Below are 144179 nucleotides of genomic sequence, written 5' to 3'. Positions count from 1 at the left end.
CTGCACTGTTCTATTGTCAATAAAAGCATTAGTTGGAAAATGTTAAAATCTTTATTGATCTCACCACTAATAAACCTATATAATTATGGGAAGAAAACCAAATACCTTACAAGTCCTACTCCAGAGACTTGCGCACATGGTGTAGTACTGAGGAAATGTTGCATTGTTGGAGCTGCTGTCTTTCAGATCAGACATTAAACTCAGCACCTGACTCTCCTCTCAGGTGGACCTAAAAGATTCCATGATACTATTTGTAGAAAATCTGGAGAGTTCTCCCTGATATGTTGGCCAATATTTATCCCTCAACCAACACTATTAAAGCAGATTATCTGGTCAATATTGTGGGATCTTGCTGTGTGTGAATTGGCTGTTTCCCTCCATTACAACAGTGACTTCATTTCAAAAGTACTTAACTGGCTGTAAAAGTTTTGGGATGTACTGAGGTTGTGAAATGTGCTCAATAACTGCAAGCTTTTTCTCTAAGAGTCTTAGTGGACTAATATTAAACATGTCCAACCAACACAGAGTAGCAATCAACAAAGAATGATGAACAACACAGCCAAACAGGTAAGTCAAAGGAAGCCATGATCAAACTACACGATGCTCTGGACAGAATATACCTTGAATATTGTGTCTCGTTCTGGTCAATGAGACACAAAGGAGACATTGAAGCATTAGAGGCAGTATAGAGAAGAGGCATGAGGCTGGCCCCTGGTTCTAGGGGTTTTAATTGTGAGGAAAGACTGGAAAATTCGCCTCTTCAATAAAGCATTGGAAAGATGGGGTGGATAATAGCAGCCTTCTCATGGCAAACCCTGTTATGTGATCTAAGATCACAACTAGTGTCATCGCAAAAGACACCGAACATGTCGTTAAATTGACCTCCCGGTGAGAGTGGCAAATTAAGCAAACCAAACAGTCTCTTCAGGGCCACAGAAAATGAAACATTGGCCCAATCATACAAACATGCCAATGTAACATCAAAGGCATTTCTTGCTCAAAATGTGAATAACTCGAAAGGCTATACAAGAAACAAAATAGCCTGCTCACCGATGCTCAGCTTCGGTTCCGCCAGGACCACTCAGATCCAGACCTCATTACAGCCTTGGCCCAAACATGGACCAAAGAGCTGAATTCCGGAGATGAGGTGAGAGTGATTGCCCTTGACATCAAGGCAGCATTTGACCGAGTGTAGCTTCAAGGAGCCCTAGTAAAATTGAAGTCAATAGAAATCAAGGGGAAAATTCTCCACTGGCTGGAGTCATACCTAAGATGGTTGTGGTTGTTGGAGACCAAACATCTAAACCCCAGGACATTGGTGCAGGAGTTCCTCCAGGTAGTGTCCTAGGCCCAACCATCTTCAGCTGCTTCATCAATCACCTTCCCTCCATCATAAGGTCAGAAGTGGGGATGTTTGCTGAAGATTGCACAATGTTCAGCAGCACTGGCAACTTCTCAGATAATGTAGCAGTCTTTACCTGGACAACATTCAGGCTTAGGCTGATAAAGTGGCAAGTAACATATGCGCCACACAATTGCCAGCCAATGACCATCTCCAACATGAGAGAATCTAACCATCTCCCCTTGACATTCAATGGCATTACCATCATTGAATCCACCAGTATCAACATCCTGAGGGTTACCATTGACCAGAAACTTAACTGAACCAGCCATATAAATACTTGGACAACATGAGGCCAGAGGCTGGGAGTTCTGCGGCAAATAACTCATCTCATGAATCCCCAAAGCCTGTGCACAATCTACAGGGCACAAGTCAGGAGTGTGATGGAATACTCTCCACTTCCTAGATGAGTGCAGCTCCACAACACTCAAGAAGCTTGACACCATCCAGGACAAAGCAACTCGCTTGATCGGCACCCTATCCACCACCTTAAACACTCATTCCCTCCACCACAGGTGCACCGTAGGCTGTAGTGTGTACCATCTACAAGATGTACTGCAGTAACTCACCAAGGCTCCTTCAACAGTACCTTCCAAACCCTCGTCCTCTACCACCAAAAGAACAAGGACAGTAGAGGCATGGGAACACCACTACCTGCAAGTTCCCTTCCATGTCACACACCTTCCGGACTTAGAAATATATTCCTTCACTGTCATTGGGTCAAAATCCTGAAATTCCCTCCCTGGCAGCACAGTGAACATACCTACACCACACGGACTACAACGGTTCAAGAAGGCAGCTCACCACCCATCTTCTCAAGGGCAATGAGGGATGAGGAATAAATGCTGGCCTTGCCAGTGATGCCCACATCCCATGAATGAATAAAAAAGTGTCCTAGTTCTTGAAGAAACACACATCAAATGCATCCACCAGTTGGGCACAAGAAGATGTATTACAGTTTCTGACCTAATTGCTTGCAATAACCATTCTAAACATGCCTGGTGTGCTATGTCAAACTAGGCATCGAAGATTGCACTGAACTCAAGTATACTAGTATTGTTAGAATTTTCACCACAGTAATATGCATAGAAAAGCTAACGATCTCCAATGTCTGCAAACCACTCGTACAGTGGCCTGACTCACCGTTCCCTCCTTGTCAACACCCATCCATCCATCTTGGAGACGTTAATAGCTACTACACAATGTGGGGCTATGAAGACATCAACTATAATGGAAAACAGTTGTACAATGGGCTTCGCTAGAGAATAAATACCTCCTTTTTGATGCCTAAGATTGAAGTACATCAGGGTGGCAGCCAGAAGCAATGTTTCCTCTCTAAAGATATCAAAGGAAACCCTATCATCACCTCCAGAACTGATCTTGATGACTTCCCCAGCAGTCAACATGGGTCTTCAATCATCAACATTGGCAGTGAAATTCTTGTCATTACATCAACACTGGTACCATGATGAAGTTTCAAAAATGCAGACTGGGAAACCTTCCAAAAGTCAACTGACAACATCAGGTGGATTCTGCCAAACATCAATGCCTTCAACAGATTTACAAGAACTATTAAAGCTGCCGCAAATTGAAGTATACCTCTAGGTTAAGAAAGGCATATATTCCTTGTTGGACAGAAGAAATCGAAGTTCTCTACCAGGAGTATTCATTGAAGAAGAATCCAGCCATAGCAATATTGGAGTCCTTGAACTTGACAGATGTGAAAGGTGGTACAGCCTTGTAGAGAAAATTAATGTCACTCGCTTACAGAAGACCTCACAGTACAAACCTTCCTCGCAAACAGTGGACCATCATCAACAACCTCAGAACTGATCATGGTAGATGCTGCCATCTTCTCCATTGATGGAAGATTAAAGCATCCCCATTATGTGACTGGAGCTTCTAATCAGATCCGCAGCATATCATGGAGCCCTGCCTTCAGAAGAAATTTGCAAGCACCCTACAAAATACCCACACAGTTACACCAGAAGCTTTGGCCTGGATATCTGATTTAGATATTGATATTTGATTTGTTTTTGCTACTACCATATGAAAGGAGATTGTCTTCAACCCGCGCAACAAACTCCATTCCCCAGCTACCAACTCCACCCCCACCTCCCTGTGCATTATCTGAGCCTGTACGAGACTATTTTTAATCTCACTGTCCTATTTGACCCAGAGTTGAGCTTCAGACTCCATACCCTCACCATCAGAGACCACCTATTTCCGGCTCTGTAATATCTCTCATCAGGGTCCCTGCTTCAGCCCATCTCCTGCTCATATCCTCATCCATTTGTTTGTAACCTCCTGGCTGGCCTAACATCTTCCACCTTCTATAAATGAGCTCATCCAAAGCTCGGCTCAACATATCCTACTCACATCAAGTACTGTTCACCATCATTCCAATTACAACCAATTAAAGTACTGTTGAAGTGTAGGCACTGTTGTAATATAGGAAATACAGCAGCCAATTTCCTCAAAGCAAGATCTCACAAACAGCAATTTGATAGTGGCCAGATATTTTTAAATATTAGCCAGGACACTGGGGAGAACTCCCATGCTCTTCTTTCAGATACTGCCATGGGATCTTCCTACCTGAGCAGCAGCGTAGGCCTCAATTTAACATCTCACTGAAAAGAAAGCATCTCCTACAGTGCAGCTCTCACTCAGTACTGCACTGGAGTGTCACCTAGATTTAATCACCCCTCCTAATGGTTCAATGTTAATTTTTGTCTGATCGTGTTCCTGTAAAGCACCTGCATCATTTTTATACATTAAAGGCTGTATGTAAATGCAAGTTGTCTTTCCAGCTTGGAAAGAAGGCATCTTAGAAATAATTTATCGAACGGTTGCAAGATAGTAAGTGTTATGCGTAATGCAAATCCAGAGCGCTATTTTAAATTAAAATGTAAAATAAGACAATGGGACATAGGATAAAACTAGTAAAAGGTAACTAGGACTAATATCAGTAAATTCTTCTTGAAGCTGAGGGCGAACAGCACTTGGAATGGGCTTCCCAAATAAATGTTGGACTTGGGAGAGAAACATCCTGAATGCAGTTAAAAACGATTAAATGCAGCAGCAGAGTCTTTCTGATTGGAAGAACTGATATGGACCACATTATCTTCCATATCAGTAATTATCTTGCGAAATTCAAACTATTGATGCAAAATTTGCATCTGTCTTTACCAAGGAAGAAGATGCAACCCAGGCAATGGTGAAAGAGGCAGTAATTTAGACACTAGAAGGGTTTAAAATTGATAAGGAGGACATATTAGATAGGCTGTCTATTCTTAAAGTGACCAGATGAGATGCATCCAAGGATACTGAGGGAAGTGAGGGTGGAAATCGCAGAGGCACTGGCCATAATTTTTCAGTCTTTCCAACTTGGGGGTGGTGCCAGTGGACTGGAGAATTGCAAACATTACACCTTTGTTCAAAAAAGGGTGTAAAAATAAGCCCAGCAACTACAGGCCAGTCAGTTTAACTTCAGTGGTGGGGAAACTTCTAGAAAGAATAATTTGGGACAAAATGAATAGTCACATGGACAAATGCTGGTTAATTAAAGAAAGCCAGCAGGGATTTCTTAAGGGAAAATCATGTTTCACTAACTTGCTGGAGTTTTTTGAGGAGGTAACAGAGAGGGTTGATGTGGGCAATGCTGTTGATGTGGTATACATGGACTTTCAAAAAGCGTTCGACAGACTTGTGAGCAGTTATAGCTCATGGAATAAAAGGGATGGTAGCAACATGGATATGGAATTGGCTGAGTGACAGGAAACAGAGTAGTGGTTAATGGATGTTTTTCAGGTTAGAGGAAGGTTTGTAGTGGAGTTCCCCAGGGATCAGTGTTGGGACCCTTGCTTTTCCTGATATATAGTGACTTAGAGTTTGCGGATGATACGAAACTTGGAAGAATTGTGAGCTGTGAGGAGGATAGTGTAGAACTGCAAAAGGACATAGACAAGTTAGTGGAATGGGCAGATAGGTGGCAGATGAAGTTCAATGCAGAGAAATGTGCAGTGATTCATTTTGGTAGGAAGAACATGGAGAGACAATATAAAATAAAGGGTACAATTCTAAAGTGGGTGCAGGAGCAGAGGGACCTGGATGTATATGTGCATAAGTCATTGAAGGTGGCAGGACAAGCTGAGAGAGTGGTTAATAAAGCATACAGTACCTTGGACTTTATTAATAGGGGCATAGAGTACAAGAGCAAGGAAGTTATGTTGGACTTGTACAAGACACTAGTTCGGCATCAGCTGGAGTATTGCATCCAGTTCTGGGCACCGCACTTTAGGAAAGATGTGAAGGCATTGGAGAGAGTACTGAAAAGATTCACGAGAATGGTTCCAGGGATTAGGAACTTCAATTATGAAGATGGTGAAGTTAGGACTGGGTGAAGTTTTCCTTGGAGAAGAGAAGGCTGAGAGGAGATTGATAGAGGTATTCAAAATCATGAGGGATTTGGACAGAGTAGATAGAGAGAAACTGTTCCCACTCGTGAAAGGATCGAAAACAAAAACGATTTAAAGTAACGGGCACGAGAAGCAAAAGCAGTGGGGAAAAACTTTTTCATGCAACGAGTGGTTAAGGTCTGGAATGCGCTGCCTGAGAGTTTGGTGGACTTAGGCTCAATTGAAGCATTCAAACGGGAATTAGACTGTTATATGAAAAGGAAAAATGTGCAGGGTTACCGGGAGAAGGGTACTAAGTGAATTGCTGTTTCGGAGAGCCAGTGCGGACACGATGGGCCGAATGTCCTCCTTAGGCACAATAACAATTCTGTGATCCTGAGATTCCAGTAGGGAGGTGCAGAAAAAAAATCTTGGTGCAAAAATCTATCTTCACCTTTTAATACTCATTTTTTTATTACAATGCATACATTTTAAAACTATATTTCATACGTATTTTCCCAAAGAAATTCACCAATTTGCACCGCTGCGTGCACAGTAAGTGTAGCCCCCGTTTTGCATGATGCTGATGGTGCAGTCGCTCTGGGACAGCGCGGAAGAGAGCAGGCTGCCTCTGCGGACAGGATGCGTGCGCGCACTCAGACTTTACAAGCGGCTTGAACGTCCCCAGGCAGAGCGTGTGCTCTGGGTTTGCACGCGCGAACAGAACGTTCCCGGGAATAGGTCGCGCTTTATTATCGCCTGCAACCGCGAGCAAAAATCGAAGGCGGCAACAGCAACAACAAGAAGAAGCGATCAAGGCCTCTCGCAGCATCTGTGAAGCAGGTTGGCAGCAGAGCTCGTCCTTTTCCTTGCCCCATCCCGAAGAGGCCATGACTCGCGAGTATAAAGCCGGGGAGTTGATTTTCGCCAAGATGAAGGGCTACCCTCACTGGCCTGCTCGGGTGAGTGGTGTATGCAGGAGGAGGGCGAAATGCAAGTCCAGGCTGACGGCCTGCATATTATTGTAGCGTTGTATCGCTCAAAAACAATTTTTGGGCGGTTTCTAAATAAGAGTCTTAACTGAGTTGCATGCAAACCCCTACAGAGGAGGACAAGCCTTAATTTGTGAGAGTTGCAGACTTTAAGGTAGTTTCACCGTGCATGTATCTTGCCAACACGCTTGCAGAATGCCATGGTGCTTTTGAGGAAGGAGGCGGGGTGCTGGGGTAACTGGTAATCTTGGTTGGCACGTGGAGTCCTCCTTAACTCGCTGCAGTTCAGATTAAAAATTGGGTTTTAATGTAGTTGGTGTTCGCATTTGTTGAAATAAAATATTCAGTTGTGTTTCCGGGAAAACTAAAATAGGTTCAGAAACCAGACTACCAAATACTACTTGTTAATCTAATAACCCATTCATTGCTTTTGTATGCGTCCTGTAGGCTGTGCTGTTTTGTCTTTTGATTCACCTATTCTTGTCTCGGTATTGCTAAGACAATTAATTATAACTGTTTCTGCCATGTGTTGCATTTGAGCTGCCACAACGGTGTGCAACGTGGTGACAAATGTGCTGCTTCGCTTCTATATTAAAATATTTGAAAATGTTTATTTGGTCGTTCACATCACATACTGGAAAAATAATCCTATTGGTGAACATGTGTTGGACCAGTTAATGTGGGTAAACTTACTGTATAATTGTTTGGAGGTTGAAATGACTATGGGAAATCGAATATTATGAATTGATTTTATTCTATTTATGGTGCTGATTAAAGAGAGCGTAACCTACATCCCAGGCAGTTCTGTTTCAGTGGGGCAGATCTGAGAATTCTCAATAGAGCTACCCAACTCCAAAAACAACAGGCCTCTGGCTGATCTATCTTGGCTGTGTTCTACCAGTTATTCTCCTTTTCCTACATTATCATTATTTTTACCATGTACTATCTACTGTATAATCTTATTGTCCCAAAGTAACCTGGACCAGGGTCTGTTTGGTAGCTGTACAGTTGTTAAGTAGAACTTCCATGTACTAAACTTTGACCTGAAACTCCAGATTTAGTAATGCTCCAGAAGCTTCTTGTCCTGCAAGCAGCTGTTTAGCTGTAATTGCTGTCCGGTTTGTTCTGGTACTGCCGCTGAATTTGACTATTTTAAAATTTTCTTGTAATGGGTCTGTTTTTGCCCCTGAGGAAGCCACATTGAGAATAGACCCATCAGGCCTGCCAAATTGGAACAGCATAACAATTATCCGATCAAAATATCGAATGTTGCCTACATGAAGGTGAGTCAGTGGGGATGGGAGAGTTTATAGTTCGCTACAGTGAGGTCTGACTACATTCTGTACCTTTATTTCTCATTTGAGGTTTTTTGTATTCATTGAGGTGAGGGTGTGTCAATGGGATTCTTCCCATTTCAGCATGAAGCACCCCAGTTAGGTATGGCACAGCTTAGAAGCAGATTAACGCTCCCTCCTCTCTGCTCCAATAATGCCTCAGCCCCAAACACAGCAATGTGACATCTTTTCTATATCTCACCCCTGAAATCCAATAGCCATTCTGAGTGAGATTGCCATTTAATGCTAAATTAGGAATCATTTTCTGCTACACATCCATTAGATACTAAACTAAGACTGCTCAGCCTCATCTCACAATAGAAACCATGCAGCCAGGAGACACAAGAAACTTTCATCGCAATAGTCTGGACTGAATTTGAATCATAGTCTCAAAGGTGAAGTGCACTGCACCACTCATTTCGACAGTACCTCCCAAACCTGTGACATCCGCAACCTAGAATGACAAGGACAGCAGGTGCGTGGGAACACCATCGCGTCCCAGTCACGCATCATTCTGACCTGGACGTGCATTGCTGTCCCTTCCTGGTTACTAGGTCAAAATTCTGGATCTCTTTGCCTAACAGCATTATGGGAGCACTTTCACCACATGGACTGTAGCAGTTTAAAAATAACGCACAGCACCACTTTCTGTAGGCCAGCTAGGGATTAGCAATAAATGCTGGCCTTGCTGGTGATACCCATGTCCCAACAGTGAATATTTTTTTTAAAGTTTGTAAGATAAATTTTAATACTTTGCTGTGGGCAATCAGCAGCAGCAGAATTGTACTCAACCACAATCTGTAACCTCATGGCCTGGCATATTCTCTGCTCTACCATTACCATCAAGCCAGGGGACCATTTCAATGTAGTGTGCAGGAGGGCATGCCAGGAGCAGCACCAGGCATACCTCAAAATGAGGGGTCAAGCTGGTGAAGCTACAACCCAGGACTACTTGCGTGCCAAACAGCGTAAGCAGCATGCGATAGACAGAGCTAAGCAATCCCTTAACCAATGGATCAGATCTAAGCTCTGCAGTCCTGCCACATCTAGCCGTGAATGGTGGTGGACAATTAAACAACTAACTGTGGCTCCATAAATATCCCCATCCTCAATGATGAGGGAGCCCAACACATCAGTGCAAAAGACAAGGCTGAAGCATTTGCAACAATATACAGCCAGGAGTGTTGAGTGGATGATCCATCTCAGCCTCCTTCTGAAGGCCCCAGCATCACAGATGCCAGTCTTCAGCCAATTCAATTCTCTCTACCTGATCTCAAGAAACCACTGAAGGCACTGCATACAGCAAAGGTTATGGGCCCTGACAACAATATGACAATAGTACTGAAGACCTGTGCTCCAGAACTTGCCACACCCCTAGCCAAGCTGTTCCAGTACAGCTACAACACTGGCATCTACCCTAATATGTGGAAAATTGCCCAGGTATGTCCTGTACACAAAAAGCAGGACAAGTACAACCCGGCCACTTACCGCCCCATCAGTCTACTCTCAATCATCAAAAAAGTGATGGAAGGTGTCGTCAACAGTGCCATCAAACGGCACTTGCTCAGCAATAACCTGCTCATTGATGCTCAGGACCACTCAGCTCCTGACCTTACTACAGCCTTGGTTCAAACATGGACAAAAGAGCTGAACTCAAGAGGTGAGGTGAGAGTGACTGCCCATGACATCGAGGCAGCACTTGACTGAGTTTGGCATCGAAGAGCCCTAGCAAAACTGGAATCACTGGGAATCGGGGAAAACTCTCTGCTAGTTGGAGTCATACCTAGTGCAAAGGAAGATGGTTGTGGTTGTTGGAGGTCAGTCATCTCAGCTCCAGGACATCACTACAGGAGTTCCTCAGCCTCATCTCACAATAGAAACCATGCAGCCAGGAGACACAAGAAACTTTCATCGCAATAGTCTGGACTGAATTTGAATCATAGGCCCAACGATCTTCAGCTGCTTCATCAATGACCTTCTTTCAATCATAAGGTCAGAAGTGAGAATGTGCATTCATCAGCGAACAGTGTTCAGCACCATTCGCGACTCCTCAAATACTGAAGCAGTCCGTGAGAAATGCAGCAAGACCTGGACAATATCCAGGCTTGGGCTGATAAGTGGCAAGTAACATTAGCGCCACACAGTTGCCAGGCAATGACCATCTCCAACAAGAGAGAATCTAACCATCTCCCTTTGATATTCAATGGCATTACGGTTACTGAATCCCCCACTATCAAGATCCTGGGGGTTACCAATGACCAGAAACTGAACTGGACCAGCCATATAAATACCGTGGCTACAAGAGCAGGTCAGAAGCTAGGAATCCTGCGGCGAGTAACTCATCTCCTGACTCCCCGAAGCCTGTCCACCATCTACAAGGCACAAGCCAGGAGTGTGATGGAATACTCTCCACTTGCCTGGAGGGTTGCAGCGCCAACAACATTCAAGCAGCTCGACACCATCTAGGACAAAGCAGCCTGCTTGATTGGCACCCCATCCACAAACATTCACTCCCTTCACCTCTGACGCACAGTAGCAGCACTGCAGAAATGCACCAAGGCTTCTTAGATAGTGACCTCTACCACCTAGAAAGACAAGGGGAGCAAATACATGGGAATATCACCACCTGCAAATTCTCCTCCAAGCCACACACCATCTTGACTTGGAGCTATATCGCCGTTCGTTCACTATCGCTGGGTCAAGATCCTGGAACTCCCTAACAGCATTGTAGGTGTACCTACCCCCACATGGACTGCAGCAGTTCAAGAAAGCAGCTCACCACCACCTTCTCAAGGGCAATTAGGGATGGGTAATAAATGATGGCCGAACCAGCAACACCCACATCCCATGAATGAATTTAAAAAAACTTTTACATAATTGCTTTCCTCTGTCCCCTGGGTTGTACCATCCATTTTGGATCTGGAGCTGGCAGCAAAAAAAACTCCTCCAGCTCTAATTGAAGCCCAGAAATTTAAAGGTAAACTTTTGTTCTGTTTTGCTGCATTAATAGTTACCTTGTTTGGGGCATAGGAAACCAATTCCTAGCGGATTGAGCTGGAGGGCTTTGAGAGTTAATAGTGCAGATCTGCTCCAAATCCTAATATGTCCTATTGGAATCAGGCCTGAAAAGTGCAAGACTTGTACAAAAATCTCTGATGTATGTACTCTGAGTAGATATTTTGTTTCTTTTCCTTTAAACGCCCATGGATAAAATACTTCCGAGTTGTATCAAGCTTTCAAGTAATGGTTTGCGGCAAAGCACTGATCACTGATGCTTCGCAGCTTGTGATCTGATAAGTAAAGGAAATGTCTTTTTGTTTCTGCAGATTGATGATTTCGCTGACGGAGCAGTAAAATCTTCAACAAATAAATATCCCATTTTCTTCTTCGGAACTCATGAGACGTGAGTAATAACTTTTGGTATTCTTTACAGAAATGGTTGAGATCTTGACTGTCTGACAGGCTGGAATTCACACTTGCGTATGTATTTTAAAGGAAAACAAATACCATCCTACATGGAAGTGCTCTTATTGTTCGGCTTGATTTCTTTCATAAAATCAAATGCTTTGTGTCAGCCTTCGCTCAAGTGGTAGCATTGTGGCCTTTGTGTCAGAAGGTCATGGACTCAAATCTGACACCAGAGATTTGACCGCATAATCTAGACTGATACATCACACCTGTTGATGCTGAATTTCAGATGAGACATCGAACTGAGGTCTCACCTGCCCTATTGAGTGGACTTCCTGATGTCATGAAAGGCACTATATAAATGAAAGTCCTTTTTTTCTTTCTGCCTTTCTCTCAAAATGGATTTAAAACCTTTTTGCACACCCTGAGTAGCTTAATTTGTTTAGTTTGTTAATGTCTTGGTGGAGATGTGTGTTACAGTAAAGTTAATGTCCTCTTAATAATAACCATTGGCTGTTGAAGCATTTAATAAAAAGTAGTCAGGACTGCTATGAGATAGGGGAGATTTGCACTCCAATTCCAATGAGCTGGTTCAAAGAAAGAATTTGCATTTATATAGTGCCTTTCAGGACGTCCCAAATGCTTTACAGCTAGTGAAGCACTGTTGGAGTGTAGTTACTGTTGTAATCTAGGGAAATGCAGCAGCAGTTAGATAATGATCAGATAATCTGTTTTAGTTGTTGGTTGAGCTCGTAGAACTCCCCTGCTCGTCCTTGAATAGCGCTATGGGATCTTTTATGCACACCTGAGAGGGCAGACAAAGCCTTGAGCTTTTGACTCCATCGAAAGATGGTACCTTCAATAGATTTGAAGTGTCAGCCTTTCTTATGTGCTTACGTCTGGAGTGGGCTTGAATCCACTACCTTCTGACTCCGAGCTGAGAGTGTCACCACTGAGGTATAGCTGACTCCTAAATATTTTTTGTAACAAGATTAACAATAAGGAGATATGTATGTGGAAGTGTACTAGTTGCCACAGTTGCCATCCTCTTTCTGAATTTTATGTTGTACAGTTTTATATAGCATACTGGTAATTTTGCCAGTTCCAGAAGAAGGGCTTAGTGCTTGAACCCCTGACATTTGTACTGAAAGGTATAGCTACGACCTAGAAAATGTAGAAGCTAAGCATACTTAATTTAAAAAAACTTCAGTGCCTATTTAGGTCCACGAGACATTTATCCATATGAAGAAAACAAGGAAAAGTACGGGAAGCCCAACAAAAGAAAGGGTTTCAACGAAGGACTGTGGGAAGTTGAAAATAATCCGACTGTCAAATTTCTAGGACAACAGGTGAGTGCAACATTTGGTGCAAAACATAAAAGCAGGTGTACAGAAAATAGCCCTGAAGCTTGCTGTTATTGGAGTATGCCATTTAAAAAAAAATGGAGGTTGACTCTGTCCTCCATCTCCGAACATTAATTATAATGGTGTAACTGATGAGACAAAACATGGTTCTTGTCTGCTTTGACAAATGGCTTTAAAATTCCAGCTGATCCAATGCCAAATCAAATAAATTTCATCCTTTTGATAAAGGTCTATAGCATTGGCTTTGTAGAAGCATAAAATGGTTACACCACAGAAGGAGGCCATTCAGCATGACGAGTCTGTGTCGGCTCTCTGCAAGAGCTATATAGCTAGTCCCACTCTCCCCACCCTTTCCCCATAGCCCTGCAAATTTTTTCTATTCCGGAGCTTATCCATTTCCTTTTTGAAAGCCACGATTGAATCTGCCTCCACCACCGTTTCAGGCAGTGCATTCCAGAACCTAACCACTCTTGCGTAAATAAAGTTTTCCCTAATGTCACCTTTGGTTCTTTTATCAAGCAACTTAAATTCGTGTCCTGGTTCTCGAACCTTTCGCCAATGGGAACAAATTCTATCTACTCTGTCTAGACACCTTATGGTTTTGAACACCTCCATCAAATCTCCTGGCAACCTTCTCTTCTCTAAGGAGAACAACCCCAGCTTCTCCAATCTATCCATGTTACTGAAGTCCCTCATCCATGGAACCAATCTCGTAAATCTTTTTGCACCTTCTCTGTAGCTTTTGCATCCTTTCTAAAGTGCAGTACTTAGAATTGGGCACAAGACTCCAGTTGAGAATGAACCAGTGTTTTTTTAAAGATTCATGATAACTTCCTTGCTTTTGTACTCAATGCCTCTATTTATAAAGCCCAAGGCTGCATATATCTTTTTAACCACTGAGTCAATCTGCCCGGCCACCTTCGATGATTTGTGTGCATATACCCCCCGGTTTCTCGATTCCTGCACCCCCTTCAGATTTGCACCTTTAGTTTATATTGCATTAAGTTTCATCTGTCATGTGTCAGCCCATTCCATCAGTCTAACTCTGTTCTCTTGAAGTCTATCACTATCCTCCTCACAGTTCACAATACTTTCAAGTTTTTTTGTCATCTGCAAATTTTGAAATTGTGCTCTGTACACCCAAGTCTAAGTCATTAATACATATCAAAAAAAAAGCAGTGGTAACGACCCATGGGGAACCCCACTATATACCTTCCTATACTCTGGGGGGGAAAAAAACAATTGTTCAATACTGCTCTGGTTCCTGTCAGTCAGGCAACTTCTTACTGATGCTGCCACTGTCCCTTGTGTGCTATGGGCTTCAGCTTTGCTGGAAAGCCAATTATATGGCACTGTATCAAATGCCTTTTGGAGGTGCACATATGCTTCATCAACCCTCTCTGTTAGTTCATCATCATATTGGTTAAACATGATTCGCCTTTAACAAATCCGTAATGGCTGCCTTTAATCAATCTACACTTGTTTAAGTAACTTAATTTTGTCCAGGATTATTATTTCTAAAAGCTTTCCACCATTGAGGTTAAACTGACTGGCCTGTAGTTGCTAGGCTTATCTACGCACCGTTTTTTGAACAAGGGTGTAAAGTTTGTAATTGGCCAGTCCTTTGGCACCACCCCTGTATCTACGGAGGATTGGAAGATTATGGCCAGTACCTCTGCAGTTTATACCCGTGCTTCCCTTAGCATCCTCGTATGCATCCCATCTGGTCCTAGTGATTTAGCAACTTTAAGTACAGTCAGCCTTTCTAATGCCTCCTCTTTATCCATCTTTAGCCCATCGAGTTCTTCAACTACCTGTTCTTTCACTATGACTTCAGCAGTATCTTCCTTGTTAAAGACAGATGCAAAGTACTCATTTAGAACCTCAACCATGCCCTCTTCCTCCATGTGTAGATCCCCTTTTTTGTCCCTCATCAGCCCCACCCCTCGTTCTGTCCTTTTACTAATTGTATGCCTACAGAAGACTTTTGGATTCCCTTTTATGTTAGCTACCAGACTCTTCGCATACTCTTTTTTTTTTTTGCCTCTCTTACTTCCTTTTTCTTTTCTGTCTTTACTTTCTATATTCAGTCAGGTTCTCACTTGTATTATCGACCTGACTTTTTCTGTTTCATCTTACTCTCTTTCTCGTCAAAGCTCCGGCTTTGTTTGCCCTACCTTTCTCCCTTGTAGGAATGTACCTCGACTGTACCCGAACCATCTCATCTTTAAAGGCAGTCCATTGTTCTGCTACTGTTTTGCCTGCCAATCTTTGATTCCACTTTACCCTGGACAGGTCTGTTCTCAATGCACTGAAGTTAGCCTGCCTCCAATTAAGCATTTTTGCTCTGGATTGCTCCTGGTCCTTTTCCATAGCTAACCTAAATCTATGATACTATGATCACTCCTAAATTTTCCCCTACCAGATCCAGCAAAGCCATCTTCCCCATTGGGCCGGAATGGTACTTGTCAAGAAAATTCTCCTGAGCACACTTGAGAAACTCTTCTCCCTCTTTGTCCTTTACACTTCTTATCCTAATATAGACTGGGATAATTAAAGTCTCCCGTTATCAGTACTCTCTAGTTCTTGCATCGTTCTGCAAGTTTGCTCCTCTATATCTTTCCTGCTAGTTTGGCCGATAAAATACACCCAGTAGTGTAAAGGCATCGCTATTGTTTCTCAAGTCTAACCAAATAGATACTGTTAGTGACCTTTCTGGGACATCCTCTCTCTCTCACTCTCTCCAGGACTAAAATATTCTCCTTAATCAATACTGCCACCCCTTCTCCTTTCTTTCCTTCCCTCTTACGTAGACACCTTGTATTTAGGAATATTTAGTACCCAGTCCTGCAAGTTTTTGAGGCAGATCTTGGTTATCACCACAACATCATGCCTGCAAAACTTATTCACCACGCTTTGTGCATTTACATATATGCACTGTAAACTTGAATTAGATCTTACTGTATTCCATTAGTCTGACCCCACTTAATACCTTACTGTTTATGGCAAATTGTGGCTCAGATCTAATAAGCTAGTGATCCCAACTTGTCCACTGCAGTTGGTAAAATAGCTCTTGTGCAAATTAAATCCAAAGGGGGCAACCGGTGGCTACTTGGGTGATACATTGAAAGTAACTTGTTGCAGATGGAGTAATATCGGACTTCAAAGCCTGCATTGGTTTGCATTACAGAAAGTAACATTTAATTAGGTATGGGTACATTCTGAGCAACAATCTTGTATTTTGTGCATTAAACCTGTTTAAATATATTTTACTTACACTGTGATATTAATTTATCCAGATTATTGAAATTTGTCTCTTGTCTGTATTCCTGCTCTTTCAAGCATGATTTTTCTTGTAAAATGCCAACAGCTCTTTAGCGCCTTCTCCCAAATGGCTGTTCTTCATGTGAACTTGCGGAGTGTATGCTGGCTGGTTAGTAATGACCCTCCGGCTTTCTTAGTTAACTCAACTAATTGGAATTAAAAATTTATACTTTCTTTGTTCTTTGTGACTCAATGATCACTGAATCATCAGAGGAGTCCAGTGTTGACACACTACCCAGCAACAACAGCTGAGGCCTAGAAATGCATAACATCTGGCAGTGCTGGGGAGGTGGTAATTGAAACCATCCTGCACTGTTTATTAATTGTTTACAATATTTGGGTGTTTTTTTAGGGTTCTAATAAACGTGCTCGCAAGTTGTCAACTGACAAAGATGTTGAAGAGGGGAAGGAAACAAGTGGTTCAAATCTGGGGAAGGAGGAGCCTGACGCTGGCAGTTCGCCAGAGTTTGATAAGCAAAGTGACGAGGTATGTAATATGTATCGGGTGATCATTGTGTGTAACAGCCTGTACTTATGAATATGAATTAAAGTGGACAGTACGTGTTACATTTTTGTGCTTTCTTACCCGTTTTACTGTCTCTCTGGCTGTGTTTCAGACTGCTCAAGTAGGTAAGACCTAGCTTACTACAGTCTTGAATGTTTTCACTTGTCCAAATATCGATCAGAATTAGTTGATTAATGTAGCTCCTTTTAATGTAGAAAAACATTCCAAGGTGTATCACAGGAGAGCTAATTAGACAAAAATTGACACCATGCCAAATAAAGTTCTTAAAAGTAGGGAGGGAAGTGGCAAAAAAGAGAAAGCTCAGCACTTTCAGAAGGTGAGACCAAAATGGCTGAATGCTTTGACAGGATGGAGGGAATATATAGAACCGTACAGTGATATAGCACAAAAGGAGGCCATTTGGTCCATTGTGTCTGTACCAGCTCTTGGGGACTAATTGGATAGGTCTTTCAATCAATGCTGTTTCTCTGTAGCCCGACAAATCTTTCCCATTCAAGTATTTATTCCATTCTCCTTTGAAAGTTACTATTGAATTTGCTTCCACCACCCTTTCAGGCAGTACATTCCAGATCATAATTTACTGTGTGCATGTACATACAAATATCTCCCCTTTTGCCAATTACTATAAATCTGTGTTCTCTGGTTACCAACCCTCTGCCACTGGAAACAATTTCTCCTTATTTATTCATCAAAACCTCTTAAATCTCCGCGTTAGCTTCTGGCTCTGGAGAGAAACCCCAGTTTCACCACATAATTGGAATCATGAATCCCTAGTACCATTCTTGTAAATCTCTGCTTCCCCCGCTCTCCTGTCTTAACACCTTCCTAAAATGTAGTGCCCAGAATTGGACACAGTACTCCAGTTGGGGCCCAAATAGTTGATTTATGAGGTTTAGCATAACTTCCTTGCTTTTGTCACTCTAAGCTTCGGCTTATAAAGCCAAAAACCCTGTTTGCTTCTTTTAATAGCTTCTAAACCTGTCCAGGCAGTCAAACATTAGTGTACATATCTCCTCAAATGTCTCTGTTCCCATGCTATCTTTAAAATTATTTTAATCTATTGCCTTCCTTCATTCTCTTCCTCCTTCCTACCAAAAATGCATCACTTCACTCTGCTATGTTAAATTTCATCTGCCATGCGTGTGCATTTCATCAGTTTATGTCCTCCTAAAGTCTGTTGCTATCCTCCACATTATTCACCACATTTCCAGGTTTTATGGCATCTGCAGACTTTTAAATTACACCCTATAGATTCAAGTTTAGGTCATCAAAACACATCAAAAAAGAGCGACAGTTCTAATGCTGACCCCTGACAGACACCACTATATACTTCCTTCCACTCTGCAAAATCAACTGTTCACCACTACTGTCTGGTTTTTTTTTGTCCCTTGGCCGAATTTTCTTATCCATGGTGTCACTGCCTCTATAATTTCATGGGCTTCTAGTTGCTAACAAGTCTATTATGAGGTATTGTATCAAAAGCCTTTTGAAAATTTGTATACCCAACATTAACCTTCACAGAACTTAGTCAAGATAGTCAAACACAATTTGCCTTTCACAAATCCATGTAATCTGTTAATAATGAAGCTATATTTTTCCAAGTATCTTAATTTTGTAATAAAAATAGAAAATGCTGGAAATACTCAGGTTTGGTAGCGAGCCTGACGTCGGGATCTGTGGTGGGGGGCATGAAGATTGCCCCGGATGAGGCCTGCCATGGACCTTGACGCCAGCAGGGCCTGATGTCCACCCCCCGCCCCCAACCTCCACTCGGCAACAGGACTGCCATTTAAATATTTAAATAAATTAGTCTCCTGTCTCCTCCTGAAGTCCCGCCACGATCTTCACCCCAGTGTCCGGTACTGCTGCACCTTCCAATCCCCATCTGGGGAAACGAGGCGCAACGCTGGTGGGGAGAGATGAGAAGGTAAGTTACTCGTTGGGGGAGGGAAACAAGGTCAAATTAACGTCATGGGTGCAGAGGATAGTGGGAAGGGTTATAGTTTAAAGTTTCTGCATTTTGGGGTGGTGGGGGAGAAGGTCAGATTGTGAAGATAAGTGTTTTGGGCAGACAAATAATTAATATTGTGGGGTGGGAGGGGGCAAAAGAAATTATTTACTTCAATTCATTATTGCTTAAAATATTTGAATGCCCTTGTCGGGCTGGCAGCTCTTTAAAAATGGCGTCAGCACCTGCACGCTGGCAGCTGACACCATTGCCGGGGACGGACAGCTGCCCCCTCCACGTGATCGGGGGGCAGCCTGCCCCGGCTATTTAAATGAACCGTCGTGCTAGGAATTGTGGCGGCTCTTTGGTGGCGGGCTGTCATTTTTTTTGCCATGCGCTGATATCTATAGTGGGCTCATAAAGTTCAGCTCAACGTGTGTATCGTTCAGGTTAGGGATCGCCATTCAATACCTAAGCCCGTTGCTGCACTCTAATTTCCGATATGAAACATCCCTCCTTGCTGTGCACCAATTGTACACCCTGATAGTCCCTGACAGTGTGCGTCTGATCGCCATTGTACTCTGGGATAGAGATAGAGGTCTTTAAGCTTATGAAAGAGTTCAGTAGGGTTGGTGTAGAGAAGGTATTTTTACTCATGGGGCAGACCAGACCTAGAGACCATAAATGTAAGACAGACACCAATAAATCCCATAGGGAATTGAGGAGAAACTTTTTTTTTAAACATGGAGGGTGATTGGAGCTCACTGCAAGGCGCAGTTGAGGTGAATAGCAGAGATGCAGTTAGATAAACACTGAAGGGGAAAGGAATAGAGGGATATGCTGATAGGGTGATCTAGAGAGAAGGGAGGAGGCTCCTGTGGAACATGGACCAGTTAGGTCAAATGGCCTGTTTCTTGACCCTAAATTCTTAACGTTTCAGATCAGAACTGACAAAGGTTAGAAATGTAATAGGCTTTGAACAAGTGAAAAGGGGGAGTTGGGGGGCGGGGGAGAAGAACAAAAGGGAAGGTGTGTGATGGGGCAGAGGTTAAATGACAAAGATGTCACGGAACAAAGGCAAAAGGAGTGTTAATAGTTGTATCAGGTAGATAATCCAGGTAATTATAGACCGGTGAGCCTGACGTCAGTGGTAGGGAAGCTGCTGGGGAAGATACTGAGAGATAGGATCTATTCCCATTTGGAAGAAAATAGGCTTATCAGTGATAGGCAACATGGTTTTGTGCAGGGAAGGTCATGTCTTACCAACTTAATAGAATTCTTTGAGGAAGTGACAAAGTTGATTGATGAGGGAAGGGCTGTAGATGTCATATACATGGACTTCAGTAAGGCGTTTGATAAGGTTCCCCATGGTAGGCTGATGGAGAAATTGAAGTCGCATGGGGTCCAGGGTGTACTAGCTAGATGGATAAAGAACTGGCTGGGCAACAGGAGACAGAGAGTAGCAGTGGAAGGGAGTTTCTCAAAATGGAGACTGTGACCAGTGGTGTTCCACAGGGATCCGTGCTGGGACCACTGTTGTTTGTGATATACATAAATGATTTGGAGGAAAGTATAGGTGGTCTGATTAGCAAGTTTGCAGACGACACTAAGATTGGTGGAGTAGCAGATAGTGAAGGGGACTGTCAGAGAATACAGCAGAATATAGATAGATTGGAGAGTTGGGCAGAGAAATGGCAAATGGAGTTCAATCAGGGCAAATGCGGGGTGATGCATTTTGGAAGATCCAATTCAAGAGTGAACTAATAAATGGAAAAGTCCTGGGGAAAATTGATGTACAGAGAGATTTGGGTGTTCAGGTCCATTGTTCCCTGAAGGTGGCAACGCAGGTCAATAGAGTGGTCAAGAAGGCATACGGCATGCTTTCCTTCATCGGACGGGGTATTGAGTACAAGAGTTGGCAGGTCATGTTACAGTTGTATAAGACTTTGGTTCGGCCACATTTGGAATACTGCGTGCAGTTCTGGTCGCCACATTATCAAAAGGATGTGGATGCTTTGGAGAGGGTGCAGAGGAGGTTCACCAGGATGTTGCCTGGTATGGAGGGCGCTAGCTATGAAGAGAGGTTGAGTAGATTAGGATTATTTTCATTAGAAAGACGAAGGTTGAGGGGGGACCTGATTGAGGTGTACAAAATCATGAGAGGTACAGACAGGGTGGATAGCAAGAAGCTTTTTCCCAGAGTGGGGGATTCAATTACTAGGGGTCACGAGTTCAAAGTGAGAGGGGAAAAGTTGAGGGGGGATATGCATGGAAAGTTCTTTACGCAGAGGGTGGTGGGTGCCTGGAACGCGTTGCCAGCGGAGGTGGTAGACGCGGGCACGATAGCGTCTTTTAAGATGTATCTAGACAGATACATGAATGGGCAGGAAGCAAAGAGATACAGACCCTTAGAAAATAGGCAACATGTTTAGATAGAGGATCTGGATCGGCGCAGGCTTGGAGGGCCGAAGGGCCTGTTCCTGTGCTGTAATTTTCTTTGTTTTTTGTTCTCTTTGTATGAAAAGACAAAACATTAGTCCAGAGAAAGTGCTGAGGGCAGATAATGGTCTGATGAAAGGTCACAGACCTGAAACATTAGCTCTTTCTATCTCCACAGATGCAGCCATACCTGCTGAGTATTTCCAGCACTTTCTGTTTTTATTTCAGATTTCCAGCATCTGCAGTATTTTGCTTCTATTAATTTTGTCCTGGATGTTTGTCTCTGCAAGTTCCCATACTAATGACATTAGGCCATCTGACCTGTGATTGCCAGGTTTGATCCTGTCCCCTCTTTTGAACAGAAATGTAACATTTGCAGTCCTCTGGCACCATCCTGATGTCAAAGGAAGATTGTAACCAGAGCCATTATTACCTGCACCCTTACGTGCCTGGAGTCGGAGGACTATATGTTGAGGTGAAGGAAGAAGTTGCAGTTAGATTGGAATGAAGCTGTGGAAGGTTTTCAAAACAAAAGCTGGGGCTTTGAATTTAGTGTGTTTGGAGACCAGAATCTAATGGAGGTTACAGGGTATAGGTTGCTGAGCAAGCAAGATCTGGAATGGAAAATGGGCGGTGGAAGTTTGGACAAGCTAGAGTTTCTAGGGGAGGAGTTCCACAGTTTGCGAGAGGTACGATTGATGAGTCTTGAAATAGTCTTGGTAGTTTATTAAGTCATAGAACATGATATCTGACTAATCCATTCTAGATTAGTGTGAGATCTATAGCAGGAGGAGATGGTAGCGTAGTGGTAATGTTACTGAGCTAGTAATTCAGAGGTCCAAGCTAATGCCCTAGGGACATGGGTTCAGATCCACTACGGCAGCTCATGAAATTTAAATTCAATTAATTAATTAAAAATCTGGAATTGAAAGCTAGTCTCAGTTTCATGGCACCATTACTATCATTGATTATCATAAAAAGCCATCCGGTTCGCTAATGTCCTTTTAGGGAAGGAAATCTGCTGTCCTTACCTGGTCAGGCCTACATGTGATCTTTGTTTGAAGTAATCAGTTTGTTTTTCCCTGGATGCCTAGGCCTAGGGTTTCTCCCCCTACCCTCAAGAAATGCAGTTAAATCTTGTTGCCTGGATAACCTTGTGTCTTTTGGTCCATTTTGATGGCTTATTACTGTTTAATAGGAGACTTCTCCAAAGAAAGCTGCAGTAGTGCAGACTCCAAAGAAAGGTGCCAAGCGGGGAAGAAAGAGAAAGGTACGGCATATCTTACTGGTTTGTACGAATGCTTAAAGGAATTTGCCAGTTTCTGTTCTGCCATTTGGGTCCAGATGTGTCAGCAGTGAACACTAATCTGGTGTCGATGTTGAGTACCAGCATCTAAATCTAGGCTCATTAGTCAAATCCATGTGAGTGAGTTAAGAATATATATACACCTCTTTAATTGTTGCATTTAACTGATTGAATACTGCTGTTCTGGTGTCCGTTTATATTGGACTGAATTATTACAGGATCTAGCATGAAATCCACCACCAGAGTTGGATTTAGTTTGTCAGGACCAATCTAGTGCATAGAAGGAGTTCACATTGACGATCAAATGATATCATCCATTCATCCATCACCCTCCACTGATGACATATGCTTGTCAGTGGATGGAGGTGAAAGATTTTTGTGAAAACCTTTTGCTTCCTTTGCTCCGCATACAGAGAGATGTCTGTCCTCTACCTTACCGTGGAGTGCAGGTGAGATCTGGTACACAAAGAAAGTAGGGTGTAATTTAATCCATATTTCAATCAGCTGGGTCCTCCCACATACAAAGCTGCTGTATCATAGGTCATGTGTATGATGACAATCCATATTGGGCATGCATTGAGAAATTATCTTCCTATACATACCTCCATTTCCAACAGCACTGAGGGTGTACCTACCCCACATGGACTACAGCGGTTCAAGAAGGCGGCTTACCACCACCTTCTCCAGGGCAGTTAGGGATGGGTAATAAATGCTGGCCTAGCCAGTGACGCCCACATCCTATGAATGAATAAAAAAAAATGTACAGTGCAAAGGAAAATTATAATTCTATCATATATCCTGTTCACAGGTTTATTATACAGGACTGACTTAACTTTTAATTTGAAACGTATAAACTTTTTTTAAAATTTAGATTGACCAAATAGAGGTTGGTTCTGAATCCGAACCTGAAAAGCAGAGCGCCAAGAGGAAGAAACAAGGTATGTAATCTCTTCCAGACCTTCTGTAGAGCTTGATTGAGTACATACAGAACTGGCTGGGTGTTGCAAAAGTGTATCAAACTAGCCAATCAAGGCAGAAATGTATTTTATGAAAGGCAAAGTATTGCATAAATTGTAAATATTATCAGAAAATGTTGGAAATACTCAGGCCTCACAGTATCTGTGGGGAGAGAAATAAAGTGAACATTTCAGTTCTGTAACCACAGGTTTTAAGCAAGTATAGGTGATGGGAAAATAAGGGTAGGGAGAGGAAAGCAGGGATCGTCTACAATAGGGTGGAAGGCAGGCGTGATTTGATGAACAGAATCATTACAAGCACCTGCTGTCTGGAAAAAATGGGAGCAGTGGTTATGATCTGAAAATGTTGAACTCAGTGTGAGTTTGGATGGCTGTAAAGTCCCTAATCCAGCTTCCATTGAACTTCATTGGAACGGTTCAGGAGGCTGATGACAGATAGGTCAGAATGGGACAGAGAATGAAAATGGCAAGTGACCGGAAGCTCTAAGGGTCATACTTATGGACTGAACAGAGTTGTGCAGTGAAGTGATCACCTAATTTGCGTTTGGTCTTCCCAATGTAGAGGGGACTGCATCATGAGCAGCAAGTATAATATACTAAATTGAAAGAAGCACAAGTAAAGTGTTTCACACAGAAGGGGTGTTTGGGGCCCTGGCCAATGGGAAGAGAGGAGATAGAAGGGCAGGTGTTGCATCTTCTGCCCTGAGAAGAGGTGGAGTTGTTGGAGGTGGTGGAACCAGAGTGTTGCAAAGGGAACAATCCTTTTAGCATGCTGAAGATGTGGGGCAAGATGTGTTTGGTGATGGCATCATGCTGGAGATGGTGGAGGATGATCTATTGAATGTAGAAGCTGGTGGTGTGAAAGGTGAGGTCAAGGAAGACTGCATCGCGGCTCAGGAAGGCAGCGGAATAGGTGAGAGCAGAAGTGTGGGAAGTACAACACATGTCTGTGGGCCCTGTCAACCACAGTGAAGGAGAATCCTTTGAGAAAAAGAGAACCCATTTCTGAAGCATTGCTGTTGAAGCTGGCATCACGAGAATAGATGTAGCATAGACGGAAAACCTGGAAATATGGAATAGAGTCCTTCCACTTACTCAGCTTCCTGTAATAAAGGTCACTGTGGGAGTCAATGGGCTTATAGGAAACATTGGTTGACAGCCTATCCCTGGAAATGGAGATAGAGAAATTGAGGAAGGGAAGAGTCATAAATAGACCATGTGAAGGTGAGGGAGTGGTGGATATTTACATTGTTCAGTTTGGGGTGAGCGCAGGAAGTGACACCAATACAGTCATCAATATACTGGAAAAAGGGATGAAGGAGGAAGTCTGAGTAAGATGGAAGCAGGAAATGTTCCAGGTATCCCACGAAAAGGCAGGACCCATACAGGTTCCCATAATGACACCTCCTTATTTGGAGAAAGTGAGCAGAGTCGAAGGAGAATTTGCTCAATCAGGTAGAGGAGGGTGATGGTGGTCCCCATTTACCACCATCCTCCTCTGCCTGGCTGAATAAAAGATTATTTCTCATCTAACAGTGTTATATCAGAAGGGTTGAAGTATTGTTTTCATCATCAGTAAATTGGATATTTTATAAGAGCAGGAGTATTATCTCACATGATGGAGAATACTTTTTCTGCTAGGATGAAGCTGTGTCCCCTCTAAGTCGCACATTTTTAGTTGCTAAGTAAATATAGGCTCAAAGATCATGGAGTTTAATTGTTGTTTGATCAAGAGAGGTTTGAGATTCGAATGCATTTGTCATTTTCAGCCCCAGCTCAGAAGCACCTAACATTTTAAGATTTTGTTCTTTTTATATTTTTTATATATTTATATATAATGTAGTTTCCTGGGCTACTTTTGCTACCATTTGTGAAAATAAGAGTAACATCTGCCTTTCTGCAATCCCTGGAAACCTCTAGTATTTAGTAATTTTTTCTGGTAGATTTGTGCCACAGTTCCTGCAATTTCCTCCCTCAGTTCCTTAAAGATTCTCAGATACATCTTATCCGGCCCCTGAGATTTATTTACCGTAGGTTTGGACAGCTGTTTGCCAACCATGGTGGTAGTAAGGTGAGTAGTGCCACTAATTGGTGATACACTTCGCTAATAAAAGGTATCAAAAGATATGCAGCTAAGATGGGTAAATGGAGATGAGGAATAGATCAGTTGTGATCTAACTGAATGGCGAAACGGGTTCAAGGAGCTAAATGGCCCATCCCTATGTAATTTACCTCAGCCATCCCCTCTAGCTCCCTTTTCAGACTGCCTCCTCCATCGTAAAAAGAGACAAAAAAATTTGTGTACCACTTTTTGCAGCCTGTGTAGTATCTTCTAGGTCTGTTTGCTTGAGGGGCCATGGATAGGTGAAGCCCACACTTGTACCATGAAGAGCAGACTTTTCTGAGAGTTTTAACAGGTGATTGGCTGATTTGGGGGTCAGTGTATTGTACCTGAAATTGGCTTGAGGAATTCACACCAAGCAGTTTGGCTCACTTCAGCTTGAGTTGAATTCTTTTCAGTCAGAAGCTAGCAGAACCTATACTAAAATGTGGGAAGCGTGGCTGTTCAGAAATGATGTGCAGTCTTTGGTTACGGTTTATGTTGTGCTTTGGAAGTGCTGATGATATTTGCATTTATTTAAAAAAAAAAACTGCTTGGCAAGTTTAGAATGAGGCTACAACAATCATTCTCAATAGGGCTCAGGGAAATGCACAGAGAAGATGGGGAAGGGGCAGGCTGGTGGGTTCATATCATTCATTTGAGGGAGACAATTCTGAAGTACCAGTGAGACCCATAATAGTATGTGCAACATGCAAGTTTTTTTGTACGTGATGAGGGTATCTTAAAACTTTGAACTTGAATTAGCAGCAGAGCAATGCAGATTTTAGTTAGCCTGAAACTTCAGGCTGTAGCATCACTTGAAAAAGTCACCTGCCGTGTGATCTGTTGATCGATTTAACTTGGCTTTGTACTAGAGATATCACATACTGATCAACAGTAGAACAAAGTAATAAAAACAAAAAATGCTGTAAATACTCAGCAGGTCTGGAAGCATCTGTGGAGAGAGAAGCAGAGTTAATGTTTCAGGTCAGTGACCCTTCTTCAGAACTGGCAAATATTAGAAATGTAAAAGGTTATAAGCAAGTAAAGCCGGGGTGGGGCAAGAGATAACAAAGGAGAAGGTGTAAATAGGACAAGGTCACAGATTAACTGACCAGAAGGTCATGGAGCAAAGGCAAACTATATGTTATTGGTGTGTTGAAAGACAAAGCATTAGTACAGATAGGGTGTTAATGGACTGAAAGTTGAACAGTTGCAAGTACAAACATGAAAAAAAAGTGGGTAAACAAACTGAACAAACTAAGATGAAATAAAATAAACACAAAAATTTTTTTAAAAGGATAAAAAAACTGAAAATAGAAGTAAAACGGGGGGCCCATCATGCTCTCAAATTATTGAACTCAATGTTCAGTCCGGCAAGCTGTAGTGTGCCTAATCAGTAAATGAGATGCTGTTCCTCCAGCTTGCGTTGATGTTCACTGGAACACTGCAGCAATCCCAGGACAGAGATGTGAGCATGAGAGCAGGGGGGAGTGTTGAAATGGCAAGCAACCGGAAGCTCGGGGTCCTGCTTGCGGACTGAGCGGAGGTGTTCCGCAAAGCAGTCACCCAGTCTGCGTTTGGTCTCCCCAATGTGGAGGAGACCACACTGTGAGCAGCGAATACAGTATACTACATTGAAAGAAGTACAAGTAAATCGCTGCTTCACCTGAAAGGAGTGTTTGGGGCCTGGGATAGTGAGGAGAGAGGAGGTAAATGGACAGGTATTACACCTCCTGCGATTGCAGGGGAAGGTGCCATGGGAAGGGGATGAGGTGGTGAGGGAAATGGAGGAGTGGACCAGGGTGTCATGGAGGGAACGATCCCTTCGGAATGCTGACGGGAAGGGAGGGGAAGATGCGTTTGGTAGTGGCATCACGCTGGAGGTGGCGGAAATGACGGAGGATGATCCTTTGGATATGGAGGCTGATGGGGTGGAAAGTGAGGACAAGGGGAACCCTGTCACGGTTCTGGGAGGGAGGGGAAGGGGTGAGGGTAGAGGTGCGGGAAATGGGCTGGACATGGTTGAGGGCCCTGTTAGCCACAGTGGGGGGGAATCCTCGGTTGAGGAAAAATTGGTTGAGTCCATTAACACCCTATTTGTACTAATGCTTTGTCTTTCAACACACCATTAACATATTATTTGCCTTTGCTCCATGACCTTCTGGTCAACTATTCTGTGACCTTGTCCTATTTACACCTTCTCCTTTGTTATCTCTTGCCCCGCCCCCGCTTTACTTGCTTCTCGCTCCACAGATGCTGCCAGACCTGCTGAGTATTTCCAGCATTTCTTGTTTTTATTTCAGATTTCCAGCATCCGCAGTATTTTGCTTTTATACTAGAACAAAGTAAGTTGTTTTTTTGTAAAAAAAAAAGTTTCATGTACTCTTCTCCTCCCTCACCAGAAAGCATTGCATCTGTTTTCAGATGCATGTGGTTGTTTTTGCAAATATGAGTAATGCACTTTGAAGTAATGCGTTGCATTACACATCTCTGTGCTTTATGCTTACAGCAGTTGAAGTGAAAACTCCAAAACCCAGAGGAAGGCGGCCCAAAGTCATGGTGATACCTGCAAGCTCAGGCAATGAGAGGTCAGTGTGTAGTTAATCTGCAAACCGTTCACCGCTTAAGACTTTCGAGGTTAGTGGATCCTTAACATTTCATTGTTTGAATCATTCAGTATGATCTTAATCTAATAACACAGTCTTAATAAAAGACTAGGTGAGGGCATTCTTTTATTTTTGGAGAAATTCTAACTCGTAAGCAATGAGCCACTTTCAAAGAAAGACTTGCATTTATGTAATATAAAAACAGAAACTGATAGAAATACTGCAGTCAGGCAGCATCTGTGGCGAGAAAAACAGGAGTTAAAGTTTCAGGTCCATGACCTTGAAAGGTCACACAGACCTGAAACATTAGCTCTGTTTTTCTCTCCACAGATGCTGCCTCACCTGCTGAGTATTTCCAGCATTTTCTGTTTTATATTTCAGATTTCCAGCATCAGCAGTATTTTACTCCTGCATTTATAAAGCTTCTTTCATGACCCGAAGATCCTCTCAAAGCACCTTACAGTCAACGAAGCACTTCTGAAGAATGTAGAAAACGTGGCAGTGCATAGCAAGACCCATAAACATCAGTGATCCATATTTAACTGGCATAAAAACAAGAAATGCTGGAATCACTCAGCAGGTCTGGCAGCATCTGTGGAAAGAGAAGCAGAGTTAACGTTTCGGGTCAGTGACCCTTCTCCGGAACATATTTAACTGGCATTGGTTGAAAGAAGATGCACTTCATGTTGTATAGATAAGTTGGTATTTGTAATTGAAAGGATGGTGGTGATCGAGGTTTCATCATATTACCCATTCTGTCATCAAGCAAATGAACAATACACAGGATTTTGTTTTTAGTGGTGCTGGTTGACGGGTATATATTGTCTAAGGCTCCCTTGCGAAATAATGCCATGGGATTTTTACGTCCGCTTGAGAGGACGTATGGACCTTTGGTTTAACATCTCATCCAAAAGATGTACTAAAGAAACCTTAAGTTGTACAGTTGAGGAATTAGTTGTTTCAAGGTCTTATCGATTCCCCTGACGAGAAGGATCTGTGAATGTTGCTTCTGAGAAGCTAATGTTGAGAACATAGGAACAGTAGCAGGCTAATACAGCGCCTTGAACTGTTCAGCCATTTAATTAGATTATGGCTGATTTGTACCTGAACTGCATTTACCCGGCTATGCTCCATATCCCTCGATATCCTGATCTAAGAAAATCCATAGATTTCACCCTTGAAAATTTCTCTTGACCCGGCATTCACAACCTTTTGGAGTAGAAAAATCTTTGAAGAAGTGTTTGCTAATTTCCCTCCTAAATGGCCTGCTTCTAACTTGTAAGATTTGGATCCCATATTAAATGGTATGGAGAAAGAGGTAGGCAGTGGGCTTGGAGTAGAAAGCTCTGTTCAATTGGCTGTCTCATCTACTGAAACCTTTGATGTTGAGATCCACTGGTGCTTGTTTTAAAGTTTGAATATAAATAACTCTTGTTTTGCATGTACTGCCAGTGAGAATGATGGTATGAACAAAGCTGAGGAAAAGAAGGTGGCTACAGAAGAAAAGCGCAAGAAGCAACAAGAACAGAAGAAAGTGAAGGAGGAGGAAGAGAAGAAAGAGGAAAAAAAGATAGACAAACCAAAAAAAGTAGTTAAAAAGGAAGGAAAGAAGGACCTTGCAGAACCCAAGAGAAGGAGAAATACCAAAACTAAGTCAACGTCCGGGTCAGAAGAGGAGGAACCAGAAGATGATGAAGTATGTACTGTCCCAATATTCTAAAAGTGTGGAAGCGGATTAGAGTTTCATTGTCTTGAACCTGATTGATGTTTGCTCATCTCCCTCAGAGAATCTGTATAATCTGTTTATGGCCTGCTAGGAGCAGGTTTGAAAATTAAATAGCTTTGCAGAAGCACAGTAGCTTGATTTGACAATGTCTCTGTTCCTGATAAGTAAAATATTGGATTTGGAATGGATTAATGATGTACATTTTCGAAGTGGCTTCTTCTTCAAATCGTCTGGGAATAGTGGATAGGTTAATGCACGTTGTTAATACTTGTACAAACTAGTAGGACAGATGTTTTTTTTTAGTGGGTGTTTTTGCCATGAGATAAACTTCAAAACTATAGTTGGGAATCTTTTCTCAAAAAGGTACAAAAGGCAATGAAAAGTGAAAGTGATCCCTGTTTCCCACAGTGGTGCTAGAACTGCACCTATTGCTTACAGATGTGGTTATAAAGGACTACATTTTTGAGGGGCTACCAAATACATGTGGATAAAGTTTCATATTCAACAGTTGCCCTTGAAAGGTCTGTTGATGTAGTTCTGTTGACGCAATTTTCTTCAGCCTCCATTCCCTGCCTACACACACCCCACCCGCCCCCAATCCCCTGTGCCCAGCTCCAAATTCTCAGTCTGAAAAGGAGACCAGGATCCTTCTAATCACGCAATTGTCCACCAGCTTTAGTTGTAAACTTAGGATCTGCTATCGCTGCTGAAATTAATGGTTTATCTTTATGGATTGTGCAGTTGTTCAGTTTGATCATAGAGCAAGAGAAATTGCAGCTTTCCGTGAGGTAATGGAATCCTGTAATATATCTCTCTCATACTTTCAGGTTAGCACCTCAAGAAACTTACAGGTCAGCTTGTGTTAAGATGGTTTTAATTGTGAACTTCTATCAGAACAGATCTCCATGCATTCCTCTAATATGCATTTATCTTGTATTCTCTTTATCTTTTTCACCTACAACATTTTTTGTTGACTATCTACATTAAAAGGAAGAGAAAAGCAAGAAAACCAAGTGGGATGCTGCTAATAGACGAAATTTAATGAAAAAGCAAAATGAGAAGGAACAAGAGGAAAAGCTACGCAAAGTGGAGGAGAGCAAAAAAGATGAGCAGTAAGTACCAGTTTCTGTTAATGCATTTTTCTGTATTGAACAAGATGACCTGTTGGTTATTGGAATATTTTGCATCAACTGTCAGTATTCGTTGCCCTAATGATGAGTTATAGCTGGACCAGTTTCATTTCATGATTATTATTGAGTATTTTGTTTCTTTGGAACTAGAAGTTTGTAGCATGGAAGGAAACTATTTGCCCATTATGTGTCTGCCAGTTGTTTGGTAGAAAACTCCAAAACTTCATTCCATTGCCTTGCTTCCCCACGCCCCCTCACCCCCCCCCCCCCCCCCCCCCCTCTTACTCCCGAAAGCTCTCTATATCTTCCTCTGCTTCTAATACTAATCCACGTTGTTGCTTAAAAGATGCTGTGATCTCTGGTTGATCTGCTGCTTATGGCAAAGAATTACTATGTTCCATTGACCTAGGCTACAAGTCAATGAGTGAGACCCTAATTATTGTTTAAGCAAGCAATTTCCTTCAGTGTTTTCCCATTTCGCTTACCAAAGCTTGGGGAACCTACTACATGTTAGCATGAGCTAAAGGTTGAGAGCTATGTACAGCTTACCTGCATTTGCAGGGTTTCTGATGGTTATTCTGCTGGGAATACTTTGCCACTTAAAGCTTTGGCTGTCTGGAGCCAAATAGGAAGCAACCTCCGTCCCAGTCTATATATTAGACTAGTTAATCGGTTGTCGTCAGTGCCCTGGAGTGTGGAATGATTACCAAATCTTCCAGAGGATTAATTTGAATATCTTATTCCCAAGCATGTTAGATTGAAAGCATATTGTTTCCTCCACCCCACCACCTGCCACCCCTCGCCCAAAAATGTGTTTACCTCTTCCAACTTAACCTTGATGCCCAGATCCAATGCTGTACACTTTATTTGTCACTAGTTGATTAAACCAGGCCTTCACATAAGGGACTTTAGCAATAAGATATGTCCGTACTGAGGCTCACTTCCCTCTTCCGAGTGTTGAGTGACAGATCAATATGATCTGGTCCGCCCTGATTTCCTCATTTAGCACAAATCTACCTCACAGATTGATCCTGGATTTAGTACTTTGAAGGAACCCTTCAATTGGATGCCTAAGAGTTCTGAACTTGGGTGCAGAGCTTGGTTTCTCTCTAACCAGGTGTGAGAGATTGCACAGATATTGTTCATCTGTTAAATTCAGATTTATCCTTCCATCTAGGCAAACCAAAGAGGAGAAAGAAGGAAAGAAAGAAGAAAAACTTAACTTCAAAAAAATAGAGAAAAAAAGAGGTATGTACCTGTCTGTTTAGATTCAATGTACTATTATCAGAAAGGCTAACTGGATTTTATTTCATAAAATCTGACTTCCTCTGTCCTTACAGAAATGTCGATGGAAATGAGACTTCAAAAATTGCACGGTGAAATTAAATTATCACTGAAGATCGACAAACCTGTGAGTACTCCGAGTGGTTTGGATACAGAATTGGGTCCATTCCTAACTTGGTGTAATTTGTGAAGAGAGTAATTTCCATTTCTGAATAATAGAATTATACTAGTTGCTTATATTCTTGACAAGTAAATATTTAGTAATTGTCCTGTAGTTTGCCAGGATTGTCATCTTTTATCTTTTAATTGCACAAAGAATGTGGAAATAATTTTTCAAAATTAATTCTTGGGATGGAGGCATCATTAGTAAGGCTGGCATTTAGTCCCCAGCCCTATTTACCCTGTTACCCTGAGTAGTTGTTTGACACAACTGAGTGACTTGCTAGAGGGCAACTACGTTCACCATATTGTTGTGGGATTGGAGTCACATATAGGCCAGATTGGGTAAGGATGGTAGATTTCCTTCCGTAAAGGACATTATAAATTAACACTTATTTTTAACATTTTGACACTTCACACAGTTCTCCATAAGTCATCTTGTGATTTCTAAGTATTTATTTACAAAGAATAGCCAGTCAATTTTGTGCATTGTCCAATGGAATTGGATTGAGACTGCCCAAACTCATTTTACATAGGATTTGTGTAACCAATAGACACTGGAGACGCAGCCATCAGTCTGGCATACATTCAAGACTAGGATATACATCTGCAAGGCTAGTTTCTAACCTATTGCAGCATCCAGTCCTCCTAGCAATTCTACATCCTGCCATAGCTCCTTTCCAGTGGATGACCTCTACAGCTAGGTTTATATTGGTTCCTGACTGCACTTTTTCCACAGATGCATTAAAGAAAAGAAAGACTTGCATTTACTTAACCATCTTTCACAACCTCGGAATGTCCCAAAGCGCTTTACAGCCAATGGAGTACTTTTGACCTTTAGTCACTATGCAGTGTAAGTAACTTGTTTCAGGCTGATGTTCAGGATTTGTGAATGTTAATTTGCTCAAAGCAGAGACACTTCAGAGACTGCAGCAAGAACTCCAGGTCAAGCAGAAAATCGAGCATAGTTTTCAGGAACAGTCTGTAACTCATAATTAGCTGAACCACTTTTCACATTGCCTTGGAAGGTGGAGGAAATAAGTGTCTCATCCTCTGGGGTTCACATTATCCCCTCCTATTCCCAATTTTCTAAATCTCACTGAAGCACGGGATACCAGAACAGAAATAACCAATATCTCAACAATGTCCTGCAGGCATTGGTCACAGCTGATGCCTTAGCACCACTAAAGACTTGGTACCTACTAACACACAGTAGAAACTCCTCATCTGGAGCTATGCATGTAAGTATCTGGAGGAGTTCTCACAAGGACGCTGTTGAAAGATTCTGAAAAGAAGGCTTTGACCCCATTGAGAAAACAGTATGGCTAGTTCAGTCCATCCAGTCCAGTCTCTGGTCATTGCATTGTCAAGGGTCACGTTATTTCGGCAGTACTAATACTAGATTGGCTAAAACTTAAACACTTCAAGCTTTGTGCTAGTCCATTCATTGTGTCAGACGAATAACTATGAATTGAGTGACATTGTAGATGAGCGAGAGGAAAGTTTTTGTACCTTCTATCCAAAATCCACGATGTCTGTCTTTTAATGATTGTTACCTGCCTAGCCTCAATCAGGCAATTTACACTGGCACCTGCAAGTTTGGCATGTGTATTCTTGTGCTTTTCAATATATTATGTCCTAGCATCATCAAGATCTTGCATTCATGTAGTCTTCAACAGAGGAAATGCCCTATAATGCTTTTGGAAGAGGGGAGAAAACATAATGGATACTGAACCATCTGGGGAGAGATTAGCAGGGGTGACCAAAAGCTGAGCCAAAAAGAAGGATTTTGGAAAGGTTTTAAGGATGAAGAGAGAAGAGTGAATGGGTTTTCGGGAAGGACTCCAGACCAATGTGGTGCTTTATTTTCTGTAGCGAATGCAAAAGAATTCCTGGTATTATGTCCATACAGTTGGTGAGGGTTATGAAGGATAGATGCAATCTGGAAAGTAAACATTTATCTGCATAAAACAGTAAGGATGAAAACAATTGACTGCAACAGGACACAGGCTAGCAGAATGGGCAGACAAGTGACTGATGGAATTTAATAGAAGGGAGAGGTGATGCATTTTGGCAGAAGGGGTAGGAGGAGCCAATATAGACGAAATGGCACAGTTCTAAAGAGTGTGCAGGAACAGAGGGACCTGGGCTATCATGTGCATAGATCTTTGAAGGTGGCAGGACATACTGAGACAGTAGTTAGCAAAGCATATGGGATCTTGGGCTTCATAAATGGAGGTACTTGAACACAAAAGCAGGGAAGTCATACTAAACATTCATAAAGCTCTGGTTAGGCTACAACTAGAGTATTGCGTCCAGTTCTGGTCGTCACACTTTATGAAGGATGTGAAGGTGCTTGCAATCTTGCAGAGGAGATTTACCAGAATGGTTCCAGGGATGAAGGAATTTAGCTACAAGATTAGGTTGGAGAAGTTGGGGTTGTTGTTCTTGGAGCAAAGGAGGTTGAGGGGAGATTTAATCTAGAGGTGTACAAGATTATGACCGGTTTCAGAAATACTGATGGCTCAAGAATGTGAGGAAGAACTTCTTTACGCAACAAGTGGTAATGATCTGGAGCTCGCTGCCCATGAGGGTGGTGGAAGCAGAGACAATCAATGATTTCAGAAGGAAATTGGATAGGTACTTGAGGGAAATAAACTTGCAAGGCTACATGGATAAAGCAGGGAAATAGAACTGACTGACTGCTCTACAGAGCCAGCATGGACTCGATGGGCCGAGTGGCCGCCTTCTGTACCGCAATGATTCTATGGCTTTGTATAGTATAAATCATATTGCATTCATTAAATTCCATTAATTCTATCAACAATATCAGTTCTTCTTGATACAAAACAAGAACGAAGGCTTTGACCTCCACTGATATTTTGAGAATGCAAATTATGGCAGTGTGGTCAATTGAGGTTCCATTGTTGCATGTTCTGCTTCTTAAGAATAAAGTACCTTTTAATTATTTGCTCCAATTCCTCTGTTGCATTTCACTTTGCGCATGATGTTGGCAACTGGAAGTTTGTACTGATGTGAAACCAGCTGGCAGTCATACTGCAGATGATGCAACAGTACATTGCCACCGACATGTGCTAAGAGAGTTAGGATTTCATCCAGTTACAATATGGTTCCAGTCCTACAAATTGAACATAACTGATACTGTTATACCATGTTTTAAACCTAACAACAAATGTAACTTTTTTTAAAAGGAAGAAAAAAATTGTTGCGTTTAGGGATTCCATATTCTTGTAATAACTGCAAATACAAAACTGATGTCGTATCTTCCCATATAACTTTTGTTCCTTTAGGATGTAAAGAAATGTATTGAGGCCTTAGATGAGCTTGCTGCCCTCCAGGTTACTCCACAACATCTGCAGAAACACAGTGAACTGATTGCAACACTGAAAAAGGTTAGCTGTGTTTAGAATTTAGAGCTGATTTTTCTCATTGGTCCTAGCTTGCTCTGCTGTTCTTCCGCTCTCTTCTAATTCCCTCCACTTCTGAAAGCACTCTGAAGCTGAACATTGAATGCTGGTAGAATAGTTGACTGTGGAATCCTTAACTGTCATCTGGTTGTGCACTTTTCAGTGGTGATCACTGGATTACGAACAAGAGGAATTGTGGCCATCACTTTGAATATCTTCCCTTCTTCCTTCCCCACCATCCATCCCCTCCCCCTGGCCAATGCCCCCTGTCCACTGGGTCCTTTGTGTCCATAATTTGTGACAAAATTTGTATTTAGAAATGGGTGGATTAATCTGGGGCATCCAGCACAAAATGGTTAAAAGCAAATCATTTTTGACACATTTTGAATATGTGACTAATTGAATGGATAAAGAGAATTTTCTTTTTATTCGTTAGTGGGATATGGGCATCGCTGGCTAGGTCAGCACTAATTACCCATCCCTATTTGCCCTTGAGAAGGTGATGGTGACCTTGTCTTCTTACATAAGAACATAAGAAATAGGAGCAGGAGTAGACCATTCAACCCTTCAAGCCTGCCTCGCCATTCAATAAGATCATGGCTGATCTGTCCCAGGCCTCAACTCCTCTTTCAGGCCTGCTCCGCATAACCCTCGACTCCCCGAGATTTCAAAAATCTACTTCCTCCTTAAATACATTTAGTGACCTAGCCTCCACAACTCTGAGGTAGAGAATTCCATAGATACACCCCCCTGTGAGAGAAGAAATTCCTTCCCATCTCAGTTTTAAATGTGTGACCCCTTATTCTGTAACTATGTCCCCTAATTCGAGATTTCCCCACCAGTGGAAACATATTCTCAACATCTACCCTGTCATGAACCATTGCAGTCCATATGGGGTAGGCACACCCATAGTGACGTTAGGGAGTTCCAGGATTTTGACCCAGTGACAGTGAAGGAATGGCGATATGGTTCCATGTCAGGATGGTATGTATATGTGGACTTTGAGAAGGCATTCAGTAAGGTGCCACCCACCTGCTTTAGAAAGAAGGTATACAGTATAAGAGGAAAATGTAGCAGCACAGATGATTGACAAGGAAGAGTTAGGATAAAAGAGTGAGGCTTGGATTAGAGAAGGATCAGAAGTGATGTACTCTATGTGTCTGTTCTGGGTCTGCTTTTGTTCTTGGTGAGGAAGACAATAAAGGCTGGGATGTATATAGAGAACTTGCAGCCTAGATGCATCATGATTTTGGGGACGGGAAGTTAAGTTATGAAGTGACATTTGGGGTAATTTCCACTGGAGTATTTAATAAGTTTTTAAAAGGGTTTAGATGGTGAGCAGTTAAGAGTCCTCATTAGGAAAGTCTGTGATGAAAGGTCATCAGTTTAAAATGGTCACGAGGAGCGAGGCTATTTATGCAGTAGGTTGTTAGAGCATGGATTGCTTTGCCAAGGGGGTTGTTTTAGGCAGAGACCATTGCACTTATTGAAGGAAAATTGGATAAAACATTTGAAGCAGAGAAAGATACTGGATTATGGGGAGAGAGCAGAGCAGTGGGGTTAGTGTTGGATTGTTTTAGGAGAGAGCTGGTACAGGCATGATGAGCAAAGTGACATCCTTCTGTAAATCTCTGATCCATTTAAGTATCTCAGTCCACCAGGACTTGGCAGAATGAGACCACTTGTCCTGCTCATGTTGCTGTTTATAGTAGATTTCAGCATAGTCCAGGGATTGAGCCTGTGTCCTTCCTGATTTGTGTGACTCTGTTCTGCATAAATAAAAAAATGATCAGAATGTTGCCATTTCCCAGAAAATATTTTGGAAAGTTGGTATTATGATTAACTACTCCCAGAGCAGGCAGCCATTTATCTATTTTATACTGCAAAGGCCTCATTTGAAGGATTTTAAGTCACTTGGTGGTAGCTGTAATCGGGACAGATGTTTTCCACAGGCCATTTCCTTTTCCAGTAACTACTGCTTCAACTGGTGATGAACGCCAAGGACAGTATAAGAGTGGAATTGTATGAAGTTTGGCGCCCAGGTTTTCAGTTGAATACAGGCAGAGTATTGATGCGTCATCGCAGAAACTTGTAATGACGTGTTACGGGTTTAAAGGATGAGCTGTACTATGAGGAAGGTATGTCATGTGATCCATTGATGTGCACGATTTTGGACAGTTTGGATTTTTCTCTTCAGCCTTCCAGATGGAAGTATTCAACTGCTGGGGCAGATACAGGCTTTGTACAATAGTATGGACTAATTTTACAGAAATTATATTGGGATATTCTGCATAGTTTTACTTGTGACAGACACAAGAATTGCCTATTGTCCTTGTAACTGAAGCAAAGGCCCCTGTATATTTTGGTATTTGCTGTATAGTTTCTTGGGCTGTGGGATCTGTATCCTCAAACTATTTCTATTCTGTGCAACCTAATCAAGTCTGTTCGATCATTTCATAGGATTATGTTTTCATTGGCTTTCTTGTGTGACAGATGCGAAACTACAAAGCCAGTCAAGATATCATGTTCAAGGCAGATATGATCTACAACAAATTCAAATCCATGTTCTTAGTTGGCGAAGGTGATTCGGTGATTGCGCAAGTACTGAATAAATCTCTTGCTGATCAGCGACAGCATGAGGAAGCAGTTAAGGCACGAGAGCAAGAGAAGAAAAGTGATCAGCTGGAAACTAACAAGAAAGCTGAAAACACAGAGGAGCAAGTGACTGGTAAGGTTCATCCTTTCTGCAGCCCTTGTCTACTGCTGAATTAACTGAACTGAGTTGTGTTCAGTTCTCTACTCTTGAGAGCGGGTGGAAATTACTTAGTCTCCTGTGCCTTGTGCCACACGAGGCAACCCATTTTCTCCACTGCTGTTTGTCCAGAGCAAGCTCTTTGACTCTGATCAGAGTATCATGTTGCCTTGAGATCCAGCAGGTCACGGTTCTCCATGCTTGATGTTTATATTTGTCTGTCGGTTACAGACTCCTCCCTGGGTTCTTTCTGTAACAAAAGGTGGACAGGTTGTTCCCCTGATACACACCCTATCAGGAGAACTGGTGAGATGGCCTTCAATCTGGCTTCTACCTTTTTCAACCAGTCTGGCTTGGGTGGCCCAACCAGGAGTTATACTCCTATCAGTGTGGTTCTCCAGTCCATAGGAGCCTTGCCAACCCATCAATTGGCAGTCCCTGAGGAAAATTCTCCAAGGATTCTGTGTGATGTTTAGGAGCAGCAGGCTTTTTTTTCACCTTCTGTTGTGTTCACTTACATGTTATTATCACAGGTTTATGTTGCAGGGGAGAAAGGAGACTGGAGGGAGGAGAAAGAAAAGCATTGAGCTCAAAACACTGCATACTTCAAGTCTCCAGAATTCTTTCTAATGCTTGAGGTTGAAGAAATATTCTCACTTGTTTAGGGGTTCTCCTGGAGGTTCAGCTACTAAATGCAATGCAGATCCAGAAAGTTGCAATTTGATCAGTGTGCTGATGTTAAAAGTGCTACAGCTGGACTCCAATGGGTGGGGAGAGGATCATTCAAGGCTCTTGTTTCTGGTTAGTAGCCAGTAACTGCTATTTGAATGTGTGGGCATTGAGTGAGGACAGCTTGAGACCCAGCTGTGAAGCCACCTATAGTTTAATAGACAATCACCACTTGCTGCCTTCGTTCATATGTTACAAGTGACAGAGAGGAGGTACCTCCAGGAGAGTATAGAAAATTGATGGAGAATTTTTTTTATTGTCGTTTTATTGCAGTATGAAGTTTAAGTGGCTTATTAATGTTTCAGTGTTATGGTCCCTGGAACTGCTAGCACTGTTGCGCATGAGTTTGTCAAATATTCAGCTCCTTGTTTAAGGAATGCGTGCAGCTTCTGCAGTCTAACTAATGGGTCTCTTTCTCACTTGCTGTCAGCCACTAAAACGGTGAATGGAGAAGTTGTATCACAGGATGCAGAGAATGGTCACGCCTTGAAACGGGTAGAGAACAAGCCTGGAGATGACAAGAAGAATAAAGCCGACTCTGTGCAGTCACCACAAAACAGGTAGGCATGTTGAAGAATAAAGCTCGGGGAGGATTAAAAACCATTGGGTCTGAATGTGGCCCCCGGTTATTTTTAATTTTGTTAGTTACCTTACCACCTTCATGGAATGGTCCATGCTGAGGACCTTGTGGTTGTCTCTGAACTGTCAATTGACAAATGGGTAGGGTGAGCAGGATGGTCGAGTGATGTCCACAAAGTGCTATTGATTGTTTAACCTGTAGAGATTCTGCAAAGATCACTTTTTTTTTTCACTTTGCAGTCAGGGGCATGTGGCATGTTGGTGCTGAGCGGTGTCAGGTACAGCCAAGGCTCTTGGCACTCTTTAGTTCCATACCACTGCAAAAGTCATTGGGAGAAATGTAAGAGAGCTTTCAAAGTGAAGTTCTTAATTAACACAGACATCACATAAGCTGGCATCGGTGTACTCTTTCTGTATTAACTAAGAAGCTTGCTGCAAATGCTGAGTGCGTCTCTCAGTTCTGCTGCTCATATGTCAACTGCTGCTTCTCTGAGGGAGCTGAACCTTCTCTTTCTGTTGGTGGTTGCCTGACTTTTAATGGCTGGCTCCTTTTTGGTTTCTGGTGGTTGGCTGCAGATTGACTAACTGCCTGCTCCAGCGCTCTGCTTATCTCCCAATCTGGCACTATTAACAACAACTTGTACTTATTTAGCACCTTTAACGCAATAAATTAACACCAAGCCAAGGAAGAGAGATTTTGATTGAGGAAAAGCTTGGTCAAAGCGTCAGGTTTTAACAAGCATCCTAAAGGAGGAGGAGAGCACTATGAAGTTTGTAATTCAAGTGATTCCATCAAAACTTGTTGTTTTAAATATAAAATCTGAATATTGGATTCACGATAGACTTTTCCTAATGTATAAATATATATTGACCGTTTAACATGCCACAGAAATTGCAAAGACCTGTGCAGAATTTGAAGTCTCTGCAGAAATTGGCCTTAAGGGGCTCCAGAATTATGGGGGCTCTGGGTGTAGTATCTGTTAGATGAGGCAGCTGTTGGGAAGACAGTCTTATCAATCTGGATTTGAATTTAAATCCAGATCCTTGAACTAAAAGCACTATGCTAACGCACAGTCACACAGGGTAACTGTGGTGGTTCATTCTTAAATCCTGGGTTACTTTTGTTTTCTTACACACACTTTGACATCTATAAAATGAAATATAATTGAATAACAGAAGTGGGACTTCATTTTATGAAGAATGTTATGATTTGTAATCTGCATCTTGTTAAATTCTTAAAGGTAATGCTATCCAATTTACATTTAGTGGCTTTGTTCCTCTGGAAATACGGCTTCCCTTTTTGGATTTGTGTAGCTTTCTATGTCTTAATTGAATTATATTCGGCCTTATTATTGAACACATACCAATTAGGTTAGCCATAGTGCTTTTAGTTCAAGGATCTGGATTTAAACTCAAATCCATATTGATAAGATTGTCTTCCCAACAGCTGCCTCATCTAATAGATTGGAACTTTTACTGTCTGGAAATGCACCCTTCATACTTCTGTATTCACTGTAGGTAATTACAAATATTTGTACTTAATATTGCATATGCTTTTGCACTGCATCCCTTTCCCTGATATTTTCTTTCTCCTGTTCTCTAACTGGTATGTTTCTATAGGTAGTGGCTACTCCCCAGTACATCATCTCCTTCTGGGACTGTCAGAATGTTGGCCAACAAACTGATGGTGGATCCTGTCAGATGGTTCCCCAAGCAGACTGTCAAAGTCATTCAGCAGAATACCTCATCACCAGAACTTTCAAACAACCACCGCCTTGGATGGTGCTGAGAAAGGCCCTCCCCATCAGATCCTTCATGCACACTCAGAGTCTCAGTGCCACCACATGCTGTCCTCAAGGCAGCTGTAGTGGGGAAGAGACTGTTGCCCACCTACTTCTGGAATGTGCCTTTGCAAAGAAACTGGAAAGAGATGCAGTGGTTTTTGTCAAGGTGCCTCCTGAGCAGCTCTGTAGCAAAGGACACCAGTGCTGGATAGGCTGTTCCCAGGAATGCACACTGAGGCAAACATCGACTGCTGCTGCAGGACCGTCAACTTGGTGAAAGACGGTCTTTGGTATGCACAAAAAACGTTGGTCTTCTAATGCAAAGAGCTGTCAACAGCTGAATGTTGCACTAAAACTTGGGGCAGCTGCCACAAAGGCTCATTGGGGAAAGGCCATTGTCTAAGGCCTTCCCGCCATAGTACACTGAGATGCTGGAACCCGTGTAAAACCCCTTGGGCTGTAAGCAGCAGAGAATGCTTGACATGAAATGGAACTGTATATTACAGATATAACGTAATTGTAAGTGTAGTGAGGCACCTCAGAGTGCCGTGTACTGTATTGAAAGAAACTGAACTGTATTGCACTTTTATGTAATGTCAAACTATTAAGTAATGTACTCTTACAGATTTTATGAATAAAATGCAGTTCAGTGGACAAAACTACCAGTGAATGCAGACTATAAAGAACTGGGCAAGATCCTATTCCTGCTTCAAATCTACTGTAGGAGGGAGGGGAGAGGGGCAATCAAGAGTGAGAACTTTTCTTTCTTCTCTCTCAGGAGCATGGTTGAGATCAGGTGTCTTAGCACAGACCAGGAATAGAATCTGAACCCTACTCTAATAAGTAAAATACTGTGGATACTGAAACTCTGAAATGAGAACAGAAAGTGCCGGAAATACTCAGCAGGTCTGGCAGCATCTGTGAAGAGTGAGAAAATGAGGTAATGTTTTCAGGTCTGTGACCCTTCATCAGAATTTTGCCACAGCCGTTCTCTCTCCACACTGCTGAGTATTTCCGGCACTTTCTGTTCTCACCTGAACCCTGATGTTCTTTGTGGTTCAGTGCCACTTTGAATTAATGGAGACTTCACCAGTTAGCCAGATGGAGGTGATTTTTTTTTTGTTCCTCTTTGGAAAACAACAGTGTGTCTCCTTTTTTAAAACTGATGTCAGTGCATTTAATGGAATAAAATTTGACTATGTAACACAGTACTTACTCTTTCTCTTTACTTCAGTGAACCGCATCAATCTGATGCATCGCAGTTGGGGAAACAACCATCAGCCGATACTGAGGATGGTCAGATGGAGACAAGACCGGCTACTGAAAGCTGAGCAGCTCCAGCCTGCATATTGCCACCAAATCTAAAATGTAGCACCTAGCACAGGTGTTTTGGGGGGGAGGGGGAGGGTTTGGGGCGAGTGCTTTTGTTTCTCTATTTTGTAATTTCTGATTTGTAGACAACTTGCTATTTAACACTGGATATCTGTATAAAAAAAAAAATCCCCAAAAAAGCATAGCAGCAAATAAGCACATGGTAGTGTTTTACCACATAAAACTGCCGAACCTAGGTGTACATTTTTTTAATTTAGTTTCTTTTCCTGCCTTTGTTTAAAATGTTTTATATAATGATTGGAGGGTGATGGTTTCCCTTGTTTTTGGATGTGTATAGTAATTCAGTGGCATTTTTATGTTGATATAATGTATTTTTTTTTATATTAACCTGTTGAGGCCAAATCTTTAACGCCAAATAATCAAAACTAGTTTTTGTTCCTGCATGTTGAATTGCAGGCAGTATCGTAAGGAAACTTTCATTTTTTAATTGTCATTTTTCTACATTTTGCTTTGTTCTAGTAAATCTCATTTAAGTTTTTGCATAACTGTGTAGTTGCTGTTGCTTTTTACAGCAGCCTGTAACGGTTCCATGTGAAGATGTTCATTGGTTATCGTAAACTGAGCTCTGATTGCTTATTTTTTTTATACTAGACTGTATTTGTAATACTAAATGCTTTCATTTCAGATGAGCCACAGAAGTGCTTCTGATGTGTTGCATTTTACTTTGTCCGTTGGGGAAGGGCCGAGGCCTTAAACTTTGCTGTAAACTTCCACCAAAATAAATGTTTGCTTCGTTAGTACTAATCGATCCTTCTTTCATTTAAAAGTTTAAAGTTTGCACTGGAGTGCTGACTTGGGTTGCATTAGAGTGTTAAAGTGGAGGTTTGGTGACTGAGCAAGTTCGGTGAGGAGGGAGCGAGGAGCTCCTTTCATTTCCTACCTGTCCTCAGAGTGAGGGGAGCCGAGAGTATCTAAAGAGCACAGCTGACTGGTGAGTAAGTCCTGGTGGGTATTTTTCAAAGTGGATTGAATTGTAAGTCATTGTTTTAGCAAGACTTAGTTGTTTTTTAAAATTATAATCTTCTAAAGTTTTAAATTTAAAGGGTTTAGTCATGGCAGGAGAGCTTGAAGCCGTGGTTTGCTCCTCTTGCTGCATGTGGGAATCCGGGAACATTTCCAGTCCCCGGGACCAGCATGTGTGCAGGAAGTGTGTCCAGCTGCAGCTCCTGGAAGCTCGGGTTTCAGAGCTGGAACGGCGGCTGGAAACACTGTGGAGCATCTGTGAGTCTGAGAACATTATGGATAGCACGTATAGAGAGGTGGTCACACCGCAGCTGAAGGGACATGAGAAAGGAAGGGAATGGGTGACCGCCAGGCAGTCCAAGAGAATCGGGCAGGTAGTTCAGGAGTCCCCTGGGGTCTCGCTTGCAAATCGGTATTCCATTTTAGAGGCTGATGAGGCTGGTTCCTCCAGGGAGTGCGGACAGAGCCAAGCTTCTGGCACCACAAGCAGCCTGTCTGCACAGGAAGGGGGAAAGAGAGGAAGAGCAATAGTAATAGGGGATTCTATAGTCAGGGGAACAGATAAGCGCTACTGTGGCCGTCAACATGATTCCAGAATGGTGTGTTGCCTCCCTGGTGCCAGGGTCTGGGATGTCACTGAGCGGCTGCAGGGCATCCTGAAGGGGGAGGATGATAAGGCAGAGGTACATGTTGGTACCAATGACATAGGTAGAAAGAGGGATGAGGTCTTGCATCAAGAATTCAGGGAGGTAGGCAGTAGACCAAAAAGCAGGACCTCTCGGGTTGTAATCTCTGGATTACTCCCAGTGCCACGTGCTAGCGAGTATAGAAATAGGAGAATAGCACAGATGAATGCGTGGCTTAAGAGTTGGTGCAGGAGGGAGGGTTTTAGATTCTTGGACCACTGGGACTGTTTCTGGGGAAGGTGGGACCTGTACAAGCGGGACAGTCTACATCTGAACCAGAGGGGGACTAACATCCTTGCTGGTGGGTTTGCTAGTGCTGTTGGGAGGAGTTTAAACTAATTTGTCAGGGGGAGGGGATGCAGACTCCTAGCAGAATAGGGACACAGCTAAACACAGGAAAGCGAACAAGTCAGAGGGAATACAGCGGAGGTCAGTTTCAAGGGAGTAAGACCAGGATGGAAGGCCTCTACTTTAATGCCAGAAGTATTGCAGGTAAAACGGATGAGTTAAGGGCAATGATTGACACATGGAATTGTGATATAGTAGCCATCACGGAGACATGGTTGAGGGAGGGGCAGGATTGGCAGCTCAATATCCCGGGATATAGAATCTTCAGGCGAGACAGAGGAGGGGGTAAAAGAGGAGGGGGCATTGCAATATTAGTTAAGGAGTCAGTTACTGCAGTAAGGCGAGATGATATCTTGGAGGGGGCATCAAATGAAGCTTTATGGGTAGAGTTTAGGAATAAAAAAGGGACAGCCACATTGCTAGGTGTTTATTATAGACCCCCAGATAGTCAGCGGGAAATTGAGGAGCAAATATGTGCACAATTTGCAGAGGTGTGTAAAAATAATAGGGTAATTATATTAGGTGATTTCAACTTTCCCAACATTAATTGGGATAGTCATCATGTTAAGGGCTTAGATGGAGTGGAGTTCTTAAAATGTATACAGGAAAACTTTTTAGCTTAATATGTAGAGGATCCAACAAGGGAGGGTGCAGTGCTGGACCTAATTCTGGGGAATGAAGCCGGACAGGTGGTTGATGTGTTGGTCGGGGAGCATTTTGGTGATAGCAACCACAACATGGTACAATTTAAACTTATTATGGAGAAAGAAATAGACAAGTTGCAAAAAAAAGGTTTTGGATTGGGGGAGAGCGAATTTTAGTAAAAGAAGACAGGATCTGACCAAGGTTGACTGTAAAGAGTTACTTGTCGGGAAATCTACAGAAGAGCAGTGGGGGGCATTCAAAAAGGAACTGGGGAGGGTACAGGCCCAACATGTTCCCTCTAGGGTAATAGATAGGAGCAACAAGCCCAGAGAACCATGGATGAACAGAAACATTCAGGGTACGATGAGAAGGAAAAGAGAGGCTTTTAGCAAATACAAGGAGAGCAAATCAATGGAAGCATTCGTGGAATACAGAACGTGGAGGATGGAGCTTATAAAGCAATTAGAAGAGCAAAGAGGGGATATGAGAAAGCTCTGGTCGGTAAAAGTAGGGAAAATCCCAAGATATTCTATAATTATATCAATGGGAAGAGGATAACCAGGGAAAGTAGGACCTAAAATAAAAACAAGAAATGCTGGAACCACTCAGCAGGTCTGGCAGCATCTGTGGATCTGCTGCCAGACCTGCTGAGTGGTTCCAGCATTTCTTGTTTTTATTTCAGATTTCCAGCATCCGCAGTATTTTGCTTTTATTAAAGAGTAGGACCTATTAGGGACCAAGGGGGAAAATTTGTGGGTGGAGCCAGAGGACATTGGTATAAACTTCACATCTGTCTTCACCCAAGAGAAAGAGGATGTAGATATGGAACTTAGAGAGAGAGAGAGACTGAGGTTCTTCAGCAAATTGTCATAGGGAGTGACAAGGTATTGGAGGTTTTGGAAGGCTTAGAAGTGGACAAATCTCCAGGTCCGGACAATTTGTGTCCCAGGATGCTGTGGGAGGCGAGGGTGGAGATTGCAGGGGCTCTGACCCTAATTTTTAATTCTTCTCTGGCCACGGGGGAGGTGCCAGAGGACTGGAGAACAGCTAATGTGGTCCCACTATTAAAGAAAGGTTGTAGAGATAAGCCAGGGAACTATAGACCAGTGAGTCTCATGTCAGTGGTAGGGAAGCTATTGGAGAAAATTCTGAAGGAGAGAATCTATCACCACTTGGAGAGGCAAAATTTGATTAGGAATAGTCAGCATAGCTTTGTCAGAGGGAGGTCATGCCTAAAAAAATTTGATTGAACTTTTTGAGCATGTGACCAGGTGTGTAGATGAGGGTAGTGCAGTTGATGTCGTTTACATGGATTTCAGCAAAGCCTTTGACAAGGTCCCACATGGGAGACTTATCAAGAAAGCAAATGCACATGGGATACAAGGTAACCTGATAAGGTGGATTCAAAATTGGCTTAGCTGTAGGAGACAGAGAGTGATGACAGACAGCTGTTTTAGTGACTGGAAGCCAGTGTCCAGTGGCATACCACAGGGATCTGTGCTGGGTCTCCTATTGTTTGTCATTTATATAAACGACATAGATGACCATGTGGGGGGTAGGATCAGTAAGTTCGCGGATGATGCAAAGATTGGCTGAGTGGTTAACAGTGAGGTGGAGTGTCGTAGGTTACAGTAAGATATAGATGGGATGGTCAAATGGGCAGAAAAGTGGCAGATGGAATTTAATGCTGAAAAGTGTGAGGTGATACACTTTGGAAGGAGTAATGTGACACGGAAGTATTCAATGAATGGCCTGACACTGGGAAGTTCCGAGGAACAAAGGGACCTTGGCGTGTTTGTCCATAGATCTCTGAAGGCAGAAGGGCAGATTAATAGGGTGGTGAAAAAGGCACTTGCCTTTATCAATTGAGCGATAGATTACAAAAGCAAGGAGGTCATGTTGGAGTTGTACAGAACTTTGGTAAGGCCACAACTGGAGTATTATGTGCAATTCTGGTCGCCACATTATAGGAAGGATGTGATTGCATTGGAGGGGGTGCAGAGGCGATTCACCAGGATGTTGCCTGGGATGGAACATTTAAGCTATGAAGAGAGGTTGGATAGGCTTGGGTTATTTTCACTGGAGCAGAGAAGACTGAGGGGTGACCTGATCGAGGTGTACAAGATTATGAGGGGCATGGATAGGGAGCAGCTGTTCCCCTTAGTTGAAGGGTCAGTTACGAGGGGTCACAAGTTTAAGGTGAGGGGCGGGAGGTTTAAGGAGGATTTGAGGAAGAACTTTTTTACCCAGAGGGTGGTGACGATCTGGAATGCCCTGCCTGGGAGGGTGGTAGAGGCAGGTTGCCTCATATCCTTTAAAAAGTACCTGGATGAGCACTTGGCACGTAATAACATTCAAGGCTATGGGCCAAGTGCTGGCAAATGGAATTAGGTAGACAGGTGTTTTAATGCATCAGTGCATCCTCAACTGTCTAATTTGTCACACTGCTTGTCCGACCTCCAATATTAGATGCAGAAATTTCCTTCAACCAAATATGGGGACGATTAAAGTTGTCATCTTTGGTCCCACCTTTTTTTTCCCCATCCACACTTTTCCATTTGTTGTAACTGTCTTATGAACGCAACCTTAATGTGTTTCACTCAGAGAAGAGTTTCTGACTACGTATCTGCACCATCATCAAGACTTGTCTACTTCCACCTTTGTATCATAATGACCCAGACCCTGCTGCAACTCATCTGCTGAAACCTCATCCATGCCTTTGTTACATCTAGGCTTGATTATTTCAAAGATCTCCTGGCCAGTCTCCCATCTTCCATCCTACGTAAACTTGTGTTCTTCCAAAGCTCTGCTACCCTATCTTGATCTACTCCAAATCTCATTCACACTGCCCCTATGCTTGCTGACCTTCACTGGCTCCCTGGCTGACAATGCCCTAATTTTTAAATCCTCATTCTTGTTTTCAAATCCTTCCTCCTCCAGCCCTGCAAGTCTTTGAGATGCCTATGCTCCTCCAGGTCTGGACTCTTAAGCATCCCCAATTTTAATTGCTCCACCATTGGCAGCCATGCCTGGGCCCTTTAACTTTGGAATTGCCTCCCTAAAACACTCTTCTCTCTCAAGATTCTCTTTAACACCTCTTTGTTCAAACTTTTGGTCGTCTCCTATAACTGTCAAAAATGTTTTGATATCACTTTTTTTAAGCACCTTGGGAAGTTTTCGTGTTAAATACACAATACAAGTTTTTGTTAAATTGAGGAACAACAATGGAACTTGTACACAGGTTGCAAGAACTACAGAATAGTAAAAATGGGATATTTCAATTATCCCAAAATAGACTGAAGTGGCAGTGTAAATGGCAAAGTGGGCGGGGGGGGGGGGGGGGGGGTGGTGCAGGAGGAATTTCTGAAATGGGCACAAGGAACCTCCAAACTCCACACAGGCAGTACCCGGAATTGAACCCAGGTCGCTGGAGCTGTGAGGCTGCGGTGCTAACCACTGTGCCACCCCGTTATGGAAAAAGGACAAGCAACAATCAAGCATAACAATAGATAAGAGGGATAGCTTCAGTGAGTTGAAAAGGGAAATGGCCAGAAAGATTAGAATCAAAAATTAGTAGAGCGAACAGTAATTGAACAATGAGAGGAATTCAAAGAGAAGTTGGTTCAGGTACAGAAGCGACATGTTCCCACATGGAGGAAAGGCTAGAGCTTACTGGATGACTAAAGATATAGAGATTAAAATGAGGGAAAAAAAGGATACTAATGACAAATGTAAGGTTCATAATACAATAGAGAAGGGAGCTGAATATAGAAAGTACAGGGGAGGTCTATAAAGGAATAGGAGGGTCAAAGTGTATGAGAATAAAAAATGTGAAATTGTCCATTTTGGCAGGAAGAATAAAAAAGCATTAACTAAATGGTGAGCGATTGCAAAGCTCAGATGCAGAGGGATCTGCGTGTCCTGGTGCATGAACCGCAAAAGGTTAGTATGCAGATACAGCAAGTAATTAGGCAAGTGTTACAACCGACTGCTCAAGTCAAAGCCCCCAATCAAAATATTCGATTTGGATTGTGGTGGGAGAAACACTGTTGATTCAATCCCATCCTTCCATAGATCACTGAACAGATCATTGTAAATTTTCCAAATTAAAGACCACAGGCAAATTGACCATCTATTAACCCCCAAATGAGGCGAATGAAACCAGGTGTCTTTAGATCAACAAATTAACTGTTTAATTAGAAAAACAATTATTAAACACTAAGATATATTTAAAATAGAAGCAATAGTGTCCTTGCATATTTATGCTCCTGCTGAAATGAAATCTGAGAGTTAGAGCAATCTGTTTCCACTATAAGCCAGTTCAAAATTAAATTGTAACATTGTATCTCTCGATCTTTGGTCCACAGTGGCTGTATCCCGGCAACGAGAATGCATTCTTTGACTCAGTCGCTGGAGCTTGTTGCCTTAAAACAGTACTGTTCCTTTTCCAGCCTTAACGGCACACCGCATTCTTCCCAGAAAAAAAACTGCAGGATCATTAAAAAAAGCTAACAGAATATTATCATTTATTGTGAAGGGAATTGAAAACAAAAGTAGGAATGTTATGCTTCAGTTATATAGGGCATTGGTGAGACCACATCTGGAGTACGGTGTACAGTATTGGTCTCTTTATGTAAGGAAGGATGTAAGTATGTTGGAAGCAGTAGTATATATAAATGATTTGGAGGAAAATGTAGCTGGTCCGATTAGTAAGTTTGCGGACAACACAAAGGTTGGTGGAGTTGCGGTTAGTGACGAGGATTGTCAGAGGATACAGCAGGATATAGATCGGTTGGAGACTTGGGCGGAGAAATGGCAGATGGAGTTTAACCCGGACAAATGTGAGGTAATACATTTTGGAAGGTCTAATGCAGGTGGAACGTATACAGTAAATGGCAGAACCCTTAGGAATATTGACGGGCAGAGAGATCTGGGCGTACAGGTCTTGACAAATACATGAATAGGATGGGAATAGAGGGATATGGTCCCCGAAAGTGCAGAAGGTTTTAGTTTAGGCAGGCATCAAGATCGATGCAGGCTTGGAGGGCCGAATGGCCTGTTCCTGTGCTGTACTGTTCTTTGTTCAGTTCAGAGAACATTTACTAGACTAATACCGGAATGGGCGGGTTGTCTTATGAGGAAAGGTTGGACAGGCTAGGCTTGTTTCCACAGGAGTTTATAAGATTAAGAGGCAACTCGATTGAAACATAAAAAATCCTGAGGGGTTTTGAAAGGGTAGATGTGGAAAGGACGTTCCCTCTTGTGGGAGAGTCTAGAAGTAGGAGTCACTGTTTAAAAATAAGGGGTCACCCATTTCAGACAGAGATGAGGAGAATTTTTTTCTGTCATAGGGTCGTGAGTCTTTGGAACTCTGTTCCTCAAAAGGCGGTGGAAGCAGAGTCTTTGAATATTTTTTTTAAGGTGGAGGTAGATAGGAAGTTGATAAGCAAGGAGGTGAAAGGTTATCAGGAGTAGGCGGGTATGTGGAGTTGAGGTTACAATCAGATCAGCCACAATCTTGTTGAATGGTAGAGCAGGCTCAAGGGGCCCAGTGGCCTACTACTCCTATGGAAAATAACACTACTGCATCAGTCTAACAAGTTTCTCCAAGAAAGATGATTAACTAGGCTTTGTGTAGTGAATCTTGCCCACAAGGAATTGGATTGTCCCAAAAAATTTCTCACATTTCAGCCAGCAGAGAGCTTCAAATATAACCCCTCTATACAAGAAGGGGTGGGGGTGGAGGCAGAAAACAGGTAACTATAGGCCAGTTAACTTGAGGTCTGTCGTGGGGAAGGTGTTAGGAAGTAGCATGATGGCATGGCACTGTCAGACTCGACGACCCATCCACTGAATTTGGTGCTCAAGGGTGTGAGTAAATGAAAGGGGTTGTTATTTTGATGGTTGTCGACAAGAAAAAGCAAGTGGGTGGAATTGGGCTTGGGAAAGGTGAGCAGAGTTGGTTCATGTTCGGGCAACGGAGCGCCATCACCATTGCACACTGTTTTCCCACCAAAACGGCTTCATGGGCAAAGTCTCTCAATTGCAGGCACAAAGACTGTGCTGCAGGCACTGAACACTGGCGTGGCTGAAGTCCAACCTACGCACACAGAGACCTGCAATTTCTTTTTCCCTTCAGGGAAAGCCTCAAGATAAAAAAAAAGTCATTTAAAGGGGAAAGCTCCAGCCAAGGATTCTTGCAGACCAATAATTTCGCACTACCAAATAGCCATCAATGAATTAGAAAGCCTTCTCCATGAATTCCAACTTTTCAGGCAACACATGGAATTCTATTTCTTGGAACTTGCTGGACAAACAAGTGATCAAAATAAAAATCGCAATTGGCAACGAGGGGCTGCATCGTATTAACACCTAGGGATTATCTGAAGTGGACCAGAAGGAGCAGCGAGACACTGGACTACACTGGAGGGCCAGCTAGAGGTCAAGATTAATTTTCAAATTCATCGTCTTGAACTAATGGCATACAGGCAGCAATTGAAGGAGTCCTTCGATCAATTTGTAAGCAGATGCCATGAAAAAGGACAGGTCTGATTTTTTGGAAGTGAGGTTATATGAAAGGATCTTGGAATTGGTCATTGCATCTACCCTGATCGAAGCTTTTCAGGAAGAGCTACTAGACAAAGAAAAAGAGTATTATAGAAAGTCTCCTGAGAGAGGACATGAAATTTGAGGCCATTGGCGCAAGTAGACAGTGTACACAAGCACTTGGAACAATGCCCATAGGTGAGGTAACAAGATCACCTCAGCAAGGCAAGATTTGTGGCAAGTGCAGGCTGGCCCACCAAGAAATTGTCCCATTTACGTGGACAATTGCAAGGTGTGTGGCAAGAAAGAGCACAGAGAAAGGCTGTGTAAGAGGTTTAGTACTGTAAAAATGGCCAGAAATCACAGGCCACAACATGACGAGACAATCACCACCTTGTGAGAGGAACAGGGATACAGTCAGAAGAGGTCAATCCAAACACAGACATGTCCAGGAGATCGACGCGGACATATGTAACAGAGACCACTGATGGTGAGCAACCTTTGCAGAGAGTAACAATTGCCCACTAGATGGACTCGGTTACTCAGCAGGAAGCATTCCTGAAGCATTTGCCCAGAGAAAGCTTGACAGCACAAACTGAGACTCAGGATCAATACATTGGCAAGTGCAAATATTTCGCTGCTGAGTACTGAAAAACATGTACCTGGCAAGATGGGTAGCCATGATGCAACCTACAAACATAAAACTCACTATATACAATGGTACCCCACTCAAATGTATGGGATCACTAAAGCTGGAATGTAGGTATAGAAATTCTGTGGTCACAGCAAACATTCATTGTCAATGTGAACAGTTCAGAAGTTGCAGGGCTACTGCCATCTAGTAAGCTTCAAATTGTGACACGCTGTCAAAGACAGATGTCCAAAACAAGTGTGATCCCAGTGAATCTGTCCAAGACTCACAACAAATGTACCTGGATTGTTCTGATACAGTGGAAAGTTTCAAAGGAGTAGCCACTTAACATCCAAAAGATGATACCCTTCCTTCTATAGATCCACCAAGGAAATGCAGCATCCCTATTAAGGACAAACTCCAAGCCGAACTGGATACTATGGAAGAAGCAAGGAATTATCAGGCAGGTTCAGCAGCACATGGATTGGAGCAGTTCCAGAACAGCGGTGATGATAAAAAATGGCAACATCAGGGTATGCTTAGATCTTAGAAGGCTGAATCAGACATTAAAACAATGTCCTCATAAAATTCCCACCTTGGCGGAGCTTAATCCAAAATTTTCAAAGGTTAGATTCTTTTCCCAGACTGATGCAAAGTATAGATACTGGTCAGTCCATCTCTCTGAAAGTTTGCAAGAGTTAAGTACTTTCAGTACTCCATTTGGGAGATCTTGTTTGTTGTGCCTACCGTTTGCCTCATCCATAAGCCAGGATTTATTTCAGCACCATATGGGATGATATCATGGAGAATGTTCTAGGGTGTGTCTGTATTGGTGACAATATAGCGGTGATGGGCAGCACAAAAGAGGAGCATGACAGTAACCTGCACATCCTCATGCAAACAGTCAGAAAGGCAGGCCTTGTATTCAACTGCAAGGCATGTGCCGTGAACACTGATCACATAATTTTTTCCAGTTGCATTTACACAGATGCAGGCATAAAACTGAATCCCGGCTAAGTAAAGGCGATCCAGTCCATGCCAAATCCACAAGACAAGGAAGGCTTATGGAGATGCCTTGGTCCATTTAATTTCCTAGCTCCTACATTTAAAATTTTGCAGAGTCTTCATCTCTTATGCAAACTCCCTAAAAAGGATATACCTTATCTGTGGCATGAGGATCACCAACATGCATTTGATTTGTTGAAGCAATTACTATTGACAGAGGCATGTTTACAGTATAAATGACCAGAATAAGGACACCGTGCTTGAAGTAGATACTTCGTTGAACAGTTTGGAGCATGCTTATCCAAGATGATCATCCGATAGCTTTTGGATCAAAAAGCTTGTTGCTTACACAGACAAGTTATTCCAACTTAAAAAGGGAAACACTAGCTCTGGTGTCTGCAATCTCACACATCTTTTTGGGAAGCATTTCGTAGTCGAGACAGATTAGAAACCACTCGCCAGTCCGCCACTCCATCAACAAAGTGCAATATGACTGCAAGGTCAGATAAAAGCCTGGGAATCTTATGGTGACCTTAGACACTCTTAGCAGACTACCCGATACTAGAAATGTGAAGACATTCCATTAGACATTCAGTCTGACAAAGTCGAGATAGAATTGAAAGATGTATACCAGATAGTTTTGATGCGGTTCAGACAAAGGAAGTGTGAGGAACTACAGGGAAACATTGAGACCCCCAATCTTAATGGAGCTATGGCAACTCATTGACAAAGGATGGCCTGACACAATACAAGTTCCTGCAGAACGTAAAATCTTTTGGCCATACCGAGATGAGTTGGGCATTTCTAGTGGCGTGATCTTCAAGGGAAGGCAGGTGTCAATTCCACAATCACTTCGCCTTGACCTTTGTTTGCAGTTGCACCTAGGTCATATGGGTATAGAGAAATCTACAAGGCTTGCATGCAAAACTGTCTGCTGGCCGGGAATTAACAATGAAATTGAGTGAAGAGAACGGGCATGATGCATGCCAAAAGCATCAGTCAAGCCAACATACAGGGTCTCTATCAAAAGGTGAAGACTACATTTTGCTAACTGAACATTTCTCCAAGTTCCCCATAATGTGGCAATTGAGGGACATTTCGAGCCAATCAGTTGTTAACACTACTAGCACAATATTCAGCTTATTTGGCCCTCCAGAGGAAAGAATATAGGACAATGGACTGCAATATACCGGCAAACTGTTATATGTGTAAGAAAGGGGCAGTGAACACGTCACATCTTCACCACATCACCCAGGTCAAAACGCCTAGCTGAAAGAACAGTAAACAGTCAAATCACTGATTGTGATGTGTCAAGAAACAAAGATCTATGTGTAGCCATGGTACACTTAAGGGCAACACCAATCAGCATAGGATTACCATCACGTGTGGAAATTATACTTGAAAGACAAATTAAGACAACTCTACTAAATCATCACTTCATGGAATCTTCATCAATAAAGGAAAAACTGATAGAGTCAAGAGAAGATGAAAGCCATGCATGACAAACACGCAGGTGTGGAACTTCTACTGTTCCATCCGCAGGAGGGAACGCAGTTTCCCACTGAGGTGTCCAAAATCTGCATTGAACCAAGATTGTAAGAAGTTGCCACCCCTAATGGAGTACTACTAAAGGAGAAAACGATGTCATCTTAAGGAACTAGATAACAACATTGTGCCTGACAACCCTATTGCTTTGAGAACATGTTCACATTCCAACCCCCCCGAACACAGTAAAGTGACAAATGTAATGCTCAAGTACAAGTTGACAAGTGTAGTTCTCAACCAAGCTACAGTGACAAGATCAGTTTTCTATCATGTACGTAGTTTATCTTTTGTGTATTTCCATTTTAGGAAAGGGGGATGTTGTGATATTACTAACAGTCTGAGTACTTCACACATCACCACAGGAAGTGACATCAACCAACACGTGCAAACTCAATTAGAGTTGTGTTGGCTCTCTAGTCACACATGTATTATAGAGCTCTCTTCTAAACCCATTGCTTCATAATATTGGACCCACTCTTTGACTACCTTCCAAGTCAAGATTACTTGGTACCTAATTGCTGAAGAAAGCAATAACATAGCAGATTGTGGTTAGTATAAATGGATACTTCCCCATGGCCATTCCTAACGTATACTTCAAAATGCTGAACGGCCAATACAAGACCTAAAGCCTCCATTTCAATAGTGGAGTACTTATTTTGGTACTTATTCAGTTTTCTAGAGAAATAACTGATCAGTTGTTCCATACTAGCATCATCATCCTGGAATAACACTGCTCCTACCCCCACATCACTGGCATCAATAGCTATTTTAAGGGGTTGCTAAAATTTGGTGCTACTAGGACAGGGTCATTTGTTAAAATGGCCTTTAATTTTTTTCAAATGCAATTTGACATGATTCTGTCCACTTAACCTTAACGTTGCTCTTTAACAAGTTCGTCAGTGGAGTAACTAATGTACTGAAGTTAGGAATGAACTTTCGGTAGAACCCATATATCACTAGGAATCGTAGTGTCTCCTTTTTTGTCTTGGGGACTAGAAAGTCTATTAACGCCTGAAACCTTAGTTGCTCTAGGCAACACTTGACTTTGACCCTGAAGATGCCCCAAAATAGGTGATTCAGCCTTGGCAAACTAGCTCTTTGCTAAGTTTATTACCAAATTGGCTTTCTCTAACTTGAACAGAGCCTTTAAGTGTTCAACATGATCTTCCCAAATGTCACTGTATACCAATATGTCATCAATGTACACAACACAGATGCTTAGTGTTACGATCGAGGTGGGGAGTGCACGGTCTTTTCTAGTTTCACTTCTCCACAGGTCACAAATATTTTTTAAATGTTTACCCAGTTACCGATGCGGATAATCATATACTCTACTCTTTACCTTAGAATAAAATACACCAACCAGGTTCCTTTACTAAACAACAAAATTATCAGATTATATTAAAAAAAAACTTAAGCAGTAATGAAGCAAAACAGTAACAGTATTGAATATGAAAGCTCCCTTTTTAAATTCCTCATACACAAACTCATACACACTGGAAAAAAATACAGAAATTCTCTCTGCAGAGGTCTGTTACAAAAAGACAAAAAAAGAATACTTTGGCCAAATACTTGCAAATTCTTGAAGAAAAAAGGATATAGAAAGATGTCAGTTGTCCCTTTTTGGTCTGGCATCCCAAATATGCATAGATGGCTGTAACTGGGATCTTTCTAGAGCGGTTCTTTTCAGGCAACATTGAGTATCAGTTTGGCAGGCTTTCTAGGAGAAATGTGGCACCGAGTTTCTGGCAAGCTTTTCAGCAGAAATGCAGCATCAGTTTCTCTATTTCTTACACTTGATTCTCAGCAAGTTCTGAGAGATGGAAGAGGGTGAGCTGATGGTGGTTGCTCTCTTGGCTGGTTTTCTCCAACTTTCTTCAAAACAGTTCACACCCCAATACACTGTCCAAACTGAAACAAAAAACAATTATCTCAAGAGTCAAGCCTCCTGATCCCTATGAATCTTGACTTGCCACTTCTTTGTAAACATCTTCCCCAAGTCACCAAGATTTCTGTTGTTTATTGCTTAAAGCACATGACTTCCAGCAAGGTTGTTTTTAAACATCTCAGTATCCTTTCAATGAACTAACAACAAAGCAAAATTCAGCTATGAAATCTTCAGCCTTCCAATGAATCTATCTCCACAATTTAAACATAAGTCCGCAAAAGCAAATACTTAACAAAAAATATAGAAGCACTTTTGTAACATTAGTCCAGCAATCACTTGGTTGGTCAATCTTTGAAATGTGGCCAGTGCATTTTTCATACCAAATGACATGACCTTACACCGAAATAGGCCATCTTGGATCACGAGGGCAGTCAAGGGAGCTTGTCACTATCCTTTCAGCAAATTGATCTTGCTAATGAAGGCTGAATTCCCCACTCTGTCAATACAGTTCTCAAGTCATGGGATTGGATAAGAATCCATTTTAATTACTGCATTGACTTTCCGATAATCAATACAGAATCTTTTGGAACTGTCTGGCTTTGGTAACAGCACAACGTGAGAACTCCAGCTATTATGACTGGGTTCAATTATATCATTCTTTAGCATATACTGAACCTCTTTTCTGACCTGAGCCAATTTATCAGGATTGAGTAGATAAGGGTTCTGTTTAATCATTGTAGTTGTCCCTACATCAATCCCATGTCCACCTGGCTTATCTGCACATACTGCTTTAACTTTTTAACAGCTTAACAATGTCATTTTTATGGTGCGTAGAAATTGAGTGTAGAACTATATCTAAACTTTCTAACACTTAAGTTTGCCAGTTTCACCATAGTGTATTCAATGAGAGTTCTCGGCCTCTGCTTCTTCATTCAGCTCATTAAAAGTCACACTATCCTTATCCTCATTTCATTTGGCTTACAGTTACTGACTGACGATATTCATGGTCATATTGTCTCTTCAACATGCTCATGTGGCACACTCTTTGACTTTTCCATCGGTCTTTGTTACTAACCAAATAGTTCACCTCACTGAGTTGCCTCGTCATGAAGTAAGGTCCACTGAACCAAGCTTTCAACAGTTCCCCAAGCAAAGGCAACAAAACTAGCACCTTGTCTCTAGGTTGAAAACTCCATGCCTTAGCTGTTCTTTCCGCAGGGTTTTCATTACATGCTGAGAAAACTTGAGATGCTCTCTCGTCAACTCAAGCTCAGAGTCTGTCTTGAAACATAGTTTAAGAGGGTAGTTTCCTCTTCCTATGCTAAAAAGCTCTCCTTAATGAGCTTATAGGGACCCCTAACCTCATGCTTAAATACCATTTCGAATGAACTGAAACCAGTAGGCTTATTTGGTATGCCCCTGGTGGCAAATAATAAAAATATCCCCTTATCCCAATCATGGGGACACTCAAAACAATAGACCTTAATCATACTCTTTAGGCTTTGGTGACATCTTTCCAATGCACTTCATGACTGTGGATGACAAGCAGACAACTTGAGTTGTCTCACTCCTAAGTTACTCATGACCTCTTGAAAAACCCCGTACATGAAATTTGTCCAACTGAATTTCTTTTGGCAGCCTATAAATAGTGAAAAACTGAATCAACCCCTCAATCATAACTTGCACTGTGATCCTTTTTGGGAACAGAGTGGACAAATCCATGATGGTTAGGAGAAACTTGTGACCTGACTTAGTCGTAAGGGGCCGACACAATCCACTAGAACCCTACTAAACGGTTCGTCAAAAGCAGGAATCATTAATGGGGCTGGCTTAATCGAAGGCTGTGGCTTCCCAATCATCTGAGATGTGCGACATGTCTTACAGAAGCCAACCACATCCCTGTGCAGCTTCAGCCAGTAAAAGTGCATTATTACCCTGGCCTGTGTCTTCCGAATATCCAAAAGACCTGCTGCTGGAATCGCATGGACAATTCTCAAAATTTCTCTGTGGTACCTCAGGGGAAAACAACTCAATGAACTATAACCCAATACTCATCAGCAGGCCTCTGGGGAGGTCCCCACTTTCTCATTAGAATGTCATTCTTAACATAATAGCATTCAGGGACTTTCTCAGCCTCCATCACAAAACACTGTTTGAGGTATTTTCTTGAAATCAGGGTCTGCCTGTTGCACCTCAAAGACGATCTGCTAAACAATTCAGCCTTGCTACTCAAATTCCTGAAAAAGGTTTCAGCCAGCCAGACATCCAGCATGTCCTTTATAACTACTGGCTCCTTTTCATCTTGTGTAACCATATGACCCTGGGATATCTAGTCACTACATAATCTGGGAATATTCCAGGAAATTCTTCCTGCAAAACTTTAGTTTCAGCAACCTCAACTGGCATTTCCGAAACTAGTGGAGACAGCGACACCTTAACCGCAACTGTCATTTCCGAGCAACAGATTTACCCCTTTAATATGCAAATCAGGGATAACTCCCACTGTGACAGGGCCGATGACTAAATTACGTTATAAATTAACCTCCCTCATTGCCCTGCACTAGGACTTTTGCATTCATTGAATTATTTGGGGGGAAAATCTAAGCGGAACAACTGATTTGCCTGCCTTACCATATGGATGTAAGGACATCTTGCCATTGAACATAAAACTTCTATAACCTTCAAGGACCTGATTTAATTCATCAGCACAGGGGAGAACACCTCTGCTCCTTATTCAAATCACCAAAGCCACTTGCTCGTCAGCAGCACCTCCTACTGGGGCATCTTTTTCAGGATAGACTTTCAGTAAATCCACCAGCTACCAGTTTGCCTTTTAACTTCCAGCATTCTGATTTTATATGCCCTCTTTTATTACAAAAATAACACGTTGGTCCTTTTGACTCAACCCTAATTTCCTGATTACCTTTCTTACTACTCTGAGGATTGCCTGTATCCTCTCCTTTACCCTCTCACTGAAACCAAATTTCTTTGTTATCAGCGTCCCTATCTCTTCAACTTCTGAAAGTTTCCAAACTAGGGCCTGTAACTACTGCTTTTGTAGGTGAATTTGTAATCATCTGCCATTGGCACAGTGGTTAGCACCGCAGCCTCACAGCTCCAGCGACCCGGGCTCAATTCTGGGTACTGCCTGAGTGGAGTTTGCAAGTTCTCTCTGTGTCTGCGTGGGTTTCCTCCGGGTGCTCCGGTTTCCTCCCACATGCCAAAGACTTGCTGGTTGATAGGTTAATTGGCCATTATAAATTGCCCCTAGTATAGGTAGGTGGTAGGGGAATATAGGGACAGGTGGGGATGTGGTAGGAATATGGAATTAGTATAGGATTTGTATAAATGGGTGGTTGACGGTCGGCACAGACTCGGTGGGCCTAAGGGCCTGTTTCAGTGCTGTATCTCTAAACTAAACTAAACCTTATTTCACCAACTTTACGTTGTTCCAGGTAGGACCTTATTCCTGAAATGACACTATTTTAAAATTCTTCCATTAGGACTACTTCCCTAAGGCTATCAAACGACATTTCCTTCTCTCTAGCAAATTCCATAAATGTCTGGTCCTGTTTCTTTATTAAAATCCTGAATTTTTGTCTGTAAGCCGCTGGTACCAACTCATATGCATTGAGACCTTCAGTTTTAAACATTTTACAGTCAGTTGGCTGTTCCTCCATGAGTGTTGGTGCTGAATATACCTCTAACACTTGTCCCAACAACACACTTTGCAATGAAATTGTCCAACTTTCTTTCGGCCTTGGCAACTTCAAAGCAAACCTTTCAAAGGACACAAAGTACATTGAAACTCCTCCTTCACTGAATTTAGGCACTAAGCCAATATTCCTTGCTAAATCAAAACCAAGACTTACATCAGATTCATCCTCAAACCTTCCTGCCACCTGCCCTGTTCGCGTAATCTAAGCTTTTCTTTGTCCAGTGCAGTTTTCCTAGCTTCTCTAAGTCTTTCTTTTTCTTCCCTTTCGAGTTCAAGTTTCCTCATTTCAAGTTGTAATTGTCTTGTCTTTTTCCCTTTCTTCTTTTACAGTTCCAGCTGTCTCATTTGTAACTGAATTCTGCCAACTCAATCTGCAAGCTCCCAAGATCACTCTTTCCTTCAAGGTTAAAATACCGAGACAACAATTTCTGCCTTTTTAGCTTCTGATTTTAAAACAACCCCCACTTGCTCTGCTCAGCCATGTTAAATCAGAAAGTTAAATCTTCTCCATCTCCACAACGGCTTAAGCGTTAAACGTAGACATGCTGACCTTTATGAGTACAGCAAAAGTAATTATAAAATCTTGTTTGTTTAAACTCTAGCAAATTCCAGTGCATCCATTTTACAGCCTCTGAAATTGTATGCCAGATGAGCCCCCAATTTGTTACGACCTGTAACTTTAAAAACAAGAGATATGAACTTCCCAGACCGATTAAAGGATAACAAGATTTCACGTGTTAAGACTTTTACTATAACTAAATTAATAATCAACATTAACTAAACAGCACTTAGTAGGTAGCTAATACACTAAATTACAGAGAAAGGTATTTCCCCTTAACATACTTAAATAACCCCACACATTTGTACGTTACAGTTTTCTCAGCAAAAAGGTATCCTTGCAGTTAAAAGTCCCAAACTCCACCCAGTTGCAATGGATTGGATCTTCCAGCATCCTTAAAAAAGCCAATGTCCTCTTTGCTCACTTCTTCTGAGCACCCTCAACTGGTCTTCTGTTAATAAGGCAATCTCTGGAGATCCTGTTGGTCTTTTCTCCTTCACAAACCACGAGCCTTCCAACCAGGTTCAAATCTTAGCAGCTGTTCACTGAGAGCAGTTGTTTTCTCTCTCTCTTCCGAGGTTGCCACTGCTGGCTTTCGTGTATCAGAAGTCAATAGTCGTTCGCCTTTTTCAATATTCAGAGTCCAGAAATCTGGCCAAAGTAAAATCACCTGGACCTTCCTTTGTTTCCAGGTGTTAGCAATTGCAACTCAAGTTTGCAATTTAAAAGCCCCTATCTCCCTCTTTACGATCTGAGAGTCTGGGACAGTGAACCCCGTTGTCCTTCAGGTGTTACAACCTTGCACTCTGCTTTCAAAAGGGCCTTTGATCTGGGTTTCATATGTTCACAGAAACCAAAAACCCAGCTCGTTTCTGGGCAAACTTAATGTAGGTCATACATCTCCTCCAAATCCATCTTACACTGCATTAAATATCACAGATTTTAAAACAATCATACTACAAAGTCCAGTGTTCATAATAATTGCATGGCACGAATGTTACTTGCCAGTTAGCAGTCTGGATGTTGTCCAGGTCTTGCTGGAAGCAGGCATGGACTGATTCATTATCTGAGGAATTGCGAATGGGGCTGAACTCTCCAGATTTATAGTCCATACCTTTGGATTTCTAGTCCAGTGACATAACTGCTCCACCACCATGGCCAGTCTGCAAATGCCAAACACTTATGTCCAAAATAGTGTTTCCAAATCAAAATGCAGAAGCAAGAAAGTGGTAAACAATTAGTCAATAAATTACATACATCCAGGCAGAAAATACTGTGCGAAAAGTGATATTCCGCAGTACCATATTCCGCCATTAGGCAGAGCTCAGATACCTGCATTATAGCAACTGGGGAATGAGGCCACAAAAAAACCTGCCAAGCTTCTCCAAAGTTTCAAGAAAACCACATAAATGGAAGGTTAAAAAACACACACAGCCATTTCAAATTCAAGTTTTTTTGTATTCATGGAGATGATACCACAATTGAAAATAGCAGCCTCACTGAAGTTAGTGTAATACAATACAATTTAAAAAGGTAACATTTACAGAATGAAATTTACATCCAACAAGTAGCATAAAAAGAATGCAGCGGCAACACCCCATGGAAAATAATCTGTAACCCCGTCGTTAGGACTAGTCAGTCCAGTTGTGCAATACACATCATATTTCTAGGCTCATCTTTTATATTCTGTGGCTTTAATCAAATTCAGTCAGATAAGCCCACTCCCAACCTCCTGAAATAGTTCCCACCCCCTTCTGGGAGGGAGCAAAACAAAGCTATGCAACAATCTAAATTAAAGGATTGGATTCGAAAAGTTGTAGAGTACACCTTGAAGGAGCCATGATTGCACCTTGCACATTTGGAGAAGTGTTTTCCTAGTTGGACCCAACAAGTAAATCAGTTAGTTATGAATAAATGTTATTTTAGGACATAGTATGATCTGCCCACTGGGACATCTGTAGAAATGCCAGATGTGTTATTTTACTTTTCAGTGCTGAACATAGGGTCTTCAATTACATTTACTGGATTACATAACTACCAATAATAAAAGGCCGTAAGTCATTGGAGAAAGAAACATTAAAACTAACAGATGTTTTAATAAATTTTTAAATGCTGGTGCTCATTGGAGGTGAGGGATGCTGAGGGATAGAACACGTTCCATTTCAGGCACCCACCATCAATTAACACGCTCAGATCAGGCAATGCAGTTAGATGGACAGTACAGCTCATTACAAAAAGCAAAATACTGCAGCTGCTGGAAATCAAACAAACAGAAAATGCTGGAAATGCTCAGCAGGTCAGGCAGCATCAGTGGAGAGAGAAACAGAGTTAATGTTTCATGTCGTCACGTCATTAGAATTGGCAAAAGTTAGAAATGTAGTAGGTTTTAAGCAAATGAAAGATTGGGTGGCGGGGGGGCGGGAGAGAGGAGAAGAAAAACAAAAAGGGAAGTCTTTGACAGAATGGAGGGCAGGAGAGATCAAATGACAAAAGCTCAAGGAATAGCACCTCATCTTTCCACTTGGCACTTTTTTTTTTACTGGTTTGCTCCCCCCATCCTCGTTTCTTTCTTTGTGCTTGGATAGCTGCTTTTGGGCCATTTACACTTCAATCCAGACACACCTTTTGTTTCTTCACTTGGCTTTGTACCGTGAAACCTTGTCCTTTAATCTCTCCTGCCCTTCACCCTGTGACAGACCTTCCCCTTTGTTTTACTTCCCTCCTCTTCCCTCACTTGCTTAAAACCTTTTCTACCTTTTCCCAGTTCTAATGAAAGGTCATGACCTGAAACATTAACTCTGTTTCTCTAACCAGAGATGCTGCCTAACCTGCTGAATACAGCTTATTACTCTGCTTCAACTTCATCAGAACACAACCAACTGCATCAGAATAAAAAAAAATTATCGCCCAAGATAGATTAGCAATTGGTGCCAAATTCAGGAGTTTTGTGCTTATAGGCCCGTATCCACCAGGAACTGAGCCCAAACTCATTTCACATAAAGGCCAGTAGGCAAAAACTTCCATTCACACCAATCTGGGTTAGGTTTGAAGCCAGGTCCAAGAAGTGAAAGACCAGTGTCTGTTCCACAACACAACCTAGTTTCCACAATAAGATATTTTGAGACCACAAAATGAAACCCTCTGGAACAATGACAGACTATGAATGTGAGGGCCAAAGATGGAGGTCTGTGGAGCTGAGTATGACTGACTGTCACGTGAAACCACCACATAGGCATATCCCCAGCCAACATTATTCCATAAGACACAGCTATAGTTTAGCCAACTTCATAAATCTATTCAGCCTATTACTTAAAACAAGAAACTTTAAAATAGCGGGCTCCAAAGTGGTTTTGTCAATGATGAAAGTGGATATCCACGTACGATTAATCATTGTTCAGAGTTTCTTCACTTTCTTTGGAGTATACATGCGCCGTGGAATCTTCAGCACCATTCACAGTTGTAACAACTCAGTCAAAGCCTTTCCATCAATGTCAGTCAGACCTCAAGACAAATGGGACAAAATTTAACATCCAACAGGAAACTGACTTGGCCACTTTGACAGCTTTCAATTAAATATTCCTGGATCAACATAGGGATATGCAAGAAATTCTCCCATTTTATTGCCATCAGCATCATAGTGAAGCATTCTGAAACAAATGTCACAGAAGAAGCACGGGTCCTCAGGGGCAAAACTATCATTGTTGGTCACCCATCTGGAAGAAAATAATGCAATTTTTAAAAATCATATTTGGATGACAACAGCCATTTTCAATATCCCACAAAATTAGGATGAAACATGTCATCTGATCATCTTAATTCTGCCTATTCAACAATGGATTTTGTACACATTCTGCGCTGACCATTCTTTCTCCGATTCTCATCAATCAAACCTTCCTGATAGACACAGGCTCACCACCACACTGGTCAGATTGCCTACTTACTAAACTACAAATGGACTATATTTGATATTAGCGTGAAAGGGAAATGACATCAGCACAAGTTACATTTCACTTTTACAGTGATAAAGTACACCAAGTGATGCAGTATCACAATTGCTTTTCCAGCTTCGAATCTGTGCTTTATGTGATCAAAAATTTCTATACTGTTGCTAGTTCAGGTATTATATGAAATAGTTTTAGAAACTTCTGCCTTCATGTCACCTGTGGGTTACTACATTGCAAGCACCATGTTCTTGGTAACAGTACTTCTACAGAATAAATGCAACTGAACTTGTAGGTTGATGTGGGTTATAAATAGCAATACAGAAATATTGACAGCACTACAACCAAAAGCTGCCAACATTAGTTCAACCCCTGAGATCCATCAGCGATCTGTAACAAAACCAAGTCTGAGCTCTTTATTATTGATGAGTTTCATCATTTACCATTTAAATGAACAGAGATGATGATATTATCCTGATTGTACAAATGAAATTTAACCAGATAGTGGTCTCTTTCAACAGAATCTTGCAAAATGTTGTAAAGCATTTGACAGTATACCAAGATTATCATGGCATGCAACACGTCAACTGAATTACGGATATGTTTCATAAGGAGAGGAGTTTAAACCCAAGATGTCATCATGAATGATATCCTGTATGACCTTCAGAAATCTGCACACAAGCCTAAGAACAGATAGAATGAACGCATCTATGATAAAATTACTGATATTTGGTGACCTCAGCTGTGGCATATTCAATTTCTAAACCACTGAAAAATATTTTATTTTGCATATGTGAAAAATCTCATTTTAGAATTCTCTTGCTTGCTATTCAGAGGTGGATTTTAAAAAGAAACAGCCACCACAGCAGATGTTTTGCGGAAGTGCTCTGCCCACCTCCTCTTCACATATTTAGTTTGTTGATAAGCAATCTATACTTGTTTTTGATGGGATCTTCTCTGTGGTGTTGTTTAAAAAAATTTTGCAAGCAACTTTAAAGACTGACTGTGCGGCTACATGAATCAGAAACATGGTGGTCCAACAAACTCATCCAAAAGAAGCACAATAACTTCCAATGTAGATGCCTGCAGCAGCTCTTTAACATCAGACAGTTTAATAACTGGATGAATGAAAGCATACTTCAAAGAGCACAGATGCCAGATGTTTGTAACAGTCCGGAGAGAAGATGCAGCTATGGAGAACGCCTGACACAAGGATCCTTAAGCAGACATGGAATTGGAAGCCAGGAGGGAAGCGAGCTAGCAGCTGATCAGGAGGAATTCTATGGAACACAACAACCGTGCAGCTGTAGTGCATCCGCATTTACAGGAGCTGGATGTAAAAGCCCAAGACAGAATCGGATGGCGTGGATTAGTTACTGCCTTATGTGCCTCGGTGGCACAGGAAAAATTATAATGATCAATGAATGATGTCCTATGCCACAATAGTGTCCCTAACATCAGCTAAATCACATACACGTTTTCAAATTATTTCTTGGAGACAGTTATCTATTTTTATTGTTAACACTCCAGAGTGCATCGGCAAAGAGAACAGGGAAGAAAACTGCAACAATAAAACCTTTTAAGAACTGTGATCCAAAATTATCTTTGGTGGGGCCATTCCGGGTCAAACTGGTTCTAAAATGACAAAGTCAATAACATATTTGAACACTACTCTGGTTTGATAATCTGAGGCAGGCAGGCAGGTCTACATTACTGCAGGGAACCTTTGCTGACCAGATATATTGATAGGACAAGGCACTGGGAGCAGAGTCTCTCATGACAAGGGTGGTCCTAGCTGGACAAGCAGTGTGTTGGTAAGATGCATGATTGTAACTCATATAGACTTTGCAGCCTTGCCACTCCCACCCCCAAGACCCAACTCTTGCTAATTGTTCCTAAGTTCCATAGTAGAATGAAGGGTAGGTAGTTACTTAGATCTTAGAGTAGGTTAAAGGTTTGGCACAACATCGTGGGCCGAAGGGCCTGTACTGTTCTATGTTCTTCAGACATAAGTGGAGTGTATCCTCAAGGGGACAGTGTGCACTGCATTGTAGGCAAACAAACTTCATCCATGTGACGCTCTCAGCAGTTCAGTTTGAAGATTCTGAAGCAGAGGGAGGAGTTTCTGTGCATGTCAGATACAACTTGTTAAAAGGAAAATAAGCTGATTCACAAAGCAGAGGATTATTACTCCTTCCCACCTACCCAAACACTTCTGTGAAAAATAACAAAACATGGAGAGTCCTGAACACACAAAAATGCAGTACACTACCTACCGTACAATAAATAACTTGCAAACAGAACACTTCCGAGTCCACATCCAGGGTTTTTTGATCACACATGGGTACAAGGTTTTATCTAGGCAATCATCACGATGGACAATTCTGTGACAGCAAATAGATAAGTTAGTGCCTACATCAGTTCTGAACCCAACATAAAATTATAAAACACTATGCTCAGAGGGTAATGATACTACAAAGTACTTTGGTTTACAGTTACATTCTATATACTATATAATGAATGATGAAGGATATTTACACTTTCAATAAAAATACCTTACAAATTCCTTATATTTAGCATTATGGGTGTTGCAGTATTTAGCAGCATTTTAGAGCCGGAACGTATTATGCCAGAGTAGCAGGATACAAGTTCACTGAGAACTTCTCATTTCAGCTGTAAGTACAGAGGAGGTTCCAAATTCAAGTGCAGCACAAGTTAAGGGAGGAATAAAAAAAAAAGGAAAGTTACACTGGCCAATTCTCACTTCCTGCTCCCCCTTAGCTAAGTAAGGGATGGCACTGGCAGGGCAGTGAATGACAGCTTTCCTGGTGAGAAAACACCTTACAGACAAAAGACATTTCGATTGCTGTGACAGTATATTATAGCAGGGACTGCCTTTTTTGTGTAAAAACTAGTCTCTCTGGGTAAGAGAAAATATCAAATGGGACGGCAGAGTGGCTTTGTTCTGTATACAGTTTTTCAAACACTATCTCAAGCATTTCTATACTAAGCTCCCAACAAGGAGGCTGAGAGATTAATTCCCAGAGATGTCCACCTCTCAGATGATAAGTTATTTGCAAAAGTATGAGGACAGAAGGGAAGCTAATGCTTGACATATCCCAGTCTTAGAGTAGGGCACATAAATGAGGATAGACACTCTAGTGCTGTATGGAGGGAGAACTACTGTCAGAGGAGCTGTCCTTCAAATGAGATATTAAACCTTGGCTCTGTCTGTTCTTGTGACCATTACAGGTCCCATGGGATGACTACAATGGAAGAAATGCAGGGAGATTTCCTAGAGCTGGACAACATAACTCTCTCAACCAACACTACCAAAAGACCCAGATCAACTCAGGGATAACTAAACCTTGTAAACTCAAGGCTACAAAAAGACATCATCTGACAAACTGCAGTATATACGATGGCTCAGATTCTTGGAGAGTGAAGCTGCCATTGATTCTGCAGAGATCACTTCATTCATACTCAGGAGTGTCATCAACAGCATGAGGTCCATGAATCTCGAGTCCATGGCATTCATTACAGTAAAAGTGCTTTAAACTGCAATATACTACTAGGTATACAAGAATGGATGTTTTCAGTGTAAGCTAAACATTCCAAATAATTTTTAGAATGAGAAATGCAATAATTCCATTAATAAAACAAATTTGATCATTTGTAGCATTTGCAATAATTATTAGATGGTTTCTACACTGACAGAAAAATACATTTGTATTGCAGAAAAACAGATTAGTTAGTGCTGCACATTGCAGCCACACAGATATCAGAGATTTTGTGACATGCTTTGTTTCTCACCATTGTCTCAAAATCTGTCTTCTACTCACTTGTGCATGGACACAACAATTCTAAAATGTGAGTCAGTTAAAACAGATGTGCGCTTGGATTACTTATTTCATCCACAGGTGAAACGGAACATATCCGTTAAGGTATTTAGGTTACATTTAAGTATGGCACACCACTCAAAAACTCAGCTCAGAACCAACATTTTTAAAAAGCTTTGTAGCTGGTAAATCCTGGGCCTCAGATTTGCAGTTCAGCACTACTACAACACTTGTGTATTATTTGAACATATTTGTCTTTTCTCTCCTGACCCCTAAGAACTCACTTTATATCTGAACAAGAAGCAATTTTAGCTGAAGTTTTACTTCACCTCCAAAACAATCTACTTAAACTCCACTTGACATCTCAACATTAATGACCCAGGAAGTGTACATCTAGCATCAATAACAAATCAGTCTTGAACCAAAACTAACTTCACCTTGCTTTTCAGCAAGGTCTCCAAGGTTTATTCAGCACTTCTGCATGCTGCAGATCTCGCAATGCTGCTGCCCATTTACCACACTGTCTGTTACCCTTGTCCTGTAAAACAAAATTGGGCCCCCACCAGTCCCAAACCCCTACCTATGAACATTCTACACCAAGACAAAATGGTACATCCTGCCCAGAGACTGTTGCAGTTGCTCAAACAAAAAAGCCTGTAGTTTCTGTTTTAGGCACAACAGATAATAAAGATACAAATTGTGCCTAGAATTGCACTAATTTTAAGAAGTTTTTTTCTGGAAGTTTCACTCAAATATATTTGCATATCGCCAATGTAAAACCTGACATGAACTAGCGCAATTGGGAGTTTAGAACAGAATTTTTTTTCAATGTTTTGCTTTTTAGTCCACCACCTGTGGATAACCTGATTTTCAATAACTGAAAATGACTAAGAAAAACTATACAAAACCATTTATTATTCATATTGGTATAGTCAGTTTCTCAGTAATTAAAAAAATTATATTCAAAAGATTTTAAAATGTGCCGTTAGAGCCCTTACGCCTAAAAAAGGGTCAATTTTAAGAGCCTCTTCGGAATTCCACACATGGGCGCAACTCGCCAGAGTGATAAATTCAAGCTGGCGGTGTGACCAGTTTTGTGGGCAGGAACGATTTCTACAGCAATTTTTTTGAACTAGCACAAAAACTTGATTTGCACTGGACAAAATTTGCAATTGAAATTTCATGATCTTTTGCACTTGTTTGAATTGCGAAGAAAAAAAAGCACAAGCTAGCAGAAACTCCTGCCCATCATGATGAAAGGTCAAAGAGCCACATTTGAGCAACAAAAGGGTTACATCTGGCTTGTGAGCTGCGCGTTGGCCACCACTGGATTCATGATTCATTGGTCATTGATGGTATTAGCGCAATAGAGAAGGATGACCTAAGTTCAGGAGACCAGGATGTAGAAGCAGTTTGGATGGAGATGATAAATCATAAAGGCAAGAAGTCACTTGTGGGAGTGGTGTTCAGGCCACCTAACAATAACCACCCTGTAGGACTGAAAGGAAGAAATAATGCCAGCTTGTCAGAAAGGTACAGCGATAATTATGGGGGATTTTAACCTACATATAGACTGAAAAAATCTGATAGGCAGAAGTAACCTAGATGAGGAGTACATAGAATGTTTTCAGGACAATTTCTTGGAACAATACGTTCTGCAGCCAACCACAGAGCAAGTTATACTAGACCTGGTATTGTGCATGGAGATAGGATTAATTAACGATCTCATAGTTTAGGTGCGTCTAGGTAGCAGCGATCTTAATATGATTGAATTTTACGTTCAGTTTGAGGGAGAGAAGAATGGATCCAAGACTAATATTTTAAACTTAAATAAGGGCAATTATGAGGGCATGAAAGCAGAGCTAGCTAAAGTGAACTGGCAAATCAGGTTAAGGGATAGGTCAATAGAGATGCAGTGGCAGACATTTAAGGGGATATTTCAGAATACATAGAGTAGATACATTTCAACGAGAAAGAAAAATTCCACAGGTGGGACCCGCCATCCATGGTTAACTAAAACAGTTAAAGATAGCATCAAACTAAAAAAGACTATAATTGCACAAAGGTGGGAGGCAGGTCAGAAAATTGGACAGAACATAAAAAACAGCAAAGAATGACTAAAAGACTGATAAGGATGGTAAAATTAGAGCACAAGAAAAAGCTAGCTAGAAACATAAGAGTTTCTGTGGATATTTAAAAAAAAGTTAAAGTGAGCATTGGTCCTACAGAAAGTGAGTCTGGGGTAAAGGCCAGTCCAGGTCTGCAAATGAAACCCGACCCGAGCCTGTCAGAACCACATCCGACCAGAGACCGACCTGGCCCGAGTCCCTTCGTTTTTTCCCGCGCCCGACCAGACCACTGGAACGTTCAGTTAAGCTAGCTTTCATTTTTCACTTTTTAAGCTTGATAAGCAACAAAAACTGTAACTGGACTTGAAAGGTTGTTTAAAAAGTACATTAAGACTGCAGCCATGTTCCGGAGGTGGTGATAGACTGCGTCTGACCTGGCCCGATCTGACCCAAGCCCGACTGCCGGACCCGGAACAGTGACCTGACCCGAACCCGACACATCGTCGGGTCCGGGCCAGGTAGCCATGCTCTAGTCTGGGGAATTAATAATGGATCATTAGGAGATAGCAGATGAATTGAACAGATATTTTGCATCGGTCTTCACTATTGAGGATACAAGCAACATCCCAGTATTAGCTCTAAGTCAGAAAATTGAAAGGAAGGAGGAACTCAAGAAAATTACAATCACCAGGGAAGTGGTACTGAACAAATGTTGCGAGCTGCAGGCTGACAAGTCCCCAGGTCCTGATGGACTTCATTCTAGGGTGTGAGAAGTGACTAGTGAGATAGTTGATGCATTCGTTTTAATTTTCCAAAATTCCCTAGATTCGGGGAAGGTTCCGTTAGATTGGAAAATAGCAAATGTAACTCCTTTATTCAAAAAGGGAGACAGACAGAAAGCGGGAAACTACAGGCCAGGTAGCTTAACATCTGTCTTAGGGAAAATGTTCGAAGCTATTATTAAAGATGTTATAGCAGGGCAGTTAGAAAAAATCAAGGCAATCAGGCAGAGTCAACATGGTTTTGTGAAAGGGAAATCATGTTTAACCAATTTACTGAAGTCCTTTGAGGGAGTTACATGTGCTGTGGATAAAGGGGAACCGGTGGAGGTATTGTACTTAGGATTTCCGGAAGGCATCTGACAAGGTGCCACATCAAAGGTAACCTATTGGCATGGATAGAAGATTAGCTAGCTAACAGGAAGCAGAGAGTAGGCATAAATGGGTCATTTTCTGGTTGGCAAGATGTAACAAGTGGCGAGCCACAGGCATATGTGCTGTGGTTTCAACTTTTTACAATTTATATAAATGACTTAAAAAGACTCTGCTTCCACCGCCTTTTGAGGAAGAGAGTTCCAAAGACTCACGACCCTCAGAGAAAACATTTCTCTTCATCTGTGTCTTAAATGGGCGACCCCTAGTTCCAGATTCTCCCACAGAGAAACATCCTTTCCACATCCACCCTGAAGGGATCGCAGGTATGATCGCTAAATTTGCTGATGACACAAAGATAGGTAGGAAAGTAACTTGTGAAGAGGGCAGAAGGAGGCTACAAAGGGATACAGATAGGTTAAATGAGTGGGCAAAGACCTGGCAAATGGAGTATAATGTGGGAAAGTGTGAAATTGTCTACTTTGGCAGAAAGAAAAAAAAGCATATTATCTAAATGGTGAGAGATTGCAGAGCTCTGAGATGCAGAAGGATCTGGGTGCCCTAGTGCATGAATTGCAAAAGGTTAGTATGCAGGTATAGCACATAATTAGGAAAACTAATAGAATGTAATTGTCTATCGCGAGAGGAATTGAATACAAAAGTAGGGAGGTTATGCTTCAGCTATACAGCGCATTGGTGAGATGAAATCTGGAGTACTGTGTACAGTAGTAGTCTCCTTATTTAAGGAAGGATGTAAATGCATTGGAAGCAGCACAGAGGAGGTTTACTAGACTAATACCTGGAATGGGTGGGCTGTCTTACAAGGAAAGATTGGACAGACAAGGCTTGTATCCGCTGGAATTTAGAAGAGCAAGAGGCGACTTGATTGAAACATATAAGATCCTGAGGGGTCCTGACAGAGTGGATGTGGAAAGGATGTTTCCCTGTGGGAGAATCTAGAACTAGGGGTCGCCCATTTAAGACAGAGATGAAGAGAAATGTTTTCTCTGAGGGTTGTGAGTCTTTGGAACTCTCTTCCTCAAAAGGCGGTGGAAGCAGAGTCTTTGAATATTTTTAAGGCAGAGGTAGACAGATTCTTGATAGGCAGGGGGGTGGAATGTTATCGGGGGTAGGTGGTAATGTGGAGTAATCAGTTCAGCCATGAACTTATTGAATGGCGGAGCAGGCTCGAAGGGCCGAGGGGCTTACTCCTGCTCCTAATTCGTATGTTTGTATGTATGTATCTGCAAAAAATATACTGAATGTGCCTATGTAACAGTGAATGGCTGTACTTCAAATTAATTCATAGTCTCTGAAATGTTTCCAAGGCATTTCCCAAAGCACAATACAAGTCTTTCTTCTTCCAAACTGCTACGTCAATCATTAAGTGATACTAATGGTATTCATGGAAAAATATACTGTCCAAATTGTCACCCTTTCTAACTACAAGAGGATGCACGGTTCAAGCAGCAGGAAAGAGGTAATCAGACAAACAAAAAGGCACTGTAGATTGAAAACGATAAATAAATGGTCCCTTTCTGAAGAACTGCCTGCTAAAAGCAATTATTTTACCAAGCTCTATGAAAGACAAAATCAAAAAAAATTAAAATAGTGTTATGACCGGGTGAGCAAGGGGTCTCAGGCTCCCCCTTGCCCTTTTCAGTGTTTGGCCATAACAGGGTTTCTGTTTTAAAACACAATGATTGTAGCTTACCCCCTCAGTGAGCCCTTTGCTCACTGCACTGTAATTGCAAATGAACTAATCAGACAGGTTTTCACAAGAAAGTTGCAAGTTTATTAGCCTCATCACTGTAACTCAGTTAAAAATTACTAAAATACACGACGCAGCCATGCTAGCACACAGACGCGAGAAAGACACACACAAATAGATACATAGGGGAGGAAAGAATTGCAACGGGGTGGGGGGGGTGGTGGGTGTTGAAGTAGAATTCATAATAAAGGAAATTCAGTTATTTCCAACTTGCTTCTCTGGTACTAGAAGGGTGAAGAAATGTCGGTCGTGCGGCAGAGGGTGCTACTGTGGATCCCAGAGGCAGGGGGTGAGAGAGAGAGAAAGACAGACAGAGACAGGCAGGGAGCGCGACAGGGAGGGAGGGCGACCGGGAGGGAGGGCGACAGGGAGCGCAAGCACAAGTGTGCGAGTGAGAGTGCGAGAGAGAATGCGAGAGAATGCGAGTGTGCAGGCGAGAGTGCGAGTGAGAGTGCGAGTGCGAGAGCACGAGTGAGAGAGTGTGAGTGAGAGAGTGTGAGTGAGAGAGTGTGAGTGAGAGAGTGTGTGAGAGAGTGTGAGTGAGAGAGTGTGAGTGAGAGAGTGTGAGTGAGAGAGTGTGAGTGAGAGAGTGTGAGTGAGAGAGTGTGAGTGAGAGAGTGTGAGTGAGAGAGTGTGAGTGAGAGAGTGTGAGTGAGAGAGTGTGAGTGAGAGAGTGTGAGTGAGAGAGTGTGAGTGAGAGAGTGTGAGTGAGAGAGTGTGAGTGAGAGAGTGTGAGTGAGAGAGTGTGAGTGAGAGAGTGTGAGTGAGAGAGTGTGAGTGAGAGAGTGTGAGTGAGAGAGTGTGAGTGAATGGGAGTCATGGAGAGAGAGAGAGAGAGAGAGAGAGAGAGAGAGAGTGAGTGAGTGAGTGAGTGAGTGAGTGAGTGAGTGAGTGAGTGAGTGAGAGAGAGAGAGAGAGACCTTCCTTCTCTTTTGTCTTCAAATTGCAGTCCCTTATCTTGCTGTGTGGCACAACTCAAACAGTCCCGTTTGGCCAGCAGGTAAGTCATACGACCATCTGTGTTTGAAATAGCAACCTCTCAGAGGGCTGCTGGTCTTCAGAGTCATCCAGACACTTGGTTGGAGAGTAGAGGTTTGTCTCTTACAAACAATGGCTCTCAATGCCTTTTGATCATCACGACTAACAAAACCCATCTCACTAACTGGATCAGGAAGCATTCCCATTATCTCTCTATTCAACTGTCTCTCAGAATGCAAACGGCAACCATGTTTTTAACTGTTTTACTCTGTGGTCCTTTTAACAAGTTATGTTCAATGTCCAGTTAAAAAGGTTCAAGTAGTGTCCCAAATGACAAAATTACATGCTTCCATTAGGCAGGTGCGATTTCTGTCACAATAGCCACCAAAAAGTCCTCCACGCGCTGGTATGATTGTTCATTTGCTCACTGGATAAACTCACTGAACCTACTGACCAGGAAGGTCTCAGGTTCAATTCACAGTTTGCGCTGAGCTACCTGATCTCAGCTGAAGTGGCAGTAGGAATATTACAATCATTTTCAATGCCCCTAAATTCGGGAGAGGAATAGATGAGTTCCTGCTCTTGACATCTATCCAACTAGCCCTGTTAGAAGCACATACTTGTGAATATTGTGAGAGGACAGAATCAAGGTCCCCCCACAACCCATCCCCTCTTTAGTTCAATACCTCAACATTACTTAGTATCAACACCCAAATATGAGCAATTAACAGTTAGACAAGGTAATGGAGAATGCACAGCACCTCTAGAATCATATCCCATCATTTGTCAGGTTGGGAGAAGGGAGAAAATTTAAAGAAAAAACTTCTCTAAACACAACATCTTTTTTAAAATCCAGTATGGAATTGAACTATTTTTGAAGTTGAATACTTGAGGGTAGAGAAGAGGAAATTCTTAAAAGTAACATCTGATTTTGCGATTATTTCATTTTTCCCTAGGTGTCAAAAAAGCTAGAGAAATGTCATTCATCACCACAGGCAGCTACTTTGCACGCTACAGAAAATCAGTAACACTCAATTAACAAAAAATAGCTGCTACCGTAATCACCATTATCCAAGCTAGTAGAATACAGCTTTTCCATATGTAACCAAAACATCATTAACGACATTTTGCAGCTCAAAAATTTATCATAGCTGTGGTGCATTTCATTCAGTGCCTCTCCGGCTGTTCGTACAAGCCAAGGGTATTTTATCTCACTGAGATTTGTAAGGTAGTAACTTTTCATGAAAATACCTGATGTCTGTGATGATGACCAGATGTTCACAATCACCTTGGTGGCAATATAAGTAGGGATAGCCAACTTTAATGCACATATCATTGAAAGTGTAGTCTTCCATTTTAGCTGTATGAAATTTCCCACAACCTCTGTCATGAGACTCCGCCCATTCAATAATTGTCCTAAAAAGAACGGGATAATTAGAGATAAACTTGTAGAGTAAAACCAATTGTGAAAGTACAAAAATACAAATTAAGTTACTTCTATTTAAATGGAGGAAGCAGTATTTAGCTAATTAAAGTTATGCTAATGTATAGATAGTTATTCCTGTAAGCTTAATGGAGTAATGGCAACCATTCATCAACGCATACAGGTCCAGTGAATCAAAAGAGGATATGAAGTTTGACGGTGGCATTCACCTGGTGTTCTGGCCAACTTATCCCATAACCAACTCCATCAATAAAAAAAATGGAAGTTAGCATTCATGGCACTTCTGGGACCTTCCTGTGCACGAACAGTAAACACTAGTTAGCTTGTACTCTTGGAGGTTCCCCCCACCCTGGGAACAGTACAATACAAAAATCGATGTAGGTGTAGCGATCAGGGAGGGGGATTGTGATATACTTGATCAAATTAGCATTGAAAGGGAAGTATTAGCTGTATTAGCGGGCTTAAAAGTGGATAAATCCCCAGGCCCAGATGAGATGTATCCCAGGCTGTTATGTGAGACAAGGGAGGAGATAACAGGGGCTCCGACACAAATTTTCAGATCCTCTCTGGCCACACGAGAGGTACCGAGGATTGGAGGACAGCGAATGTGGTATCATTATTTAAGAAGGGTAGCAAGGATAAACTAGGTAATTACAGGGCGGTGATTCGAACATCAGTGGTTGGGAAAATATTGGAAAAAATTCTGGAGAGACAGGATTAATCTCCACTTGGAGAGGTAAGGATTAATCAGGGATAGTCAGCATGGCTGTGTTGGGAGAGTTCGTGTCTAACTAACTTGATTGAATTTTTCGAGGAGGTGATTAGATGTGTAGATGAGAGTAAAGCAGTTGATGTAGTCTACATGGACTTCAGTAAAGCTTTTGATAAGGTCCCGCATGGGAGATTGGTTAAGAAAGTAAAGGCCCATGTGATCCAGGGAAATTTGGCAAATTGGATTCAAAATTGGCTTAGTGGCATGAGGCAGAGGGTGATGGTAGAGGGCTGTTTCTGCGAGTGGAAACCTGTGACCAGTGGTGTACCGCAGGGATCGGTGCTGGGCCCCTTACTGTTTGTAGTGTACATTAATGATTTAGACGTGAATATAGGAGGTATGATCAGTAAGTTTGCAGGCGACACAAAAATTGGTGGTGTTGTAAATAGTGAGGAGGAAAGCCTTAGATTACAGGATGATATAGATGGGCTGGTAAGATGGGAGAGCAGTGGCAAATAGAGTTTAATCCGGAGACGTGTGAGGTGATGCATTTTGGGAAGTCTAACAAGACAATGGAATATAAAATGGACGGTAGAACCCTAGGGAGTACATAGGGTTAGAGGGACTTTGGGGTACTTGTCCATAGATCACTGAAGGCAGCAGCACAGGTAGATAAGGTGGTTAGGGAGGCATATGGGATACTTGCCTTTATTAGCCGAGGTATAGAATATCGGAGCAGGCAGGTTATGATGGAGCTGTATAAAACGCTGGTTAGGCCACAGCTGGAGTACTGTGTACAGTTCTGGTCACCACACTATAGGAAGGATGTGATTGCACTGGAGAGGGTGCAGAGGAGATTCACCAGGATGTTGCCTGGGCTGGAGCATTTCAGCTATGAAGACAGACGAGATAGGCTGGGGTGTTTTCCTTGGAGTGGAGAAGGCTGAGGGGGGACCTGATTGAGGTATACAAAATTAGGAGGGACATTGATAGGAAGAAACTTTTTCCCTTAGCTAAGAGGGCAATAACTAGGGGGCATAGATTTAAGGTAAGGGGCAGGAGGTTCAGAGGGGAGTTGAGAAATTTTTTCACCTAGAGGATGCTTGGAATCTGGAACACACTGCCTGAAGGGGTGGTAGAGGCAGGTACACTCATGACATTCAAGAAATATTTAGATGAGCACTTGAAACGCCATAGCATACAAGGCTACAGGCCAAGTGCAGGGAAATAGGATTAGTTAGGACGGGTGGTGATGGTCAGTGCAGGCGCGTTGGGCCGAAGGGCCTGTTTCTGTGCTGTATAACTCTATGACTCTAAAAAATCAAAAATGTATGTGATTGCCTGTAAATGAATTACAAGTCACTTGAACTACAAGGTCTTGGATGCCATCTCAAATTATAGTCATTGTTATTTTTTATTTTGTATTCCTCCCCTTGCAGCTGGAATCTCCAGTTAAATATGATTTGGATTAAGAAGTTATCTCCAACAATGCGTCACATTTAGCCCAAAGAAATCTGAGACTTGTTGGAAATGATTTGATTGCATATCCACGCAGCTGGACAACAACATTCATCACATTTCTGCAGCTACTGATGTGCTCAACCACACTCTCACCTCCATCTTTGATGCCCAAGTCCCCACTAAAACTAATATGCCCTCTCACTCTGGTCACTCCCCCAGTGCATCCCTTATCTCTGCCGGCTTAAGTGCAAGGGACATAGACTAACGGTTATGGCAAACAACTGGTTTAACCATTCACTGCCAGATCTGTCTGGATCACAAAGCACCTTCAGGTCTTGCTCTCCTCTGCCAAAACTGCTCACTACTACAGAATCATCCTGAAATGCAAAGACAACCACTGGTTTCTTTTCACTATTGCAAACTTTCTTCTTCAACCTCCCTCTCTGTCATCTCCACTCTCACCAAGGGTGACGAGCTCAAAGATTTCCTTATCACGAAGACTGAGACCATCCAATTAGCTGCCTCTGCCACTTACTTCACTTTCCCTAGTCCACCAGGCCAAACCCTTTAAGGTTCCCCACCCCCAGCCTTGAGCTTGCATCTTTTGCCAGCTTCTCTTCTATCTCAGCACACATGCATGCCATCACCAGGCCGGTTATGCTCACCTGCGTAAGGCTGCCCATGTCTGCCCTTGCCGCAGCTCATATGCTTACGACAGGCTCATCCATGCGTTTGTTACCCTTAGACTTGACTAGTCCAAAAGACTGCTGGTCTCCCACATTCTACCCTCGGCAAACTTGAGGTTATCCAAAACTCTGCTGCCTAAGTCTTAACTTGCACAAAGTCCCAGTGACTCACCATCCCTATGCTCACTGACCTACACTGGCTCCTGGTTAAGCAACAGCCCCGATTTTAAAATTCTGATCCTAGTTTTCAAATCCCACCATGGCCTTGCCCCTCCCTATCTCTGCAATCTCCTCCAGATCTACAACCCTCAGATTTTTGCACTCCTCCAATTCTGGCCACTTGAGCATCTCCGATTTTAATTATTCCATCACTAGCGATTGTGCCTTCAGCTGCCAAAGCTCTAAGCTTTGGAATTCGCTCTCTAAACCGCCATCTCTCAATTTCTCTCTCCTCCTTTAAGGCAGTCATTAAAACCTACCTTTTTGACCAAGCTTTTGGTCATCTGCCCTAATGTAGCTAGGTGCTTAATAACGCTCCTTTGAAGTGCCTTGTGACATTTTACTACTTTGAAGACTCTATACAAAGACAAGTTCCAATTGTAGTAAAGGCAAGTAGTTACATACTTGGTTTCAACCTGTGCATTTGTTATCTTCAGCAATCAGGTCGGGAAAGGAAGTTACATAAATGTTGCATTATGCTACTTTAAGAGGACTACTGTACCTGCTTAAATCTCGGCACTCAGAATATCTCAAGTCATTATAGAAGGTTTCTTCAAAGAAGAAAAAGGCCGACTTGTACAAGTCCTATAAGAAAAAGTGTTTTTTATATTCATTGTGTACCAATACTTAATATAAAAAAGCAAACAAATTAGATAAAAAGACATTGATAAACTGGAAAAATGATTTTAAGCAGATGAGAATGGAACTAAGGAAAGTAAACTCAAAAAAAAATTACAGACAAACAGAAATAGAACAGTGAGAAACATTTAAATTGTGATTAATAGAATCCAGGAGGAATATATCCCATTAAAAAGTAAGAAGAAACTAGCCAGTAGTTACACACCATATATGAAGAAATGAGGGCAAAATAAAACTAAAAGGCGTACACTAAGTCCATAGACAAAAAGGGAATATGAAAAGGTTAGGAAACAAATTTTTTTTAAAAAGGCAAAATGAAACCACAAAATTAAAATATCAAGGTATAGTAACAGTAAGATATTCTACAGACACAAATATAATCAGCATGGGGATAGGGCCGCTAAGGGATGTACACTATAAACTCACAGGTAATGATACTGAAATGGCAGAAATATTATATACTTTGCTTCAGTATTTGCCAAGGAGATTAATATAGTAGATATAACATTAGAAGAAATCAAAAAAATATACATAGACATTTAAAATAGATATAATTGATAAACTAAATCAAATTAACAGGATAAAACCCCAGGTTCAGATGGATTGCATCAGTGTACATTAAACCAATTTAGGGAAAAGACAGCAGAGGCACTATTACATATATAATATATATCATGCTTGGAAGGATCCGTGATGAAACAAAAAATAAATTGAAGGAATTATGAAAACTAAAATTCAACTGTTAAATTGCACAAGAACATGGACACTTGTACTAGATACAAACTGGAGCAGCGGACATGTGACCCTCCTGGACTGGAAATGTATACCTCCCTCTGTTGAGGATAAAACTCGTTAACCTCATGTGACATAAATCTAGGAGAATGGAATGAAATTGAAAGGAGCACCATTGCATATTGATGATTCCTACCGACTTGAATGAATTAATAAAAGGTTCTGGAGACAGACTGACTCTCAGCACAAACCAAAATAAAAAGTGTGAAAAACGGGAAGCGGGAGAGAGAGTGAGCGAGCAGGAGTGGGGGGGGGGGGGGGCGGGGGGGGGAGAGGAGAGAGCGAGCAGGAGAGAGAGAGAGGGAGCGAGGGGGAGGGAGAGAAAAGAGAGAGATGGGGGGGGGGGAAAAGAGAGAGATGGGGGGGGAAAGAGAGAGATGGGGGGGGAAAGAGAGAGATGGGGGGGGGAAAGAGAGAGATGGGGGGGGGAAAGAGAGAGATGGGGGGGGGAAAGAGAGAGATGGGGGGGGGAAAGAGAGAGATGGGGGGGGAAGAGAGAGATGGGGGGGGGAAGAGAGAGATGGGGGGGGAAGAGAGAGATGGGGGGGGGAAAGAGAGAGATGGGGGGGGGAAAGAGAGAGATGGGGGGGGGAAAGAGAGAGATGGGGGGGGGAAAGAGAGAGATGGGGGGGGGAAAGAGAGAGATGGGGGGGGGAAAGAGAGAGATGGGGGGGGAAAGAGAGAGATGGGGGGGGAAAGAGAGAGATGGGGGGGGAAAGAGAGAGATGGGGGGGGAAAGAGAGAGATGGGGGGGGAAAGAGAGAGATGGGGGGGGAAAGAGAGAGATGGGGGGGGAAAGAGAGAGATGGGGGGGGAAGAGAGAGATGGGGGGGGAAGAGAGAGATGGGGGGGGAAAGAGAGAGATGGGGGGGGAAAGAGAGAGATGGGGGGGGAAAGAGAGAGATGGGGGGGAAAGAGAGAGATGGGGGGGGAAAGAGAGAGATGGGGGGGAAAAGAGAGAGATGGGGGGGAAAAGAGAGAGATGGGGGGGAAAAGAGAGAGATGGGGGGGGAAAGAGAGAGATGGGGGGGGGAAAGAGAGAGATGGGGGGGGGGAAAGAGAGAGATGGGGGGGGGGGAAAGAGAGAGATGGGGGGGGGGAAAGAGAGAGATGGGGGGGGGGAAAGAGAGAGATGGGGGGGGGAAAGAGAGAGATGGGGGGGGGAAAGAGAGAGATGGGGGGGGGAAAGAGAGAGATGGGGGGGGAAAGAGAGAGATGGGGGGGAAAGAGAGAGATGGGGGGGGAAGAGAGAGAGATGGGGGGGGAAAGAGAGAGATGGGGGGGGAAAGAGAGAGATGGGGGGGGGAAAGAGAGAGATGGGGGGGGAAAGAGAGAGATGGGGGGGAAAGAGAGAGATGGGGGGGAAAGAGAGAGATGGGGGGGGGGAAAGAGAGAGATGGGGGGGGGGAAGAGAGAGATGGGGGGGAAAGAGAGAGATGGGGGGGGAAAGAGAGAGATGGGGGGGGGAAAAGAGAGAGATGGGGGGGGGAAAAGAGAGAGATGGGGGGGGGAAAAGAGAGAGATGGGGGGGGGAAAAGAGAGAGATGGGGGGGGGAAAAGAGAGAGATGGGGGGGGGAAAAGAGAGAGATGGGGGGGGGAAAAGAGAGAGATGGGGGGGGGAAAAGAGAGAGATGGGGGGGGGAAAAGAGAGAGATGGGGGGGGGAAAAGAGAGAGATGGGGGGGGGAAAAGAGAGAGATGGGGGGGGGGAAAAGAGAGAGATGGGGGGGGGGAAAGAGAGAGATGGGGGGGGGGGAAAGAGAGAGATGGGGGTGGAAAGAGAGAGATGGGGGGTGGAAAGAGAGAGATGGGGGGTGGAAAGAGAGAGATGGGGGGTGGAAAGAGAGAGATGGGGGGTGGAAAGAGAGAGATGGGGGGTGGAAAGAGAGAGATGGGGGGTGGAAAGAGAGAGATGGGGGGTGGAAAGAGAGAGATGGGGGGTGGAAAGAGAGAGATGGGGGGTGGAAAGAGAGAGATGGGGGGGGGAAGAGAGAGATGGGGGGGGGAAAGAGAGAGATGGGGGGGGGAAAGAGAGAGATGGGGGGGGGAAAGAGAGAGATGGGGGGGGGAAAGAGAGAGATGGGGGGGGGATGGGGGGGGGAAGAGAGAGATGGGGGGGGGAAAGAGAGAGATGGGGGGGGAAAGAGAGAGATGGGGGGGGGAAGAGAGAGATGGGGGGGGAAAGAGAGAGATGGGGGGGGAAGAGAGAGATGGGGGGGGAAAGAGAGAGATGGGGGGGGAAAGAGAGAGATGGGGGGGGAAGAGAGAGATGGGGGGGGAAAGAGAGAGATGGGGGGGGAAGAGAGAGATGGGGGGGGAAAGAGAGAGATGGGGGGGGGGAAGGAGATGGGGGGGGAAGAGTGAGATGGGGGGGGGAAAGAGAGAGATGGGGGGGGGAAAGAGAGAGATGGGGGGGGGAAGAGAGAGATGGGGGGGGAAGAGAGTGATGGGGGGGGAAAGAGAGTGGGGGGGTTGAGTGTGGGGGGGGAAGAGAGAGATGGGGGGGGAAGAGAGAGATGGGGGGGGAAAGAGAGAGATGGGGGGGGAAGAGAGAGATGGGGGGGGAAAGAGAGAGATGGGGGGGGGGAAAGAGAGAGATGGGGGGGGGGAAAGAGAGAGATGGGGGGGGGGAAAGAGAGAGATGGGGGGGGGAAGAGAGAGATGGGGGGGGGAAAGAGAGAGATGGGGGGGGGAAAGAGAGAGATGGGGGGGGGAAAGAGAGAGATGGGGGGGGAAAGAGAGAGATGGGGGGGGAAAGAGAGAGATGGGGGGGGAAAGAGAGAGATGGGGGGGGAAGAGAGAGATGGGGGGGAAAGAGAGAGATGGGGGGAAAGAGAGAGATGGGGGGGAAGAGAGAGATGGGGGGGAAAGAGAGAGATGGGGGGGAAAGAGAGAGATGGGGGGGAAAGAGAGAGATGGGGGGGAAAGAGAGAGATGGGGGGGAAGAGAGAGATGGGGGGGAAGAGAGAGGGGGGGAAGAGAGAGGGGGGGAAGAGAGAGGGGGGGGAAAGAGAGAGAGGGGGGGGAAAGAGAGAGAGGGGGGGGAAAGAGAGAGAGGGGGGGGAAAGAGAGAGAGGGGGGGGGAAAGAGAGAGAGGGGGGGGAAAGAGAGAGAGGGGGGGGAAAGAGAGAGGGGGAGAGAGGGGGGGAAGAAAAGAGAGAGGGGGGGAAGAAAGAGAGAGGGGGGGAAGAAAAGAGAGAGGGGGGGAAGAAAAGAGAGAGGGGGGAAGAAAAGAGAGAGGGGGGGAAGAAAAGAGAGAGGGGGGGAAGAAAAGAGAGAGGGGGGGAAGAGAGAGAGCGGGGGGGGAAGAGAGAGAGCGGGGGGGGAAGAGAGAGAGCGGGGGGGGAAGAGAGAGAGCGGGGGGGGAAAGAGAGAGGGGGAAGAGAAAGAAAATATCCTGGATGGGTCACGGACAGAAGCTATTTGGTTTGAGTTTATAAATAGTCGAGGCATCATTACACTATTAGATGTTTTCTGTAGGCCACTAACTGGAGGACATGATATAGAGGAACAAATTGGCAGGGAAATTACAGAGAGGTGCAAAAACGATCGACGTGGAAATGGAGGATTTAAACTACCCTAATATAGACGGAGTTAGTAAATGTCAAAGGGCAGAGTGGGAAGATTTTCTGAAGTGTGTTCATAGAACTCTTTTTAAATCTGTATGTTTCCTGTCCAACCAGGAAGAAGGAATTGCTGGATATGGTTCTGGGGAATGAGGTGGGCCAAGTGGAACAAGTGTCAGTAGTGATACTATTATTACTGTTTCCTAAATGTATCATAAGGTTTCAGATAGCTATGGAATCGGACAAGGAGAAACCTGGAATTAAAATACTTAATTGGAGGAAGGTCAATTGTGGTTGACTCTTACATGCCCTCTGAAATGGCCCAGCAAGCCACTCAGTTCAAGGGCAATTAGGAATGGGCAACAAATGCTGGCCTAGGCAGCGACGGCCGCATCCCACAAACGAATAAGAAATTCAGTGCAGAGAGAACAGACCTGGCCCAGGTAAACTGGAGTCAAAGTGTCAGTGTGCAAACATTTAGGAAACAGTGATCACAGTATTATAAGGTTTAGGTTAGCTATGGAAAAGGACACAGAGCAATCTAGATTAAAAATACTTAACTGGAGGAGGACCAATTTCAGTGGGATGGGTCAAGTAAGTTGGAAAGGAAGATGAGCTGGCAAAACTGTATTGGAACAATGGGCTTCCTTTATGGAGGAGGTGGTTCGGGTAAAGTTGAGGTATATTCCCATGAACAGGAAAGGTAGGGCAACCAAAGCCAAAGCTCCCTGGATGACAAAAGGGATAGAGAGTAAGATGAAGGAGAAAAAGGGCTCATATGATGGGCGTCAGGTTGTTAGTACAACTGAGAACCAGGCTGAATACATAAAGTTCAGAGGGGAAGTGATAAAAGAAATGAGAAAAGCAAAGACAGAGTATGAGAATAGACTGGCAGCTAACATAAAACAGACCAAAAAGGGGAACTTCACATGGAGACAGAGGACATGGTTGAGGTGCTAAATGAATACTTTGCATCTATCTTTATTCAAAATCATGAGGGGTCTAGACAGAGCAGATAAAGAGAAACTTCTTATTAGTGGAAGGGTCGAGAACCAGAGGACACTGATTTAAGATGATTGGCAAAAGAAACAATGGCGACATGAGGAAACACTTTTTTTTTATTAAATGCATCAAGTGGTTAGGATCTGGAATGCACTGTCTGAGAGCGTGGTGGAGGCAGATTCAATCATGGCTTTCAAAAGGGAATTGTAAGCACGTTCAGAGAAAAGATTTTCAGGGCTACAGGCAAAGGGCAGGGGAGTGGGACTAGCTGAGCTGCTCTTGCAGAGAGCCAGCATGAATACAACGGGCCAAATGACAGCCTTCTGTGCTGTAACCATTCTATGATTCTAAGTCCAGGGCACTATAGACCAATTAGTTTTATGTCAGTAGTAGGTAAGGAGTAATAGAAAAACATCTGGAAACAGAAAATATAATATATTCAGCACGGATTTCAAAAGGGAAGGTCAAGTCTGACCAACCTTATTGAACCTTTTGAAGCTGTATCAGAAAGTGCAGATAAGGGTAATACAGTAGAGGTAATATAGTTGAATTTCCAAAAAAACCTTCGATAAGGTACCACATAATAGGCTCATGCCCAAGACATGTAGCAAGATGAATAGCAAGCTGGCTACAATGCAGAAAACAGATATTAAGGGTTATACGTAGTTACTCATTGTCAAATGGTAGGAAGTGGTATTCCACAAGGATTGGTGATATATTGACATAAACAATTTGGACTCAGAAATCAGAAGTATAATTTCAAAATTTGCAGATGACACCATATTCGAAGTGTAGTTAATACAGAGGACGACTGCGACAAAATACAGGTAAACATTAATAAAACAGAAAGGGCATGTAATTGGCAAAGGAACTTCAACATAGATAATTGTGAAGTAGTATATTTTGGTAGGAGGAATAAGGTTGTCACATATTCCTTGGAAAATAAATGTCTAAATGGGATGGAGGAACAGAGGGATTTACTACAATAATACCAGACCTGAGAGGTTATACCTATCAGGAAAGATTAATCAGGCTGGGGATCATTTCTCTGGAAAGAGAAGACTAAGAGGGTGACCTGAAAAATGCCTTCAAGATTATGAAAGCATTTGATACGGTAGATGTGGAGACGCTTCCACTTTCAGCCAAAACCACAACTAGGGCCCATAAAAATAAGAAAGTCACTAATAAATCCAATAGAAAATTCAGGAGAAACCTCTTTACCCAAGGAGTGGTAAGAATATGAAATGTGCTACAAGGAGTATGAGAGTCAAATAGCATAGAAGCATTTAAGGGGAAAACTAAATAAGCATGAAGGAGAAAGGAACAGTAGGATATGCCAATGGAGTTAGGAGGAGAAGGTTGCGAGGCGACTCGTGTGGAGCTTAAACATCGGCATGGCACTTTTGGACTGAATAGCCTGTTTCTGCTGTAATTACTTTGTAATAGCTCTTAATTAATCTCTTTAGTCAGGTTCAAAAATGAAACAGTTCCTAACATTTCATGAAGCAAATTTTGCTAAAACTCCTATTTGCATTGCATCTGGTTTTGCATATTTAGTTTACAGTATATTTGGTGGGTGTGAATATTATTTTAACCACTTTAAAGTTGACTAGCATCTAAATGGAAAGACAGGTTAATATTTCATGGATCAGTCTACAAAAGTCAGACTCAGTGAAGAGGCTACCTGCAAAAAACTCATTCATAACTTTTACATGCAACTGTTATACTTCTTTGTATCACCACTCACTTTAACAGCAGTTTAGTGACTCAAATGTCACATGCAGATGTGCACATTATTTGAAGAACTTCATAAAATCTCCTATACCTTTTGCAAAATATAGCATTGGTGTATGTATAATCCTTGTAGATATCAAGTTGGCAAATCACATTCCCCGTTTTTGCATTCTGTGCCAATTTATTGAGCTGCTAAAACAATTTCTTTTTTTTAAACGGAGTTTTTATATTTAATTATACACACACATTTATTTACCTAATTTTCTCCTCTCCTGAAGCCACTAACTCTTGTGATGAAGTCTGCCAAGCCCTTGGACCCTGCCCAATTGGCCATTCTCCCCTTCTCTAATCCGTGCCCCCCTCCCCCCACTACCACTATTTAGTCTTACTGGGGTTTAGCTTCACAGCTATTAGCTGCCTGATGCTACCTTTTCCAAGTGACCATTTTTCCTGGCCGAACGCAGACAGTAAGTCCCAATAAGCTTAAAAATTGTGGATTGCATAGATGATCCTACAAACAGAAGTACAGAAGAGGTTTACCAGGATGTTGCCTGGTCTGGAGGGTATTAGCTATGAGGAGAGGTTGGATAAACTCGGATTGTTTTCACTGGAACGACGGAGGTGGAGGGGCGACATGATAGAGGTTTACAAAGTTATGAGTGGCATGGACAGAGTGGATAGTCAGAAGCTTTTTCCCAGGGTGGAAGAGTCAGTTACTAGGGGACATAGGTTTAAGGTGAGAGGGGCAAAGTTTAGAGGGGATGTGCGAGGCAAGTTCTTTTTACACAGAGGATGGTGAGTGCCTGGAACTTGCTGCCGGGGGAGGTGGTGGAAGCAGGTACGATAGTGACGTTTAAGAGGCATCTTGACAAATACATGAATAGGAAGGGAATAGAGGGATATGGGCCCCGGAAGTGCAGAAGGTTTTAGTTTAGACAGGCATCAAGATCGGTGCAGGCTTGGAGGGCTGAATGGCCTGCTCCTGTGCTGTACTGTTCTTTGTACACTTGTTCAGCATAACTCACTGATAGCTATTAGGAGTGGTCACCTTGCACAGATTCAGGAGGCTAACCTTAGCACAGAATAGAAGTCTAACTTGGGATCTCTGGTCTGCATGGATTGGTAGTACAATAGGGGTGTCATTACTCATAGGACCATTCGATGAGTAGAGTGCTCATTCTTCATGTACAAATATGGACAGTAAGTATCAAAGTATTCAACTGTAGAGAGCACCACACTGCTACCTGTGCATTTCCCAGCAGCAGTCATTGCACAAAAAACTGTAGTGGTTAATCCTGCCTCATTTCTTCCCCTCCTGGGTTCCTTGGGCACGAAGACCAAATCCCAGTTGTCCTTGTTGAAAACATAACAGCATGGGAAATATGGGACTTTCTGGTTCAGTCCTTAAGTGCGCCCTGGTTGTTTCTCATTTTAATCCTCTGCCCCACTCCCACTCTGAACTCTGTCTCCGGCCTCCTATACTGTTCCAATGAAGCTCAACGTGAGCTCAAGGAATGGCACCTCATCTTTGATTAGGCACTTTATACCCTTCCAGCCTCAACATAAGAGCTCAACAATTTCAGATCATAACCACTGACCCCATTTTTCCAGACAGCAGCTATTGGTGATGATTCTGTTATTCCCATTTACACCTCTTCTAGACCCATCTTTTGTTTTTTCTATTCTATTACCATACCCTTTTGCCTTGCATCATCAGGGTGGCACAGTGGCGCAGTGGTTAGCACCGCAGCCTCACAGCTCCAGGGAGTGGAGTGTGGAGTTTGCAAGTTCTCCCTGTGTCTGCGTGGGTTTTCTCCGGGTGCTCCAGTTTCCTCCCACAAGCCAAAAGACTTGCAGGTTGATAGGTAAATTGGCCATTATAAATTGTCACTAGTATAGGTAGGTGGTAGGGAAATATAGGGACAGGTGGGTCGGCACAGACTCGGTGGGCCGAAGGGCCTGTTTCAGTGCTGTATCTCTAATCTAATCTAATCACTTTCGCTATTTAATCTCTCCTGTCTTCCACGCCATCACAGACCTTCCCTTTTCTTCTTTCTTCCCCTCTCCCTGCCTATGTGCTTGCTTAAAATCTGTTACATCGCTAACCTTTTACCAATTTTCTTGAATGGTTCGTAACCTGAAACATTAACTTTGGTTCTCTTGATGCTGCCTGGCAATGTATACAAACTCTTGTGCCTGTATCCTGTCCCTTGGTCCCATCACCCCGCCCTTGCTGATCTCTATTTTCCAATGCAAATTAAACATTTATCCTCATTTGCAAATCTATCCTTAGCCTTGCCCAACCAACCCTACGCTAAGCCTGTGCTTCAGTTTTCCTACTGACCCGTACAATGCCCCAATCCCTCCACCTCCACATTAACCCATTAGCTACAAGAGCCTCACTCAGTTGAGCTAATGTGCACATGGGAATCAGTTTTAATGAACAGATTCATGCTACTGAGCAAATCAGCCACTATAACCAGATTCCATAACAGGTGGATGTTTCAATACCAATCAGGAGCTTATTTAACAATAAATAAATGCACTGCTTTCCTCAACCCTGCCCAACTAACTTCCTTGGTTGTTAAATCTGAGGTCACTTGAGAGATTGCCCATGATTTGCTGACCAGTATAGCAACACGGTACCCTGGTACATGCAGCAATGTGGATCAAGTTGCAGCACCTATGGAGAGGGGTCTGCAAACTGGTGCTCAAGGCTTCTGGGCACCCTCTCAAACGCCATCTGGCAAGAGGATTTGTGAAGAGGAAATGGATAACTAGAATTTAGACTGTTGCTTGAAAACTTTTAACTGAATACATCATGTTTTAACACAGAATAATGTTATTTCCAATTATGTATGAAGGGAATACTTGCATTTATACAGCACCTTTCACAATTACAGAACATCCCAAAGTGCTTCACAGACAATTAAATACTTCTGAAGTGCAGCCATGTTGTAATGTAGGAAATACAACCACCAATTTGCACACAGCTAGGTCCCATAAACAGTAAAGATCTAAAAACTAGGTAATGTGTGTTGGTGCTGATGTTGGTTGAGGGCTGAATATTGGCTACGATACTGGAGAACTCTCCTGCTCTTCTTTGAAATGGCACGAGATATTTTGGCGCCTGAGAGCGCAGAGAGGGCACAGTTTCACATCTCACCTGCGCTGAAGTGTCAATGTTGATCATATTCTCAAGTCTCTTGCACGGGGCTTGATCTCTTGACTCATTCGAGTATTATTTGTTAATTGGCCTTCTTCAAATTCTGAATGCAACCTACTTATTGATGTCTTGTACTACCATCATTTGTATAGCTATACTTTCTATTCACTTTAGCAGCCAAATTTATAGCTGACAGAAGGGTTTTCCATTTACATGGCAGTCAATAGTTCTGTAAAAGGGAATTGTAATATTAGCTCCATTCCAATCAGGATACATTAAAAAAATATAGCCTGGAAACATGCATTTTATTTCTTCCAGTCTATTCTCTGGAAGGTTTCTGATTCAGTTTCGGGTATGCGCAGCCTCCCACAAGTGACCATTCTTCAAGCACAAGCATAGATAGCAACAACAAGCAATTTCAACACAAAATGGCATTGGACCTGATCCTGACTTGTTCTTCCTCAATATCCACAGACAGCTCTGCGATATGGATTTGTTAAACAATCAGGGATGATATTCCCTTCTCTTGAGCACTGAGGCCTACTGCAATTCCTCTACTGTTACCACAGCATTCTACATGGCTCAAATACACACTGCCTTGACCAACGGACAATTAATGCAGCTATGTATTGCTTTCATTTTCACTCCTATACTACAATATACCAAATTGTAAACTTTAGGTAATCCAAAACTCAGCTACCCATGTCCTTATTTGCAATAAATTCTCAATACCCAACACCCACATGCTTGCAGGCCTACACTTCCTTCCTGCTGAGCAACACCTCAATTTTACAACACTCATCCTTGTTTTTAAATCACTCCATGACCTCACCAGGCCCGATCTCTAATCTCCTCCAGCCCCACAACCCTTCAAGATATTTACACTCCTCTAATTCTGGCCTCTTAAGAATCCCCAATTTTAATTGCTCCACCATTGACGCCTGTGCCTTCAGCTGGCTGGGGCCCAAGCTCTGGAATTCTCTCCATAAACCTATCTGTTTCTCTACCTCACTTTCCTCCTTTAAGAGACTCCTTAAAGCCAACCTCTTTGACTAAGCCGTCAGTCATCTGCCCCAATTTCTCCTTATGTGACTCGGTGTATTATTTCATTTTACAATGCCCCTATGAAGTGCCTTGGGACGTTTTATGATGTTAAAGGCACTATGTAAATACAAGTTGTTGTATTAACTGTTAACTATGTTTACCAATAGGCTACATTTCTACAAACAGTATAATGCTTTTACTTATGTAACACTGTAACTGAGTCCTGACCATGTTAACATGTCAGCACGACTATATGGATCAAATGTTTCTGAAAAAGAGAAGACTGGTAAACCAGTGCACAATGCAGCAGTGTAATGGGTGAGTAAAGCTTGACAACAGGCTCTACATATGCACAGGACAATAATCAATACAAGGCGCAGAGATAAACTGACAGTGTGCTGTATTGTTGTTTAATGCTGATGCATTAATGAGCCAGTGCGGCTTGTAAACTCCTGTGGAAATTCATTGCAATGGTCCATTTCATCAGCTAGAGAGAAAAGTTCACCTCTTACTATGTGCACACCCACCTGCACATAAGCACCAAGTAGCTAGAGCAGCTAGAAAAGCTTTGTGAAAAGCAGCAAAACGTCATTTAATGCTGAGCTCCAGCTGATTTAAGAAATACACCTTCCTTTGTCACTAAGATCATCAAAACTGTTGTTCCCTCTGCCAAAGCTTTGGAAAGCATCCTCAGAGACATGGGAAATATTCCCTCAAAGGGGCCAAGAAGATTTTGAGAAATTAACTGCATTAGAATTTCCATGCTGACTTTGGTTGAAAGGTGAACATATTTGACAGATGGAGATACCTAGAGATAAGATTTATCCTTCAGCTTTTGTATACAGAATCTAACTAGATCAAAAAGGAACAGAAGAGTATACCTTGCTTATATGCTCTGGAGCTAGGTCTGGAGTGTTGCTGAATTCTCCACCAATCTGAAGATCACTGACACATGAAATGGCATCCCTTAGCTCAGTCAGTTTCTGACTACCCAACACGAGCAGGGTATGGTGGGGTTTCTTCTCCCTATGCTGTCAGCAAATAACTGAAAGGTTTCAGTGGCATTACAATGTCTTTGAACAGAAAAACACCATTATTTCACTAAACAAAGATAGCCACAAATAGACTTGTAAATTATGTAGCTATCAGCAAAATGAAACTCTTTCAACATGAATACAGAAACACCTGGTAATACAGTGAAAAGCGGAGTTACACAGCTGAGGAATGCTCCAGGTTTGATCCCCAAATAAACTAATCTCAGCCATAGTGACAGCAGGGCATTACAAGCAGCCTCAGCATTCGGCAAGAGAAACTCAGATAGGGCTCCTACTCCTAATGGCTATGCAGAACCACTGCTGAAGCCATTAGTTTGGATGTAAAACATAAAGAAGATCATGTGCAGCAGTAATGGCACATGTCAAATACCTTGTTGATATTAAAAAAGGTGCCCCATCTAAATATTACAGTGTGAACAATTAACAAGTTAAACGTAACATAAAACATACTTAATTATTAAAAGGATCTAAAAAGGATAAAACAAAGTACTTTCTAAATGGTGAAAAGCTAAAAAGCGTGAAGATCCAAAGAGACTTAGGGTTGACATACATTGAGCATCAAAATGCCATGGACAAGTACAGAATGACCACAGTATTATAAGTTTTAGATTAGCTATGGAAAAGAACAAGGAGCAATCTAGAATAAAAATATTTAATTGGAGGAGGGCCACTTTCAGTGGGTACATTGGAATCAAAGTTTGGCAGGCAAAACAAAGCAACAACTTTCTGGATGAAGTTAAGAAATAGAGACCAAGATGAAGCAGAAAAAGGGTGCATATGACAGATGTCAGGTCGATAAAACACGTAAAGAACTGGACTGAATATAGAAAGTTAAGAGGGAAGTATAAAGGAAAAAAGAGGGGCAAAGAAAGAGTATGAGAAGACAATGGCAGCTATCATAACAAGGAATTCAAAAGTCTTCTACAGGCATATAAATAGTAAAAGGTAGGAGGAGGAGGGGTGGGGCTGATTGGGACAAAAAAAGACCCACACACAGAGGCAGAAGGCATGGCTGATGTATTAAATGAGTACTTTTGCACCCATTTTTACCAAGGTGTAGCCAAAGTCATAGAGGTGTACCGGATGGGCAAAAAATTGATAAAAGGAAGGTTGGCAATACTCAAAGTTGATGATAAAACTGAAAATGATGGAAACTCTCAGCAGGTGTGGCATCGTCTGTGGAGAGATCAGAGTTAATGTTTCAGATCTGTGACCTTCCATCAAAACCCTTAAAGTTGATAAGTTATTAGGACTGGATGGGATGCATCTGAGGATGCTGAGTGAAGTAAGGGTAAAAGTGGAGATAAAAAAAAAGCTGGAAATACTCAGCAGGTCTGGCAGCATCTGTGGAGAGAGAAGCAGAGTTAACGTTTCAGGTCAGTGACCCTTCTTCAGAACTGGCAGATATAAGAAATGTAAAAGATTTTAAGCAAGTAAAGCGGGGGTGGGGCAAGAGATAACTAAAGAGATGTTGATAGGACAAGGTTACAGAATAGCTGGCCAGGTGGTCATGGAGCAAAGGCAAACAATATGTTAACAGTGTGCTGAAAGACAAAGCATTGGTACAGATAGGGTGTTAATGGACTGAAAACTGCACAACCACAAGCACAAACATGAAAAAAAACCACAGTGGGTAGAAACAAACTGAACAAACTAAAATAAAACAAACACAAAAAAATAAGAAACAAGAAAAAAATGTTCTCACATTGAACAACTTCTCCTTCAACTTCACTCACTTCCTTCAAGTAAAAGGTGTTGCTACGGGTACCCGCATGGGCCCTAGTTATGCCTGTCTTTTTGTGGGATATGTCGAACATTCCTTATTCTAGTCCTACTCAGGCCCCCTCCCCCAACTTTTTCCGGTACATAGATGACTATAATCGGTGCCGTTTCTTGCTCCCGCCCCGAACTGGAAAACTTTATCAACTTTGCTTCCAATTTCCACCCTTCTCTCACCTTTACATGGCCCATCTCTGACACTTCCCTCACCTTCCTCGACTACTCTGTCTTCATCTCTGGGGATAGGCTGTCTACTAATATTCATTATAAGCCCACCGACTCCCACAGCTACCTTGACTACACTTCTTCACACTTGCCTCCTGTAAGGACTCCATTCCATTCTCCCAGCTTCTCCGTCTCCGACGCATCTGCTCTGATGAAGCTACCTTTCATGACAATGCTTCTGATATGTCTTCCTTTTCCTTCAACCGAGGAATCCACCCCCCCCCACTGTGGTTGACAGGGCCCTCAACCGTGTCCAGCCCATTTCCTGCACCTCTACCCTCACCCCTTCCCCTCCCTCCCAGAACTGCGACAAGGTTCCCCTTGTCCTCACTTTCCAGCCCATCAGCCTCCATATCCAAAGCATCATCCTCCGCCATTTCCGCCACTTCCAGCGTGATGCCACGACCAAAGGCATCTTTCCCTCCCTTCCCCTGTCAGCATTCCGAAGGGATCATTCCCTCCGCAACACCCTGGTCTACTCCTCCATTACCCCACCACCTCGTCACTTCCCACGGCATCTTTCCCTGCAATCACAGGAGGTGTAATACCTGCCCATAGGTAAATCCAAATCAGGGGCCATAAATAAAAGACAGTTATTATTAATTTCCATAAGGAGATAAGAAGAAACTAAACTCAGAGAAGGAGTGGAATGTGGAACTCGCAACCACAGCAGGTGGAATAGACAAATAGCTTAGATGTTTTTAAAACGATAATAGATGGAGTATGAGAAAAGGGAATGCAGACATGCTGAAAGGCTGAACAGAGGTAGACGGAAGGGGAGGAAACTCGCGCGGACTATAAACACCAGCACAGTCTAGTTAGGCTGTAAGGCCTATTTCTGTGCTATATATTCTACATAACTTGCAAAGACTATAACACACACTTTTTTGTTTTACCATTTTACCAAACACGCAAAAAGGTTAAAGTGCGCATGCATTGTGAACATTTGAGTACTGAGATCACATGCTAAACAGTGGTGTTGATTACCAATCAGAAATGCAATTGGTCACATCTGGATTCCCAACCACCTGTGGCTACTGGACATCACATGTTTGATGTATAACCTGATACCCACCTTAGTAAATATAATAGGAGAGTAGATGTTAATAGTAAGGATCACCTCTCCAGCTGGAATGGAATCTTCTGGATGACTGGGCTTCCTTCCTACCACTTGCATTTCCTAAATTGCACAAAATAAAGATAAAAGCATAAGACATAATCCCTGTAATTAACTGTGGCTGTGTCACATTTCCAAATTAAGTAGAATTTTGGGAAAATCTGGGATGAATTTTGCCTCTTGTTTGGATTACAAATTCAGATACACTGAAGTCTGCCCTTAAATAATTTCATGTTTTGACTGGCTCCACCTACAATATGAAAGGTTTAACTTCTAGTCCCACACAATGAGTTCACAAGTCATTTATGGCTTTAGTGAGTAATAATGTTCCCACCCATTTCCTACAGAGTAACAAAAGTTAGTCAGAGAAGTAGTCTTTATGGAATTCAGTATTTTATGTGCAAAACACCTGCACATCACTATGACTAGGGTAACAAATGCCATTTTATGTCTTCACTCACTTGTACAAATACTGATTTTGAAGAACTGAACATATTGCATACTTGAATACAAGAAGCAGTAAAAATGTCCACGCAAACTTGTATCATATTTTCTCCTGAAAGAGGTGACAACCTTGTGGAAAGCAGCAAGGATTTTTCAGCATCTCAACAGTTCTGTTAGGCAAATCAAGAGAGCGAGTGGCTGGGGGAGAAAATCTGTCACAACTTTAGTTATCTTTATAGACTATATACAGTGCCACACCACCAGGGCAAAATAGAGCTGGCTATGATTATTATTTAAAGTCATTTGGTGATGCTAGGTGTGAATAAATCAAAGGGACTTTTTTTTCATAATTCGTCACCCCCTTTAAAGTGCACTCAACATAAAATTATCAATGCATTTCTTACAAGAACTGGACCTTCTATCATCAGCAGCCCTCCCACATGCCAGCCTGCTCCCACTTACTTAAGAAAACATCACTGCGCCAGAATTTGCTGCAAAAAATATTAATGTGCAAACTGGCCAGCAAATTGCAGCAAGGGAGAGATACCCTGTGAACTGCAAATCGCCACAAGCTGCTGGACAATTTGCTCTGCTATTAGCTTCATAAAAACAGCATCTTTTCAGTATCCTTAACTTCCCTGTGAATTTACATGATGTTGCTGGATTTGTACATTAAATGCCCATTAAACTTGCCACAGAAAGTTAAGTTTAGTAATTATAACATAAGACAACATTCAACATGATAACTGTTAACAACAGAAAATGCTGGAAACACATGGCAGGTCAGGCAGCATCTGTGGAAAGGAAAAGAGAGTTAAGGTTCAGGTCAATCAGTTCTGATAAAATGTCATTAACCTGAAATGTTAACTCAGTTTCTCTCCCCATAAATGCTACCAGATAAAGTGTTTCCAGCATTTTGCTTTTATTTCAGATTTCTGATATTTTGCTTTTTGTTAATTGTGAATAACTGCCAATGAACCTCCCTTACAAAGAAAGTGAGCAATTTAAAGTTGGGAGTCTCATTCCTTCAGGTAGTGAATTGTGGGAAATTTAAAAAAGCAAAGTTTTTTTTGACTTTGCCTCATTTTTCTATTTCTCAATCTAATCTTTCTTTCCCTCTCTGGAGTCAGTCATTTACAGCACAGGAGGCGGCCATGTGGCCCATCGAGTCTTTGCCAGCTCTCCACAGAGCTATCCAGTCAGCCCCACTCTCCGGCTCGATCCTCATAGCCCCGAAAGTTTATTTCCTTCAAGTTGCCATCCAATTCCCTTTTGAAGTCATTGATGGTCTCCGCTTCCACCACCCTTGTGGGCAGCGGGTTCCAGGTCATTACCACCTGCTGCGTAAAAAAAGTCCTTCCTTATATTCCCCCGACATCTCTTGCCCAAAACCTTCAATCTGTGTCCCCTAGTTCTTGTACCATCAGTTAATGGGAAGAGTTTTTCCCTTGTCTAACTTATCTATGAATGTCATAATCTTGCACATCTCTATTGAATCTCCCCTCAATCTCCTTTACTCTAGAGGAGAACAACTAGTTCTCTTTCTGTACCCAATTTGACATTGACTTCACCCACTCTAATTCACCCTCCGTTTATTTCTCAATCCTTAAATCATATTGGTTCAGGACATACACAGCTGTTCATCACTCGCCAAGGTACAAGGTGTCCTCACACTTCCAGCTACTTACCATGCAAAAAGCCTTTGAGCTAAGGGTGCAGGAAAAATTCAGACTAACAGCTGCCTTGGTCTAGAAAATTCTGGCCCATTAAAATATCACTACAGCGTAAAGACAAAAGTGTGCTTTAGCTGAAAATGCACTGTGTGCATTTTTTTTTTTTAATTGTTTTTTCCCAGCACCAACATCCAAACAACACTTCTCAGGTGAAAGGGGCAAGTGAAAGGACATAGATGAAAGTTTTCAAGCTTCTGGTCTTATCACTTGTGATTCAATATCTCACAAAGTGTGGACGAAATAAAGAATCAGAGACTGATTTACTCCCTAGTGTCTTCTCCCCCATTCTTTAAAAGTATCTAGCCATTGCTTGACACTTCACTTGATTGTGCCACTCAAATTAGAAATTTAGTGCATCACAACAGTGTGTCACACACATCAGACTTTCAACCGGATGAAACAGCTTTACAGCATTCCAGAGCACAACCATTTTTCTCATATGATTTAAATATTTTTGCTTTACAATCTGTAAGTCTACATTTCATGCTCAATTTTATTGCTACATTGGAGCAATGTGTCAGGTAACCAGAAATTCAAACAAGATTTGCTGAAAATATGGTTTCTAACCTAAAACTATCATAATTTTAAGGCAAATATACTTACATGTTCATGTTCAAACATTTCTTGCCTACAGGTACGATCATATATCAAACGTTCTTCTCTCTTTTCAATTACTTTCTTTCGGATTCTGTGTAAGAATTTCAAGGTAAGAGTTTAAGTTTCAAAATAAATACTTCAGCCACCTATCACAACATCCAACTGCTTGGTGGATGATGAGCCTAGGGAAGGGAGTGCAGATAGTCTCAGTCATCTCATTATCCAAAAAGGAGGAGGTGTTGGGTGTCTTGCAAAGCATTAAGGTAGATAAGTCCCCAGGGCCTGATGGGATCTACCCTAGAATACTGAGGGAGGCAAGGGAAGAAATTGCTGGGGCCTTGACAGAAATCTTTGCATCTTTGCACCTGGCTACAGGTGAGGTCCCAGAGGACTGGAGAATAGCCAATGTTGTTCCTTTGTTTAAGAAGGGTGGCAAGGATGATCAGGAAATTATAGGCTGGTGAGCCTTACGTCAGTGGTAGGGAAACTATTAGAGAGGATTATTCAGGACAGGATTTACTCCCATTTGGAAACAAATGAGCTTATTAGCGAGAGACAGCATGGTTTTGTGAAGGGGAGGTCGTGTCTTACTAATTTGATTGAGTTTTTTGAGGAAGTGACGAAGATGATTGATGAAGGGCAGTGGATGTTATCTATATGGACTTTAGTAAAGCCTTTGACAAGGTTCCTCATGGCAGACTGGTACAAAAGGTGAAGTCACACGGGATCAGAGGTGAGCTGGCAAGATGGATACAGAACTGGCTCGGTCATAGAAGACAGAGGGCATCAGTGGATGGGTGTTTTTCTGAATGGAGGGATGTGACTAGTGGTGTTCCGCAGGGATCAGTGCTGGGACCTTTGCTGTTTTTAGTATATATAAATGATTTGGAGGAAAATGTAGCTGGTCTGATTATTAAGTTTGCGGACGACACAAAGGTTGGTGGAGTTGCGGATAATAATGAGGATTATCAGAGGATACAGCAGGATATAGATCGGTTGGAGACTTGGGCGGAGAAATGGCAGATGGAGTTTAATCCGGACAAATGTGAGGTAATGCATTTTGGAAGGTCTAATGCAGGTGGGAATTATACAGTAAATGGCAGAACCCTTAGGAGTATTGACAGGCAGAGAGATCTGGGTGTACAGGTCCACAGGTCACTGAAAGTGGCAAAGCAGGTGGATAAGGTAGTCAAGAAGGCATACAGCATGCTTGCCTTCATCGGTCGGGGCACAGAGTATAAAAATTGGCAAGTCATGTTGCAGCTGTACAGAACCTTAGTTAGGCCACACTTAGAATATTGCGTGCAATTCTGGTCACCACACGACCAGAAGGACGTGGAGGCTTTGGAGAAGGTACAGAGGAGGTTTACCAGGATGTTGCCTGGTCTGGAGGGCATTAGCTATGAGGAGAGGTTGGAAAAACTCGGATTGCTTTCACTGGAACGACGGAGGTGGAGGGGCGACATGATAGAAGTTTACAAAGTTATAAGCGGCATGGACAGAGTGGATAGTCAGAAGCCTTTTCCCAGGGTGGAAGAGTCAGTTACTAGGGGACATAGATTTAAGGTGAGAGGGGCAAAGTTTAGAGGGGATGTGCGAGGTAAGTTTTTTTACACAGAGGGTGGTGAGTGCCTGGAACTTGCTGCCAGGGGAGGTGGTGGAAGCAGATACGATAGCAACGTTTAAGAGACATCTTGATAAATACATGAATAGGAAGGCAATAGAGGGATATGGGCCCCGGAATTGCAGAAGGTGTTAGTTTAGGCAGGCATCTAGATCGGTGCAGGCTTGGAAGGCCGAATGGCCTGTTCCTGTGCTGTACTGTTCTTTGTTCGGCTTCAAGATTCTACCTGGAAGTCCACCATTCCAAGTGCCAACTCTGTGGATGAGGAATCTTGACAACGATCCTAAATTTTGTTTTTGTTGATATTTTTCTGCCTGCAAGTATTATTTTAAAAAGTCTTTGCTCAAAGTTGTTTCTTCCACTCGTATGTACATAGCTTAGGTTTGGTTTCTTCTGAATCATTACATGCAGGATAAACAAAAGTTAAAATGCCATTTCACAAAATTATGTGATCCAGAGAAAATGCCATTTACTTGAAGTGAAAGGGGCTGACATTCCTACAATAAGTATTTTTCATTATATATTTCAATATTTATTAAAATCCTTACAGTATTAAAAATGTTATCTACAAGGACAGTGCAACACTGACAGGGCGGCGCAGTGGTTAGCACCACAGCCTCACAGCTCCAGCGACCCGGGTTCAATTCTGTGTACTTTCTGAGCGGAGTTTGCAAGTTCTCCCTGTGTCTGCGTGGGTTTTCGCCGGGTGCTCCGGTTTCCTCCCACAGCCAAAGACTTGCAGGTTGATAGGTAAATTGGCCATTGTAAATTGCCCTTAGTATCGGTAGGTGGTAGGGGAAGGTGGGGATGTGGTAGGAATATGGGATTAGTGTAGGATTAGTACAAATGGGTGGTTGATGGTCGGCACAGACTCGGTGGGCCGAAGGGTCTGTTTCAGTGCTGTATCTCTAAATAAAAAAAAACACTATTCGGATCATTAGTGTAGTGGTTATGTTGCTGAACTAACAATCCAGAGGCCTGGACTAATAATCCAGAGAATCAGAATTTAAATCCCACCATGGCATTTTGACAATCAAGAAATAAAAAGCTGGTAACAGTAAAGTGACTATGAAGCCGTTGGATTGCGGTAAAAATCCACTGGTTCACTAAAATGAGAAGGACACCTGCCATCCTTACCCAGTTTGGCCCATATGTGACTCCAGTGCCACACCGACATGATTGACTCTTAAGTTACCTCTGAAGTGGCCTAGCAAGCCACTCAGTTGCACAAGGGCAACTAAAAATGGGCAATAAATGCTAGCCCTACCAGTGATACTTACATCCATGGAATTAATTTAAAAAGAAAACTGCTCTTTTATCTGCCTGTCAGGATTTAGGCGATGGATGTATAAAGAATCAGGCAACTGAGGGAATTAATGGTTTATCACAAGAATCTTACATTTTGCAGCCTGGCAGCACTGCACACCAAGTCCCGTTCACCCATCACCCTGTGCTCACTGACCTATATTGGCTCCTGGTCTGGCAGCACCTCGATTTTAAAATTTACATGCTTGCGATTTGCCACATGATGGTTAGCTTTAACTGGAACACTGCTTTTCATTTCTCACAAATATTCTCAATGAGTGGCATCAAAGTACTTTTATAGTGCACATAGTGTGAAAGTTTGTTCCAGCCACGATACGAAGTTCCTAACTCCCAGTAACTCCTTATTGAAAGAGAAGTTTGAAAACAAGGATGAGAATGTCAAAATCATTCCTTAGCCTCAGTCCTCCTCATCTCTGTAACCTCTCCATTGCGACAACGCTCAGAGATCTCAGCGCTTAAGTCTGGCCTCTTATGTACCCCCAAATTTAATTGCTTCACCATTTACAGCGTGCCTTCAGCTGCCTAAGCCCTGGAATTCCCTCCCGAAACCTCTCTGCCTCCCTCTCTTCCTTCAAAACACTCCTTAAAATCTACCACATCTTTCCTCGTATCTCATGTGGCTCAGTGTCAAATTGTGTTTGATAACACTCCTGTGAAGTACCTTGGGATGTATTGCTACAATAAAGGCACAAAATTAACCCATGTTATCATTAAAAAATGACCAGCTAAGCTGCTGTTTCCTTGCTCAAGATTTTGCATGTACAGTTTAAAAGTTTCTTCCTACATCATTCAAGTGTTTCACAATGGTGAACCAAGGACAGCAATGAAAGAAATAAACTTGCACTTAGAATGCTATTCATGTCCTCAGGGTGCCCAAGTTGCTTCACAACCAAAGAATTTTAAGTGTTACGTTATGGGCAATACAGCAGCAGCCAATTCACACACAGCAATGTCCTACAAATAACAAATAGCCTCATTCTTTTTTTTGACAGTATTGGTTAAGGGATGAATGCTGGCTATGTTAGAGAACCCTACCCTACCTCCTCCCTTTGAATACTGCCACAAAGTCTTTTGAGTCCACCTAATGCGTCTGCCGAGATTACATGCACCTTCTGGAATGCGACTTAAATCCACAGCTTTCTGACAGAGGCAAGAATGCTACCACTGAGCCAAGCTGACACCAACAGACTGCATTCATACCACATCCAAACATACTAAATGAGTACAGTACTGCCATCTACAGAAGGTAATCAGTTTTATTTGTACTCTCCTAATTCATATTTTGCTCATCTGGGTCTCTTCCCCCATTTGCTGCAGTAAAACAGCTCCTCCCATCCAAACCCACTTTCCAGCCCAAAATACCTATGGAAATCACATAAGATACCCTTCAGTCACTGCACCTCCCTAGAACAGTAAATTCTTTAATGTGTTCCAACTGCTCCAAACGTTGCCACTGCTGCACAGGTAGGGAACAGGCAGCAATGTTGGAGAGTACAGAAGAGAAATGGCTAGGATTTTATAGTTCCCTGCACCACAATGGCGCAAGTAAAAGATGGCCTTTCAACACGTAAAGAGTGCCCTAAATATGCAGTCTTTTCTGACCTTTGCCTTCCCTGCAGATATGGAAGGAGTCTATTTGCACACTAGGTCAGATGGCAAGCTCTACAATCCATCAAGGCTGAAAGTGAAGACAAAAACACATCGCATCCAGATCAGAGAACTCCCCTACGCTGATGATGCTGCACTCGTCACTCACATGGAAACTCAGCTACAAAGACTCATGGATTGTCTCTCCCATGCCTGTAACTTGTTCAGCTTGCCTATAAGCACATTAAAAAAAACGTGGTCATTGGACAAGGCGTTGCATCGCCGCCCCTGATCACACTAAACACCCCACTGTAAGTGGTTAGCAAATTCTGCTACCTTGGATCCATTGTGACAGACAATCTGTCTCTTGATGCAGAGCTCGATACACGCATAGGGAAAGCAATATTAGAAATCCAAGCTCTTTCTCAATACTTTGTTCCTGTAGTGTTATTAATATGAATGAATAGGACTTCAAAAAGATTGCCATTCAATATATGTTCTGTGCTCCAATATCATTGGCAATGCTGGTATTGAAAGCAATGTAGTCTGCAGTGCACCTTGAAAAGGCAACTTTTATAAATGTTCTACAAAAACACCCAGTTACAAAGCTCCCTATACTGTTATTGCAGGTAAAATGATCTTCCATCCATAACAGCGTTGGCCGGATCACAAAATGCGCATGGGATAACAGCAAGCTGGCCCTTAGGAACAAGCTGACGGTTTATAAGGCCTGTGTTCTCAGCACCTTGCTGTATGGCTGTGAAACATGGGTGACTTACAGCCATCAGGAAAAGGAGCTCAAAAGTTTCCACCTCCACTGTTTGTGGCGCATCATGGGTATATCCTGGCAAGACAAAAAAATCACAAATGCAGAAACCCTTGCAAAGACAGAGCTCCCAAGTGTCTTGGCACTAATCAAACAAAGATGGTTTCAGTGGATCAGACACGTCCACAGGATGGAAGACAGTCGCATATCTAAGAACCTTCTGTATGATGAGGTAGCCAGACAACCAGTGCACCACCCAAACTTCCGCTTCAAAGGATGCTTGCAAGCATGACATGAAGGCTCTAAACATGATCACCTGGAAGTCACTAGCTGGCAAAAGAGGAAAATGGCGACACATCCTGTGGATTGGCATGCACTATCACAACCAGTGGCTACAGCAGCATGGCAAAAGGTGAACACTGAAAAGAACTCACGGCGCCATTTTGAAGCTTCATGCGCAGCACTTGTGGCAGAACCTGCCTCTCAAGGAATGGCCTTCACAGCCATCAGCAAAGGTGCATCAAGAGAAGACACCCCACCTAAAGGTCCCACATAAGAGGTTAGTATGCAAAATTAAAGCACATGGGATTGGGGGTAATATACTGGCATGAATTGAGAATTGGTTGACAGACAGGAAACAGAGAGTAGGAATAAACGGGTCTTTTTCCGGGTGGCAGGCAGTAACTAGTGGGGTACCGCAGGGATCAGTGCTTGGGCCCCAGCTATTCACAATATATATTGAGTTGGGTGAGGGAACTAAATGTAACATTTCCAAGTTTGCAGATGACACAAAGCTAGGGGGGAATGTGAGCTGTGAGGAGGATGCACAGAGGCTCCAATGTGATTTGGACAAGTTGGGTGAGTGGGCAAATGCATGGCAGATGCAATATAATGTGGATAAATGTGAGGTTATTCACTTCGGTTGTAAAAACAGAAAGGCAGATTATCTGAATGGTGATAGATTGGGAAAGGGGGAGTTGCAGCGAGACCTGGGTGTCCTTGTACACCAGTTGCTGAAAGCAAGCATTCAGGTACAGCAAGCAATTAGGAAGGGAAATGGTATGTTTGCCTTCATTGCAAGAGGATTTGAGTACAGAAGCAAGGATGCCTTACTGCAGTTATACAGGGCCTTGGTGAGATCACATCTGGAGTATTGTGTGCAGTTTTGGTCTCCTTATCTGAGGAAAGATGTTTTTGCCTTGGAGGGAGTGCAAAAAAGATTTACTAGACTGATTCCTGGGATGGCAGGATTGACGTATGAGGAGAGATTGGGTCGACTAGGCCTATATTCACTAGAGTTTAGAAAAATGAGAGGGGATCCCATAGAAACCTATAAAATACTAACAGGACTAGACAGGCTAGATGCAGGGAGGATGTTCCCGATGGCTGGGGAGCCCAGAACCAATGGTCACAGCGTCAGGATACAGAGTATGCCATTTCGAACCGAGATGAGGAGAAATTTCTTCACTCAGAGGGTAATGAACCTGTGGAATTCTCTACCGCAGAAGGCAGTGGAGGCCAAGTCATTAAATATATTCAAGAAGGAGATAGATATATTTCTTAATGCCAAAGGGATCAAAGGATATGGGGAGAAAAGGGAACAAGATACTGAATTAGACAAACAGCCATGATTTTTTTTGAATGGCAGAGCAGGCCCGAAGGGCTGAATGGCCTATTCCTGCTCCTATTTTCTACTGTTTCTATATTAAATGGATTGTTTGCTGCATGTCTATCATCTTTCATAGATGGAAGGATGTCAATACATTATGTTGATGCCATAAGTTCTACCAATACACAGAACACTACTACACCAAGACTGCTTTAATTACTTCTGAAAATATTTAAATAAAATCCTAAAATCGGAAACTGACAATTACTACTTTTAGGGATGTTGCAGCACTTTTGCCCAGTGGCATTTTCAGCTTGAATCTGCACAACTATAGTATTGTGTTCAGTAATGTTTCCATCCAAAATTACTTCACATTTAATAGCCGAAGTACCACTGCAAACACAGACAATTCTAACAACCATAATGAATGAATAGCTGTCCGCACTGGCTCAGCGATAGCACTCTCACCCGAGTTATAACATCATGGGTTCGAGCTCCACTCCAGAGTCTGGAGCACAAAAATCGAGGTTGATATTTCAGCATATTACCGTTGGTGTGCTTTGCACAGTCAGAGCTGCTGTCTTCTGAATGAGACGTAAAAAAATAACAACCCATTTTCCCTCTAAGGTGATCTAAAAAAAAAATCACTGGGTACTTTTCAAAGAACTGCAAGGAAGTTCTACCTATGGTCAGCATGCATTCCTCAACCAACATCAGTAAAACAGATCATCTGGTCATTAATTTCATGGCTGTTTGTGGGGCCTTGTTGTCCAAAAACTGGCTATTATGCTCCCCTATATTGCAACAGTGACCACACTTCAAAAGTACCTAATTGGCTGTAAGCGGCTTTGGGATGCTTGGAGGTTGTAAAAGGCAATATAGAAATACGTTCTTTCTCAATATTTGTTTCTGTCGTGCTATTAAACTGTGAATGAATAGGACTTCAACAAGATTGCCATTCAATTTATGCTCTGTGCTCCAATATGATCATTGACAATGCTGGGATGGAAAGCAATCTGTGGTCTGCAGTGCACTTTGAAAATGCAAGTTTTATAAATGTTCTTCAAAAACACCCAGTCGCAAAGCTGTACTTCCTCCCTAAACTGTTACTGCAGGTAAAATGATCTTCCATCCAACTGGCTGTGTCTGGAATGTCCACCTCCAGTTTTATGACATTTTATCTTTTTTTTTAATGTCTCTCTCAACATTACTATTGGTGGGGAGAGGTGAAGGCAGTGGGTGGTGAGGAATGTTACAGAAAGGATGAGCATAGATGGGCCTGATAGTCTTTTCTCATCTCTTTTTGTATGCTAATATAAAAACTCAAAGCTTAAGACATCTACTGTAGACAGTGCCATAAAATTGCATAATATACAGCACAGATACAGGTCATTTAGCCAAACAAGTCTATTTAGGTTCCACGCGAACCTCCTCCAGTCTTTCTTTACCCTAACTTTATCAGCATAACCCTGTATTCCCTTCTCCCTCATATACTTATCTAGCCTCCCCTTAAATGCATTTATACTGTTTATCTCAACTCCTTGTCTTAGAGTTCCACATTCTGAATAAAATGTTTCCTCTGAATTCCCTACTTGATGTCTTGACTCTCTTATATTGAGGACTCTAATTCTGCCCTTCACAATTCAACCCCTCCAGAAATAAACCCTAATGCTTGGCTTATTTTTGACATTAACCTATGTCGCTACTTTTAATGATTTGTCTACCTGTACTCTGAGATTCCTTTGTTTCTCTACCCCATTTAGATTTTTATTTTCCTTACCAAAATGCAATACCTCACATTTAGTTTTTAGTTTTAGAGATACAGCACTGAAACAGGCCCTTCGGCCCACCGAGTCTGTGCCGACCATCAACCACCCATTTATACTAATCCTACACCAATTCCATGCTTTCAAGATGGCTCCTGGGCTGGAAGCTCCCTAGGAAGCTCCCTTGCTGTTCAACTCTATCCATGGCCATCTGCTCCCATCCCTAACGTTTTCTCCCCCAATCTGCCCTCTTAAACTGTTTAAATTCCCCTGGGTCTTTAAATCAGTTCATTTTAGCCCTATCTAAAAGTTAACAGTTAGTTCAGTGTATGTTACCTGGGCCCACTGCCCTCCCCCAGCCACACCTGCTCTTTGTTTTCTCAATGAAATTGATCCGGATGAAACTGACGAGAACAGCTGCCGATACTTTAATCTCCGATCCTGCTGTCTTCACAGTCCAGAGTGTCTGCAGCCACGGCATGCGGTAAATCCATTGAGGTGAAGAAGGAGCTGCGGGACCCGAGAGAAGTCCTGTGAAAAGGTGCCCCGAACACCCAAAACATCCACGAACGGCCCCCCCGGCCGCAACTTCAAAGCGCCCGCGGGAGATGGCTCGGAGAGCATTTGCAGCGCACTGTCGGCAATGCTGCATGCCTTTATTTAAACCACTGCAAAAAAAAAACCCTTAGCAAATGTAATCACCTCTAAGTCTGCCAAATGATGCTTCACCTCCCGAAGGACGTGGATGAGCTTTCCGGACGTCGATGGTGGGCACTGAGGAAATGGCTTATTACCAGATTCCACCCCCCCTCCCCCCCCCTTTACCCCCCTTCCACCCCCCCCCCACCCCCGTCCCCTTCCCTGCTCCACCCTCTCAGCTCACCCCCTCACAACCCCATCCCAGCCCGCCCCCCCCTCGCACCATCTTCACCCCGCACCCCCTTCCCCTGCACCCCCCCCCCACACCCTCCCTCTACCCCTCCCCCTTGCATCCCCTCCTCCCACCGGCACCATCCTACACCTGTGTAGGGGCCCCAACAACCCCACTGCCTTGTGGGCGTCTCGGGAGAGACCAAGGCTAAGGGAGTAAACCCTAACAGAAAATCCGGAGCGGAACCCCGTAGGCGGTCATGTGTCACCTTTGGCATGTTTCCGGCAGTTCCTGCAGCCATACTGGTGCCAAACGTCGTGTCCTGCACTCCTTTGGACCCCACCAGAAAGGCCGAGAGGGGGGTTTTGACGACTGGGCAACTCTCAACCTCCATAAATTTGCCCAGGCATGCGCCATGGAGAGGTCACTCCATAGTTGCCTCACAGCGACTGAAACAACACGGAAGGCAGCAGTTACGGGTTATAAGTCCAGATAAATTGGCGTAGAAACTGGGCGCCACGGGTTGCCTTTGTCGGTGGGAGAGGTCATTGCACCTCACTGGACAGCTACCGCCCGCCTCAAACCGGGCAGCCCCCGGTCAATAAGGTTCTGTCCCGCCACAGTCTGCCTGCTTCAATGGGTGCTTGGAGCTCAGGGTCATTGCCCGAAAGGTGGACTGATACACCGCACCAAACAACATGAAAAAAGGAAAGAAGGTACCAGCCCTTCGCTTTGCAAGCTGGAACGTCAGAACTATGTGTCCTGGCCTGTCGGAAGACCTTACACAAATCAACGATTCTCGGAAGACCGCCATCATTAACAACGAGCTCAGTAGACTCAATGTGGACATTGCAGCACTTCAGGAGACTCGCCTCCCCGCGAGTGGCTCTCTAGCAGAGCAAGACTACACCTTCTTCTGGCAGGGCAGGGATCCTGAAGAACCAAGACAGCATGGAGTGGGCTTCGCCATCAGAAACTCCTTGCTCAGCATGATAGAGCCTCCCTCAAATGGCTCGGAACGCATACTGTCCATCCGACTGCTCACCACCTCTGGTCCAGTACACCTACTCAGCATCTATGCTCCAACACTCTGTTCCGCACCTGAAGCTAAAGACCAGTTCTATGAACAACTCCATAACATCATTAGCAGCATCCCCAACACCGAACACCTATTCCTGCTGAGGGACTTTAATGCCAGGGTTGGGGCCGACCATGACTCATGGCCCTCCTGCCTTGGGCGCTATGGCGTTGGAAGGATGAATGAGAACGGGCAGAGACTGCTTGAGTTGTGTACCTATCATAACCTCTGCATCACCAACTCGTTCTTTAACACTAAACCCTGTCACCAGGTTTCATGGAGGCACCCAAGATCACGTCGTTGGCACCAGCTGGACCTCATTGTCACAAGGCGAGCCGCCTTAAACAGTGTTCAAATCACACGCAGCTTCCACAGTGCGGACTGCGACACCGACCACTCCCTGGTGTGCAGCAAGGTTAGACTCAGACCAAAGAAGTTGCATCATTCCAAGCAGAAGGGCCACCCGCGCATCAACACGAGCAGAATTTCTCACCCACAGCTGTTACAAAAATTTCTAAATTCACTTGTAACAGCCCTTCAAAACACTCCCACAGGGGATGCTGAGACCAAGTGGGCCCACATCAGAGACGCCATCTATGAGTCAGCTTTGACCACCTACGGCAAAAGTGCGAAGAGAAATGCAGACTGGTTTCAATCTCATAATGAAGAGCTGGAACCTGTCATAGCCGCTAAGCGCATTGCACTTTTGAACTACAAGAAAGCCCCCAGCGATTTAACATCCGCAGCACTTAAAGCAGCCAGAAGTACTGCACAAAGAACAGCTAGGCGTTGCGCAAACGACTACTGGCAACACCTATGCAGTCATATTCAGCTGGCCTCAGACACCGGAAACATCAGAGGAATGTATGATGGCATGAAGAGAGCTCTTGGGCCAACCATCAAGAAGATCACCCCCCTCAAATCTAAATCGGGGGACATAATCACTGACCAACGCAAACAGATGGACCGCTGGGTTGAGCACTACCTAGAACTGTACTCCAGGGAGAATGCTGTCACTGAGACTGCCCTCAATGCAGCCCAGCCTCTACCAGTCATGGATGAGCTGGACATACAGCCAACCAAATCGGAACTCAGTGATGCCATTGATTCCCTAGCCAGCGGAAAAGCCCCTGGGAAGGACAGCATTACCCCTGAAATAATCAAGAGTGCCAAGCCTGCTATACTCTCAGCACTACATGAACTGCTATGCCTGTGCTGGGACGAGGGAGCAGTACCCCAGGACATGCGCGATGCCAACATCATCACCCTCTATAAAAACAAAGGTGACCGCGGTGACTGTAACAACTACCGTGGAATCTCCCTGCTCAGCATAGTGGGGAAAGTCTTTGCTCGAGTCGCTCTGAACAGGCTCCAGAAGCTGGCCGAGCGCGTCTACCCTGAGGCACAGTGTGGCTTTCGTGCAGAGAGATCGACTATTGACATGCTGTTCTCCCTTCGTCAGATACAGGAGAAATGCCGTGAACAACAGATGCCCCTCTACATTGCTTTCATTGATCTCACCAAAGCCTTTGACCTCGTCAGCAGACGTGGTCTCTTCAGACTACTAGAAAAGATCGGATGTCCACCAAAGCTACTAAGTATCATCACCTCATTCCATGACAATATGAAAGGCACAATTCAACATGGTGGCTCCTCATCAGAGCCCTTTCCTATCCTGAGTGGTGTGAAACAGGGCTGTGTTCTCACACCCACACTTTTTGGGATTTTCTTCTCCCTGCTGCTTTCACATGCGTTCAAATCCTCTGAAGAAGGAATTTTCCTCCACACAAGATCAGGGGGCAGGTTGTTCAACCTTGCCCGTCTAAGAGCGAAGTCCAAAGTACGGAAAGTCCTCATCAGAGAACTCCTCTTTGCTGACGATGCTGCTTTAACATCTCACACTGAAGAATGCCTGCAGAGTCTCATCGACAGGTTTGCGTCTGCCTGCAATGAATTTGGCCTAACCATCAGCCTCAAGAAAACGAACATCATGGGGCAGGATGTCAGAAATGCTCCATCCATCAATATTGGCGACCACGCTCTGGAAGTGGTTCAAGAGTTCACCTACCTAGGCTCAACTATCACCAGTAACCTGTCTCTAGATGCAGAAATCAACAAGCGCATGGGTAAGGCTTCCACTGCTATGTTCAGACTGGCCAAGAGAGTGTGGGAAAATGGCGCACTGACACGGAACACAAAAGTCCGAGTGTATCAGGCCTGTGTCCTCAGCACCTTGCTCTACGGCAGCGAGGCCTGGACAACGTATGCCAGCCAAGAGCGACGTCTCAATTCATTCCATCTTCGCTGCCTTCGGAGAATACTTGGCATCAGGTGGCAGGACTATATCTCCAACACAGAAGTCCTTGAAGCGGCCAACATCCCCAGCTTATACACACTACTGAGTCAGCGGCGCTTGAGATGGCTTGGCCATGTGAGCCGCATGGAAGATGGCAGGATCCCCAAAGACACATTGTACAGCGAGCTCGCCACTGGTATCAGACCCACCTGCCGTCCATGTCTCCGTTATAAAGACGTCTGCAAACGCGACATGAAATCGTGTGACATTGATCACAAGTCGTGGGAGTCAGTTGCCAGCATTCGCCAGAGCTGGCGGGCAGCCATAAAGACAGGGCTAAATTGTGGCGAGTCGAAGAGACTTAGTAGTTGGCAGGAAAAAAGACAGAGGCGCAAGGGGAGAGCCAACTGTGCAACAGCCCCAACAAACAAATTTCTCTGCAGCACCTGTGGAAGAGCCTGTTACTCCAGAATTGGCCTTTATAGCCACTCCAGGCGCTGCTTCACAAACCACTGACCACCTCCAGGCGCGTATCCATTGTCTCTCGAGATAAGGAGGCCCAAAGACACCAATTCCATATTAGTGCATATTACCTGCATTGAAATTCATTAGCCAATTATATGCCCATCTGCAAGTTCCTTGTTGCTTTGACCCAATTTGGTGCCATCCGCAAATTTAGAAATTGTGTTTTTGATTCCAAAGTCTAAATCGTTAATATAAATTATGAACAATAATTCTAGAGCTGATCCGTGCGAGACCCCACTTTCCACCTTCAGCCACTCAGAAGAGCTACGCTTTGCCTCTACTCTCTGCCTTTTGTCTTTCATCCAGCTATCTATCCATTCTGCTACTTGTTCCCATTGTTCTACTATGCGGTACCTTATCAAAAGGTACTTTGGAAATCTAAATAAGTTACTTCTTCTCCATTACCCTTGTCTGCTCCCTCTGTTACCTGTTCAAACAATTCAATGAGGCTGGTCAAGCAAGACTTTTGTGTTTGAAATCCAAGCTGATTATTCATTATATTGTGTTCTAGATGTATTCTCTCAACCTGAATAATTAGGCTCATGGAATATTAATTAACCTTAACATCCAGATTATACTTCACCTAATTAATTTAATATAGCCTCACCATGAAAGGACATGATCAGAGAGTCCTCTAGGATGTTTTGAGTCTAAATGTAAAAGTATTTCATGGCTCTCAGCTCCAGACTAAGTTATCCAAATCAGCTGTGTGCTACCAAAAACTAACTATGTACACTACTTAAAACCTTGGTGTCCAGGTTAGAGAAATAAAAAAAACAAAACGGCAAACAAATGCTGTCCATCAATTGTCCTCTAAAATGCCAAACTAAAACATAGTCAAGGGCAAAAAATACATAAAAGTATTACAGATCTACCTTGGATGTCAACTCGGGTTCAATGCCATTGGTTTCTCCTACAAGTGGATCCTGTGCCCCTTAGTAAAGGATTTTACTGTCCATTAGCATAACACAGGGTTGTAACAAGCAAACCTTTGGTATGTGAAATGGATACTGTAAGCTTGCATATGTTTCTCCTGTCTTCTGGAAGAATAACTGATTCAGTTTAGTGAGATGAAGCCAAAAGTAAACTAACAAGGTGATTTACTTTACTAATGTGTGAATGAACTGATTAACATAACAAGAAGTTTGAACTAAAGAACAAAGAACAGTACAGCACAGGAACAGGCCATTCGGCCCTCCAAGCCTGCATCGATCTTGATGCCTGCCTAAACTAAAACCTTCTGCACTTCCGGGGACCGTATCCCTTTATTCCCATCCTATTCATGTATTTGTCAAGATGCCTCTTAAACATCGCTATCGTACCTGCTGCCACCACCTCCCCCGGCAGCAAGTATTCCAGTACAACTATTCCAGAACAAGATAGAATATAAGAATGACAGTTAGTGGATCAGATATAATTTAACTAGTAATTCTGAAAATCAACAGGCATTAAACTTAAGAGTTGCATTCCAGATTTCTCCTAACTGTGTCACCTTGTTTCACCTAGACAGGAAACCAAAGATTAAACTCTGATCCTCCACAGCTCTTTTCTGGCGACTGGCAAATTGAGCCTCCAATTAAACCGGCCCCTGCTTTTCTAGGTGACAGCTTCTCAGGCAGCAATGCCCCACTGAGTTCACACAAATAAATCTATTTCACCATATTCCCTTCCTAAAATACGTTAATGTAATTATTGTCTCAAACTGAACTGATATGCAAGGAGAAGCATCCTGGACAGACATATTGAAGGGTTCCAGTTCATATTTATGCAATGTGCTTGCTTCGCGCATTTGATTTGATTCTGGACCAGAAGCACTTAATAGTAATAGCTTAATATAAACTACCCAAAATTCCTCAAAAATCCCAAAACATGAAACAAAAGAAACATGAAAATCATTGGCAATTCCCAGTATGGTCACTCACTGAAATCCCTAAATGAATCCTATAAGCACTCGAGAGGTAGCATTTATTATTTAATGAAACACACAACTTCTGCCTTTCTAGCCTGCTCATTAGACTAGCTATTGTGCCCACCCCTGCTATCAGAGTGGAAGGCGAAAGGAAGAGCTGGGTGAGAGATGCACAGGAAAATACCTCTCCCCCAAAAAGAATTAATGGCAGTGAAGGACAATACACCATTTTTTTTTTTTTTTTTTTAAAGGACATCTGTATTCTCTTCCCATGTGCACGGTACATACATTTGGTGGGGGGGGGTGTGGCAGTGTTGAATACGGAAGGCTTCCATCTAAAAGCCCTACCAGACTGACCGTATACATTCTTCTCTCTTTACACTTTGATAGAACTTTTAAAGTGGTTTGGCTTCTTCTGCTGCCCCTACTCTTTGTTCCTCAATCTCTTCTTTACACCTCCCTCTCTAGAATTCACCCTCCACATCACCTATTAATCCACAGTCTGCACATATTTTCTGCCACGTGCTCCATATATGATCACTGTGGTGGTGTTTATTGGAGCAGAGAGAGTCTTGTTGATCCAGTGTTTGAATAGGGAAAATGTCGAACTCTCAGGCATATGGCAGTGCAGGACTTGAGTAGTCAAACCTGTACAAACAAAGACCTCCAAAAAAAAAAACCTTACCATCGGTGCCAAATAACTTGCCTTGTAATAAATTCAAACTGGGAAATGACAGACACTCACAAATTATAGACATCCTTCAATGCAACAAGTATGTTTACAACTTAAAATGCAACATGGAGTTAAGTCCCATCTGGCGGCAGAATGAAAAATGTATGTAATGGAGATCTCTTAACACAGCATGCAAAGCAACAGAGAAATTATATCTCTGACAATGAATGCTTGCATGGCCCTATCACAGGTATAGAGGAGTTTCTTTACTGTAATGGATGCTGGGCAAAGAGATCAACGTTACACAAATCTGGGGAACGTCAATCGGGGGCCCTGAAATCACTGGGGATAGAGTGTGACGGGCTAATGGGGGCTGGGGTGCAGAAATAGACATATAACAAAAATACATACTCCAATGTGACCAAGTCTGTATCTTCTGGGATGACATCTGTATTGGTCTCCTCTTCTGAGCGGTTCAATGTATCAACACTGTGTAAAACAAAGAAGAAATATTTCCATAATAAAAGAAAAATACTGCAGATGCTGGAAATCTGAAATAAAAGCAAGAAATGCTGGAAATACTCAGCAGGTCTGACAGCATCTGTGGGGAGAGAAGCAGAGTTAACGTTTCAGAACTGACAAATATTAAAAATGTAAAAGGTTTTAAACAAGTAAAGCGGGGGTGGGGCAACAGATAACAAAAGAAGTGTTGATAGGACAAGGTCACAGAGAATAACTGGCCAGAAGCTCATGGAACAAAGGCAAACAGTATGTTAATGGTGTGGTGAAAGACAACGCTTTAGTACAGAAGGTGTCAATCGACAGTAAAATGAACAGCCCTGGCCCCAAGCACAAACATGAAAAAAAGTGGATAGGCACAGTAGAAACAAACGAAGAAAAAATAAAAAAATAAAAATAAAAAAGGGGGGCCCATAATGCTCTTATTGAACTCAATGTTCAGTCCGGCAGGCTGTAGCGTGCCTAATCAGTAAATGAGGTGCTGTTCCTCGAGCTTGCGTTGATGTTCGCTGGAACACTGCAGCAATCCCAGGAGAGAGATGTGAGCATGAGAGTCGGGGCGGGGGGGCTGTGGGTGTGTTGAAACGGCCAGCAACCAGAAGCTCGGGGTCATGCTTATGGACTGAGTGGAGGTGTTCCACAAAGCGGTCACCCAATCGGCATTTGGTCTCTCCAATGTAGAGGAGAATATTTCCAATAAGCACTGTGTGAAACTATGATGCAGAGCTGGCTGCTCATGGTTCACAAACAAGAAAATCCAGTACTGAAACCTTCATCTGAATTATAGTCTTAGTCATGTCCAGGTGAGCAAGAGGTCTAGGGATCTCTTTCAGTCTTCACCTGGTCTTACTATAACAGGGTTTAATTTTTAAACACCCTGTGTTTGCAGCTCCCCCTTGGTGAATCCTTGCTCACCACTTTCCAATTGTAAGGCTAGGAAACCAGCACAAACAGGCTTTCTTAGGTTTAAAGAAGAAAAGTTGAAATTTATTAAACTCTAATTCGGTTAATGCCTACAGATACACGACGCGCCCATGATAGCATGCATACGCGATACACATATGCAAGAGACAGAAAAGAGAAGAAAAATAAAGTGGAAAAGTTTGAGTCAGTATCTGAAGAGTTGATGTTACAGTTCTTCGAGGTCCCTTAGAGTTCTTGATTGTAGATAGATCTTGCTTTTCGTTGGGGCCCAGTATTCCTCTTAAGTCTTGTTCGCTGTAGGAGACTTTTCTCTTTTGGGGTTCATGTGTCTTCAGTGGATTGAGAGGCTTGTGAGAAAAAGATGGGAGCAAACAGACCAAAAGGAGGTCTTCTTCAGTCCAGGAGCATTCTGCTTTCTGCAGACTCTCAGTTCAAACTGTACAATACAGAAACCCCCAGGTCGCCAAGCAGGTTAGACATGTGACTAACTGGTCTGACCACGTCTTGGCTCTGTGCAATGCATCATCTTAGCAGGGAATGGTGATCAAAAGTCCATTGTGGGTTGAATGTCAGGGAATGGCTGCTTTGTCCTTCCAAACACTGCCTGTTAATATACAAATATACTTTCCAGCCATGGCTGATCTGTTCAACAAGTCCTCCCCTCACTCCAGTTACAGTTTAAAATCAATGTTCATGACAAAATTAATGTGCCTCATTCTTGACAAGTGGGGGCCTAGCATGACAATAGTCTATATATATATATAGATGGACCCAAATCAGTTCCATTTTTCTCTTATTCCTATGAATTTCTCCAGTCAAGCAGGGCAAACATCGCCCACTGACTGGTGAGCCCCAATGACTTGGTAAAGATATTTGTGTAAAGATAGCAGAATGTCTACAAGAGCTGTTCCAGGGTCTTCCTAAAGAAGCTTTTAACTTAAGTTCAAAATTCATCACTACGAAACCACTCTAAACCAAAATACTTCACAGTATTGCGAGATGTAGTAAGACATCTCTACATCCACTCAATTTAACCACTGCTAATCCTTTAACTTTTAGTCAAATTATAAAAGAAACTTTCATTGACTCATCACTAGCTCAACTCCCAGTAACCTACTGCCTGACAGCAAATTAAGAAAGCACAAGACTCCAAAAATTCTATTTATTCCAGACAAATGTGCAGCGAACAAAAATGAGGGCAATCAATGGAAGCTGATTTTTCTGCCTATGCCCAGGTAGCATTAGGCTAGTTCCACTCATATCAGAATCCCACCAGTACCCAATCGTCATGAGAGCCAGACAGATAACCTTGCTGCCATTGTCAAGTCTGATACACTGTACTCACCCAAAGTGGACACAAAGGCAGCCTTTAACAGATGCCATTGGGCATGAATTAGGAACATGCTCCTTGCTGGTTTATCCCTTGCCTAACCCAACAGCCCCTACCCCTGGTTTGTTTTTAAAAACAAGTGTTTCATAGCCCAATAATAAAACATCACCACTGACAGGGAGAATGCGTTTCAGCTTTTACAGAGTAACCCAAAAACAAAATCAAGCAATGAAGCTTTGAAAAGGAAAGCAAATCATTTGAGTGGAAAACTGAGCAAGTGCACTTAATCATGTATCAAAATGGGAAATTAAATTATTGGTCACGCCTAATTGAATGGCAACTAACAGATTAAGCAGTATCACAATTTTTTCAATATCTGTATGTTATGGTTATATAGATAAGGATATCTCTCCATTTCCGCTGCTAGTGTTTGACAAGATAACTCCCTTTAGACAGTTCATATAAATCCTTGGTTAGGTCTCAAGCTGGAGTCAGGTGTCCAAGCCTGGCATTACACTTTCGGAAGGATGTCAAGGCCTTGGAGAGAATGCAGAAGAGATCAGTACCAGGAATGAGGGACTTCAGTTACATAGAGAGACTTCTGAAGCTAGGATTGCAGAGATGGCTAAGGAGATTTAATATAGGTGTGAAAAGAAGGGTTTTGATAGAATGAACTTATATTTATATAGTGCCTTTAATATAATAAAATGTCCCAAAGCTCTTTACAAGAGCATTATAAAACAAAGTATGACATCAAGCAACAAAAGGAGATATTAGCTCAGATGACCAAAAGCTGGGCCAAAGAAGGAGGTTTTAAGGAGTGTCTTAAAAGAGGAAAGCGAGTTGGAGAAGTGTAGGAGGGAATTCCAGATATTAGGGGTGAGGCAACTGAAGGCACGGCCAACAATGGTGGAGCGAATAAAATCAGGGATGCACAAGAGGCCAGAATTAGAGGGGAGGAGATTACAGATAAAGGGAGGGGCAAGGCCATTGAGGAATTTGAAAACAAGGGTGAGACTTTTAAAATCAAGACACTGCTTGATTGGGAGCCAGTGTAGGTCAGCGAGCAAAGAGTGATGGGTGAACAGGACTCGGAGAGTTAAGACAGCGGCAACAGAATTTTAGAGTCATTGAGTTATACAGCACAGAAACAGGTCCTTTGGTCCATCGTGTCTCTGCCGGCCATCAAGCACCTAACTATTCTAATCCCATTTTGGGATTAGCACTTGGCCTGTAGCCTTGTATGCTGTGGTATTTCAAGTGCTCATCTAAATACTTCTTAAATGTTGTGAGGGTTCATGCCTCTACCAGCTCTTCAGGTAGTGTGTTCCAGATTCAAACCACCCTCTGGGTGAAAAAACTTTCCTCAAATCCCCTCTAAACCTCCTGCACCTTACCTTAAATCTATGACCCCTGGTTATTGACCTCGCCGCTAAGAGAAAAAGTTTCTTCCGATCTAAACTATCAATGCCCCTCATAATTTTGTACACCTCAATCATATCTCCCCTCAACCTTCTCTGCTCCAAGGAAAACAACCCTAACCTTTTCAGTCTCTCTTTATAGCTGAAACACTCCAGCCCAGGCAACATCCTGGTGAATCTCCTCTGTACCCTCTCCGGTGCAATCACATCCTCCATATAGCATGGTACCCAGAAATAGAGGCCTGCTACCTTCTTCGGGCCCATCTTCCAGGCTCATGACGGGTGGGGCCGAGTCCAGGTCGGGTCATGTCGAGTACACAGGGTAAGTGCTCTGCTGGTAAGTATTAAAAGTAAAAAAAAAAACTTACCTGAGCTGGGAGTCCGGGACGAAACGGAGTCTGCGCAGTGCGCGATGACATCTCGCATGCGCAGCAGCTCGGTGGAGCTTCCCAGTGGTAAGTTAAGTAAAGTGATGGTCAGGTCGAGTAGAGGCGAGTTCGGATCGGGTCGGGTCAGGCTCGGGACAAAATCGAAGGGGCTCAGGCCGGGTCGAGCTCGGGTCCGCTGTGGTTCGGGTATTTTTTCCCGAGCTAAAGCAGGCCTCTACCCAGAACTGTACACAGTACTCCAGCTGTGGCCTAACTAGCGTTTTATACAGCTCCATCATAACCTTCCTGCTCTTTATATTCTATGCCTCGGCTAATAAAGGCAAGTATCCCATATGCCTTCCTAACCACCTTATCTACCTGTGCTGCTGCCTTCAGCGATCTATGGACAAGTACACCAAGGTCCCTCTGTACTTCCCTCGCCTTGTTCATCCTCCCGAAATGCATCATCTCATACTTCTCAGGATTAAATTCCATTTGCCACTGCTCTGCATCTTACCACCCCATCTATATCGTCCTGTAATCTAAGGCTTTTCTCCTCACTATTTACAACACCACCAATTTTCGTGTCATCTGCAAATTTACTTATCATACCTCCTATATTCACGTCTAAATCATTAATGTACACTACAAACAGCAAAGGTCCCAACACGCATCCCTGTGGTACACCACAGGTCACAGGCTTCCACTCGCAAAAACAACCCTCGACCATTACCCTCTGTCTCCTGCCACTAAGCCAATTTTGGATCCAATTTGCCAAATTGCCCTGGATCCCATGGGCTCTTACCTTCTCAACCAATCTCCCATGCGGGACCTTATCAAAAGCCTTACTGAAATCCATGTAGACTACAGCAACTGCTTTACTCTCATCTACACATCTAGTCACTGCCTCGAAAAATACAATCCAGTTAGACATGATCTCCCACTGACAAAGCTATGCTGACTATCCCTGATTAATCCCTGCCTCTCCAAGTGGAGATCAACCCTGTCCCTCAGAATCTTTTCCCACTATATTCCCAACCACTGAGGTTAGACTCACCAGCCTGTAATTACCTGGTTTATCCCTGCTACCCTTCTTAAATAGTGGTACCACATTCGCTGTCCTCCAATCCTCTGGTACCTCTCCTATGGCCGGAGAAGATTTGAAAGTTTGTCAGAGCCCCTGCTATCTCCTCCCTTGCCTCACATAACAGCCTGGGATACATCTCATCTGGGCCTGGGGATTTATCCACTTTTAAGTCCACTAAAACAGCTAATACTTCCTCCCTTTCATTGCCAATATGTTCAAGTATATCACAATCCCCCTCCCTAATCTCTACACCTACATCGTCCTTCTCCATAGTGAAGGCAGATAAAATGTAATTATTTAAAACCTCACCTATGTCCTCCGGCTCCATACACAGATTGCCACTTTGGTCCCTAATGGGCCCTACTCTTTCCCTGGTTATCCTCGTGCCCTTAATATACCTATAAAACGCCTTAGGATTTTCCTTTATCTTGCCCGCCAGTGCTTTTTCATGTCCTCTCTTTGCTCTCCTAATCACTTTTTTAAGTACCACCCCCCCCTCCCCCCACTACACTTTTTATACTCCTCCAGTGCCACCACTGTTTTCAGCTCTCTCAATTTGGATGACAAGTTTACAGAGAGACCAGCCAAGGGTACATTGGAATAATAATGAATGAGAAATGTGCATGCTTCTGAGCTGTATGATTCTATATTTGCCATTCTTTAGAAATTGCAATAGACAGCAAGATCATACTTGCGCAAAACCATCTTAAATAGCAAGAGTAAACGCTTTTCACAAAACATAACTGTGGCTAGTAACAAAAATTTGAGTCTTACAACCAAAGAATGCTCCAAACTAAAGCCTGGCTACCTGACCAGAACCTGACTAGACCCAACAACGCATTGGGTACGGGTCGGGTCTATATTCCGAGTCCAGCATTCGGGCTTGGGTCGGGTCGGGCTGGACAGCGCTGCCTCCAGGAACTCACGGGATCAGTCTCACCTATGATTTCCCACAACTCCATCTGCAGGAATAGCCTGCTCCTGGAACGGATGAACAATATTCGGATCGGGTTGGGTACGCAAAAAAAAATTAAAGGGCCCAGGTCAGGTTCGAGTTGCCTGTGGTCGGGTCAGGCCCGGGTCAGGTTTCAATTTTATAACCGAGCAGGCCTTTACTCCAACTACTTCTATACTAAACCTGTGCCACAAACTCCAAATGAGATTTTATGTAGTTGACATCTGAAAAAGGTAAACAGGTCAGATTTTAAGACAAGTAGGCAAGCTCACCCATTTTTAGACAGAGCTCGCCTACCTGTTGCTGAGCCAACAAAACACTGTTCCAATGGCAGCCATGTGCTTAATGGCAGTGATGTCATCATGCATGTACACAGTGAGTACTAACAGTGGCCACATTCACAGATGCAGCTGCACCTTACACAAGTAAAATGCAGAACAGCAGCGCCCTTCAGGCACTCTCCTCAAAACCAAGACTGCGATGAAAAGGAGCCTCCGATTGTAATCAAAGGTAATGGTAATCAAAGAACACGAAGACAGGCCTTGCACTGAATCTATTTTAATCATAGATTCAATTCATGGAGAACAAGCAGGAAAAACCAGCAACTGGGTTTGCATTCGCACAGCAGTTGGTACATTAGGAAAATGCTATACATTTGCAGCTTTTATTTTAGTTCCCAGCATTCAATTTTTTCTTAACATATGTTTTATACCAAAGCATTGAATTCAAAATCCTTAAATCTCTTTTAGAATGCCTCCCCACCTTCTCTGACCTAAATTGCCAGGCAGCATCTCCATTGCACTCACTCTGCCTACAAAATGGGGGTGAGGGGGAGGAGGCGGAAATTAAAGGTGGCCATTCCTTGTGTTCTTAGCCACGACACACTGGAATGATTTTCTTGAACCTTCCAACTTCTTACCGCTCTCAGCAGCCCTCTTAAAATCTCCCACTGCTAGACATCAATTTTCTCCCGTGAGGTGCCCTAGGCAGTTTTAAAAGGTGCTTTATGTATGTAAGTTGCTATAGTAAATTGGGTGAAGTGGAACAGAATCCTATATTGCCGAAAAAAAGACATGCTGGTGAAGCTTTTTGTCTTGTACTCATCAGGATAGACACAAGAATACCAAATTTCAAAGGGAACAATGAGAGGGAACAACATGAGAATAGGGTGCTGATTGGTCGAAGTGTTGCCATGGAGAATGCACCAAGGAACTATTATCTCCCAGGCTTTTGTTTAATTCAAAAAGGCACAACACCTGGAGGCATTCCTTTTAGTTGCAGAGGACTGGTCCTTGTGAATGAATATATGTAGCTTCTATTTCCTTGGTGCATTACCCATGACAATGACACAACCACAGTCAACTTGACAACCAATCAGCACCTTTTCTCATGCAGCATAAATTGTTGCTCCCTTTGAAATTTAGCATTCTCGCGTCTGTCCTGATGAGTGCAAGACAAAAAAGCTTCATCAGTATGTCTCGTTTTTCCAGCAATACTCAAGTTCTGTACTACCAGGAATCATATGTATAAAATATAGGTTCCTTTTACTTTTAACTGAAGTTGCAACACAGGCTGGACCAAAACCCACTGTCTCTAATGCAGCAACATTTAAAGCCCAATCTGATTCAGTGTGGGAGTTCAAGTAGAAGTGTCAGATTCCTAACTGCAGCACACATTGTCCTTTGCAATCTTCAGAGGTTAGAAACTTGAGTCGATTTAATCCATTGCATACCCAGAACACTACTCCCAATTTCTCAAAAGAAAAATACTCCTAGTGCTGGAAAGTTGAAATAAAAACTGAAAATGGTGGAAACACACAAACTCAGCAGCATCCGTGGAGAGAAACAGTTATTTCATTCCAGCATGCCCCTCCCATTGTCACCAAGCTCCACAGGGCTTTCTCACCCGCACACTATCTGCAATTCCTCCACCATGTTTGGGGGGAGGCCCAACTGCGTAGCCAGCTGCTGTCCCACCTCCTCTTCCTCCCCCTCCTCCAACCCCAGGTGCGCCTTCTCCAACTTCTCCCGCCACAGGCTGCCGAAGGAACCGATGCGAAAAACTTTCGAGTTCACGTCCGTCAGCTCGTACTCGGGAACGTGGGAGGGGCTCGAAGCCAAACGGCCCGATGTTAGACTCGGCTCCGCCGCCATCTTCCTCCTTTGATCCAAACGGGGGCCCGGGAGCGCCGAGCACTATGGGAATTGAAGTCTCGCAAATCTCATAATAAAAGCAAAATACTGCAGATGTTGCAATTATGATGAAAGGTCATCAATCTTAAACGTTAACTCTGCTTCTCTCTCCACAGATACTGCCAGACCTGATGAGTATTTCCAGCACTTTCTGTTTTTATCTGGGAAATCTCATCACTGGAACGGAAGTGGACTACAAATCCCAGAGAACAACGCGCCGGGGGGGGGGGGGGGTAGTGGCGAAGTCCTGGAGTGTGATACAAACCAGGAACTGAAGGGGAAAAGTGTTCCTCACCCAAGCTGATTTACTGATGTCATTGAGGGAAGGAAACCTGCTGTCCTTACCTGGTCTGGTGTGCATGTGATTCCAGACCCACGGCTATGTAGTTAACGCTTAACTGCCCTCTGAAATGGCTTAGAAAGCCAATCAATTGTATCAAACCACGATGAAAAAATCTAATTAGAATAAGACAGGATGCACCACCCAAAATGGACCTAGGCACTGGACACTACAAAAGCACAATAGCCCAGTTGTCACTAACATCTGGGGAGGAGGTTTAAAGGGGATCAAATGGGTAAATTTTTCACACAAAGAATAGTGGATATCTGGAATGAGCTGCCAGAGGAGGTGGTGAAGGCAGGAACAGTAGCAACATTTAAGAGGCATCTGGTAGGTACTTGAATGAGCAAGGCATAGAGGGATATGGAATTAATGCAGGCAGGGGGAATTAGTACAGATAGGCATTATGGTCGGCATGGATACGGTGGGCTGAAGGGCCTGCTTCTATGCTGTATGACTCTATGACTTGTATGAAAATTGAGAGACTACAGACCCACCAGATGTGACAGCACTGTGGTCTATGGTTGGGATGCAGTGGCCCTGGGAGCCCATGAAGTCTCATTGCATCAGGTCAAATTGAGCAAGGATACCCAAGCTGATTCTACATCTTGATGTTCTGAGCCAAGATCATTTCTCACTACTGATCTCAGCCTTTCTTAACAGAGCTATCCCACCTCTTTATCCTTTTTGCCTATCCTTCATAAATCTCAAAGTGCACCTGAATATTCAGTTCCCAGCCTTGGTCACATTTGCACACATGCTGGTGACAGTAGTTATATTTTATTCAGTATAAGTAAGACTTGACATGTGTCAATGTCTCAGCAGTAGTACCAAAATGCAGCAGCATTACCATTACACTCTGGGTAGGATTGTGCTCTCCACATGACACGCACATATGTGGTTCCCAATGCCAGCCTGTACTTCTGAGAGGGTCCATGTGGGGGATGGTCTCAAACCTCTGGACGAATTCCTCTACTCTGCTCAGGGAATCCCCATACACTTTCTTTACACAGCAAAGCCTATGGAGACTAATTTAACACAATCATTACCTCGCTATTATATGAATGGCTCAATTACAAAAGATTTAATTTAATTGTCTGCCCGCCCAAACCAGATCAGACTGTCAAAACTGACAGAGACAGATTTTGACTGCGCACACTGGGATTCCTATCAACTTGTAATTCATTTCAATGCTAGTGCCTGGCAAAAGCAAGAAAAACATGGGGGCTTTGGCACCCAGTTATTTTGTCTTGGCTTTGCCTAGATCCAGGCCTCTGAGATTCTGCTAAGGTATTTATTTTTAGTTCCCGCACAGCAGGCTGGCTGCTTTTGCACTCTACTGGATTTCTGCTGAAGTTTATTTTTCAACCATTTGGTTCCTATTAAACCATTTGGGCCAATAAAACATTTGGTCAATGAAAGCCCAAACCACAGTTCCCCATCATGTCACCTCTCAACCACTTTTACCCAGAGCGTATCACAAACAGATTATAATATATTTCAGTATAAGATTCAGTATAACAAATAAATTAAAGAAGCGTACAGTCAATCATAGTATTTAAATTAGTTTTCGTTAATTAGCAAGAGAACCTAATGTAGGGAATTGTCAGGATTTTTATGTCTGGTTATCATTACCCATATTGCTACCCTGCTGTCCTTTCTCTTTAACTTTCCAAATTTCCCCTCACTTGAACCCTCTCCCCCACTATTTAGTTTGAAGCCCTATCTAAAGCCAGAGTTATTTGATTTGCAAGGACACTGGTCCCAGCACAGTTCAAGTGAAGCCCATCCCAACAGAACAGCTTCCTCTTTCCCCAGTACTGACACATTGCCTAACTCTTGTTCAGCTTCTTTAGCTAAATGTTAGGGTCCTGCCAGCGTAACATCCACACATGTAAGCTAAAGTGTCTTCATGGCACCACAGTGAAGATGGGCAAGAAAGCCTCTTGCTGATTACTACTTACCGCCCTCTCTCAACTGATGAATCAGTGCTGCTTCATGTTGAACACCACTTGGAAGAAGCACTGAGGGTAGCAAGGGCACATAATATACTCTGGGTAGGGGACTTCAATGTCCATCACCAAGAGTGGCACCACTACTGACCGAGCTAGCCAAATCTGAAGGACATATCTGCCGGACGGGGCCTGTGGCAGGTGGTGAGGGAACCAACACAAGGGAAAAGCCTACTTCATCTCACCCTCACCAAATCTACCTGTCACAGTTGCATCTGTCTATGGCAGTATTGGTAAGCGTGACCACCGCATCATCCTAGTAGAAACAAAGATCAATTTTCACACTGAGGACATTCTCCATCGTGTTGTATGGTACTACCACCGTGCTAAATGGGATCGGTTTGGAACAGATCTAGCAGCTCAAAACTGCATTGGCATCCATGAAGCACTATGGACCATCAGCTGCAGCATCATTGTATTACACCACAATCTGTAACCTCATGGCCCAGCATAGTGCTTACTCTGCCATTACCATCAAACCATGGAACCCTAGTTCAATGAGAAGTGTAGGAGAGCATGCCAAGAGCAGCACCAGGCATACCTAAAAATGAAGTGGCAACCTAGTGAAGCTATAACACAAGACTGTGCAAGCTAAATAGAATGCTGTAGATACAGCTAAGTGATCCCACAACCAGTGGACTAGATCAATGCACGGTAGCCCTGATACATCCAGTTGGGGATGGTGGTGAACAATTAAACAACTAACAGGAGGAACAGGCTCAATGATGGGGGAGCCCAGCAGATCAGTGCAAAAGACAAGGCTGAATCATTTGCACCCATCTCGGCCTTCTCCTGAGGTTGCCAGCCTTCAGTCAATTTAATTCACTCCACATAATGTCAAGAAATGGCTGAGTGCACCAAATACAGCAAAGGCTAGGGACCCTGACAACATCCTAGCTGTAGTGCTGAAGACTTGTGCTCCAGAATTAGCCACGCCCCAGGCCAAGCTGTTTCAGTACAGCTAAACCACTGGCAGCTACGCAACAATGGGACAATTGTCCATGGAAAGCAGGACAAATTCGAACCAGCCAATTACCATCCTATCAGTCTACTCTTGATCATCAGCCAAGTGATGTAAGGTGTCCTGGACAGTGCTATGAAGAGGCACTTACACAGCATTAAGCTGCTCACTGATGCTCAGTTTGGGTTCTACCAGGGCCACTCGACTCCGGACCTCATTATAGCCTTGGTGAAAGTGTCTGACATTGATATCAAGGCAGCATTTGACCAAGTGTGGCATCAAAGAGCCCCAGTAAAATTGAAATTAATGGGAGTAAGGGGGAAAACTCTCCACTGGCTAGAGTCATACCTAGCACAAAGGAAGATGGCTGTGGTTATTGGAGGCCAATCATCTCAGCCCCAGGACGTCACTGTAGGAGTTCCTCAGGGCAGTGTTTGAGGTCTACCCAACTGCATCAATGATCTTCCCTCCATCATAAGCTAAGAAGTGGGATGTTTTCTGATAACTGCACTGTATTCAGTTCGATTCACAACTCCTCAGATGATGAAACAGCCCGTGCCCTCACGCAATAAGACCTGGACATCTTTCAGGCTTGGGTTGATAAATGGCAATATTTGCACCACAAAAAGCACAAGGTAATGACCATCTCCAACAAGAGAGAATCTAATCACCTCCCCTTGACATTCAATGGTATTACCATTACTGAATCACCCACCATCAGCATTCAGGGGTGTTACAAGCACACAGGACAACAGTCTTGCTTGTACTGTGTCTTTACTGAACTGAATCCCTGATGCCTGCCTGCAGTGAGTGCCTTATGGTAGAGGTCACACTACTACAGCAAGCCAGGAGACACATTAGTACAGTTTTGCATTTCTATCTCAAACATCCACCTTTTCATACAAAAAAAACAAAAAGCAAATTGCATGCATTATCATTTACACTGAGTTGCCCAAGTTCCCACTATGCACACAACTGTTCTCATGCATTAGCAGTTCGTTATTCTCATCAATCTCAGCACATGCTTTGCACACATTGTCTTTAAATTATGCCGGTCTCTTAATGGTGCACCTGCGCGTTGTCATTGGCTGTTCATCTGAGTGATTTTCCTTCTCCAGGGAGTGTTGTTCCCATGTCACTTTTTGTTGCCATGGTAACTGTTGTTCCATTTCCATTGTTGGGGTGCAGTGGACCTCTGGGACTGATGGTTGATCTGTGGTCTGTGCAACTGGTGAGTTCACATCTTCCTGATCGGCCGTCTGCAATGAAGGAACAGCTTCTCCAGTTGTGCATATGTGCCTGCGGTTGCGACGATATATCTGGTCGTTCACTTCCATCATGTACTATCGAAGTGACAACTGCTCTACGCAGGTCCCCAGTTGCCACCTGGGCTGACTCTTGTAAGCGTTGAAAGTTTGTACCCTGCCTGGTTCTCCAATGCTCAATTCTGGCTATGGTTTGGCAGTTTTGTCAAAATGAAATTTGGCTTTCTGCTGTTTCACATTGATTTTGTCACTCACGCCTGTTACTACTTCTGGCTTCAGTAGTTTTTTTTGCTATTGAAAGAGTAGTTTGCATGCGGTATGACATTAGTATTTGTACTGGACTACTTTCCATGCCTTCAGTAGTGTTCTCCATTCGAGGATTGCCTTGTATACATCTGTGCTACATTTGCTCGATTTCTTTATGATTCCTTTGGCGATTTTCACTGCCACCTCAGCCTTTCCATTGGACTGGGGATAGTGTGGAGATGATGTATGGTGTTGAATTTCCCAATCCTTTATGAAGCGGCTGAATTATTCACTCATGAACTGAGGGCCATTGTCGCTCATCACAATGTCTGGAATGCCATAACAACCGAAGTGTGCTTTCAGCATTCTACAATCTCACCGGTAGTCGTTGAGGTCAGCTGGTCCAACTTCCAGTAGTCAGAATAGTAGTCTACGGTGACAAGATAATCAGTTCCTGTGAGAGTGAAGAGGTATCTTCCCAGCTTCATCCATGGTCTGTCTGGGATGTCGTGTGTCATCAGCGGCTCTTTAGCTTGCTTAGCTTGGTACTCGTTACACGCACTGCACTGGCTGATGTGTTCCGTGATTTCATTGCTCATGTTTGGCCAGCAGAGCACTTCTCTTGCCTTTCTCAGACTCGACTCAATTCCTTGGTGGCTTGCACGGATGCTCTTTCTGATCTCTCTTCTCAACTCCTTCGGATAATGACTCTGTTTCCTTTGTACAAGATGCTGTCTTGGGCTGTCAGTTCATCTCTGTATGCCCAATATGCTGTTGTGACCATTGGAGTGTCCTTGATGCTTTCAGGCCATCCTTTCATCACTATTTCTTGTAATAGAGTCATAGAGTTACACAGCACAGAAACAGGGCCATTGGCTCATTGTGTCCGTGTTGGCCATCAAGCACTTACCTATTCTAATCTCATTTTCCAGCACTTGGCCTGCAGCCTTGTATGCTGTGGCGTTTCAAGTGCTCATCTAAATACTTCTTAAATGTTGTGAGGATTCCTGCCTCTACCAGCTCTTCAGGCAGTGCATTCCACATTCCAACCACCCTCTGGATTTAGTTTAGTTTAGTTTAGTTCAGAGATACAGCACTGAAACAGGCCCTTCGGCCCACCGAGTCTGTGCCCATTTATACTAATCCTACACTAATCCCATATTCCTACCACATCCCCACCTGTCCCTATATTTCCCTACCTATACTAGGGGCAATTTATAATGGCCAATTTACCTACCAACCTGCAAGTCTTTTGGCTTGTGGGAGGAAACCGGAGCACCCGGAGAAAACCCACGCAGACACAGGGAGAACTTGCAAACTCCACACAGGCAGTACCCAGAATTGAACCCGGGTCGCTGGAGCTGTGAGGCTGCGGTGCTAACCACTGCGCCACTGTGGGATTGTTCCTCAAATCCCCTCTAAACCTCCTGCCCCTTTCCTTAAATCTATTCCCCCTGGTTACTGATCCCTCCACTAAGGAGAAAAGTTTCTTCCTATCTAACCTATCAATGCCCCTCATAATTTTGTATACTCAATCATGTTCCCTCTCAGCCTTCTCTGCTCGAAGGAAAACAGCCCGAGCCTTTTCAGTCTCTCTTCATAGCTGAAATGCTCCAGCCCAGGCAACATCCTGGTGAATCTCCTCTGCACCCTCTCCTGTGCAATCATGTCCTTCCTATAGTGTGGTGTCCAGAACTGTACACAGTACTCCAGCTGTGGCCTAACTAGCGTTTTATACAGCTCTATCATAACCTCCCTGCTCTTATATTCTATGCCTCGCCTAATAAAGGCAAGTAACCCATATGCCTTCCTAACCACCTTATCTACCTGTGCTGCTGCCTTCAGTGATCAATGGACCAGTACACAAGGTCCCTTTGACCTTCTGTATTTCCTAGGGTCCTAGCATCCATTGTATATTCCCTTGTCTTGTTAGTCCTCCCAAAATGCATCACCTCACACGTCTCAGGATTAAATTCCATTTGCCACTGCTCCGCCCATCTTACCAGCTCATCTATATTGTCCTGTAATCTAAGGCTTTCCTCCTCACTATTTACGACACCATCAATTTTCGTGTCATCTGTGAACTTACTTATCATACCTCCTATATTTACATCTAAATCATTAATGTACACTACAAACAGCAAGGGTCCCAGCATTGATCCCTGTGGTACACCACTGGTCACAGGCTTCCACTCACAAAAACAACCCTCGACCATTGCCCTCTGCTTCCTGCCACTAAGCCAATTTTGGATCCAATTTGCCAAATGCCCTGGATCCCATGGGCTCTTACCTTCTTAACCAATCTCCCATGCGGGACCTTATCAAAAGCCTTATTGAAGTTCATGCAGACTACATCAACTGCTTTACCCTCAAATACACATCAAGTCACCGCCTTGAAAAATTCAGTCAAGTAAGTTAGACATGATCTCCCATGACAAAGCCATGCTGACTATCCCTGATTAATCCCTGCCTCTCCAAGTGGAGATTAATCCTGTCTCTCCAGAATTTTTACCAATATTTTCCCAACCACAGATGTTAGACTCAACGGCCTGTAATTACCTGGCTTATCCCTGCTACCCTTCTTGAATAATGGTACCACATTCGCTGTCCTCCAATCCTCTGGTACCTCTCCTGTGGCCGGAGAGGATTTGAAAATTTGTGTCAGAGCCCCTGCTATCTCCTCCCTTGCCTCACATAACAGCCTGGGATACATCTCATCTGGGCCTGGGGATTTATCCACTTTTAAGCCCAGTAAAACAGCTAATACTTCCTCCCTTTCAATGCTAATATGTTCAAGTATATCACAATCTCCCTCCCTGATCTCTACACCTACATGGTCCTTCTCCATAGTGAACACAGATGAAAAGTAATCATTTAAAACCTCACCTATGTCCCCCGGCTCCACACACAGATTGCCACTTTTGTCCCTAATGGGCCCTACTCTTTCCTTGGTTATCCTTTTGCCCTTAATATACCTATAAAACGCCTTAGGATTTTCCTTTATCTTGCCCACCAGTGTTTCTTGTGTCCTCTCTTCGCTCTCCTAATTACTTTTTTATGTACCCCCCTACACTTTCTATACTCCTCCAGTGCCTCCACTGTTTTCAGCGCTCGATTCTGCCATAAGCCAAATAATACTTGGAGAGTTGTATATTGTTGGGTAGATGGCTTGATTTGAGCAAGGGCAGTATGTAGTTGAGAAATAGGGGGTGGTCACAGATAGATCCTTGGGCAACTCCAGAGTTGGTGCTGCAGGAGTTAGAAAGGAAACCACTGAAGGTGATTCTCTAGCTTTTATTGAATAAGTAAGAATGTAACTCGGTGAGTGCAGTCCCACTAACAGAGGAGAAACATTGTAGGGGGATGATGTAGTCAATCATGTCAGACAGGTTGATAAGGATGAGGTGGTATAGTTTGCCATGTTCACAATCACAGAGGATGTCATTTGTGACTTTGATAAGGGTCATCTCAATACTGTGTCAGGGACTGAAACCTGAATGGAGGATTTCATCCTTCGCGTTCCAGGAAAAATTGGGCACAGATTTAGGAGATGACATCATGTTCAAGGACTTTGGAGAGGAAAGGGAGGTTGGAGATGGAGAGGCAGATTGCAAGCACGCAGCAGTCAAAGGAGGGTTTTTGAGGAGTGGGGAGATGACCACAGATTTGAAGGGGTGGGGGACAGTACCTGAGAGAGAGAGAACAATATGGGCCAAATGCCCTCTTTCTGTGCCATAAACTTTCTATGATTCTATTCTATAATCAGATGGCCTGGTGGCTGGGAAAGGAATTTGGATGTTGAGCAGTTTGCTGGTATTAGGGTTGACAGAACAGGAGGTGGGTCTCAGGGACAGGCTGAACTCAGAGAGGACATTAGAGGAGATAGGAGAGAAACTGGAGAAAGCTGCATGTTCAGGGCTAGTGCGGGGGAATCCTCTGGGGAAGTTTACCTCAATGGGCGAGGGGAAGGGAGGGAGGCTGCAGAGCAGCTGATCGGTTGGTCTCAATCTTAGTGACGAACAAGTCCATTAGATCCTTAGGCTTGTTGGAGTTGAGGTTGGAGGAGGCATGGGTGAGGGGTTTAAAAAGATGGTTTTTCATGGAGAAGGGAAGCCCCAGATGTTATACTAATATATCGAGTCTACAGGATTCTTAAGGGGGAGGGGGAGCAGCCAGAGGTCGTGGTACACATCGGTACCAATGACATAGCTAGGAAAAGGGATGAGGACCTGAAAAGCGAATATAGGGAGTTAGGTTGGAAGCTAAAAGGCAGGACGAGCAGAGTAGTAATCTCAGGATTGATACCGGTGCCACGTGCTAGTGAGGCTAGAAACAGGGAGCGAGTGCAGCTGAACACGTAGCTACAAAGCTGGTGTAGGAGGGAGGGCTTCAGATATGTGGATCATTGGGATACCTTCTGGGGAAGGTGGGACCTGTAAAAGAAGGATGGGTTGCATCTGAACTGGAGGGGCACCAATATCCTGGGTGGGAGGTTTGCTAGAGCTCTTCGGGAGGGTTTAAACTAGTTTGGCAGGGGGATGGGAACCGGAGCTACGGATCAGTGGATGGGGTAGCTGTTGAACAGGCAGATACAAAGTGCAGAGAGTCTGTGAGGAAGGTTAGACAGTTGACAGGGCAAAGTTGCAGCCAGTATGATGGGTTGAAGTGTGTCTATTTTAACGCAAGAAGTGTCAGGAATAAGGGTGATGAACTTAGAGCATGGATCAGTACTTGGAGCTACGATGTTGTGGCCATTACGGAGACTTGGATATCACAGGGGCAGGAATGGATGTTGGATGTTCCGGGGTTTAGATGTTTCAAAAGGAATAGGGAGGGAGGTAAAAGAGGTGGGGGAGTGGCATTGCTAATCAGGGATAGTATCACAGCTGCAGAAAGGGAGGTCATCAAGGAGGGTTTGTCTACTGAGTCATTGTGGGTGGAAGTCAGAAACAGGAAAGGAGCAGTCACTTTATTGGGAGTTTTCTATAGAACCCCCAATAGCAACAGAGACACGGAGGAACAGATTGGGAGGCAGATTTTGGAAAGGTGCAGAAGTAACAGGGTTGTTGTCATGGGTGACTTCAACTTCCCTAATATTGATTGGAACCTCCTTAGTGCAAATAGTTTGCATGGAGCAGTTTTTGTCAGGTGTGTCCAGGAAGGTTTCCTGACTCAATATGTAGATAGGCCGACTAGAGGGGAGGCTATGTTGAACTTGGTGCTTGGCAACGAACCAGGCCAGGTGGCAGATCTCTCGGTGGGAGAGCATTTCGGTGATAGTGATCACAACTCCCTGACCTTTACTATAGTCATGGAGAGGGACAGGAGCAGACGGGATGGGAAAATATTTAATTGGAGGAGGGGGAATTACAATGCTATTAGGCAGGAACTGGGGAGCATAAATTGGGAACAGATGTTCTCAGGGAAATGCACGACAGAAATGTGGAGGTTGTTTAGGGAGCACTTGCTGCGACTGTTGGATAGGTTTGTCCCGTTGAGGCAAGGAAGGGATGGGAGGGTGAAGGAACCTTGGATGACAAGAGATGTGGAACAGCTAGTCAAGAGGAAGAAGGAAGCTTACTTAAGGTTGAGGAAGCAAGGATCAGACAGGGCTCTAGAGGGTTACAAGGTAGCCAGGAAGGAACTGAAAAATGGACTTAGGAGAGCTAGAAGGGGACATGAAAAAGTCTTGGCGGGTAGGATTAAGGAAAATCCCAAGGCGTTCTACACTTATGTGAGGAACAAGAGGATGGCCAGAGTGAGGGTAGGGCCGATCAGGGATAGTGGAGGGAACTTGTGCCTGGAGTCGGAGGAGGTAGGGGAGGTCCTAAATGAATACTTTGCTTCAGTATTCACTAGTGAGAGGGACCTGGTCATTTGTGAGGATAATGTGAAACAGGCTGATATGCTCGAACAGGTTGATGTTAAGAGGGAGGATGTGCTGGAAATTTTGAAAGATATGAGGACAGATAAGTCCACGGGGCCAGACGGGATATACCCAAGGAGATTACGGGAAGCGAGGGAAGAGATTGCCGCGCCTTTGGCGATGATCTTTGCGTCCTCACTGTCCACTGGAGTAGTACCAGATGATTGGAGGGTGGCAAATGTTATTCCCTTGTTCAAGAAAGGGAATAGGGATAACCCTGCGAATTATAGACCAGTCAGTCTTACGTCGGTAGCGGGCAAATTATTGGAGAGGATTCTGAGAGACAGGATTTATGATTATTTGGAAAAGCATGGTTTGATTAGAGACAGTCAGCACGGCTTTGTGAGGGGTAGGTCATGCCTCACAAGCCTTATTGAATTCTTTGAAGATGTGACAAAACACATTGATGAAGGAAGAGCAGTGGATGTGGTGTATATGGATTTTAGCAAGGCGTTTGATAAGGTTCCCCATGGTAGGCTCATTCAGAAAGTAAGGAGGCATGGGATACAGGGAAAGTTGGCTGTCTGGATACAAAATTGGCTGGCCCATAGAAGACAGAGGGTGGTAGTAGATGGAAATTATTCAGCCTGGAGCTCGGTGACCAGTGGTGTTCCGCAAGGATCTGTTCTGGGACCTCTGCTCTTTGTGATTTTTATAAATGACTTGGATGAGGAAGTGGAAGGCTGGGTTAGCAAGTTTGCCGATGACACGAAGATTGCTGGAGTTGTGGATAGTGTGGAAGGCTGGTGTAGGTTGCAACAGGACATTGACAGGATGCAGAGCTGGGCTGAGAAGTGGCAGATGGAGTTCAACCTGGAAAAGTGTGAAGTGATTCATTTTGGAAGGTCGAATTTGAATGCAGAATACAGGCTTAAAGACAGGATTCTTGGTAGTGTGGAGGAACAGAGGGATCTTGGGGTCCAGGTCCATAGATCGCTCAAAGTTGCCACCCAAGTTGATAGGGTTGTTAAGAAGGCGTATGGTGTGTTGGCTTTCATTAACAGGGGGATTGAGTTTAAGAGCCGCGAGGTTATGCTGCAGCTCTATAAAGCCCTGGTTAGACCACACTTGGAATATTGTGTTCAGTTCTGGTCGCCTCATTATAGGAAGGATGTGGAAGCTTTAGAGAGGGTGCAGAGGAGATTTACCAGGATGCTGCCTGGACTGGAGGGCATGTCTTACGAAGAAAGGTTGAGGGAGCTAGGGCTTTTCTCATTGGAACGAAGAAGGATGAGAGGTGACTTGATAGAGGGGTACAAGATGATGAGAGGCATAGATAGAGTGGATAGCCAGAGACTTTTTCCCAGGGTGGAAAGGGCTATCACCAGGGGGCATAATTTTAAGGTGATTGGAGGAAGGTTTTGGGGAGATGTCAGAGGTAGGTTCTTTACACAGAGAGTGGTGGGTGCGTGGAATGCACTGCCAGCGGTGGTAGTAGAAGCAGATACATTAGGGACATTTAAGCGACTCTTGGATAGATACATGGATGATAGTAGAATGAAGAGTATGTAGGTAGTTTGATCTTAGAGTAGGTTAAAGGTTTGGCACAACATCGTGGGCCGAAGGGCCTGTACTGTGCTGTTCTATGTTCTAATAGTGAGCAGGTTTAGTAGAAGTGATAAGACCTTTAATTTAGAGAATTGTACTAAGCTACTTCACAGAAGAGTGCCTGATGACAGGACCTGACAAAATCATCAAAAAACATATAGATAAGGAATAGAAGGGACAGAAAATTGGGGTCAGTGTTTTCCCAAATGGCATAGACATCAGGCAAAGCAGAACCCATCAGCAGCCATAAGATACCTCATGTATCAGGTTGGACTATAATGTTAGAAATTGGGAGCTGTAACTAAATAGGTGCCTGATGAATCTCTCTGTCCTTAATTAGGTGGGATATAATAATGAATGTATACACTGATGAAATGGATGTGTTGATGTATTCCATTAAAGATGCCAGCAGTACAGTGCATTAACACCTTTGCAGTGCCATTATCTCCCAGTGCATTGGTTTTGCAGTCACTGATGCTATCAAGTATAAATCCACCATTACGCATTCAGCCATTGTAGCAGATACCTTAGACTTTACTGGGTTTTGTGTGGTAATTGGAAGGACTTTAAATGTTGGGCCAGTTTAGTATGTCAGTGTGCTAATGTCATAATGCGAAGTCATGGCTCAATTAGATTATGATTAGAAAACCAATTTTTATCAAACTGAAGCATTTGTTACCAATTTAGAAGTGAAATGTATTGTTCTACTCTCTGCTTTTTGGAGAAGGTCAACTTGGAACTTCAAATGCAGGAGACCACTTATTTCCTGCTAAAGTTACAGTGAAAGATTGGGAGAAATTTGGAACTTTGGGCATCCATTGTCAACAGACCTACTGGATAGCAGGGGCACTTGATAATGTAAAGAAAGAACTTGCATTTATATAGCGCCTTTAACAACCTCAGGCACTTTACAGCAAATGAAGTACTTCTGAAGTGTAGTCATTATCGTAACGCAGGAAACGGAGAGTCAGAGTCATTATGGCATAGAAGGAGGCCATTCAGCCCATCGAGTCCAAGCCAGCTCTCTGCAGAGCAATCCACTTAGTCCCACTCTCCCATTTGATCCTGTTAGCCCTGCACATTTATTTCCTTCAAGCATTCATCTAATTTCCTTTTGAAATGATTGATTATCTCCGCTTTCAACTCGTAGGCAGCGAGTTCCAGGTCATTATCACTCGCTGAGTAAAAAAGTTTTTTTCTCACATTCCCCCTGCATCTCTTGCCCAAAACCTTCAATCCGTGTCTCCTAGTCCTTGTACCATCAATTAATGGGAACAGTTTTCTTTGTCTAGCTTGTCATAATCTTGTACATCTCTAACAAATCTCCCCTCAATCTCCTTTGCTCCAGGGAGAACAACCCCAGCTTTTCCAATCTACCCTTGTAACTTAAATCCCCCACCCCTGGAACCATTCTGGTAAAAACAAAAAGTGCTGGAAATACTCAGCAATTCCGGCAACATCTGTGGAAAGAGAAGCAGGGTTAACGTTTCAGGTTTGTGACCTTGTGTTACCATTCTGGTAAATATCCTCTGAACCCTCTCAAGGACCCTCACATCCTTCCTAGAGTGTTGTGACCGGAACTGGACGCAATACTCTAGTTGAGGTCCAACCAGAGCCTTGGCATCCAATTTGTGCACAAGGTCCCACACACAGCAATGTGATAATGACCAACTAATCTGTTTTTAGTGATCTTGGTTGAGGGAAAAATAATAGCTAGGACACTAGCCCTTCTTCGAATATGACCATTGGGTCTTTTACATTCATCTGAGAATGTAGAAAGAAACACGGTTTAACGTCTTATGGCTCCTCCGACAGTGCAGCACTCCCTCAGTACCACACTGAAGTGTCAGACTAGATTTATGTGCACATATCTCTAGGATTTGAGCTCACAATCTTCATAACACAGAGGCAAGAGTATTATCAATGAACCAAGGCCAGTACCTGAATACAACCACCCATATATAGAGCATGTTGCACAGAACCAGGTTAGGTATTACTCTCCGAAGACCTGGGAAAAGTAGTCACATTGAAGCTCAGAGTTTAAGAACACAGGGTTAACTGTCTCCAACTTTACAGTATTAGTTGTAACATTATGTATGAAAAAGTCCTATTCATTTTCTCCAATTGTTCATTGTTCGAATTAGAATATTTTAAATGGCTAGCATTCCCTATAAAATGCAGCATGAATCCTGGGTTTGATAAGTGGAAACACCACAAGCTCGTATAACTATCAATTCTATCATGGTATATCAAACATACTGTTTTATTACAACTGAATGATAGTCTTTCAACTTTAGTCACTTTAAACTTAACCATACAGATATTCATCAAAGTTGAGTAAGAGGAAGCAAGCAATAACCTACATTTACAAGTAGGGTAGAACATTAACAGATGAAATTTAATATAGATTAGGGTAAAGTACTGAACCTTGGATGGTATGGAAGCCATACATACAATATGCATGTCGTAGAAATAATGAAAGGTGAGGTTGAAAGAGATCTGTGATTGTGAGTAAACATGGCACTTAACATGTGTACTTAATGTCAGCCTCAACACAATTTTAACACCCTTACCTCCCAGTCAAAAGAGTGTGAGTTCAAGTCCCACTCCAGAGTTTTCAGCACATCATCTAGAGTGACACATAATCTAATGCTGAGGTGCTGCCTTCAGATGAAACATTAACCCAAGACATCTGCTCTCTTGGGTGGATGTACTATTTGAAGAAGCTCACCTTAGTTAACTTGGTGCATTAACAAATATTTATCTCTCAACGAACATTAAAATCAATTTATCTGGTTATTGAACTCATTGGGCTGGATTTTTAAAGCCCGCTAGGGGCGGGAGCATGTGCTTGCGCCATTTGAAGATCACATTCTCGGAGGTCAGCACTGGGTCACGCCACCTCCCGAACGTGAAGCTATGTTTAAAGGGACACTGGGAGGGAGGGAACAGCAACCCTGCATGCCTCCAATTAAGTGTCTGTTGAGCTCATTGAGGAGCTCATTAACAGGCTTGTCAGCAGCAGTTTAGAGTTTTTAAAGGAAGGGAACGTGGAGCATACCATTTCTGGAATATGGCGGGGAGTATAAGTCATGAAAATTGCAGGGGACCATGAGGGTTATGGGAAGGACTGATTAAAATAATGAAAAGGCACAAAATAAAGCCCAGCTGCTTCAAAAGTGCTACAGAGTAAGCACTGCTGGAGCTGTAAGACTTACTTTTCTCAGAGGCGAGTGGTAGCAATCTGGAGAGGGACATGTGGTTGCTGGCATCACCTGGGCCCTTGGGGTTGGCAGGGGAAGGCCTGGTGAATGTCGAAACACGCTGCGGGAGTAGATATGGAAACAGGCTACTGTGACATTGGACAGAGCAGCCAGGATGGACAGCAGCAGATGCAACCTTTAGGGCATCAGGAGGCCAGAGGAGCACAGCAGGGGGCTGCAAGGGGAGGAAGTACCCAAGACATTGGGTCTACCCCCTAAGAGTCAGCTACCTGCAAATGACAGAGCACCATTTCCATAAGAGGCTACATCTATCTAGGCAAATGGTGTTCTCTGATCCACAATGACCTGAACCCTCGCAGCCCCCATGGCAGTCCCTTACCTGCAGCCGACAAGGTCACCGTTGCCCTAAACCTCTATTCATCCACTCATTCCAAGGATCAGCTGCGGACCTAGGTGGCATCTCACAGTCGGCAGCTCACCACATTATCAGGCAGCTCATGGATGCCATATTCAGGAGGGCGGGGGAATACAGCCACCTTGACATAAATGGGCCTGCATAGGCTCAGAGGGCTTTGGGCTTGCCGCCAATGATGGCTTCCCTCAGGACTAGGGGGTCATCGATTGCTTGAAGCCATGAAGGCACCGACAAGCCAACCAATCAGATGAGGGTAAAGCCGTGGATGTGGTGTATATGGATTTCAGTAAGGCGTTTGATAAGGTTCCCCACGGTAGGCTATTGCAGAAAATACGCAAGTATGGGGTTGAAGGTGATTTAGAGCTTTGGATCAGAAATTGGCTAGCTGAAAGAAGACAGAGGGTGGTGGTTGATGGCAAATGTTCATCCTGGAGTTTAGTTACTAGTGGTGTACCGCAAGGTTCTGTTTTGGGGCCACTGCTGTTTGTCATTTTTATAAACGACCTGGATGAGGGTGTAGAAGGGTGGGTTAGTAAATTTGCGGATGACACGAAGGTCGGTGGAGTTGTGGATAGTGTCGAAGGGTGTTGTAGGGTACAGACGGACATAGATAGGCTGCAGAGCTGGGCTGAGAGATGGCAAATGGAGTTTAATGCGGAGAAGTGTGAGGTGATTCACTTTGGAAGGAGTAACAGCAATGCAGAGTACTGGGCTAATGGGAAGATTCTTGGTAGTGTAGATGAGCAGAGAGATCTTGGTATCCAGGTACATAAATCCCTGAAAGTTGCTACCCAGGTTAATAGGGCTGTTAAGAAGGCATATGGTGTGTTAGCCTTTATTAGTAGGGGGATCGAGTTTCAGAGCCACGGGGTCATGATGCAGCTGTACAAAACTCTGGTGAGGCCGCACCTGGAGTATTGCGTGCAGTTCTGGTCACCGCATTATAGGAAGGATGTCGAAGCTTTGGAAAGGGTGCAGAGGAGATTTACTAGGATGTTGCCTGGTATGGAAGGAAGGTCTTACGAGGAAAGGCTGAGGGACTTGGGGTTGTTTTCGTTAGAGAGAAGGAGGAGGAGAGGTGACTTAATAGAGACATACAAGATAATCAGAGGGTTAGATAGGGTGGATAGTGAGAGTCTTTTTCCTCGGATGAGGATGGCAAACACGAGGGGACATAGCTTTAAGTTGAGGGGTGAAAGATATAGGACAGATGTCAGAGGTAGTTTCTTTACGCAGAGAGTAGTAGGGGCGTGGAACGCCCTGCCTGCAACAGTAGTAGACTCGCCAACTTTAAGGGCATTTAAGTGGTCATTGGATAGACATATGGATGTAAATGGAATAGTGTAGGTCAGATGATCGGCGCAACATCGAGGGCCGAAGGGCCTGTACTGCGCTGTAATATTCTAATTCTAAAAAAAAGAGCTACCACATTGAATGTCCAGCTGGTCTGTGACCACAGGAAGCGAATCTTGCAGGTCTGCGACTGGTTCCGGGCAATTGTCATGACTCCTTCATCTTATCAGAGTCACAGGTGCTGCAACTCTCCAGGCCCACTTCCACACTCCATGGGTGGCTGCCTGGTGATAAGGGTTATCCCATAAGGAGGTGGCTCTTGATGCCTGTTCAAAACCCAGACATGGATGGGGCAAGGTGCTACAACCAGAGCCATCTCCAAACATGGACCTGTATAGAACAGACCATTGGCCTTTTGAAGATGCACTTCCATTGCTTTGAGCAGTCAGGTGGTGCCCTCCAGTACAAGCCAGCCAGAGTCTCCCATATCATGGTCGTTGGTTGCACCTAGCACAACATAATGTGGAAAGAGGCCTGGAGATGGATGAGGAGGAGAAGCTGGAATGTCACTCCACCTCAGAGGAGGACTGGGTGGAGGAAGAAGAGGAGAAGGAAGGGATTTCTCCAGAGGTGGCCGGAGCCCAGGCAGCGGAGGACACCTGGCCATGCTGTCCCAGACCTCTGAACTGCAGGGTGGTGTGGCAGCAAGGGCCAAGCTGGTTGAGCAGTGATTCACCTGATCGACCCCAAGCCTTTGCAGCTGATCACCCAGCATACCTTCCAGCATACAGAGCTATTTCATTGCGATGATCCTTAACTGCGAGGCCCCATTGGCAGCCATGAACATGCAGAGGAAGGGTTCCTCCGTCCATCATTGTCCAACATCATAAGGCACGGGCACATAACATTCTCATGGCCCCATGTCCCTGCCACCCACCCCACAATGCAACATCCTCCTTCTGAGATGAGACGTCAACAACACACCTGTCAAAGTGGTGAAATAAAGAAGTAATATTGTGAGAGAAACAAAATAACGGACAGATGCAGGCACCAGCACCCAGGTGACCCATTAAATGAATTCAACGCCATGGCGCCTTCTTCTCCCTAGCTGTTTTATGGGGCTCTTCCCCCTGAGGCAGAGGATGAGGTAGGGCATGACTGCTCCCTACTCTTTGCCACCAGCTGAGATGCCCGTGGATTTTGTCTCCATCTTGGAGATGCCCATGGGGGTTTCTCCACAGTGTGTATCACCTGCGTCATGAAGGGGGCTGTCTCTGTCACAGGACCCTGGCACACAGATGGCACCCATGCCGAAGGGCATGAGGGGGCTAAGTCTGACGTTGGTGCCCCTGAGAGGTGGCCCCTACCTCTGCCGCTAGGACCGTCTCAGCCCTCTCCTGGTGCCCTTGGATGCTGGAAGCGGCCACCAACTGGGAGGCAGCTGGCATCCAGTCCAAGCCCCGTTGCACCATCAGCGACACTAAGTGGTCAATGCTACAGAGAGTTTCACTCCTTCTGTGCATATCAGCACATTGCTCCTGCACCCACCATTTGGCTTTCCAAGAGGTTGCCCAATCTCTCAACGGAAGAACTTATGTGATCAAATCCCTGAGTCATGACAGAGCACATGCGCTGCATGGACTCCTCCAAAGCCTGCCCATGGCTTCGCAAGGCCTTAGGGAACACCAACAGACAGGAGCTTATCTGCCTCTGGTTCTTGAGAAAGACCCACTTTGTCTGTAATACCCAAGGCCCAGCATGTTTGCCCAGTGAAGTATCACTGTGGCTGTCTTCCATCTTCCCAGGGGGACTGGCCATAGGTCTCTCTGTCTCACCCTCCACCTCCCGCTCATGCGTGCTCTGAGGTTCCCCTTTGAGGCCCAACCGATTTAAGTGTCTCTGTGCTGATGGAAGGTAGCGAGGTATGATGTGATGGTGCTGGTTCCATGGACCCCCCCTCCCCCCACTCTGCCGAGGATGTCGGCACCGATACGGCAGGGCCATTTTAGAGCTGCTCAGCAACTGGTCCTGTGGGAGATACAACAGAATGGTAATGAGACCTGGTCCTACTCAACAAGTGCTCCAGCATAACCAACCCTTAACAATGATAGGAAGAACTATGGGCATTCTGTGAGCTCAGCACTTGTGCTTTCTGGTGCTTAGAGAGTTGGTGCCCAATGCACCGGGGTGCCGCTGGCCACTCAGCTTAACAGACCATAAGGGGTCATTGAAGCTTTTTCAACACTGAACCCAAGTTGTTCTCGTGGCTCCACAGCTGCTGACCTCTGCGGCCACCTCCATCCAAGCCCTTTTGGTCTCGCTGGTCAGATTTCTCCTTCCTGCGGCCAGGAAGAACAGCTCTCTCCTCTATGAGACTGCATCAATTAGTGCCTCCAGGGAGGCATCAGAGAAAGTGGATGCTGCCCTGGGACGCATGCTCATGCCTACAGGGGCCCTCCGGTCTCTCTGGTGCTGCATTACTGAAGGCAACAGCAAGCCCACTCATGGCTGCCGCCTGCCTTTTAAGATGGCCCTCAGAGACCTGTTCCTGCCTCCGGGATGCTTCCGGCGCCTCCAATTGGATGCCAGACTGGCAGCCAGGCCAATTAAGTGATTTCCATTTAAAAATAGCGTTGTGGTCAGGACCAGCAAATGTTCTGTGCATCGGGTTCCCAACCCTGTAATGAAAATTCAGCCCATTGCAGCCCATTAAAACAGTGACTAAAATAATTAATCGGCTGTAAAGTGCATTGTGATGTGCTGAGGTCACAAAAGTGACTATATAAATGCAAGCTCTTTCTTCCTTTCACTGGAGAGCAGCAATCAACAAAGTCAAAGTCAACACAAAATAATTAGATTATGAATCAGAAGAACTTATGCCAAAGCTGTATACCACTCCACTGAAACCTCATCGGTATTTACTTTTGGTCAACAAATGTAGTAAAGGCACGGTGGTTTTAATGGGGGATTTTAACTTGCACTGAGATTGGGATGAGCAGACGAGTACATGTCAAAAAAGTAGTAAATTTCTTGAGAGTGTTCAGGATAGTTTTCTGCAATAATATTCCTAGAACTGTGAGAATAGTGGGGAGGCCCGAGAACACAGCAGGGATAAAAGGAGTGGTGGAGAGAGAGTGCAAGAACAGTGGGAGGCCTGAGACCACAGCGGGGATAAAAGGACTAGGGAAGAGCGAGAGAACTGTGAGAACAGCAGGAGGTCTGCAAACACTGCTGGGTGAAAGGAGCAGTGGAGAGACAGAACAGTGCCAGAGCAGCTGGAGGCCCGAGAGCACAGCAGAGATAAAAGGAATGGCGGAGAGAGAGAGAGCACAAAG

At 43.4% G+C, this 144179-nt stretch overlaps 2 protein-coding genes across 2 annotated transcripts; one reads left to right on the top strand and one right to left on the bottom strand.

Annotated features, from left to right (window-relative positions):
- The first annotated feature begins 6419 nt into the window (after positions 1-6419).
- On the top strand, positions 6420-43830 carry psip1a (PC4 and SFRS1 interacting protein 1a). Its single transcript, XM_068030434.1, has 15 exons — positions 6420-6761; positions 11452-11528; positions 12744-12882; positions 16574-16708; positions 22333-22404; positions 23312-23378; positions 28031-28109; positions 29580-29823; positions 30844-30965; positions 32161-32231; positions 32324-32394; positions 35738-35839; positions 38348-38582; positions 39766-39895; positions 42933-43830. Exons 1-15 carry the CDS (start codon positions 6690-6692, stop codon positions 43027-43029), a joined length of 1713 nt encoding a protein of 570 aa, XP_067886535.1. The 5' UTR covers positions 6420-6689; the 3' UTR covers positions 43030-43830.
- Positions 43831-63061: 19231 nt separating this feature from the next.
- snapc3 (small nuclear RNA activating complex, polypeptide 3) lies at positions 63062-123606 on the bottom strand. The gene is made up of 9 exons (XM_068030432.1): positions 123328-123606; positions 115230-115307; positions 98795-98879; positions 95973-96077; positions 92720-92869; positions 80398-80480; positions 76625-76789; positions 67842-67949; positions 63062-65337 (listed from the first exon to the last, which is right to left on the bottom strand). The coding sequence occupies exons 1-9, from the start codon at positions 123573-123575 to the stop codon at positions 65190-65192; spliced, it is 1170 nt and encodes a 389-aa protein (XP_067886533.1). The 5' UTR covers positions 123576-123606; the 3' UTR covers positions 63062-65189.
- Between the last annotated feature and the right edge of the window lie 20573 nt (positions 123607-144179).

The sequence above is a fragment of the Heterodontus francisci genome, chromosome 4, assembly GCF_036365525.1.
Source record: "Heterodontus francisci isolate sHetFra1 chromosome 4, sHetFra1.hap1, whole genome shotgun sequence".
Taxonomy (NCBI): Eukaryota; Metazoa; Chordata; class Chondrichthyes; order Heterodontiformes; family Heterodontidae; genus Heterodontus; species Heterodontus francisci.
The sequence above is the reverse complement of the archived record's forward strand: the minus strand, read 5'-3'. Positions and strand labels throughout refer to the sequence as shown.

Bases quoted from the DNA above. Each gene is read 5' to 3' on its own strand.
- psip1a (XM_068030434.1), top strand. From the start codon at position 6,690: ATGACTCGCGAGTATAAAGCCGGGGAGTTGATTTTCGCCAAGATGAAG. The intron at 6,762-11,451 runs GTGAGTGGTGTA...TTGTTTCTGCAG, and splicing joins ACCCTCACTGGCCTGCTCGG to ATTGATGATTTCGCTGACGG. The intron at 16,709-22,332 runs GTATGTAATATG...ACTGTTTAATAG, and splicing joins TTGATAAGCAAAGTGACGAG to GAGACTTCTCCAAAGAAAGC.
- snapc3 (XM_068030432.1), bottom strand. From the start codon at position 123,575: ATGGCGGCGGAGCCGAGTCTAACATCGGGCCGTTTGGCTTCGAGCCCC. The intron at 92,870-95,972 runs GTGGGTATCAGG...ATTTGCTGACAG, and splicing joins CTCCTATTATATTTACTAAG to CATAGGGAGAAGAAACCCCA. The intron at 67,950-76,624 runs GTATTTTCATGA...TTGCTGTCACAG, and splicing joins GTCATCATCACAGACATCAG to AATTGTCCATCGTGATGATT.